Source organism: Dermacentor albipictus, chromosome 2 (genome assembly GCF_038994185.2).
Source record: "Dermacentor albipictus isolate Rhodes 1998 colony chromosome 2, USDA_Dalb.pri_finalv2, whole genome shotgun sequence".
In the NCBI taxonomy this organism is placed as follows: Eukaryota; Metazoa; Arthropoda; class Arachnida; order Ixodida; family Ixodidae; genus Dermacentor; species Dermacentor albipictus.
Window position 1 is genome coordinate 93,384,561 of NC_091822.1, and position 121,896 is coordinate 93,506,456.

At 44.2% G+C, this 121,896-nt stretch overlaps 2 protein-coding genes across 4 annotated transcripts; one reads left to right on the plus strand and one right to left on the minus strand.

Moving 5' to 3' along the window:
- The first annotated feature begins 18,707 nt into the window (after positions 1 to 18,707).
- Positions 18,708 to 41,782, plus strand: LOC135902748 (uncharacterized). The gene is made up of 6 exons (XM_065432967.2): positions 18,708 to 18,731; positions 20,452 to 20,540; positions 20,783 to 20,850; positions 24,902 to 24,948; positions 32,718 to 32,817; positions 41,594 to 41,782. Exons 1-6 carry the CDS (start codon positions 18,723 to 18,725, stop codon positions 41,728 to 41,730), a joined length of 450 nt encoding a protein of 149 aa, XP_065289039.2. The 5' UTR covers positions 18,708 to 18,722; the 3' UTR covers positions 41,731 to 41,782.
- Positions 41,783 to 53,591: 11,809 nt separating this feature from the next.
- LOC135902747 (uncharacterized) lies at positions 53,592 to 121,676 on the minus strand. Of its 3 annotated transcripts, none has more exons than XM_065432966.2 (22): positions 121,418 to 121,676; positions 114,736 to 114,897; positions 111,193 to 111,254; positions 109,852 to 110,060; positions 107,245 to 107,365; positions 103,245 to 103,311; positions 102,202 to 102,282; positions 100,185 to 100,408; positions 97,299 to 97,385; positions 95,672 to 95,729; positions 92,584 to 92,713; positions 90,050 to 90,130; positions 88,973 to 89,348; positions 83,806 to 83,877; positions 80,268 to 80,342; positions 70,744 to 70,809; positions 68,587 to 68,730; positions 65,805 to 65,894; positions 63,000 to 63,169; positions 61,127 to 61,240; positions 57,911 to 57,967; positions 53,592 to 54,612 (listed from the first exon to the last, which is right to left on the minus strand). In XM_065432966.2, exons 1-22 carry the CDS (start codon positions 121,422 to 121,424, stop codon positions 54,078 to 54,080), a joined length of 2,988 nt encoding a protein of 995 aa, XP_065289038.2. In that variant the 5' UTR covers positions 121,425 to 121,676; the 3' UTR covers positions 53,592 to 54,077. The 3 variants fall into 3 exon arrangements, 2 of the variants coding, with proteins under 2 accessions (XP_065289038.2, XP_070389085.1); XM_070532984.1 differs by having other exon boundaries at positions 89,825 to 90,130; XR_011511783.1 differs by lacking the exons at positions 53,592 to 54,612; positions 57,911 to 57,967 and having other exon boundaries at positions 63,000 to 63,080; positions 89,825 to 90,130.
- Between the last annotated feature and the right edge of the window lie 220 nt (positions 121,677 to 121,896).

A 121,896-nucleotide genomic window follows, 5' to 3' on the forward strand; every position in this document is an offset into this window, starting at 1 on the left:
AAAGAAACCTAATGCGTTGAATGTACTGTATTGAACAACAGTTTTAAGCTTCTTGCCGGGCGCCGCTCGGAAAGTGAGGTGAGCCTAATGAAGGCTAGGTGCGGTGAAGGTGACAAGTTCCAGTAACAAGAGTGACCAATAAAAGGAAGAGCTTTTTTTCTGCCGATTCTTGTTTACAATTGTGAATCGTTCTATAAGAATTCCTCACCGTAGAATTAAAACGTAACATTGGTTTTATGAGTATTTTAAATCATAAGACCATTTTTTGTCGATGAGATACTCGGAAGAGTGCGTCGCAAGTCCCCAGCTTTCTTGAGGACCGGCTTACATGAAGTTATACGTGTTTAGACAAGCACATCTTAGTAATGACTTCCCCCAATACTCTGATCAAATGATGCCGCGAATACGCGGATAGCAACGCTATGTATTGAAACAAGCTCAAGGCATCAACTATAAAGCAGCTCTTGTGTTACGCTGCCAATTGTAAAAAGTTGATGCACGTGCGAATCGTTCTCTCAGGTAAAAAAAGGGTAACATTAGTTCACACTTGCCAGAAAGTGCTCATGACTATCAGTTCAATAACAATTTGTAGTACTATTGAAGGCTGGCGTTGTGGCCTTCGTTTTGGAAGCTTCGGGAAGCCACCACCCCTTTACCCTCATTCACTCCAATAATAAAAGAAAGATACTGAAAGACTCATTGGTGGCACACCCCGTTAGTGTAACTGTCGACCTTGAAAGAACGTGCTGTTTTTTGTGGAGCAAGACGAATGAGCTATAGGAGGAGAAGAAGAGCTGTAACTTCCACACTCGATGGCACGCTCTTCCTAGTTGAACTGTGGAGGCGGAATGTATCTAAAAGCAAAGCAGTCACGGAACATGCGTTCAAGGTCCAAACTGGGCCCTGGGATGATATCTGGGGATATTGTTCTGTCGGCTGTGGCTCGTATGTAATATAACAGGTGTACATGTATTCTAATGAGAAATGTTTAGCATGGTAGGTGAGAAAAGTATTTGCGTTTTTAAATTTCAAACAAAATACTAACAAACAGAGTTTACTGCTGAAAATTAAGCGCACCTTTCTCCTGTTACTTGTGAAATATTTCCATTTCCTAATGAAGTCGGCGGGTACTGCTAGGGCTTTAGTGCATTAGGCAACAGTGTGTAAAACTAATTACTACTAGACCATCTGCTTTGAGCGCGCCTTCATGCGAAACATTCTTTTTCGAAGTGCAGAAGGAAGTAGTACAAGCACCCTTTCAGACATCACTGCTCTTCCCAAGTAAAAATACCGAACTATACACTAACAATCAATAAAGACACCCAAAATGCTGATATAATAAAAACAATTTTCATGTCGCTTAAGAATAGATGTTTTAGGAAGAGAAATGTTTCCACACCCATGATCTATCAGAACAAACAGAACGACTGGACCCTACACTGCATATCTTGTTTCAATTACGCTAGTAAATTGTTCACGCGTTTACAAAATGCACATCCATATTGACAAAGCTTTCGCACATTAGGGCCACTAGGCAAAAACAGTCTTTGCGAATAAAGGTCATCGCTGTTTTTAACCGACCCTTATTAAGTCTTTCATTGCAGAGCAGCATGGGACGACATGTCGTCATCCACCGTCTGGTAGCGCCGAAACAGTCTCGTGTTCAGGCTGTGGACGCTGCCACTGATGCTCTGCAAAACAGATGATGGACTCCGTCCGGCTGACGTCACCCGACGCGATATGGTGCGAAAAGCTATCGCAATCCCAGACGTGGGCGGATCGTAGAGCAGAACGCGAACATCAGTTGTGCTTGACTGGTTGTGCCAAGCATCCTTCTTTTCCTTCTGTGTTTGCGTCTTCGTTCTCGTGTTTTCGTTCTGATCGCCGAAGACTAATTTCACCTCGATTTCGTCCTCAGGCGCCATCCCTTTCGCGTTGTTCGTCTGCTTCTTCGAACTCTTTCGTTTCTTCTGCTTACTATTACTGCCATCCTTCTCGCTCTCTCTTGTTTTCGCGTTGATTTCTTCACCGTCCATCTTCTTCTTCCGCCTTCCGCTTCCAATGTCCATAACTATGCCTTCTATGTGATTCTCGCAATCTTTCGATTTCTCCACACTGGATTCTTTGGTGCTGCTGCTACTAGTTCTGTGACCTTGAGTTTCTTTCTTTTTTCTGTTTAGACCTATAATTAAAACAGAGCGAGGGAAAGCATACTTGTCATTACATTCGGTTTCAATTGCCCTGAGCCGTTTTTTCAGAAATTTTGGCAACCAGGTTCGCGCTCATTATACAGGGTGTCCCAGCTATCATGCAACATCATTTGAAAATACGCAAATGCGATGCAGCTGGACAGAACAAAGGTAATAGTGTTTGCGTCAGGGGGAGATACTCAAAGTATTTTTTTTATTACGCGTTATTGCATAATTAGTCATACTTAGTTAATCAACTTCTCAAATATATTACAATTAGACTAAAAGTGTCATTGAGAAAATTCTAGAGCACCATGAAAAACACCCACTACAGCTTTCTGTTGCTCGATATGTGATATATGACAGTGTTTTTACAACCACAATAGACCCGCGAATACAACCAAATTTCCTCAAGCGGCCAGTGGTGCCGCAATTTTGCGCGTATTCGCGGGCTTCTTCACGCTCGGATAACTACCTTTATGTAGCACGTGTTGAGTTACAGAAAGCTGTAACAGGCGTTTTTTATATTGCTCTACAATTATCTTTTGTCGCACTTTTTATCTAAATAACATATTCGTGTGAATAACAAATTAAGTTCAATTATATTATTAGGTCCAATTAAAAAAATGTGAGTATCTCGAAGAGATGGCAAACATTGCCTTGGTTCTGTGCAGCTACGTGGCATTTGCGAATGTTAAAGTCTAGATGCATAATAGTTGGGACACCCTGTATATACCTGTACAACAGAGGTCAGTGCTGAAGTTCGTTCTGTGCAGCCACAGCAGCTAGAAAACGTCGTTTGTGTTGCACCAACAGTCGTAGTAGAAGAAACGTCGCTGATATTGAACATTTGTTGTTCAAACACTTCATCACTTCAAGCATCAATTTTCCCGGGAAAACTGCGACTGTTTTCGATTGCCTTTTCATCACCTATTCTTAATTTCTTTTCGCTCTAACTGAACCAGTATAGCTACAAATTGCAAAAAGTGAATGCCTTTCTTGGCTCCTTCGCTACAGAAAAGGGGTCCCGTGTTCCAACAACCCTACCAGACGCGTATCATGTTTATTATTCAAACTCTAAACCTTGATTTACAGAAAATTATTATCGCATAGTTGAGCAGTGAAATATAGCTATAAATTGTCTACCAAAGGTGGCACTTTCATTTTCATCAAGTATGCCGCATGGATTTCGAAATATCAAAATATTTATTACATGGTCTGCGGACCAACTTTTTTCGCTAAATCGCAACATACTACATGACTAGTCGAAACTTTGAGTATGGCTGTGTCATGGTACCTCTTCACGCAAATTCTTATTGATTGATTAGATTGGATATATAAAGGCGATAGTATAGCAGACACCGAAACGCAACTTCCTCATTAAAATCCGAGAGATAATCCTGTGTCTTAGATAGTGGCTGGCGATATTAGAAAAAATGAAATAACTAAACTTTTTTATTCTAGCATGGAATCACAGAGTTATTCCTACTGAAAATCTGTATCTAAAAGCGCTATACAATGTTGTTTTTTTCGGAAAGAGGCTCGCCTAAGAGCGAGGACTGCCGAGGCGTCATTACCGTGTTTAGTCGCCCGTAGCCTGATATTATTGTTTTATATTGCATAACTGCAGAGCTTACATTGTTCACTCAGGTACAAGGCATTTCTTAAATTTTACAAAATGTAATTGCCGAAACTCATTTGTTGCACACTTCGTTAAAGAAATCTGCTACTTTGCAATAGTCAAAACTGTTTAGGTCAATGTATTGGGATGTTTCCCGTTTAATTTCTTCCTTTTTAAATATTTTTTTTTCTTCCAGCATGTTTAAAGGTTATTCATTCTGCATGTGTGACTATCGTTCTCAATATACTACTTTTTACGTTCTTGTTAAACCTCACTGGCAGGAATGATTTCTTGGCGATGCAGATACATTAATTATACTCAATTACTAGCAAGCAGTTTTTTGAGCGTCACATTGGAGCTAGCTGATCGAAGAAATATATAGTATTCACTCTTAATGAATTTATAGCACAAGTTTTTTTTACATACCTGGCAGCAAATATGCAGCAGCATAGATTGGTCATGCACTTGCGTTTTCACAAGCCTTACAACAATATCTTTTATTACCTTCTTCCTCACCTGTCCGTATTTCTTGTGGAAACATGGGTCATGAAACAACTACTCCCCATATATAGTGAAAGATGGGGACCACAGGTGCACTGATGCATCCAATATGGCGAGGATTACCCTTCCGTGCTGTCCGTCTAAAAATAAAAATCCTGGCGCAACCATTATGTGGCTCGTGCGTACGTCCTGCACACCAGCATGAACAGACCATACCCTACGGCGATTTTTCTTTCGTGAGCTTGAAGATTTTTTAACGATTACGCTACATCTGTTTCCTATTATACACTCCCAATGCAAAAGTATCATTTAACGTTATATTGTTTACAGTGCTATCGATAGCACACTTTGTGGCGAAATTCATTTCTCTGATTTCAACTCGACAAATCTGAAACATTCTCACTTTATCACAACATACGTTATTTCAGCCACAATCTGCATGTACCAAGCTACAGTACTTGTTCAGCTTTATATCCAATTGCTTCGGAAAAAAAGTGCCTGCTTTTGTTGTTGTTGTGTTTGTTTACCTTCTGATGAATGATTTCTAATTTCGCAATACTGGGAAGCAGGACACCACACAAGAAGAGGCACTTAACAAGATCGAGCGCACCAACTTAAACCGTTCACTTTCGACCTTACCGTTGTGCTTCAAATAGATCTACTTGCGTACGTGTGGGGCTCCCGCAATTCTGCATAAATGTGGATGAATGTTTGATGTTTAGTGGCACAAGGGCCAGGTATGACCAAAGAGCGCCATGCATAAATTCAGCCAGACACCGCTTTGCACACACTAAATATTAACTTCGACGTCAAGCCAAACGAACTAGAAACATCGGCTTTTGGTTATCTGCTGGGCGTCCAGCGTAACATGTGGTTTAAGGACATTGAATAGTTCACTGGAAGCATTTGAACTCATAGAAACACCGGCAGTTGGTTTCATCAGGCCGTTATATCTCATTCCACACCTTTGCCAAAAGACGATCAAAAGATGATCAATTTGCGACTTTTCGTTCCATATTGTTGCATATGCTTGAGCATTACTAGTCCTCTTAGCATTACTATCGCCGAATCGGAGAAGTATGTGAAAGCACAATTTCGTTCTGTCTCAGGTGATGTAGCCAAAACATTCTGGTCCCATTCATTACTTTAACTTTCCTTGGTGCGCTCCAAGATTTACATAATTGCAGCAAAAAGCGGGCGAATAAGCCTACAAGCAAGTGTCCAAATCATTACCTCGGTGGGGCTGTGGTTGGCTGCGGCACTTGCGTCGAAGAGTCTGAAAAAATGCAGCTGTAAGTTATAACAGTAAAATTAGAAACGGGAAAGGAGGGTGCATGGGACTTAATATTTCAACACGAAGATATAAAGGTGCAAAAGAAGTAGGAGCGTGGCATTGGAAGCAATAGAGACGTGCCTGTTGACCCGGTGTGATGAAAAAAAGCAAGATGGAAACTGCCAAAAGCAAAAGTGCGCTACTTGCGTAACACCAAACACAAATTCGAATCGAAGGCGCTCAAAACAAAAGTGTCCAAGAAACCACCGACGATGATTAGCGACGTAAGCGAGTAGCCGAATGCGTTTAGAAAGCTATACCATTCATCAAGAGCACGATACGCTTAAGGCGTATGTATGTTTAGTGAGGGTATTCAGTCATTGTTTCAACTTTCATCGCAAAATCTGATAACCGAGCTGTTAACCCAGAACATCTGTAGCAACAGTAGAGACGGCAAGCAGCTGCGTCTCAGAAAGCTGTAATAGTACGCGCTTGTCGAGCAACGCACCCCTACACTCAACAGGGCGAGTGTGCCGGCCCTTTACATTGGCGGTGAAAGTGCCGCCCCCCTCCCCCTCCCCCCCTAAACGCCAATCACAGCGACAAGCCAAATAAAACGATTCACTTTGAAAGAGTACACATTTTGATGCTGCCAATTTTGCCTGCGCTCGATCCGTCCCTTCGTTCACGCAGGGCTGTATCAGTGCTGTCTCTATAACCGGCCCCATGTACAACAGCTGCACAATATAAACACAACAAACATAAATTCCGTACAAATTACGGCACAACTGGAATGCATATTGGTTTAGTCAACCAATGACGAGTGTCCTTCCTCCAACTGTGGGGGTTGCTGTGCCCTGTGTCCGGCGATCCCTCACATCTAACTATAGATCAAATCATCTTCGACCAGCCTTTCTCAAGAGGTCAATCGACAAATTAAGAAGTCTGCATCCTAATACCCCATTGAATGAATTCATAAGGATTGCCTTGGTATTACAATATGTTGTAGCCTTATGCTATGATAGGACATTTTGATCCATCCTTATCCCCACTAACAAAAATACGTGGTTCCTACGTTAAGCGGGCGCTTTGTTCGCGTCAATCATTTGAAGCTTTCTTCCGCTAAGCACTTGCTCAACCAAAGTGTGTTATCTCTAAATGTGCTTAGTGCTGCATGCCATAGTGTTTCTAAGCCGTTTCTTTCGTTTTTATTCACCGCACTCATAAAACAACATTTTAAATAATGTGTTATAATACCGGCCTTCAATTTCTTTTTCGTTTCTGTAGCGCATAACAACAATTATTGACCATAATGCTACTGTTGTTTCTATATTGCGCATGTTTATCGCACTGCTTTGCTTTTGTCTATGTTCTGGAAACTATTTTATATTTAAGCATTACCTGGCTGTTTTAGAACGACGGCATCGTTTGACGGCCGCATAGTGAGGACAGCGCATTTCCGGATTTTTTTTCTACAAGCCTTAAATAAGTAGACGTCCTCCATCAACAAAGCAACTTACTTATGCCCAATAAGCCTTACAGGTAGACTTCTTATTTGTACATTTAGGGCACATCTTCCGCTTCTGGAAGGGGCGTTAAGGCAGTCCTAGGGCTGGACCTGGAGAAGGCTTTTGACAACGTTCGGCACGTATACAGAGCCTTATTGCCGAGATTGAGGTGCTTTATCCACTCTCGAACACATGCTACGGTCTTGCGAAATAATTGAAGATTCGGCGATCAAGGATGCGTCACGGTGGGAGGCCGCACTTCGCAGCCCGGACCTGGATGAACAATTCTGGGTTGTCCAGCAGGCTCACAACGTGGCGTGAGGCTTGGCCTTCCGGTCCCGACGTGGGAGTGGCCCGCTTAGTGGTTAATTATCACTACTTGCAGGACCAAATAAAGCTTTTCATCCATCCATCCGCTTGAAACATTGATATCAGTCTCTTTTTTTTCTGATGATGCTTTATCACTTGTTTACAAACTGTACCACGCTAAAAATTGGCGTTTCATGCCAATCTGTATCATAAAGCTTATGCTATGGTTTTTCGATTATATAACATTTCCAAACGAAATGCATCAAATGTTATAACTTCGTTAAGGTGTGACGAAACGGCTATATTGGTATTAATCCTACATAATCTTCGACCGAGCACTGCCACTTGGTTGTAGTCAAATTGATCCTATTGCGGGAGAGCAGCATTCCACTTTTCTTGTGAATATAATTTCTATTTCAATAAATTACTACGGCCTAGACAATTCAGTCATATTTTCTTGGAATAACAAGTAACACACATTGCGGTCACTTTCTCGTTAGGAATTTACGGGGAAATTTTCCCAAAACATCAGGTATTATTACATTTGATAAGAAACACAAATAGAAAAACGTAAGGGCTAATAAAAAAATATTGAACGAAACAAAGCCACGTAAGCAAAGGAACACAAAATGGGTGGCGCGGAAAAAAAGATAAGCAGAGACAGAACTGCAATTCACGGATGATACGAGGATAAATATTCTTGTAGCTCGAAGACAGGGGAAGTTATGACTGCGCAAGTCCTGGGGTCAGTAAAGCTGTAGCTAGCGCTCAATTCTCGCAATGGAATGTAATATAGGAGAGCAGAAAATGTAGCACAGAGCGTCAGAAATTCTGATTCTGTGATTTTGAACACGGAACCTTTCGAGCATACTGTGAATTTTACCGCGCAATGTGAGAATGCAGATCTTTGAGAAATGTGTTCTTGCTGCAGTGTTCCTTTATATTACCACGTTGTCGTTACGGTGCAGAACAAAGCTTTGACAGAACTGTAAGTCACGTATCTAACTCGCTATTAGCGGAACTTCTGCCGACAAAAAGCAAGTGACGCTCAAAGCAGAACGATAGTTGCGAGTACAGCCGTCCAGGCGCAGAACTCAGAGACTTTCGTTCGCGAGTGCTCGCTCATCGTCATCATCATCAGCAGCAGCAGCAGCCTGGTTACGCCTACTGCAGGGCAAAGGCCTCTCCCATACTTCTCCCAACTACCCCGGTCATGTACTAATTGTCGCCATGTTGTCCCTGCAAACTTCTTGATCTCCTCCGCCCACCTAACTTTCTGCCGCCCCCTGCTACGCTTCCCTTTCCTTGGTATCCAGTCTGTAACATATAATGACCATCGGTTATCTTCCCTCCCCATTGCATGTCCTGCCCATGCCTATTTCTTTTTCTTGATTTCACCAAGATGTCCTTAACTTGCGTTTGTTCCCTCACCCAATCTGCTCTTTTCTTATCGCTTAACGTTGCACCCATTATTTTTCTTTCGATAGCTCGTTGCGTCGTCCTCAATTTAAGTAGAACCTTCTACATGAGCCTCTAGGTTTCCGCCCCGTACGTGGGTACTGGCACGACAAAGCTGTTATACACTTTTATCTGGTGGGAGGTGGCATGTTTACAATGACCGGACGAACGTTTCTGTCCCCTTGGAATCAAGGGGGGGGGGGGGGGGGTGTCGAGTGCTTATAAGCTGCTGTTGTGCGGATGCTCGACACACTTTTCTTAAGCAGTCATGTTAAACTGAGACACTCTCTCAAGCAGTCGTGTTAGACTTACGTACTTTCTCTCGCAGTCATGCTAGACTGATGACCTGCATGTACTTACTGTAAATAAACACGTATTCCTCGTTCTCGGTGAGAAGCAGTACTTCCCTTCATCAACGTCCTCAGCGTGGATAAGTTGTACGACGGCATGGGCCAGCTACCTTCTAATTCATGCCGGACTCCAATCTTGACAACGGATTATGAGCGATGGGATTGAGCCCCCAATCCTGACACCAGGTAGGCCACTGGTCCTTTATTGGCTGGGTCATTACCGTCGAACGCTTATGCCGCAGAGCACGGGCAACTTGCTTCCGACGGCGTTATCGCCAGCACCGCTGTATGCGGCGGTTGCGCGCTTGCAAAGCCAGCTTGTACAACTAAGAGTTACAAAGTGCCGTGTGACACCAGTTTCCAGGCTTTGTGAAATGTTGTGTGAGACAGCTGTACCTCAATGGACAGCTACTACACAAACATGGACAGCCGTGCTTTCACCTAATTTGCCCTCTCATGTGAAATATTTTTCATTGGCAATATCAGTGGGGCATTCTGCCTACAAGAGACAGGCTTGAACGCTGGCATATGGTAGCGAATGATAAATGCATTCATTGCGCACAAACAGAGACCAACGCGCATGTAGTAAAGGAGTGCGTTGTAGCACGCACCTTCTGGAAGCTAGTTGCAAGAATGCTTGGAATATCCATCGTGCGGCCCCCAGAGCGCCGAGATCGGTTTGCGAGTCTCGTCTACTATAGCACTAGCTACGTTCTGTGGTGCTTCCACAACATTGCAGAACGATCGCAGCAGTCAAATAGAGCAATGTACCCCAGAATGCGAAAACTACGGGTGATAGTATGGGGTCACCTTGAAGAACAGTTGGTAAAACTCGGTGAAGCCGAGTTTCTTCGCCGCTGGTCTACGCGGTACCTAACCGTCTCCCGAGGCAAAGTATGTCTACAGCCAGAATAATACTCAATTCTGTTTGCCTGAGTTGAGAGTTTGTATTGGTATGTGCCCCGAGTGTCTTTCATAAATTCGAGGCTGACAATAATACTTTTGCGTGGACGCTGTAATGATGTTTTGTTGTTATTGTTGTGTGTGGTAAAGGCCGTGTCAAGCAGACACCATTTATTACTTCCTTTGCTTATCTGTTTTGATTACATCAAGTATGAAGTACAGCACATAATTACATGTGCTGTACCTTATATTGTACTTTATGTTCATACCACAGTTGTAAGCGTGCCTACGGGTGAATAAATTTCCTTGTCAATTGCCGGGATGTTCTCGTTTGAGTGCCCAGATAACGGCTTTGGCTTTTGGCTGAATGTCACTTGTGGTTCGCCGAAAACGGCAGTTAAAAGCACTTCATGCTTAAAATGAGCCGACAAACACAAGGAAAAAGTGAAAAGGATGACCTTTCACTGGGCTCGCAAATCAGGAATTTAAATCTAGGCTCTACATCGACATTTACATGAGTTTACAAGTGCATACACCTTGGTCTTTTCCGATTAATTAGTTGCGAGTTCAGTAAGATGTCGCCCTTTTTTTTTTCAGCTCACGTAGCACACGACGTAGACTGTCGGTATGGTGAGGCACGCTTTATTCGCGAAAACCATCAGTACACTACAACTTCGAATTGAAAGCATAAAGCATTTTTTACAGCGCCAATTTCAATGGCTAAAGTATTCTCTAGCTACTACAGCGCAGCTTAGATTGCCTAAAGAAGGAAAATTCAAGCACCTTCTCTCTCACCATGTCTCGATCCAGAGTTGTTTAATTATACAAGCGGAGAACTATTCGCTTCGTCGGTACATAAAAGAGAACCTCACCCAACTGCACGCGCAAACATAGTTTGGTCCAATCCAATCCAATCGCAAACATTCATAAAGAAAACACACAAGCCTTCCATATTTCACTTGAATTTTGACCCTCCATAGGAGAACTATAATATTTTCAATATTTCCCATACTACTAACGATTGACCCTTCGACTTCTTTCTGGCTGCAGCCATGCGGTCCAACTGGCATATTTAACTAAAAATTTTGGCCGAGCAGCCTGTGTCAGTTCGCCAAACAGACTCGGCATGTCTATTCCTCAAGCAACTAGTACCAGTCACTTTCTCAAGTGAGTTGAACGTGTAGCACGGAAAAGGGAATATATATTGGTACATTATTTTTGTATTCTGTAAATAGCGGTAAGCCTTCATTAGCTTTACTTCAAGTTACCGTCGCTTAAAATAAACGCGTGAAGAGCCACCTAATTTTGAGAAGCAGTTATAAAAGCAGGTGGTGCTTGAAGAATCTAAACTGCAGTGTTAAGTCCTCGTGTTACAGCCGAGCGTTTCTGTGAAGAAATGCAACAAGTTTTAATTATACCAGGAATTACTCGTCGTGAGCAAAGCTGTTTTGGCGTATTAAAATCAAGGTAACTCTTTTAGAATTCGTATATAGCCAGCGTTTTTGACATACTTGTAGCACCGTGGCAGGTATGTTATCATAACTGGATTCTTATATGCTACGTTTTTGTGGTTGTCGATCCGAGCATGAAAAACGCACAATGGGCTGGTCTGCGCTCCTTCGGCCAGCACTGTAGCGTTGCCTTTGAGGGCTGCATTGTCGTCTAAGAAATGAGCTCTTTGAATAAATTTTCGCGAAAGAAGACGTCGCAAAAATATATTTGAAGTGACCGCCATAAGTACGCAAGCAGCGAAAACGAGGGCGAAGAAACGAAAACAGCGCAGAAAGCGCCCGGACGCCGCCCGAACTGTAGCAGGCGACGGGCTCGAGTCCGTGCCCTGACGTCAGGCGAGCGGCGCTCGCAGCGCCCCTATAGTTCATTCTCGGGGCTAATAGAGACGTATTCGAAACGCTACGAGGCATGTTTCTAGGGAGCATCATCATCATCATCAGCCTGGTTACGCCCACTGCAGGGCAAAGGCCTCTCCCATATTTCTCCAACAACCCCGGTCATGTACTAATTGTGGCCATGCCGTCCCTGCAAACTTCTTAATCTCATCCGCCCACCTAACTTTCTGCCGTCCCCTGCTACGCTTCCCTTCCCTTGGAATCCAGTCCGTAACCCTTAATGACCACCGGTTATCTTCCCTCCTGATTACATGTCCTGCCAATGCCAATTTCTTTTTCTTGATTTCAACTAAGATGTCATTAACTCGCGTTTGTTCCCTCACCCAATCTGCTCTTTTCTTATCCCTTAACGTTACACCTATCATTCTTCTTTCCATAGCTCGTTGCGTCGTCCTCAATTTGAGTAGAACCCTTTTCGTAAGCCTCCAGGTTTCTGCCCCGTAGGTGAGTACTGGTAAGACACAGCTATTATACACTTTTCTCTTGAGGGATAATGGCAACCTGCTGTTCATGATCTGAGAATGCCTGCCAAACGCACCCCAGCCCATTCTTATTCTTCTGATTATTTCTGTCTCATGATCCGGATCCGCAGTCACTACCTGCCCTAAGTAGATGTATTCCCTTACGACTTCCAGTGCCTCGCTGCCTATTGTAAACTGCTGTTCTCTTCCGAGACTGTTAAACATTACTTTAGTTTTCTGCAGATTAATTTTTAGACCCACTCTTCTACTTTGCCTCTCCAGGTCAGTGAGCATGCATTGCAGTTGGTCCCCTGAGTTACTAAGCAAGGCAATATCATCAGCGAATCTCAAGTTACTAAGGTATTCTCCATTAACTTTTATCCCCATTTCTTCCCAATCCAGGTCTCTGAATACCTCCTGTAAACACGCTGTGAATAGCATTGGAGAGATCGTATCTCCCTGCCTGACGCCTTTCTTTATTGGGATTTTGTTGCTTTCTTTATGGAGGACTACGGTGGCTGTGGAGCCGCTATAGATATTTTTCAGTATTTTTACATATGGCTCGTCTACACCCTGATTCCGTAATGCCTCCATGACTGCTGAGGTTTCGACAGAATCAAATGCTTTCTCGTAATCAATGAAAGCTATATATAAGGGTTGGTTATATTCCGCACATTTTTCTATCACCTGATTGATAGTGTGAATATTATATAGGAGGTTGTGGCCAAGTACTGCACCAGGGTGGCCAATCCTGCTCTGGTGAGGGAGTGCGTTACCGGTTCTGGTCACCGGGATCAGGCCACACTCCAGGCCTGTTTATGCAATTTTGTCAACACGCGGATTTTTTTTTGTTGTTAAATCCGGTGGAAAATTGCCGGCACCGGGATTCGAACCACGGACCTCTTGCACGCGAGGCGGGTGTTCTACCTCTACGCCACCACTGCAACCTTCTAGGGAGCAAATATTGCCTAATAGAAAACTGTGTAGCCATGACGTGGCCGTGACATGCAAACGCCATAGCGAAAACGAAGGAGATGAAACTATTCCTATGCAGTTGTTACGTGTCCAGGAAAGCAAGAAAAGAAGCGACAAAAGCCATTCCACAGAGAGTTTTGGCGTTCTTCAAATGAAATGTGCAGCGTGCGTCACATTCATTCCGAGCAACGAAACGTCTCAGCGGCTGAAATGCTATGTGGGCTCAGTGCGCTGCCGACGGGTCAGGTAAAAAACAGTGAGCAGCAAGTATTACGAAGAAATGCAACTGCCCATCAAGTGCAAGGAACCCTCTAAACTAAGCAACATGAAAGTACACGACTACTAAAGCCTGTGCCTTTTTTTTTCTATTCTTGCAGTTGACGTTCTATCAGACTTTATATATATTGCTTAAATATGGTCACCGATGTGCAACATCACTTGTCTATGACAATGTGGTTCCGCGATCTTAATGTAGCACACTGCAGATGAAAATAAATAAAGCAAAGGAAGTCACCACGCCACGCTGCAGTAAAAGTAAGTCGACACGCTGACTAAATATTTTCATGGCGACTTTCACTAAGCCGTAACGCGCTCTCAGACGCCTCATCAAATGACCGCGGAACGCTTATTTTGTATCCTGAAACTGAAGACAGTACATGGTTCGCAGAAAAAGTTGCCGGACCACTTGCCCAGTTCTGTGAACGCATCTGAAGTGACAAGGCAATTTTTTTCAACATAAGTGCGTCCCTACAGAATGCACTAAATGTGCCTTTCACGCTGATGTCTTTTCGATTTTCTCATAGGCGATTTGCTGATGATTGAGTCAGTGTCCGCAGCGTTCACTGGGTAACGTAGCTTGCATTCAACGGCTGAATGAGACATATTTGTGCGCTATATACTAATTAGCAGCTATATGGCAAGGCAGGCTAGTCACTTCATGATTATCGCTATGAATATTTTCAAATGTGTTTTTAAACATCGAATGTTTCATTTCGCTTCTGTTTTCTTACGCCTCCTTCTGTCTATCAGCTGCCACGTTTTTTTTGTTTTTTTAATCCACTTACGATACAAAATTATTCTGAAAGATAAAACGACGCTAACATGGATCAACGGAAATACTCTCGTGTCATCTCCCGACTGTTTTACTTCGGCTCCAGCAACCGAGCAGGTTGCTCCAAACCGGCAATAAATGTTGTTTACCTCTCGTGGCCCAGCACAGAAAAACGTGGCCCGACATTCTTGGCGTGCGTCACAGCACAAAATTGCGGCGCAGCACCTGCGTGTTATTTCTCTGCGCTGTCATTCGAGCTTTCCTGTTGAGGATGTGACTGACAGCTCTGCATGCAGCTCTGGCAGTAGGCGAGCAAGCAGCGTGAACGCTGAACGCTCGCACAAAATGGCACCAAGTCACAGCAGATGCCCGTCCTCTGTTTTCTTGTTTACTGCAGTGACCGCAAAAATTGGCTGAAGAACGAGAAGGAAAAAAACTGAAATAAATCGTTTTTCTTTAGCAAAAGCACAAATTAGAATGTTTTTTTTTCCTTTCGTTAAACCATGAAAATGTGAATACCTCATCATGTATGGTAAACGCGCTTATTAGTAAATAAGTGAGTACAAAGACTTATGCACACGTATAGGGTTGCCCAGCTAACGCCAGCCAAGGCGATAAAAGAAAAAAATATAACAGGGTGCAAGATAGGACTGTAAGACCTAGGACGTTCGGTTGTCGCATCTCTGACAACCAAGCAGTGTTGGATCAATTTGACAATGGGGCCTTTCACCATGTTCTTTGGTGGTTTTTATTTCTTTTACCAGCTTGGCTAAGGTTATCGGGGACATTCGGTGTGTGCGGGTCCTTTCACGAAAACTGTACCAACTTTAGCACTCGATTTCTTTCTAAACATTTAGGTGCTTCATCATATCATGAAAGTTCATTTCACGAAATATTTTTCTTGAAAAAAAAAACATTTCCACCAGCGCGGAAGAATGCGTCATCAAAGACGTTGCCAAAAACTGCGTTCTATTATTAATAAATCAAGACTGCCTTTTCTCAAGAGAATAAGACAAGCCTTACATCTGAAATTGCATTCAACGCTCATTAGCCAGTTCTACATTTTTTTACAAGCCCTACAGATATGGGCCAATCAGCTCGCATTTGGGATAGTTTATCAGCTAAGGGTCCAGGAGTACCTTGCGCTACACGTGTTTTCAAAGAAATCTAATTACGTAGCCGTGCGCACCGGTGATAAATGTGCGAGAAAGTACTTATTTTTCTATGTTTAGCCACCAATTGAATACTGAGGTATTCCTGGTAAAAAAAAGTACGCCTTCATTCCACTCTGTGAGAGTGGATGTACGGCGAAGCTGTTTGGGACGTTGCAGACACCACCACCGCAAGCGACGTAGGTCACGCCCGCATGCACGTGTCCGGAAGTGCTGCATGCATACTCATTTTCTGGGCCCTTGGACATGTCCAAGTGCATTACTTAACAAAATGAATGTGTAAATGTAAAATGCGTCAGAAAATTGAGTAAAGTACGTCTTAGATACCAGCTGCAGATATGATAGCTTCTGATTTTTATTCGAATAGGTGGCGAAGCCATTATCGCAGCGTACATCCTCATTCTTGTAGGTTCTCCGCCTAGCGCAAAGTCCACTATTGAACTAATTGCATTTCTCAAAGTGTTACGGCTCAGGACATTCGTAAAATACGACTGACGCACAACCTTCGGGCATGATAGCATGGGATTTTAACCCGATAAGGTTAAGGGCTCTTTGTCCCAGAAAGAGACGTTGTCAAATTTTAACTTCTGTCGATTTCTTTACTCCTAACCAACACGGATTCCGGCAAGGCGTTGCTTGTGAAACTCAATCAGCTTCCATTATTAATGACATCAGTCCTAGTCAGCACAATACCATTCCAGTAGACAGAATGTTTCTCGATTATAAAAAAGCCTTCGATAAAGTACCTCTGCGTCGACTCTTGCTAAAATTACTGCATGTACACTTACACCCCTTACTGCTTCAATCGATATGAGAGTTCCTCACCGATCGCCAACAGTTCGTTTCCGCCAGTGAAGTCAACTCCACCTTGTATACTGTTGCCTACGGTGTCCCACAGGGAACAGTACTCGGTCCGCTACAATTTTTTTTTAATTGGCGCATCATTGTGTCATTTACCGTTCCATAACTAATCCCACAGATAAACTAATGGTTCAGCGCTACCTAATAAACGTTGAAATTTGGTGTCATATGTATCATATGGTCCTTAATATTAAAAAAAAGCTTCTGTAATTGCAGGGCAGTTCTTAGATAACGCCCTGAAGAAGTCCTCTTTTCATTCGATTGCAAGAGGTTTCGAAATGTAAATGACGCAACTTTTGTCAGCAGGGTATCCTGGCAATGTTATAGTATCTATAGCTCAGACGAAGTTCCAAAAAAGGAACAAAAAATGAAAAATGCTTTCAGGAAGGTAATAGATTCCACACTGTAGTAATTCAGTACATGCACAATACCTGACACCACCTAAGAAAGATAAGGAGATAACAGCAATATCCGAGTAGTGCTTTCCGCCTCTGAGAAACTAGGGAAACTTCACCAAATGACTAATCCTTTCCAGGAAAAGAAAGAGCCATGCACTGTGAAAAATCGTGATCCATTTGTAACATGTGTGTCTGGCGGGGTATATGAAGTTGCCTTATCGTGTGGTTCCAGCTATATCTATCAAATTGGAAGGTGTCTGAGTGTGGGAAGGTGGGGAATTACCAGGATGGGAATGTTTATGTGCATTCTCATGACAGTGGAATAAAGGACAGGAAGCCGTGTAAACCCTTGTTCAACACATGTAAGATAATAGCCGAAAATAAGAACCAGGATGTTAGGGAGATAATTTAAGCGTATTGCATTAGAAAGGCGGGTGTGTAGTGTGTAAGCGCACCTTCTGTTTTTCTGTCGTCCAATGAAACTAAGTTTCTGAGCATGGCCACCTGATGCAGGCATTTCAGTCTTGTGACATCATGAAGGAAAGTGTTCATAAAATGCAATTTTCTAAATAGACGATCAGTTGGAAGTCATACTTATGCTGTCCACTCCTCACTTTGTCCGTGTTTGTGACCGTGATCTGCTATGCATAACCAGGCATCCCAAAAGTCGGTGCTCTTCAGTTAGAACACCATCGTAGTAAAGCAATCACGGCGTGCAGCTTTCCTATCGCTGTCAGTATCGCTGTCAGTTGAGGCTCCGCTTCGGCGGAGCCTCAACTGCTTTTTTTACAGCCATTTGAAAATGGCGGCAAGTATTTGTAGCAGGAAGCGGCAAAGAAGTTGTACCGTGTGGAAACAAGCAGACCGCTAAGAAGGGGACAAAAACTCATAGCGAACTCACTATTCAATCGCAGCTAGGCCTAAAGAAGCTGCTCGGTCGCCGTTAATAGCTGCGAAAGGCGCGGATACTTCCGTTTGCGCTGCAGTTGTGTACTTGATGTTTGCAATAAGCATGGAACCATAATACTTTTATTGGCAATGATGTAATCAGTAGAACCGTTTGCTTCCATGAAGATTATATAAATCGTAAAAGTAATTTAACGTGATAACTTAGAAAAAAAAGAACAGAAACATTTCTTAGTGATCGAAGATGGTTACTTTCTTCAAGTTTTTTTCCATGCATTGAGCGAACAATTCGTATTTAAGAACAAAAGGTATTACGGGCCACGTGTGGCAAACTTTCAATTTAGCCTGTGAACGAAACAATTTCGTACTTGGTCAAAGCGCATAGACTGTGCGCACCCCCTGAAAGAAGCAAGGTAGGTGAGCATGCACGGCTAGCTGGTTCGTGTGTATCGGTACATTCGATTTTTTTCAGCGAATGTGCATATGTGAAGAGTGTGTATTGTAATATGCTCGTTAGCTCAGCTTCTTAGTATGACGGCAAACCGCATTAACAGGAATATAGCCCATCAAACGCAATATGCCACTTTCTAAAAAAAAAAGCTTTTCTCCTAGAAGCAGGCGGAAGTACATTCAATATAAATAACCAACCGTGAGACTTTACGGGTTCAGCCTTAGCGTGAAGTAGTTGCTACTGCATGTATGTGCACTGTCGTGTTAACAGGCGCCCTTACGGTACGAAGTGCGCATGCTCACATTTCCACCTGTCCTTAATAAGCAGCCCCTTGTCTTATAATAAACACACTTTGTTCCCTGCCTCCCAACCGTTCACAGCTACAAGTGGCGCCCTCGTTTCATGCTAGCAGATAAGAGACACGTTCCATGTATGAGGTATTGTCCCTTTTTATTCTCAGTATTATCAAAAACTAGGCCAGATAAACTGAGTCCTTGTTTTTTATGGACATTGCTCTACATATGCAAGACATGCAGGAATATTTTCATTCGTTATTTTGATATTTAAAATGGGCAGAACTATTGGGGTAGTTTTTGGGATGATCACGTCAAAATATGTGGTTGTAATTCAAATCTCAGCCACCTCACGACATCCCTTAGACGAGGGGAGAATATAATTTTGCGAAATGCATTGACGGCTAGTCGTGGAGTTTCAATAACATAGCTTGACGCAAACAAGACAACCCAAGAAGGTCACAGGACAAGGCGCTTTGTCCTGTCTCCATCTCCGGTCCTCCTGATGGCGCTAAGCTTTATTATAAACAGCAAGCTAATGCATCAAATCATCGAGGCATTGATAAACAATATATGTTGCCATGTGGTCAATTTTCTTTTATCTCTAATTGAACTTGCCTTCCTAACTTTTTTTTTCTTGTATATCTATCAGGCTTCGAGTAAATGGTTATGAACAACGAAAAACCGATGGCAACTTCATGCTATTGTGATTTTGAGCCCATATGTGCGCCACTTGCAAAGTAAATTTAGCTGGAAGATGGCGCTTCTGGTGTCCGTCGATTTTGCGTCTATTCACGTCTTCGTTTTCGGCACCATTTTATGCATTCAATTTCAATAGAACTTGCGCTTGGCCTAGTTGGTTCTTGCTGGTTGATATAACTGCCATATATTGGTCGTCGTGTGCTTGTTCGGTTTAAATTTTGTATGTGTGTGTGTTTTGCGATCATTATGCCACTGAGCATTGTATGTATTCTAACGCTACTCAAAGCTATCAGTGCGTTAACGGCTGCGTGAACATGTGGAGTTTACGCAAGTGCTGCGACTTGTTTTCCCACGGACTACGGATGACCAGTCATGCGCATGGTGTTTAAGAATTTACCCAAAGCGTTACAATTATAAGCACTGGCTTCTGTATCCCCAAACTATCTGACGCCATTGACATGCTCTATGCAAACATTGCGCAGCTACTTATCATATAAAAACAAGCGTACTTAAAACTCGTGCAAGTAAAGTATGATGACGTAATGTCATTCAGTTTCTTAAAAAAAAAGATTGTCGAGAATATTTTTACGCATTCTCTATTTGTTTGTTAGCCTACTGGACTTTGTTGAATTATTGCAACTGCTTAACTACATCATTTGCTTCTGCTGAACAAATTGCAAAATTGCATTAGCGATCACTAGCTTTACACATCAGAAATCTCTGGCCATTAGCAAGAAATAAAAAAAAACACATTTACAGCTTCCAAGAATGAACGCGCCCAGGACTAGCTAAATGTCCCCGCTGTTTAATATGGGATACTGTCAAAGTAATCGGCTTGTATGTAGCTGAAGTAACGGCAGATGTTGACACCCAGAAAGTGTGAGTGCATACATAATGTCGCGGGGACTCTAGCAAGGCCCACCAGGATCATAATTTTTCGAGAGTTACGCAGAAATGTGTGACGTAAGCGCTATTCGTCAGTAACCATTAGGCTGCGTTGACCACTTCGTAAGCCGCTGGAGAAGTACGCAGCTGCGCGGTTTGCACGCATTAAATGCATGGAATTCGAAATTAGGCTGCCGCCTTGATTTTCTCGTGCACTCGCTCTGAATGAGAAATGAAAGGAAAGTCAATTTTCTCCTTTTGTTTCCTTCTCTTGAAGATTGCATGTGGTACTATTTATACAAGACGCTTTCGTCAAGCAGGGACGAGACAGGTCCGACTTCAGTCACCGTTCGGACGTTCACGAGGGTAAGTTGAGTTCTGCGTTCTGCTAAAGCTCTGCTCTGCCAAGTGATACTGTATGCCAGAACAACAATATGCAAATAACAATATGAGAGACCTCATGTAGCATCAAAATATTTTTGGTATTTGTGTCGTCTAATCTACCGTTTTGTACAGAGTACTCTCTCGGTACCCTGTGGGAAGCAAACTAAAAAAAAAAGTTTGTTAAAACGATATGAAGACAATTAAATCTGCACCCTGCTTTCTAGATCTGGAACCATGCATCTCGGAAGAAACACCTGTTGCTTAATGCTGCTCGTCGCAGTTCTGGCTGCTGGTGAGATTTTTTATTTTCGGTCCAACTGAACGCGGTCTTTTGCTGCAATTAGGACAAGAGCTGCACTGCTACCGTAAGCACTTTCACTGAGCAGATGTTATCGCTGAATTGATTTTGCATAAATAAGTAATTGCCTAGCACCTAGTTCCAATGCAGTCAAACATGAGCAGTTTACCTTCGGCCAGATAAAAGAATTTCGCTGTAAAATGAAAAAAAAAATATGGTAAACAAATATAGCGCATTTTGCTCGTGGACATGTCGTCCTTCATGACGGCGTAACTGGGCGTTTAATATAATCGGAATATAAGTACGACCTTACGACAGATGACGAACTCGAAATTCTGCGATGCCGCCTCAAAAAGCGCAGTCTTGAGCATAGTGTTATTCCGGCAATGAATGTGAATAATTGGCTCAAACCACATAGAACCTTTGATTGGCCATATTCTATTTCTTTTCGTCTGAGGTGTCTTTCAAGGCGAACAAGTTCACCGGCCGTAAAAAAAATGGTGACAACTTTTGAATTACAAAAAAGTTGCACCTGCTAAAACGTAGTGCACCTGTTTTTCACTTCTGGAAGAAAGCTGAACTACCTGGAGCCCGCTAACAGCTTAATTACTTTGGTCGGATAGTGTAAATGCCAGGTTAATTATAAAAAAAAGCCAGCTGTTTCACGCTAAAATATTACCTTTTGGGTGAGCATTCACATCAGGATTCCCTATATCATATGCCTATTCGTTCAGGTTTGGTCCTCAAACCGGTGACACAACGACCGATAAGTACTAAGAAGGAAGTTGTTTCAAGCACGGGAGATTTCTTGATCTCATCATCATCATCATCATCAGCAGCAGCAGCAGCCTGGTTACGCCCACTGCAGGGCAAAGGCCTCTCCCATATTTCTCCAACAACCCCGGTCATGTACTAATTGTGGCCCTTGATCTCATGTAAATACGCAAATATATTTAGTTGGCGCAAACAAGTCGCAATACGTAGCGCAGCAATTTTTGCGTCTCCCCAAATCCAGCGGAGGATGGAGCTTGCCGTGCATAGTTACATACGGTAGGCTTTTGTGCACTAACAGTACATGTGATCTACTTGATGATGATGAGTACCCTGGTAGGCCACTGCTCCTTTATTGGCTGGGCCATTACCATCGAACGCTTATGCCGCAGTGTACAGGCAACTTGCTTCCGACGGCGGTAACGCCAGCACCGCAGTATGCGGCGGCTGCGCGCTTGCAAAGCCAGCTGTACAACTAAGAATTACAAAGTGGCGTGTGACACCAGTTTCCAGGCTTTGTGAAATGTTGTGTGAGACTGCTGTACTTCCACGGACAGCTACTACACAAACATGGACAGCCGTGCTTTCACCTGATTTGGCTTCTCAAGTGAAGGATTTTCATTGGCAATATCAGTGGGGTGTTCTACCTACAAGAGACAGGCTTGAACGCTGGCATATGGTAGCGAATGATAAATGCATATATTGCGCGCAAACAGAGACCAACGCGCATGTAGTAAAGGACTGCGTTGTAGCACGCACCTTCTCGAAGCTAGTTGCAAGAATGTTCGGAATATCCATCGTGTGGCCACCACAGCGCCAAGATCGGTTTGCGAGTCACGTCTATTATAGCGCTAGCTACGTTTTGTGGTGCTTCCGCAACATCGCAGAATGATCTCGGCAGTTAAATAGAGCAATGTACCCCAGAATGCGAAAACTACGGGTAATAGTATGGGGTCATCTTGAAGAACAGTTGTTCAAACTCAGTGAAGCCGAGTTTCTTCGCCCCTGGTCTACGCGGTGCATAACCGTCTCCCGGGGCAGTCTTTCTACAGTCAGAGTAATGCTCAGTTCTGTTGCCCGAGTTCAGACTGTATCTGTATGTGGCCCGGGTACCTTTCATAAGTTCGAGGCTGAGAATAATGCTTTTGCGTGTACGCTGTAAAGAGTTTTGTTGTTGTTGTTGTTGTGTGTGGCAAAGCCAGTGTCAAGCAGACACCATTTATTATTTCGTTTGCTAATCTGTTTTGTTTACACCAAGTATGATGTATTACATGTGCTGTACCTCATATTGTACTTTTCGTTCATACCACAGTTGTAAGCATGCCTACGGGTGAATAAATTTCCTTGTCAACCTATACAAATTTTGTTTCAGCTGGGCAGTATCATATTCTTGTAGTGCTCATGTTGTCAGCGACTATACGTGGCCGATCAATGGCTCTCTGTATGATTTCTTCCCTTTTTGAAACGTACCGACGTCTTTTTTTAAGCCTTTATTACAAAAAGTCAGGATTCGGACGACACCCCTATGCTTGCAGGATACAAGTTGTGTAATGTACCTTCCTGTTCCTCTCCTTTTCCTTCAATCTTTCTTTGCTGCTTAGTCCCAGCAGTGCCCTCTCCTCCCTAAATGTCTGAGTTCTTTCTAGTTTACTGATTATCTGACTGCTTGGTGTGCATCTAAATTTCCTTCTGCCTTTTATGCAACAGTGGCATAAACATGCTTTCTTTTCTGTCTCTCTCTCTCTCTCTAGCGCCATCGTAACAGTCTTCGCTAGGGTTCAGGATTGGACGAGTGGGTATTGCATTTTCAAACTGGTACAGCGCAGCATAGAAACGAAGAAACAAGCCGAGCCGGCCAGATGAAAGAGAAGCGCGCTGGCCGGCTCGGCTTGTTTCTTCCTTTTTATGTTGAGCTGCACCAGTTTCAGAAGGCAACAGTCTTCAGAATCATAATCAGAATTTATTGTTAAAAGGTGGGTAAAAAACAAGAATTTGGTATGCAGGAGGAAGTCCCATAGTCTAAGAATGTATCGGGACCTCCTGTACAAGAATAGTTATAATAATTGACATCTCAAAGCAACAGTAGCAAATAATAAGGTAATTACAAGCAAGAGAAAATGAACGCTAACAGTGCAAAATACAGAATTTATTCCAAATAATAATAAGGTTTAGCTTATCTCACGGTAACATAAAGAATTTTATGTGATGAAAATGCCAGTAGTATATTTACAAGAACACAAACAAACAAAAAAGCAACAAAGCAAAACAAAGCAAAAAGACCGGACAAAAAACGGTTACAGTAAAGTTTTTCATTAGTTTGTCAATAATAAATGCACATTGAGTTCCCTTTTGAATTGGTGTGAAGATCTTGTATTTTTATACTGTTTTCTTTTTTGTCTCTCTCTCTCTCTCTCTGTATCTCTAGCGCCATCTATAGCGCCAGAGTGTTCCATACTGACATGGAAGTGAATTCCACGGTTTGTTTACCGTAGTTAGTGCGGATTCCTGGTAAAAGAAAATTGTTATTCAACGCGAATCTGGTGGCACTATTAGTTGTCAGGTTAGATGGTGAAAATGTGATCGATGGTAGCTCATTATAAGAAATCTGTAGAAAAAAATACCTAGGTTGTATTTAGTGAGCCCTGAAATAGTAAGGATGTTATTCTCGTGTAGTAAGGATGTGCCATTAGAAAAGTGTGAACTATAGGTAATTATTCTGATGGCTCGGTTCTGAACTTTCTGTGAAGACGCCATATGACTATTATAGGTGTTTCCCCAACATATTACACCGTAAATAATGTGAGAGTGGACGAAAGAGTGGTAAAGTGAGAGCAATGTGGTACGTGTGAAGTAAGGGCGTGCTTTAATTAAGATGCGTATACCGTAAGCTATTTTCTTTTTTATGTGAACAAAATGATTGTCATATTTCAGATTACAATCAACTAGAGCGCCTATTAAACTAGTCGTACTTGAATGTTACTTTTTTTTCCTGTTCCCAATATACTGCTTCACCAGGTAGTGTTTAGCGCACTGTTAAGAGTTTATAGCACGTAGTAGGATAGCTCTAACCCCTACTTCAGCAAAGTCTTTGCTGCAGGCATGGTGAAAGTCACTGTTAGAGAATCATTTCATATGTATTCCATGCTGCATGCGAAGCACCTCTGTAATGTGAGTTGCTCCGCGTGCCACTTACCGCGCTTTCAAAGACAAAGGAACGTTCTATGAGCTTCACTTCGAAACACTTTGATGGTTTTCATTATTCTTTAATATTCAGGAGGGAGGACCGAGCAAAGTGCTGAGAAGTGCCACGAAGGTGCAATGGTGAGTTAAATAGCATAGAATTGAATACTTTACTCGTTTGAAAAGGAATCAGGGCTCTTCGTTAGTTTTACAAATCAGCAAGAGAATACATTCTCGCGTGGTTATCCCTTTATGTAATGTGACTGTTCTCCCTGCCTTTCTCTCCATTATTTTCTCTCTCTCTCCCCAATCGGTTTTCTCTGTGTATTTGGCAAGACAGTTGTAGAAACCACACCTATTAAGAAAAACAAGAACATTGTGCTATATATTGTGCAGTACGCAGTAGGTATTAGATTCGGAAGGCGCACGGTATTTATAGGCTACAACGTTTAGTTTCGTCAGAACTTTGGTTCATTTTTCATGTTCTCTTGAATTTTTAATGGAACCCTTATATAACGTGATCAGAAGTAACCAGAATTTAGCGGGATAGATGCCCTGTTAGCTTACCAGCGTGCAATGACCGTTAAGCGCCCTCCTTTGCACAGTTAACTCTGCAAACACATGTAGTGCCGCCTCTTTCCTTTAAATAGAGAGTGAAGTATTGGGTTTTGAGATAACGAAGAACTGACGGTGTTCATGACGCAAAAGCAATGCGAAGCGTCGAAGTACGGCAAGGAAATAGGTGCGCGTTTGAAGGAAGAATCGTGACACGTGACACGGACAACCGACTACGGTGGCTTTGTTGACCCGTCACAGCGAATAGCCGCCTTGCGAGAGAGACGCCGACTCAGCCTGCTGCACAGTGCATCTGTTATGCTGAGCGAGGGTACTGCCTCTTTTTGCCTTCTTAAGACATATGCAAATGTCAGTACGCATCTAGAAACTGCAGACGGGTCTGTCCTGTGTAATAGCCCTCGCATTAGTTTCGGAGAGGAGAGCCGAGTTTTTCGTCGGTGTGTAATGAAGAACAGGATCAAGCTCAGTGTATGCTTTGACGACGACGATGCGATTGCTACAGAATGCGCCATAATGTGTTGGACTTGGACGAGCAGCGGGTGCCTGCGCGTGCTTTTGAATCAGGCCCACTGCAGCGGTGCAGTAAACATTCGTGCAAGCTTTCCGGCGGCTCCCATTGTAATAGGCAGGTTTTAAGTCTCCAAACCACGGACTCGTTGCTTTGATTGCTAAACCTGCCTCGCGTGTAGTGTCCTACCACAGCTCCGCTTACGGCACCACCGCTATCCCCTAATCACTACGCCATATCATCTGTATTCCACAGTGCGCGCAGTTCTGCGTCGTGGGTAAGCGCACGTACCAGGGTTCGCAACGCGCGGGTGATGTCACCTTGGCATGAAAGAAAATAGGGGATGAATACCTTTAACATCTTCAAACACCAAATGTATCACCTTTCTCCATAAATACTCCAAACTAATCTTGCTTTTGAGTACCGCTCCTCAGCCTGATAACAATCATGGTGATATTTAATGAAACCCCATTTGAAATTGAGTACTGACATACAAACAGCCCCCTAGCCTGCTTGAGCTAATTAGGTTTTGCTATTTTTGTTACAGTCTAACCTTTTACTTGTCTCCATACTATCTTTTAATGTTACTCAAGTAAGCACTCAAGTGTTCCTTGCTTTTTTTCCATGACTACTCTGAGCACCTCTTGCTTATCTGAACAACTGACCGTTCAATTTTTCCATCAGCTTTGAATCCTTGCAACATCAGGAGGGAGGACGTTTTCTGCGGTTGAGGCTGAACATGAATACATCGGTATTCCATTACACTGCGCCGAGCTGTCTCTAGACTTTTCCTGCAGCAGTCAATTTCCTCACCCTTTCGGGAATATGTCCGCCCTGTGTGCTTTTCGTTCAAGCAAACAACTCCGGGTCTTGAAAAGCTGGAGAATGTCCCCAGCTGTGCGACAAATGCACATTGCATGGCTCCTCCGAGGAGATATGTTGACCGACGATGAACTTTCACTGTTTCGCAGTTCCTCAGCACTGTACTTTAGGCTCCTGCAACAGGCCGTCTCGCCTCTAAAGAGAACACTGCTCGCAATCGCATTTCCGCTCGAGCAATGACCACTTTTCCATAATCGTGCGAAATTTGTAGAGCTTATGAGTGAATTACCTGCATAATGAGCACCCATGTACCTATTCTCTTATCTTAACCTTTCATTAAACGTCTCGTCGCAACCAACTACATCGCACTAATCCTCAACGTTTGTATCACATATACAAGCACTACGGTTATCGCTACCTTGTGTTGCATAGAACATTTATAATTCTCGTCCATTCGTGCAACTCAGCCGCAATAATATCCTATGGAACTGACAAAAATTGATGTGCTACAGCCTCAACTAGCGTAACAATACTGAGCGAGAAAATCATAGATTTATTTTTTTAGAAATACAAACATTGCTTTGGAATTGCAAGGGAATGAAATCAAAAGGTATGACTTTATGGATATTTAAACGCACTCGTATTGTCTCTTCTAACGAGGGATATGCGAAGTACTGAAAGTGTACTTCTCCACAATCATAGGGTGCCGTACACATGATGGCCAACATGTCATTGATGGCCCTAAGCTCGCAAACAGTTAAGACGTCCAAGGGAAGACACAGTGCCAATGATAGACGAACCACCACGTTCGCTATTCTCTTACATTTACTGCTAAGACGACGTCCACCATATTGTGTGGCCCAAACGAAACGTATGAGAAGCCGCACATGCAAAATTTCATATATCCCTTATTAGGCGCGGACCTTATCTTACATTGAAATGTATACAACAGTTCTTCATATGACCCTCTGTGCCACTTCTGCTTGTTCCTATTCAGTTTTATTACTTTCATGAAAACGCTCAAGTTACAAATTTTCATTCTAGAAAGGAAATACGTGGTGGCGTGAAATTAAAGAGGCTAGAGGTACAAAAAAACATGAAACTGGGTTACGTTCCCAGTTTGATGCCTCTTTTCTTTGCCACTTCTTTAGTGGTAGAACATGCGTCTCTAGAAAAGTACGTCTCTAGAAAAGACCAGTGGCGTAACCATAATATTTTTATCGGCGGAGGGTGGCGGGCGGGCGCCTCCTTGGCCGTCGACGGGAACATAACAGGCGGCAGCCTGGAGAGGCCGCACCAGAGAGTCTATCAAATTGACATTTCCAAGTTCTCTGAGATTTCCGATTTTTCCCTGAGTGCCTTTGCAAATTCCGTGAGTGACACAGAACTTTGTTTTATCTCAGAACGGGCTGAGACCAAGTCATCCGATGTCTTCACTCTCTAGTAAGCATCTTAAAAAATATAAGAAGCTATTCAATTTGAATAGTAAGGAGTGGTGTTGAATTTATTGAATAAGAAACAGAAGGAAGCCGTTATTAAAATACATATCGAATAAAATATATTCGAAAGAAATGGCAAAGCCCATTTGAAATCTAGTAGAACATCTTCAAATAAGAATAAATAGGAGATACATACAGGAGCAAATATTTTCGACTATGCGCATTTTCTATCAACTGATAGAGAGCTCATTGGTATGAGGCCCGAACTTTGTCACAAGTGAGATTCTTTTTGAGCAGTTGCTAAGTGAACATCAATTGTATTGACATAACCTCAGCCCACGCACAACGCCTCAGTGTTGCATTTCACTACTTTAAAGAGATTATTTTGGTTAGGATGAAGGACACCTGCATCTCGGTGTGAACCAAGGCCGTTTTTGAGCTGAAACTCCTTCAAAGAAGCGGTGGAACGCATCCTTTCCCGTTCATTCCTCTATGCGTCAGCCCTTTTAATTATCGTCATCCTTCTGCCGCACGTTCGTCTCATGGAGCATCTGAAGCATCCTCTTGGTCAGTTGTACAGTCAAAGTCCGATTTTTCAGGCTCCCTAGGGCCCGCAAAAACGTCCGAAAGATCTGGCAGTCCGCAAAAATACATGCTTGTCTTTTACCGTCCTTAAGGCCAAAAATCGCCACATTAATCTCTGAAAAAACTTTGAAGGCCTTTCAGTTAGCTCCGACGGCCTATAGGCATATTATAGGTATATAGGCATATATTATAGGCTATAGGCATATTAGGCATATCAGTCCTCGTACTGTGACAGGAGACGGCAGATGCACGCGTGTATAACTGAGAAATACGTGCTGTCTCCCACGACAATTTTCCCTTCTCACTGTTGTTAAGTTTCACCGCAGTACTTTGCGTACGCTTCTCCGCGTAACAGCGTCGTACTGAGGCGAAGCTTACTTTCGCAAAGTGGCGTTATGACACGCGTTCTGCTTTCTGAGCTCAGGCGCCTGTCGTGGCTGATCAGGCGCCTGCAAAGTCGATCGCTGACTGTACACCGGCAACACCTCCAGCCGACGGCACCGCGTCCAAGACGATTCGTTACGATTTCTTTCTTTTACTCGAGCCAGCAGTACCCCAACTTTCGTTCACTTTCCACAAGAATGTCCCAGTTTCACCCAAAATGCGAAGCATCGATTGCAATAGCAAATTAGCAGGCAGTCATACGAAGTAAGGGTATGCTTTTATCGGCCGTGTCAACTTGTAACCATTCACTTGCTAACTAAATTAAAAGTGCTGAACATGTTGTCAAACAGGGAGTACCACAGGGAAGCGTACTCAGCCCCTTCCTTTTTAACTGCGTCATGGCTGATTTACCAAGAAGGCTGCCATCACAATTAAAATTTTCACTGTATGCAGATGATGTGTGTATTTGGACATCTGGGTCTAATGCTCAACTGCTTCAAATGGCATTGCAAGACGGCATAAATATAATCAACAAATTTTTGAGGGAGAGAGGAATGGTACTATCACACGCAAAGACAGCTGTATTGCCCTTCACTCGAAGGCAGTTAAAAAATTTCACTCTTAATCTGGAAGGACACCCTCTAATGATTGTCACACAGCATCGATTTCTAGGCATAATACTTGATAGGCAGCTATCCTGGGCACTCCACATAAAGAAACTCGAAAACGAGGTCAATGCCGTAGTGACTGTACTTCGCAGACTTGCAGGCACATCATGGGGCGGATCAGTATCGTCCATGATGACTGTTTACAATGCATTAATACGACAAAAAGTTGCGTATTCCGTGCCCATCTTACACGGACTTTCCCACACTTCAGAAGAGCGACTTCAAAGACTTTTAGCTAGAGGACTACGCCTATGTCTAGGAGTTCCACGAGCGACTTCTAGTTCTCTTGTAATAGCTGAGGCTCGCCAATCACCATTTCCAGTTATGCGAACTACAGAAACATGTCGGCATTATTTCCGTCTTCAAACCCAGCATAAAAACCACCCATTGGCTCTAGACATAATGAAACGAGATAGAAGTTATGTTCATATAGAAATTCAAGAATATCTTCACATATTGCCAAGAAATGAATTTTGGAACTCAGACATCGAGTATCCTCCATGGCTGCTTACAGTTCCAAAAATCGAATTGTCAGTAGATGGGATATTCAGCAAAAAGAGACATGTTCATTCGAGCTGCTCAACAACTAGCGCTGTACCAGATATATATGCGGTATTCAGGATACACACACGTCTATACAGACGGCTCCAGTACAGCAACCTCTTCAACTTCATCATTCATTATACCGCACCTCAACAAACAAGAATCATTTAAGTTATCTCGTGCGACTTCGTCCACAACGGCTGAACTGTTCGCAATCCTATGTGCGGTAAAATTTATATTGTCAGTAACAGAAGCGCAAAAATGGGTAATTTTCAGCGATTCACAGGCGGCTCTAACATCACTCTGCAGCACAAAGGGGAAAACATTCAGTGACAGTATAATATACGAAACACTTAAAAACCTCACAAAGGCAAGCGAAGCGAAACATGCAATAGCATTCCAGTGGATACCAGGGCATCGTGACATTCCTGGCAACACAGCAGCCGATGAAGCAGCACGACAAGCACACCTCAAAGATGATACATCTCCACTCCCAATATCAAAGGATGAATTACGCTGCATTATAAGGACAACGTCTCTCAAAATGTCTAGAAACACTTGGTTTGACCAGAATTCTAAGAGCTCGGACTTATACCATATTGATCCATTTATTGAATTCAAATTTTCATTGTCATTAGATAGAACTATGGAAACCCTTATTCATCGATTAAGGCTAGGCACTGCCTACACAAAGCATTTCTTACACAGAATTGGCCGTGCGGAAACCCCCGAATGTGATTGTGGATTTGTAGACGAAGATATATATCACCTCCTTCTAGATTGCCCCCATCACGACACACCAAGAAGCCGACTTAAATCAGCGCTAATTAAATTAGACCGCAGACCTTTCAGTTTAAGGAAAATTTTGGGCCCTTGGCCAACAACGGCCTTGCAGAAGAGCGCTTTAAAAGCACTAAAGAGTTTTCTTGAAGACAGCGGCATTGCTGGAAGTTATTAGCACTTTCATTGTTCTCTTCATTTCGTTGTCACTGTGTATATCCATCTGTTTGTGAATTATATTATGTTGACTGTTCTGTTGTGACTGTATGTGATAATGCATTTACACGATGTATTTACCACCCGCTGACTAGATAATGTGTTATTAGGCGGCAATATCTTTTGTACTTTTGAGACTTTCATCTACATAAGTGTGGAGACATATACATTGTATATTGTATGTACCATGTGTTCCTTACGTCATAGTGTTCCTGTGGAAACGCTGCGTGATAACTGTATGTGATAATGCATTTACACGATGTATGTACCACCCGCTGACTAGACAAGGTGTTATTAGGCGGCAATATCTTTTGTACTTTTGAGACTTTCATCTACATAAGTGTGGAGACATATACATTGTATATTGTATGTACCATGTGTTCCTTACGTCATAGTGTTCCTGTGGAAACGCTGCGTGATAAGTCCTGGTGCTTGGGTGAACAGACTATTTGATATGTAACCTTGAACCCTGTACGATGTGTGACGGAACCACTCAAGAGATGAGGAGTAGCCGGCGCCTTAAATTGTGCGCCAACATCTCCTTATATCATACCAATAAAAAAAAAAGCATGGTGTCAGCGCGCACAGCAAACATCAACACAACACACTCGATGACCGCAGACACGAGCTGTCAAAACGCTGGCATGAGGCAACGCGGCAGCAGCAGCGAGCGAAGTGGCCTTCATACTGTCCATTCCTTCATCGCAAAGTGAGCGCCGAGAACACACAGCACGCACAAAGCTACGAGCCGCCGGCGCATGTAGACTCTGCCTGAAACGCATTCGCTTTCAAGATACGGCAGTGCGAATGCACGCAGCCGCCACATGCACAGCTGCAGCCGGAGTAGAATGCCACCCTACCCTCTCCCTCCCCTCGCCCCGGTGCCTCGCAGCTTTGAGTGCCTCGAGCGGGACGGAAGACGGCGCGCTTCCTGCCCGCTTTGCTCCTTTTCGCGGAGGCGTGATTCAGTGGCGATCGACGGCTCGCCTCGCACTCTTTCACTCACAAATACAGCGTATGGCGCGAGGCGAAGGTGTTGCCGCCCTTGGACTTTATACGGAACATCACGGCGACGGCATAAATGCGCCTGGAGTGCTGATATAATTGCTATGGCAATCGAATTACACCAGTTTTCTTGTAATAGAAGCACCAATTCCCTGAGCTTTTCCGGAGTATTTCGAGACTATTCAAAATCCCTGAGAATTTCCGGTTTTCCCGGTTGGTAGAAAACCTGCACAGCACTGTAACCCACGAATTTCGAGATAGTACTGCATATAACGATGAATATATATTTGTATCTAGTAAAGAGAGCAGCTTTATCTCACACTTTTTGCAACCTTTATGCCGATCTGAAAATCAAATAAAAATGAAGTCTGCGTCTTTCTTCAGAGTGAAAAAGAGGACCACTCAGAAGAACTGGGCTATCGTGGCCGACCACAGCGTGACCACAACCGTTTCCTGGCTCACAGGGATGGCGCCATGGAATCTGGTAGGATATTTTTCAAGGAAAATAGTAACTGTGAATGCAACTTTGTGGGATTCGGGGTGGGTGATTCACCCGTGTAAGGTAGTAAGTTCTTCAATGTGGCTCCCAATTGCCACGAAATTTAAAGGTGTTAACTGTTCTAGAAGCAGTCAAGTGAATCGACTTCAGAAATATTTACAGAGATGCAAAAGCGAAACAAGGTTGCAGCACGGTACCCCACGCCATTGTCCCGTTCTTTTATGGCTATTCTTTATTTTTTTGCGTACTTTTCAATTTCACCGCCTCTTTAAAAGTATGCTTCAGTAACGAGTTAACTACGAGATGCTTGATGCTTCTTTTCTGGCGGCAATTGCTTGCTGGCTTCCATTCTTTGAGAAGGTGCTTACATGAACACGCTTGTGTAACAATGCCGCATATTGCAATATTTGTCTAAAAAAACTGGCCTTCTCATCAACATCAACTTTTGTAATATTTCCGCGTGGAAAGACAGAAGTCGTAACGATGCGATTACCATGTGAAATCGCATTAAAATATATGGTTGTTTACGTGCAGATCGAGTTAAAACACAACAGTAAACTTCTCCAAAGCTAATTATCATAATGTGCGCCGCCACATTCGTATGGGGCCGTCCATGTATACTACACGTATTTACGGAAATATCCATGCGGTCCGAAAGGCAATCAGAGGTGCACGTTGAGCGTGCGAAGATGATGTACCGCGATGTCGTCGAACCGTGCCTAACGCAGGTCCAGAAAGACCTTTAATGCTTCATTAAACTGACTAATGCCTAGCAGACCAGTTTTTATAGTAGATGTTTTGTTGATTCAATTTCTCAAATGTTGCAGGAGTTGAGTTTATAGTATACAATACATTGCCTTGCTCAATTACGGAAGTACTCCACGTACCATTTGTGTGGGTTGTATGCATTAAAATATATTATTTAAGAACGTCACTGTACAAGTAAGTGATGCTATAAATTACTTCGTAATGAAACGGTTCATTACACCATTCCCCGGCTTTGGACGTGTTGATGTAAAGCATTTTGGACATAAAACTGATATGATACCAAAACATTTACTGGCAAAATAATTCTTTTTCTGTCTAAAATGCAGCATGCTAAATATGACAAGAACAACACTCCATTGAAATTACGCTATCTAAAATGGCTATTAATGAATATAAAATATATACGGCCGGTTATATAGGTAGATGCATTATTTAATCGGTCCAGCCTTTCTTCAAAGTTCATTTTCAAAATGTCTTTCCTTTTATAGAGCACTCGTAATTCCTGTGTGCAGTGCCATCTAATAATAGTAGCGGCCGTAATGATGCTTAGACCATGTTTTTTATACCTTACAGAATTTACCAAAATTAGCTGCGAGTGAATCCTTTGCAGATGATAGGCGGCATCGATGCAATTATCAATATTTATTAATTTGGGTGTGTAATTATCGATTAAATTCTTCGTATGCCTTGATCACTATGCAGAAATGCGGTGTATAGCCAGTGACATATGCCTTGTGGCCCAATTTTCCATTGACATGCTTCACTGAAGATCAGCACATTCCCAGTTAGCCAAGTTTGCGGTAGAGAGGTTCACTGAATATTGGCACATAGCCATTGCCACAAACCGAGTGACCCAAGTTAGCATAAAAGAGTTTCGCGCCCGCTGTCACCAAGTCAGTGAACCAAGTCGCTCCGAAAGTTGTTTTCGAACTCGGGTACCTGTGTGCAGCAGCCCAACACTCTCCCCATCGAACCAGTGGCAGAAGTTAACGTGGAAGGGATTAACCGAGGACAGACAGAGGTACCGATATACATAGGCATACCGCAAAGTGGGTGAAGTTCCCAAAAAATGCTAATCGCATGAAAAATCACTTATGGCAGATAGCGAAATGCAGTCCTTGAACTGAATTCCCCGAAGAAGCAACATGTCCTATCACGAAAAATCGAGATTCTCATCAACTCATGACCAAAATTTTACTAAATTTATAACTAACCTTAGCAATTTACGCATTGTGGAAGACATGTCGCAATGCATGTCTACTTGAGAATCCTAAGGCATAATCTAGTCCTAGAACTGAATTTCTCGAAGAGGCAACACATACTATCTATAAAAATCCAGATTCAAATCAAGTGATGACCAAAATATTACTAAATAATTTCTAACTAGTTAGATCACAGCACATTGTGGCCAGCTTGTTGCAAGGCATGTCCCCTTTAAAGTTTTAAGCGAGAAACTAGGGGCGGAATTTATTAGGCAAACTTACCAGCAGATTTTGGCTTAAGAATATTCTTAAGAGAAAAGCATATTCACAAAGCTAAAACTGTTCGTAAAATCAGCAAGCTTGTCATGCCCGCCGCTCCAAAGACGAGCGCTGTTATTTAAGAAATGTGGGTACGCGATGGTAGCAAAGCTGCGAACATCAGTACTTGCGCCAACTATAAGCGCAACTCGATTCACAAACCTAAACAGCTGTCGTAGCTCCCGAAGTAAGAAGAAATTCTTACTATAGGGGGTCAGCATTCTTGCGAGAATAATTATGTCTCTGTTAGGCAAGGTGCTACGCGATACAAACATGCACTTCTCGTCCATGTTTGTATTACGTAGCACTTTGCTTAACGATGTACGACCGACTCACCCGACAACATGCATTATTCATAATTATGTCTATCTGCGCCGCGTGAGCTGACGCGGCTAAGCGTTGGAAAGCATTATTGCGGCTGATTGGCCATAAGCCACAACTGATAGACGAGGATGTCGCGTGCTTATACCTTTGTGGCGCGCTGTGATTTGTCATCTCAAGTTGCATTGTGCAGTTTTAGTGTATAAACGTATTGGGCGCGCACTGTTGTGGAAGGCAACAACAATAATGTTATGCTGTGAACTTCTGCCTAATGTCTGATAGGTCACGTTTCTGTATGCGCATCATAGCCGGCCTGTTCACACTCGTCAGGGCACTCTGGAAGGTGGTAGAAATAGAAGTGTAGTGCCCGTTTCTGACAACAGTGAAGTTTGTCAATGATGTGTCTTGAGCATTTTTATTTCTTTTCTTTAGTTTAAGCTTTCTCTTGCTCGTAGGGCTGCGAATGATTATTTTTTCCTTCGCCGTCAAGGCTATAGTTCTTTATACGACATGAAACAACGAGAAAACGCCTAAAAGTTTCTATTTCTCAAAACGTGTTGCTGTTGTACAATCCACTCTGGTCTTCCATGCTGCTAGCCCCAAGCTGCCATTATAATGCCAATATCATTAATTCAGCGCTAAGTCTAAGCGAGGTAGTGTTCATTCGCACAGTTTTGTTTATCCTGTAACCTCTGCGTACGACGAACGGCAGTCCTGTCTATGATATGAAGCGGGACCTCCGCATGATGGTATATAGGAAAAAGAACAGGGCGAGTAAAATCGAGTACCACCAATAATACGAAAATTACCTGGAGTGCTCGAATAAGAGTGATGCTTTAAAATGACATACAGCTCCCGAACGGAGCGAATAATGGTCGCATGAATCCCCACACGCACGCACACGCCAGCACAGACACACCCACACCACACACCCTCACGCACGCACATGTATACATATACCCACACTGACAAGTGTAACCAGAGACACATCGTCTCTAGTAAAGGTGTGCACTGCATAACGCTAATAAAGGCATCGCCACGTTTCTTTTTAAAGCCAGTGACAGGCCACCGGCCATGTGGTGACGAGAAAAGAAGAAAGAAAAGCGACAGCAAATGATATGCATCGTCGTGTTATGATTGTCTGGAGTCGAAATGCTTATTCTGAACCCCAGTCTAACATGAGTCCAGGGCAAAATTACGTCACTCACATCTTTATGTCGCTTCGAACGATGTTCCATCGCGACCTCCTCCTACCTAAGAAACCTTTCATGAGCGTTTGTGAATTCAGCGCACGAATTTTCCTCTGGCCGGCCATAGTCTTCTGGTGCTCCGCAAATGCTTTGAAGTAGTCAGGTCAACATGACGGCGCAAGAGTGAGGCCTCTTATCGCGAAGTGAGCAATGTGAAGCGTGCATGACGCTGAGCGTAGCCAGTGAAACGCGTGGTATCACTAAGGCAAGTATTTACGTCAATCTAATTATGCTATGTTATTCGCGTTCACGGCGGTGAGCAGTTCGACCACTTCATTCAGTGCGTTTAAACAAAGCCACGGCTTTGTGTGTGATTAGTGCTGTACGTGCATATCGTATGGGTTACACTGACGGACTCAACGAACTCCACATCAAGGCCGTGGTACTTGCAGCGTGCGACTGGCAAGAAAAAAATTATTTAATTTATGTGTACTTCTTTCATTACGCGCCAACTTAGACCACTGCTTACGTGCCGTTCGGCCTGCTCTGGTATTGATGAACCTCGTTGTTGCTAATTTCAGTTACTGGATATGTGCCAGTACGTGCGTGCCGCTCTTCATTGATCGGCCTTGACGCCAACTTCGATAAGGGTATAAGCACTGGGAATGTGACGCTCTACAAGGATGAGAAAGATCCCTTAAATTTGTCTGATTCTATGCTAAACCGAACCCACGTCTCAAGGGTTGCTCAAGGACAGCAACACGACGTTATAGCAGGCTGCGCCACAAATGCACTGGCTGTGTGCTGCTTCCCAGTTAACGGCTTTCACGCCAGCGCTTTAGCGAGCTGCCCCATGAATGCAATGGGTATGTGCCGCTATTCAGCGAAATTCTGGCCAACTAGAGTCACTGTGTATGCGCCTCTGGGTGTGCGGCTAGTGAGCGAACAACTTTAGCTTTGGCAAGCACCGGCGCTTCATGTTTCTCGTCTCGGAGGCCACGCACAGACTTCTCGGCTGTGCCACTAGATGGCGTAGCATGTTCAGAAAGATATGTGAGAGAGGACGCCGGTCACTGCACGACGAATTTCTCAGCGTTCTCACGCACCCACAAGCCAGGCATCTCAGAGGCCAGGTGCACGCTTTGCGGTGGCGGCCCTACAAGGCGTCGTCTGTTTTTTTATGGCATCGCTAAAGAAGGAACCCTGACGCACTACATGCCTCATATATGAATTCCTTCTAAGTGGAAATACTTTGTGTAGCTATATTAATTCAATGCTAAACCCAATACCTTTGACAATCATCATAAGATGGGTTCTGCCAATTTTTTCTGATTCAACGCATAGAGATGCACGTTGTTAAAAATATTGCCAGTTGCTTAGCTCGGCTATTCCACGATAGACGTAGCGATTGCTAAGGCATAGCATGGTTAGCCTTGGTTAATCTTGATTTTAGGTCCAGGTTAAAAAAAAATTATTAGGTTTTACGTGCCAAAACCACTTTCTGATTATAAGGCACGCCGTAGTGGAGGACTCCGGAAATTTCGACCACCTGGGGTTCTTTACCCTGCACCTAAATTTAAATAAACGGGTGTTTTCGCCCCCATTGAAATGCGGGCACGCTGGCCAGTAATTGATCCCGCGACCTCGTGCTCAGCAGCCCAACACCATAACCACTAAGCAACCACGGCAGGTAGGTCGAGGTTAGTCTGGTTGTCTAGCTATGTTGCGGCGTTTAGCCAGTCCTTCGGCGCGCTGTTCCTATGTTTCAAGGGCGATTCGTTTCCTCTTCATCTCGTAGCGATGTCGATACCAAGCCTTCTCCTGCTTATCAGAATTGTCGCCGGCCGTACTGCCGCCTCAACTATGGTTGCAGCGTACGCGGGCTCTCCTTTTCAATCCTCCGTTATGCTATCAGGCATGCGACGCGGCTAGCGAAGCGAGCGAAGGCGAGCGCAAGGACGACGAACGCGGAGTGACGTCATATCAAACTGCGGCGGCGGAGAGGCGCTGCGCAGCGGCGGAACACCTGTCGCTCGGTGCTACTAGTGGCCCATGCGCAGTAGCGCCTAGGGAACGAGAGAGAGAAAAAGAATTGGAGGACGCTTAAGCTTTGCCTTCAAGATTGGAACGCGATAGCGTTATCGCACCCCATTCGCACCGCCCGCTTATTCGCTCGGCATGTTCTTGAGTAACAAAGACACGCGGTGAGTGTCCAGCAACGCAGCGTTCGGCACGGCAACGAAACGTGCACCTGAGCAAGCGGAACGAACCAAAGAACTCGGAGTCTCAGGCGGAGAAACGATCTACGGGAACCAAAGGTCGTGACCGGCACGGACAGCCGGGTCGCGACGTGCCATGAAGGCGGACGCGATCATGGGGCTGGCGCGTCGATGGGATCATCCTCTATCTCGCTTGGGAGCACTACGTAGACGCATGACTCCTCGCCAGCAGCACGGCACACATCGCAGGGGCGCTTTCGCACCAGACGCGCTACGGCGCAGCGATCATGTCAGAGGGGTCCCGCATCGGACGCTGCACCTAGGAATCGCGCTGTGAGCGGAAAGAGGAGCTACGTCGCCTAAACACGAGGGTTCGAGTGACGCATGCTTGAAGTTGGAAGGGGAAGGAGCAAGAAAACTTATTAAACACGACGGTATTGGGGCATCCTCGCACCGGTGCCTGCATGGCCCCAACGCACTAAAGCGAGACGAAGGGGAGACGTGGGCGAGTGGCGCGCCACCTGTCGGGGCAGTGCCGCACATTGCGAGGAGGGGGTCATCTGTGTTTGTCACAAGATGGCTCTCCGTGTGCGCCAAGCACAGAAGAAATGTAGCGGAAACGTACTTCACTACTCGTTCAATTGCGACTTCTGTAGTTTACATGTTCATAATTACAGATATACACCGCAGTATAACTTTCTACGGCACGTTTCTGAAGCAACACCGCATTTACTAGAGGTGGTTTAGTCCTGCTTTGAACCATCGAACTCATGGCTGAGTTGCAGCGTCTCCGTCTCACACTACAGAGACCCTGGTTCCATTCCCACCCAGCCCATCTTGCAAGTTGTTTTTATTTATGAATTCCCTACCGCCATTTTCGCTCACGGCCAACACTGCCGACACCGAAGCCCACGACACCGGCTTTTCTGCGACACGAGCTCCTTAATGCTGTCGTGCTAAAATTGGCAGTGGCTTAGCTCGGCTATGCCAGGATGTACGTTGCAAATGCCAAGTCATAGCATGGTTAGCCTTGGTTAATCTTGATTGCAGGTCCACGTTAATCTGGTTGTCTAGCTATGTTGCGGCGTTCGTTCGGCGCGCTGTTCGTCTGTTTCCTGGACGATTCGTTTCCTCTTCATCTCGTTCCAATGTCGATTCCAGGCCTCCTCCTGCTTATCAGAACTGTCGCCTTCCATACTGCCGCATCGACCGTGGTTGCGGGGCACGTGAGCTCACCTTTTCAATCCTCCGACATGTTATCAGGCATGCGATGCAGCTGACGAAGCGAGCCGAGGCGAGCGCAATGACGAGGAACTTGTCACGTCTTACCAAACGGCGGCGGCGGAGAGGCGCTGCGCAGCGGCGGATAACCTCTGGCTCGGTGCTACTAGTGGCCCGTGCGCAGTAGTGCGAGAGAAAGAGAAATATCCCCGGCGAGGCACACGTTGTGATGTTATGTGCCTCCTCGGAGCACCGCCACGGCGAAATCGCAAGTTCGCCGCCAGTAAAGCTTTCGCTTTAAAAGTTCGAGTGACGTTTTAGTACGTGCACGTGGCTTACCGGCAAGCGTATAGACACCACGAGAATGCACAGTGAGTATCGCGCCGTCGAAGCGCAAACGGAGAGGCCACGGACGCTACGTTGGGCTTGACAGTGCGAGGCCTCCGGTTTATCACAGGGTGGTTTATCACAGGGAGAGCATATTGATACACATGCAATGAAACGCCGCGAACAGGCGCAGCGAGGCCCGCGGCGTTAAAGCACAAGCGTAAAGGGCGTGAAGGCGGCGATTCTCTTGCCCAGCTCCAGGCACCTTCATCCTCCGGCGTTCATCCCCCAGGCACCTCATCCCGCCAATTTGGCAGACGTGGTATCAACGCTTGCGCGTAATAAGTAAGCTGAGCAACTGTGCATATTTACGTTACTGCAAGTTTCACGTCACAGATCTTAAATCCGGTGCCCTCTTCACAAATCGTTCCAAGTGGATACGTCTTCATAAACCGCCGGCTACCATTTGTAAACTGCAATACGTGCGATGAAATATTTAGCGAAACGTTCGATGCGAAAGCCTGAAATCACCGATTGAGCGAGAAAGCCTGCGTATGTCTTCTGTAGCAGAAAAATGGGACCTAATTTGCCATTGGGTGCGACGCCAAGTCACGAGCGCGCCTCGTCGGAGCAAAGCGGGTGGCAGGGAAACCTTCTGCCGCCAAGTGCGCCAACTGTTGTGCGAGGGCAGAGGGCATCGCCCCAGCGCCATGTCCCCCTGGCTCTCGCTCTCGAAATCCTATGTTATGCGTGTGTTCCCTGTCCGCGCAAACTGTCGCCTGCGTTCTAACTTCGCCGCGGTAAGGCCAAATGAGAATTCCTCGGGCGTCTAAATGCGCTCGCTTGCCCGTGAGGAGTTTACAACTCGGACGACAGCTCAGAAACATTTTATTGGACATAAATGCTTTCGCATCCGCAACTCATAAAAAGTGTTTAGGTGTCCTCATATTTTTAATGCATATTTTTATTTTATGAATATCCCATATTTTATTCTCGTCTGCACCTGTTCGCGAAATATAGCTCCATAGCCACGATTAAAATCATCACAGGTGATTTTTTTAAAACTCTCTGTCGGAAAAGCAACAGTTGTTGCTTTACAACTTACAACTCTCATTGAAGTACTGCTTGAAGTTGAACTGATTACAGAATGAAAACATACTTTCGATATGAAGTGCCGACCATCTCTTTTTTAAAGGTGAACACGGCTCCGAAGAGGACCGGGCATTTGAACGGCTCTCTTCTTTGGCCAGGTATGCGAAGTCGAAGCTCCCGTTCGGCAGTGGAGGATCGAGGACCACGGAGAAAAGAAGCCGTTCGTGTAATAAGGAGTGATTAATTTCTCTACCCAATTGAACAATAAAGAGAGTACTTTTCACAGCATGGACATGTTGTCGATATACTGCTGGTGATTTTAAGACGGCCTCTATGGAAGCACCATGGCTTAGGCGTTCTTCTGTCCTGTCTCTTTTTCTCTTCATACCGAATGCTTTCTGCTTGGCCATAAAAGAACATATAAAAAAGGTCGCCAAGCAAGAACAACTTTGCAAAATAGCCTAACCTTCGCCTCACACACGAAGGCCCAATGTTGAACAGGTAGTACGTTATGAAATCATATCGTAGCAATATAGGGCTCTGTTTGTAGTTATACAGAGAATCATCAGTTTCTTCCTCTGGCAAACATATAAGATATCACAAGTAGAATGGTATGAAATTATATGTGGCAACAAAAGGCTATTTTTCTAATTATTCGAAGAATCATCAGACCCTACAGCTCGCGAAAGTGCTTCGATATTAGAAGTCGAACGTTAGGAAATAGTGTTGTAGCAACGTATGGCTGGTTTTTTTGTTTGTCCATAGAATGATCACAGATACTATATTTGGTGAATATACTGAGAAATTTCGGATACTGATCTCTTTTTCCCAAGTGATAAGCGTTGATATCGTTGTATGCGGTAGTAATACAGGCATTAAAATGTACTCTTCTATCCATTGTATGTTTCACCATACACTCGCAGCACTTTACTGAGTGTCTCGTGTAATTAAACCAAACTTCAAACTAGAATGGCGCTCATTAGATGAATGAGACCAATGGAGTATCGTTGGCAGTCATATTGAAAATCTAAGGACAATATTTATTGTGCACCTAGTTAAGGTATTAGGTTGGTTTATTGACTCAACGTTTTAAATCCCTTATTAGAATGTTTTTTCGAGCAAGCTACGTAAGTACGTGCATAAACAAAATTAGGCTCTTGCGCGTTTTGATGGCAAAAAACAGCCCACATGCTCGTCGCAAAACAACAGCGAGCACCCATGTTATACTGTCTGCGTCAGCACCTTTGATTTAAACATAAACAATTTCGCTATTCTAAATGATTCGTATTGACGCAGACGTACTTGGCGGATCTTCTCTTTTTTTGTGTGTGTGTTTCTATATTACGATGGACATGTGGAATTCATTGTTTTCTGGACACCACTGAGAGCAATGCCATGGAGCCACACTGCTATACGAAAAGTTCGCTTAACCCCTTACAAAAATGACTTTAGACTGTCTATAGATAGTCTATAGATTTTTTATAGACGACCTTGGCTTTCTATAGATTTGGACTTTTGTTGATACAAAATCTATCGACTGTCTATAGACGAAAGTCAATAAAGTTTTTTATTTCTTTTTTGTCTATTCGCAGTCTATAGACGACCTATAGAAGAAAGTCGATAACGTGTTTGTTTCTTTTTTGCCTGCTTCCCCTCTATAGACTACCTATAGACGAAAGTCGATGCAGTGTCAATTGATTTTTGTCTATGAATTGTCTATAGACTTCCTATAGATGAAAGTCTATAAGATTTCTATTTCTTTTTGTCTATTCGCAGTCGATAGACAGTATATAGAATAAATACGATAAGGTGTTTGTTTCTTTTTTGTCAACTTACCCCCTATAGACTACCCATAGCCAAAAGTCGATACAGCCTCTATTTATTTTTTGTTATCTATTTGTCTATAGACTTTCTACAGACGAAAGTCGATAAGGTTTCTATTTCTTTTTGTCTATTCGCAGTCTATAGACGGTCTATGGAAAAAAGTTGATATGGTGTTTATTTGTTGTCTACTTCTCAACAAAATACACCTGCTGACGAAAGTCGATAGGCTCGATTTATTTTTGTCGATTGTTTCTCTATAGACTTCCTATAGACGAAAGTCGATAAGATTTCTATTTCTTTTTGTCTATTCGCAGTCGATAGACAGTATATAGAATAAATACGATAAGGTGTTTGTTTCTTTTTTGTCAACTTACCCCCTATAGACTACCCATAGCCAAAAGTCGATACAGCCTCTATTTATTTTTTGTTTCTTATTTGTCTATAGACTTTCTACAGACGAAAGTCGATAAGATTTCTATTTCTTTTTGTCTATTCGCAGTCTATAGACGGTCTATAGAAAAAAGTTGATATGGTGTTTATTTGTTGTCTACTTCTCAACAAAATACACCTGCTGACGAAAGTCGATAGGCTCGATTTATTTTTGTCGATTGTTTCTTTATAGACTTCCTATAGATGAAAGTCAATAAGATTTATATTTCTTTTTTGGCTATTCTCAGGCTATAGATGGTCTATAGAAAAAAGTCGATACAGTCTCTATTTATTGTGTTTCATTCTTGGTCTTTAGAATGTCATAGACGAGAGTCAATAAGGCGTATATTTCTTCTCGTGTATTCGCACTCTACGTAGTTGTTCACAAACACGCACATGCGCACATTCACGTGCACGCGCACACACACACACACACAGACATATATATATATATATATATATATATATATCGGTTGGTCGCGAAGCAGTATATATATATATATATATATATATATATATATATATATATATATATATATATATATATATATATATATATATATATATATGTACTGCTTCGCGACCGACCGCCCGAGGCACGTTGCGTGTAATGGAGTTGAGCAACAGAGCAGCGGGGGTTTCTAATGTTGCTGTACAATTTTATCCTTGAGAAAGTTCATCTAATTATAATAATGGAAAAAAATAATGACCACTAATTTTCTAATCATGGGGAATGCAAAAAATTATCTGATTGTCTCAAAGCGATGGCCAACAACATTACCTTGGTGCTCTACAGCTATGTAGCATTTACATATTTTAAAACTTGGCACAAATTAACTAAAACACCCCGTATACTTCTTTGCAATTAGAATTATTTTCCACGGTTTCCAATATCACCGCCGGTGAAGGCCATAGAATGGCACGTCACCAAAAGTTATGTTAACTTATGCGAAGAGCCCGTATACTGATTGTGGTAAGACGTGAGATGACGTAGAAAACAACTGTTACTGTAAAATGCTTATTGCTTCAGGTATACATGCCGTCTATAGATTGAATATAGAGAGGAGTCGTTAATCCCAGCCCGACTCGTGTACGCTGTAACCAAGCGCAGGTACCGATGGATAATACGGAGCTGCGTTTGATGTAAGACACTGAAGTTGTATACTGCTGAGATTGCTGTAGAGCTTATTTTATACTTCAGTATACACATAGTGCATACCTACGCATTTGTTGACCACATGATATAATCTACGCAGTCGCTCTCGGCGACCCCAAAAGAGTCTTCACTGTTGTCATAGCATGAGTTTTGCGACAGTAGAATAAAGAAAGCAAAACGCGGATCCAATCGCAATAATAGAATTTATTAGAAGCTAACAATTAGAAGCTAACAGCACAAAGACTCGTAAGTTTGTAGCTGACAACGCAGGCTTTGTGAGTGTGCGATGAACCAATGTCGCGCATGTGGTGTGCGCGTTGCGTGTCGTCCGATTCTCAGATACCTTTCACATTCTCCTCATATCTCGGCTGCATCACTAACATCAGGTAGTTTTTCGTTCACGGATGTTCTGCACTATAAACTCATCAATGTTTCTCATTCACGTAAAATATGTGCCGAATTCCCTGAGCCCACCCAGTGTTTCGCAGGCTGTAGCCTGCATGGCCATTCATATTAGTGCGTCATTGCTGTACTGATTGCTTTCACCTATCATCGGAACTGAAAATTTGCACTGACATACGTGCGAGTGTCACATTTGGCGATACGCTGTGAGATATGCTACAAATGCATTGTATTACTGACCGTCGCTGGCGATAATGCAAGCGCCTGAAGGGCCCTGTAACGGCTTTTACAAACAGCGAATTCATCCATGTGTGCGTTCCAGTTTCACACGATAGCACGCAGCATTTGTAATACAACTTGCCAGCGCATTTTGTTCATCCATGAAAAAAAAAGAGAAATGGAAAAGAAAAGCAACCCGTTCCGCGTGCATGGCACGCGGACAGAGAGAAAGCGACAAAAAAAAAAGAAAAAGGAAAAGGCGCTCAGTCTCCTCGGAGCGCGCATGCCCTGTTGTGCAGAGCTCCTGCGCATGCGCAATGGCAGTGCGCCATCTGTCAGCGTCAATTTGAATTCTCAACGAATGCGCCAGGTACATAAACACTTGTAGCGGTGTGCGGTGTCTGCCTGGACGTTGGTGTCTGTGTATGCGTGTCCTCTTTGCGGCCTCACACGTCAACTACACTGAATGGTAAGTTTAGCAAAGGTGTTTTGCGTCAATCGCTCATGATTAGGTGAGCGCATTTCGTAGCGCGAACCGGCTGCATGTAGCGCAGGCGACTCGGGCATAGTATCGGTTTGTCGTTTTCATAATTTGATAACGCCTCTTGTTCTCGCTTCTACTATTCGGAATGTTTTGTGGCAATCGATCGTTCACGCTTGTTGCTTTTAGCGTCATAGTTGATCTGCGTAGAAAAGGAAGTACACCATGCTTTAACTTGATACTAAGCTGCCACTAAGCGGATTGGGCGTGTTGAGCAACCAGTGTGCTAGATCTACTTTCGTTGTGCTCGATCTGGCCACGATGAATACTGCGCCGCATGTGTAGTGAAAGTCTCATAACACGCTTTACGTATATATCTCGAAATTGTGTTAGCATGAAGAATTTACAAACAGAGACGTATAGTTGAATAAATGCTAGCGTACTCGGACGAAAGGCCGTTTTTCCGGGGCATGCATCAGCAGTGTGTGTGTTGCCGTTCTCGTATAGTTTAAATGTAACAGTATCTTTAAGGTTCCTGGCAACCAATCTAAATAATTTTGGGAAGTTACCGCAAGCAAAACACGAGACTCGAAGAAATATCTATATTCACCCAATCTAAATATATGCAACCACAGAAGCTTTTGGTGCATGAAACCTGCTAAAGCTCAGATACGCGCAGATTCTCAACTTAGCCGAAAAAAAATAAAGAAGAATAAATTAGTCGCTCGGGCCCGGGAAGCACCTCTACACGTTTCAATTTGAAGACATTGTGTTTGACGATAGTTAGAAGGTGTTCTTTTTTCTCTTTTATAAGCAGCTTAGCAGCAGAAGCTATCTTTCAGGCTATTTGAAAAGCGTTAAGCGCTTTTCGATGCTTTTGCGTTATGCACTTTACGTGCTGTAAATCACTAGGCGGCGGCTGGCGCAGATTCGCATTGTGCTAATCGTACATGGTATGAAGCCCTTGTCGTGCGTAATAAGTGTTCCGGTTTTCATTACTGTTGCATTTAGTTCCGTCGTCTTGGACAGACTGTATACTACATGCGCTGTGCAAAAGAAAACGGAGCCAGATTATCCATTCGGTGGTATTTTGTTAGTAGATAACGCACATATTATTCAAATAATTTAGTGGACATTGCACTTGCTCTACCCTTATCAACACACCTAAGAGATCATAACATGTTTTAAATTATAAGTAACCTTATCAATACGCCCCCATTCATGTGCATTCTACTGCAATATGGCAAATGTATTCATCTCGAAGTATGAGAAAAGAGACATTGCAAGCTGTTCTAAGCGGAAATAAATTGCAATTCTTAACGTGATTGTTCAAAACTGCAGTCACTATGCTGAGCATATGCGGTCGGCACGGGCATATTGCATTAACACCCGAAAAATGTGCACAGTCCAGCCGGGTATGTAGGTTTCAGCAATTATTATTATAAAAATCGTTTCGGATTCTCTCATATCTTTTATTTTTATAAATACACTGTGTGTCACATGAACCTGTCTTGGAACGAAACATACCGTTGCTGCCACCGGCGCCCATTATGGTTGTCTAACTGCTTATCATACTGTAATATAACGAAACATCATAATGGTACTGATTAATGTAGCCATGTAGTCTTTAGTCAGAGGTAAACAAAGTTAACTAGAGGCATAAGTGATGAGAGCAAATTATACGGAAAACTACTATTGAACCGTAAAAATTACTCATTGAATGGTTTTCCCTCAAATTGTTGCATTTCTTTTACGTGTGTGTCTCTGTGTCCTCGTCTTCCGTGCTGTGCTGTGTGGCCATCAATTACGAACTTGCCCAAGCCCTTGTGAGCTTTATTAAACAAGGGTTTCAATTCATTTGAATCTAATACTGCATGTCAAGTGACTGACGCATTATTTGCTTTATCAAAATATTATGGACTGGTAGTACTTGACAAGAATTAAACCACAATATTTTTTTTATTGCACTTAAGGTGCGGGCGTCCTAGATTGCCATGAATTTTCATGAAAACAGCCAGGGAACGCTTGCAAGAAGATCGGGGAATTTTAAAATGACCACATAGGTATGCTATCTTGTTATATGTCATGCAATGTTTCCAGAGAATCTTTCTGTTGAATATATTTTTGAAACGTTTCACCTCATAAAAAGATCAGGAAATCGGCTCCATTCAATGAAGAAAAAAAATGAAAGTGACGCATACTGACATGACATTTGTTACTCAATTTGTTTTTTTGCGTTGACTAAAAGTCCTGAATCTCGAAACCCTAGAAAACAATTTCATCTTTGAGAGCACCTTAAATAATTTACTGTGAAAGCATTCATTCGAACTATACTATCAGTTTTGTTTCCGAGGAGGTGAATATCTGTCCTGTCATGAAACAAAGTTCGCGCGTGGTATTTCGGCAGCTCATGTGGTATGCCTAACTTGCAAAACCTGTTAGCATGCACAAGAGGCCCCATTACCTGCAAGAAACTAAGCGACCATATCAATACAATCAATCCATCTTCCTTCTGTTTATGTTATAGCCAATTACCCATTCAATTAAGAGTATGAGAAAGACATTTAAATGTGTATTAGGCAAAACAGTTTACAATCTTTGTTATGATACTATGAATACTCCAGTCGCTCTTCTGAGTATATCCGCCAGTGCGGGCATATTTAATTACCAGTAAAAAAATGCACAGACAGTGCCACTCGGTAACCTTGTTTTAGCAATTGATACTGAGCTTATTTGGGATAATTACAATGACGTGACATGCATGAATTTGTCTTAAAAGCAGCGTACTGTTGCTATGGCACCAGCAGCAGTTAGCAATGTTTAATTGCTCGTCATGTCATAAAATGAAACATTGCATAACAGTACTGATTTGTATTCACAAGCAGCCATTAGTCAAACTTAAACCGCATTGAGTGCTGAATTAAATGGTTTGAGTAAATATGTGAAGCTGCTTAATGAAGAAAGACTACGCAATTGTTATTTTTGCCTCACATAGTTGCATCTACTTATTTGCAGCATCTTTGGGACTAATGACGCATAGGTCAAGGCCACCCTGGTGACCATGCTTGCCAAGGGCAAGTAGGGTAAATATTTAGTCTCTTGCCATAATAGCATAAGACATGAATTTTAATCAATTCGTGTATTGTATCGTGCAATAAAAACAGGTAATTCATTGCTGGTGCACTTGTTTTTTTTTTCTTGCACTGCATGAGTCAGCACTTCAATTCTTTCTGTTTATGCAACATTTATAAGAGTACAACTGGTTCAGGAGCATTATTAATCTATTAACGATAATGCATAAGTGCAGACGAAAAGCAACAGGTGCACATGCATAAATACATTCGAATTTTTTCGTTACCATATATAAACAGTTGTAAAATTACTTGTAGATAGCAGATTCCTCTGGACTTATGGACTTATACATTCGCCGTAGACTTGTCTATAAGATGTCTGTGTCAAGACTTTCTATGCATAATGAAAATGCATGTCTGTTGACAAATGTCTGCAGAATAGCATAGAAAAAGTGTATAGGATAATATAGGTCATTTTGTAGACTGAAGTCTACAGAATGTCTATACACAAATGTCTACAGCTAGTGTATAGACGTTTGCTTAGACATTTTATAGACTTAGTTTACAAAGGTAGTACTGTATACACTTCTACTTTTGTAGATAGACGTCTATAACATGTCTAAGACAGTCTATAGACTTTTCTCTATAGTAATTCCATAGACTTCAATCTACAAAAGTAGAACTGATAAGCCTCATGATTCATGATTATACTGCGCTTAGTGTTACACTGACGATTTTATGTGAAGGACAGGACGAACGGACGTACGTCCACGTCCTATCCTTCACTTACGATTGTCAGCCTAACAGTAACCGCATTATAATCATGAACGTTCCCCAACTAGCCCCCTTCATTGCTTTACTGAATATATAAGCCTATACACTTTTCTCTATAAACACTATGCGGACATTTGTCTACAAACGTGAATTTCCATTAATCTATAGACAGTCTATAGACTCAGATTTTTTTAGACTAGTCTATAAAAAGTGTATGGCCATAAGTCTATAAACTATATATAGACTCGTCTATAGGAATAGCCTATAGATAGTCTATAGGCTTTTGTCTATACACATTCTATGGACTTTCGTCGACAAAAGTAGAACTATATAAGCCTATAGACTTGTCTACAGACATTCTGTGGCCAGTTGCCTACAAACATGAATTTTTATTAATCTATGGACACTCTCTATGCACTCTATCGACTGAGATATTTATAGACTAGTCTATCAAAAATGTGTGACCATAAGTCTATAGACTGTCTATAGATTACTGAAAATTCATGTTTGTAGCAATTGTCTGCACATTGTCTATAGACAAGTGTATAGGCTTATACAGCTCTACTTTTGTGGACTGAAGTCTAGAATGATGAGACAGTCTATAGACAGTCCATCGACTAAGAAGTTTATAGACTAGTATATAAAAATGTATGCCCATATGTCTAAGACTATCTATACTCTCAGACTTTTTATAGACTAGTCAATACAAAGTGTATGAAGTTCAGTGTTTGACGGAAGCCCGTCTGGTCGGGATGAAACATGGTTAAAAGGGTAAACAAAAACCCGGGGCACGACGCGCGGAGAAAATCTGCACGAGACAAGAACACTACGCATCCGACGTAAGCGTGGTACGGCGGGAACTATCAGCCTGGGGTTACCCGTGCTCTTTCTTGAATGCTGTCGAACGACAAATGGCACGTCCGCAGTTACCCCATGCTGCCTCTAGTCAAAAGCGCGCCGGAATACCCTATATCCCGTCCACGAGTGAAGCTCTAAGCCGTATTCTGCGTTCATACAATGTTCAAGTGGCACACATTCCAAACCAGAAACTACGGCAATCACTCGTCAATGTTAAGGACAAATTACCAAAAGAGAAATTCCCAGGTGTTGTGTACGTTGTCCCATGCGCGGATTGTGACTACGTGTACATTGGCGAAACTGGTGACTTTGAAAGGCGTCTCAAACAGCATAATTATGACGTCAGAAAAGAAAATGTGAAATCCAGTGCCTTGGCTGAGCATGCCACTTCAAGCGGCCACGCAATCGACTGGGGGAAGGCACGTGTCCTTGCCAGGGAAAAAAAAGGGCTATCTCGACGCCTTTATCTTGAGTCCCTCATGATCCAGACTACGCCACACACTCTGAACAGGAGCGATGGCAATCTGCCGTCAGTGTATGCGCGCTGCCTGCGTCACGTGTTCTAGACTATTTAAGCGAGCTGCTCGAGCACCTTTGTTTATTTTACCTGTGAACAAGGCTCCCGTGTGGGAGCCGAAACGTCTTCTTTTCTTTTCTTTTAAATCTTTATTTGGTCGGCGAAGTGCCCCGGGTTTTTGTTTACCCTTTTAACCACAGTGTATGGCCATACGTCTATAGACTGTCTATAGACTAGCCTAAAGAAATATCTATAGACAGTCTATCGACGTCATAGACAAGTGTCTATGGACATTACATAATTTTTTGAAGGGACAGTCCAGTCGAGGTCACGCTGTGTGCGTTGACTGCCTGTTGCATACAAATGGTAGTCTGCGATATGCCTACCTATGCATATACGGGCCGTTAGCACCATATGCGAGTTGATATAGCCAGTTTTGTCGTTGGTTTCGCTTTTTGCATTCGCGTTCGCACGCGCACACAGGTAATGCAGTACTCTGTTATTTGACAAAGCAATTTCCTAACCTCGGAAGTGATTTTTCTTCAGGTGTCCCGTAGACTACTGTTATCATATTCGAAGTAAAACTGTGTCATCGTTCAAGGTGATGGCACCGAGCCTACCGGCTTCAGATTAAAAGGGTAGCCATTGCGGACCGAATTCTCCCTCTCACTGGAACTGAACAGTAGCGTTTGTTTTCGTTAGCTACCCCGCACTCTTACAAGATTGCTGAGGTGTTATCTCGATAGCTATAAGCACATTTCAATGTGCTACGCTCAGCAAGCACGTATGTTTGCGATGCAATTTGCCTGGATGCCACAGCTCATCAGATTGCACAAGTCCGGCTCGTGGCTTTTTCATGAACCCACCAAACGTCCCTCTAAGACAAGCACCTTAGGGACGTCGAGTTTTTTTGCCTGGTTATATTGTGCTCCAGCAGTTGCCATCTCGTCGGGTTGGCCCATCACAAAAATTCTTGTCGTATTACTTGGGTCCCTTCAGGACCCTATGACAACTTTGAAATGTCACCTATAATATTGCTGCTGCCGACACAGCTGCACTGTCTGTTGAACCAAAAACGGGCGTAATTAAGGCTGCTTGTCTGAAGGTCTACGTGCTCGCCTACAGTGCCCCACAGTAGCTACCTCCAGGACGGCGCCCCATTTCCAGCGCCTGCTTGCAACTCATTCCTTGAAACAATGTCTTCCTTGCAGGCAAAAATACTCAATAGGTCACTCAATAGCTAGTACAATCATAGCATGATGCTTTGAGTGTACTGTGTTGAGCTACAGTCTTAATTAGGCTTTTTGCCGGGTGCCACTCGGAATGTGGGGTGAGCCTAATGAAGGCTAGGTGCGGTGAAGGCGTGAAGTTCTTGTAATAGCAGTAACCAATGAAAGGAATAGCTTTTTTTCTCCTCATTCTTGTTTACTATTGTGAAACTTTCCATTTGAACTCCTCACCTTAGAGGTAAAGCATAATATTGGTGTTACGAGTATTTTATATCATGAGAGCTGTCTCTGTCGATGAGATACTTGGAAGAGTGCGTCTCAAGTTCCCTACTTTCTTGATGACCTGCTTACATCTAAGTTATATGTGTTAAGACAAGCACATCTTAGTAATGACTTCCCACAATACTCCTTTCAAGTGATGCCGCGAATACGCGCATAGCAACGCTATGTAGTGAAACAACCTCAGGGCAGCAACTCTTCCGTTACGCTGCTAATTGGAAAAACCCGTTGCGGTCTCATTTTAATGCACGCGCGAATCCTTCTCTCACGTGGGTAAAAAAAATGGTAACGCTAGTTAACACTCGCCGTAATGTGCTCTAGACTATCCGCTCATTAACAATTTAGAGTACAATGGACGGCTGCCATTCTGGCCTTCGTTTTGGCAGCCTCGAGCAGCGGCCACCCCATTAGCCTCACTCAGTCCAATGACAAAAAAAAAAGACACTGAAAGGCTCATTGGTGGCACACCCACTTAGCGTAACTCCATTAGAACGGGCTCTTTGTTGCGGAGGAATACGAATGACCTAATGAATTAGAAGATCTGTAGCTTCCTCAATCAATGGTACACACTTGGTAGTTGTACTGTGGAAGCGGAAATGTGTCGTTAGAGCAAAGCAGTGGGGGAATATGCGTTCAAGCTCCGAACTGTGCCTTCGACTGGTATCCGGGGATATTGTTCTGTCGGCTGCGGCTCGTGTGCAATAGTACAGTTGTATATGCATTCCAATAAGAAACGTTTAGTATGGCAGCCGACAAAAGTACTTGCGGTATGGTTTTCAGACAAAATACCAGCAAATAGAGTTTACTGCAGATAATTGAACGCACCTTTCTCCTGGTACTTATCAGACATGTCCATTTCCTAATGAAGTTGGCGAGGTACTGCTAGGGCTTTAATGCATTACGCAACGGCGTGTAAAACTAATTACAACTAGACCGCCTACTTTAAGTGCAACATCATATGAAACATTCTTTTTTTCGCAGTACAGAAGGAGGTAGCACAAGCACCCTCTCGGACGTCACCGTTCTTCTCAAGTAGAAGTACTGAACTTTAGGCTAACAGACTATAATAAGCACACCCAAAATACTGATATAGTAAAAATCAATTTGACACCACTTAAAGATACATGTTTTAGGAAGAGCAATGTTTCCACACTCAAATCAGAATTAGAACAAAGCGAATGACTCGAGTCTATACTTAATATCTTGTTTAAATTACGTTAGTAAATTGTTCAAGCACTTACTAAATACACATGAATATTGACAAAGCTTTCCCACATTCTGGCCACTAGGCAAAGTCAGTCTTTGCGAATAAAGGTCATCAGTGTCTTTAACCGACCATTATTAAGTCTCATTGCAGAGCAGCATAGGACGACATGTCGTCATCCACCGTCTGGTAGCGCCGAAACAGTCTCGTGCTGAGGCTGTGGACGCTGCCACTGATGCTCTGCAGAACAGATGATGGACTCCGTCCGAATGACGTCACACGCCGCGATACGGTGCGAAAGGCTCTCGCGATCCCAGAAGTGGGCGGTTCGTGGAGCAGCAGGCGAACATCGGTGGTGCTCGACTGGTTGTGCGAAGCGTCCTTCTTTTCCTTCTGTGCTTGCTTCTTCGTTTTCTTATTCTTCTTCTGGGCATCGTCCTCAGGCGCCATCGCTTTCGCGTTGTTCGTCTGCTTCTTCGAACTCTTTCGTTTCTTCTGCTTACCATTACTGTCATCCTCCTCGTTCTCTATTGTTATCGCGTCGATTTCTTCCCCCTTCATCTTCTTCTTCCGCCTTGCGCGTCCAATGACCACAACTATGCCTTCTATACCATTGCCGGAATCTGTCGCTTTCTCCACGCGGGATTCTTTGGTGCTGCGGCTACTAGTTCTGCGAGACCTGTAATTAAACAGACCGGGCGAAAGCGTACCTGTCATTAGATTCGGTTTCAATTACCCCGAGCTGTTCTTTCACACATTTTTGCAACCAGGTTGGCGCTCATGTATACAGGGTGTCCCAACTATCATGCAACATATCCTTTGAAAATATGCAAATGCAATGTAGCTGGACAGAGCAAAGGTAATAGTGTTTACCTCACCTGGACATACTCAAACGATATTTTGCATTCCGCGTAATTGCATAATTAGTCATACTTAGTTAATCAACTTCTCAAATATATGATAATTAGATTAAAAGTGTGAATGAGCAAATTGTAACGCAACATCAAAAACATCCGCTACAGCTTTCTGTTGCTTGATATGTGCTATATAACAGTGTTCTTCCGACCATTATAAGCCCGAGCATGCAACCAAATTTCCTCGAGCGGCCTGTCATGCAGCAATTTTGCCTGTATTCGCGGCCTTCTTCACACTGGGAAAAGCACTTTCATGTAGCGTGTATTGAGATACAGAAAGCTGTATCAGGCGTTTCTCATATTGGTCTATAAGTTTCCTTTGTGACACTTTTCATCTAACTAAAATATTCGTGTGAATAAGAAATTAAGTCTAATTATATAACTAGGTCAAATCCGAAAACATTTGAGTATCTCGAACAGATGGGAAACATTGCCTTGGTTCTGTCCGCCTACGTGGCATTAGCGAATGTTAAAGTCTAGGTGCATGATAGTTGGGGCGCACTGTATATACCTGTACAACGGAGTTCATTGCTGAAGTTTACTCTTTACAGCCGCAGCAGCTAGAAAACGTCATTTGTGTTGCACCAACAGTCGTAAAAGAAATGTCGCTGATATTGAACATTTCTTGTTCAAACACTGTTAATCACTTCACGCCTCCATCCTCGCGTGAAAATTTACATTGTTTTCGATTGCGTTTTAATCACCTATTTTTTATTTCTTTTTTCGCTCTAACGGAACCAGTATAGCTATATATTGCAAAAAATGAATGCCTTTCTTGGCTCCTTCGCTACAGAAAAGGGGTCCCGTGTTCCAACGACGCTACCAGACGCGTATCATCTTTATTATTCAAACTCTAAACCTTGATTTACAGAAAATTATTATCGCAAAGTTGAGCAGTAAAATATAGCTATAAATTGTCTACCAAAGGCGGCACTTTCATTTTCATCATGTATGCGCCATGGATTTCGACATATCAAATATTTTTGACATGGCCTGTGGCCGTACTTTTTCGCTAATTCGTAACATACCACATGACCAGTCGAAACATTGACTATGGCTGTGTCATGATACCTGTTTACGTAAACTCTTATTGATAGGTTAGATTGGATATACAAACGCGATAGTATATATCAGACTGCGAAAGGCAACTTCATCATTAGAAGCCGAGAGATAGTCCTCTGTTTTAGATAGTGGCTGGCTATATTAGAAAAATGAAATATCTAAACATTTTTTTTTCTAGCGTGCAGTCACGGAGTTATTCGTGCGGAATATCTGTATCTAAAAGCGCTATACAATGTTTTATTAGGAAAGAGCTGCCGAGGCCTCATTGCCGAGGCGTCATTACCATGTTTAGTCGCTCGTAGCCTGATATTGTTTTATATTGAACAACTGCAGAACTTACATTATTCACTCACGGGCAAGGCATTTCTTAAATTTTATAAAATATAATTGCAGAAACTCATTTCTTGCACATTTCATTGAAGAAATATGCTAGTTTGCAATAGTCAAAAGAGATTAGGGCAATGTATTGGAATGTTTCCAGCTTATTTCTAACTTTTTTTAATTTTTTTTATTCTTCCAGCATGTTTAAAGGTTATTCATTCTGCACCTGTGACTATCGTTCTCAATATACTACTTTTAGGTTCTCGTTAAACCTCACTGAAAGAACGGTTACTTGACGATGCAGATACATTAATTATACTCAATTATTAGCAGGCAGTTTTTTGAGCGTCACATTGGAGCAAGCTGACCGAAGAAATATATTGTAATCGCTCTTAATGAATTTATAGCACACATTTTTTTACATACCTGGCAGCCAATATGCAGCAGCATATATTGGTCATGCACTTGCGTTCTCACAAGCCTTACAACAAAATCTGTTATTACCTGCTTGCTCACCTGTCCGTATTTCTTGTGGAAACATGGGTCATGAAACAACTACTCCCCATACATAGTGAAAGTTGGGGACCACAGGTTTATTGATGCATCCAATATGGTGAGAGTTACGGTTCCGTGCCATCCGCCTAATATTAAAAAACCTGGCGCAATTATTCTCTGGTTGGTGCGTACGTCCTACACACCAGCATGAACAGACAGGCACCTTTTCTTTCGTGAGCTTAAAGATTATTTGAAGGTTACACTACATCTGTTTGCTATTATGCATTCCCAATGCAAAAGTACCATTCATTGTTATATTGCTTACAGTAATAGCGGTAGCATACGTTGTGGTGAAATTCTTTCCTCTGATTGCAACCCAATAAAACTGAAAGCAGTGCGTTCTCACCTTATCACAACATAGCTTTTTCATCCACAATCTGTATGTACCAAGCTACAGTACTTGCTCTGTTTTATATTCGATTGCTTCGAAATAAAAGTGCCTGCTTTTTTGTTTGTTGTTGTCGTTGTTGTATTTGTTTACTTTCTGGTGACTGATTGCTAATTGCGCAATACTGGGAAGCAGGACACCCCACAAGAACAGACACTCAATAAGATCAAGTGCAAGAATTTAAATCGCTTACTTTCGGTTTTACCATTGTGCGTCAAATATATCTGCTTGTTCACGTGTGGGGCTCCCGCAAATGCGCATACATTGAGCCAGACACCGCTTTGCACAGGCTAAATATTAACCTCGACTTCAGCCCAAAGAAACCAGAAACATCGGCATTAAGTTATCTGTCGGACGTCTATATAGCGTAACATGCCGTTTAAGGACAATGAATAGCTCACTAGAAGAATTTGAACTCATAGAAGCACTATCAGTTGGTTTCAGCAGGCCGTTAGAATTGATTACACATCTTTACCAAAAGCTGATCAAAAGATTAGCAATTTAGGATTTTGCGATTAATATTGTTGCTGATGGTGCAGCATTACTTGTCCTCTTAGCATTACTATGAACAATTTGGAAAAATATGCTAAATGGCAGTTTTGTTCTGCCTCAGGTGAGATAGCCATAATATTCTTGTCTCGTTATTTACATTAATTTTCCTAGGTGCGCTCCACGACATGCATAACTGCAGCAAAAAGCGGACGAATAATCCTACAAGCCAGGGTCCTAATTATTACCTGGGTGGCGCTGTGGTTGGCTTTGGCGAATACGTGGAAGAGTCTGAAAAAATGCAGCTGTAAGATATGAAAATAAAATTGTAAACGGCAATGGGTACATGGGAGTTAATACTACAACACGACGATAAAGAAAGCTGCAAGAGAAGTTGGATCGCGGCATTCGGAAGCCATAGAGACGTACCTACTGATACGGTGCGACGAACAAAAGCAAGAAGGAAAGTGCCAAAAGCAGATTTTATGCGCACTTCTTGTTTAACACCAAGCACAAATTCGAATGGAAGGTGCTCAAAACAAAGGTGTCCAGTATAGAACAGGCGAAGATCGCCAACGAATGCGAGTGGCCGAATGCGTTTAGAAAGCTATACCCTTCATCAAGAGCACTATGCGCTTGAACGCGTATGTTTGTTTAGAGAGGGCAATTAGTCACGCTTTCATCTATCATTACGAAATCGCATAGGTAACAGAACCGTTAAACAGAACACCTGTAGCAGCAATATAGATGGCATGCACCTGCGTCTGAGAAAGCTATAATAGTACGCGTTCGTCCAGCAACGCACGCCGCCACTCAGTATATAGGACGAGTGTGCGGGCCCTTTGCATTGGCGATAAAAGTCCGAGCACCCCCCCCCCCCCAAAAAAAATATAAACCGACCACAGCGACAAGAGTGAAGAAAATCCAAAGAAAATGATGAACTTTAAAAGAGTACTCATTTGGATGCTGCCAAATTTGTCTGCGCTCGGCCAATGCCTTCGTTGAGGCAGAGTTTTATCAATGCTGTCTTTAAAACCGGCCCCCTGTAAAACAGCTCCGCATTATAAACCCAATAAACATAAATTCCGTACAAATAATGGCACAAGTGGAATACATATTCGTTTAGTCTACCAATGATGAGTGCCTTTCCTCTAACTGTGGGCGTGCCTGTGTCCTGTGCCCGGCGATCCCTCACATTTAAGTGTAGACGAAATTATCTTTGGCCTGCCTTTCTCAAGAGGACAAACGAAAAAGGAAGGAATCTGCGTCTTAATACCCCATTGAATGGGTTATTAAAATTGTCTCTCTACTACAACGTGTTGTAGCGTCATATTATGATGGAACATTTTGATCCATCCTTATCCCCAATGACAAAAATGCATCATTCTTCCGTTAAGCTGGCACTTTGTTCGTGTAACTTATTTGAAGCTTTCTTCTAGTAAGCTGCGGCTTAGTAAAGCCTGTTGTCTCGAAATGTGCTTAGTACCGCATGCCATGGCGTTTCTAAGCCACTTCTTGCGTTCTTATTCAACGGAATCGTGAAACAGCGTTGTAGAAAATGTGTTATAATACCGGCCATCAATTGCCTTTTGATTCTGTTACGTATAAGTTCCAATTTATTGACGATGCGGCTGTCGTTGTTTCTATATTGCGCTTGTTTATCGCACTGCTTTCATTGAGTCTGTATTCTGAAAAATATGCTATATCTAAGCATTATCTGGCTGTTTTAGAACGTCGGCATCCTTTAAGGACCACCTGGTGAGGACACCGCATTTCTGCAATTTTGCCTGCAAGCCTGAATTAAGTAGACCTCGCCAATCATCAAATCAAATTGCTTATACCCAATAAGTCTTACAGGCAGATTTCTCATTTGTACATTTAGGGCACATCGTCCTCTTCAAACATTGAGATCAGTCTTCTTTTTCTGGAGAAGCGTTATCACTAGTTTACAAATTGTACCACGATACACATTGTTCTTCGACGCCGATCTGTACCATAAAATTTATGATATTGTTGTTCCAATATATTGCCGCCAGCATTGCGAGAAGACAAAGACGACCGACATATCCCAACTGCGTAGCCGCCACACCGCGAGCGTCAAGCAAAGCACCGCAAGGCAACGCTCGGCCGGTGCTGACAGGCCGGCGGCTCGTGCGCGAGAATCGGACGATTGGCACGCGACAGAAGGCGACAAAGAGGAGGACGACGTTCGAAGGAGCGAAGCTCGAGGGCCGTTTTTGTGGTTGTTGAGTGCTCAGTCGGTTTTTGTTGACGGGCACAGGTTCGCCCAGCATAAGTCAGCTTTCGCAGAAACGGCTGTTGTAACTGTTTGTTACAATATAATATTTCTAAACGAAATGCATGAAGCTATAACATCGTTAAGGTGTGACAGAACGGCTATATTTGTATTGTTGCTACATAATCTTCGACGGAGGCCTTCCAATTGATTGAGGTGAAATTCATCTTAATGCGTTAATGCAGCATTCCACTTTTCTTGTTATTGTAATTTTCATTTTCATAAATTACTACGGCTTAAACAATTCAGTCATATTTTCTTGTCATAACAAGCAACGCGCATTGTAATCACTTTCTTGTTTGGCATTTAGGGGCAAATTTCTCGAAAACAACAGGTATGATTACGTTTGGTAAGAAACCGAAATAGAAAAACGTGAGGGCTAAATAAAAAATTTGAAACGGATCAAAGTCACCTAAGGAAAGAAACTCAAAACGTGTGGCGAAAAAAAAAGGAGAGACATATCTACATTTTACGGAAGATACGAGGACAAATAACATTGCAGTTCGAAGACAAGGGAATGTAATGGGATTGTGCAAGTCCTGGGATAAGGAAAACTGTAGCGAGCGCTCTGTTCTCGCAATGGAATGTTTTATATGAGGGCAGAAAATGTAGCACAAAGCGCCAGACATTCTGATACTGTGACATTAGAAGACGACTTCTTTCGAGTATACTTTGGATTTGACGGCGCAATGTGAGAATGATAGCATATCTGTGAGAAATGTCTTCTTGCTTCAGTGCTCCTTTACATTGTCACGTTGTTGCGGTGAAGAAAAAATATGTGACAAAACTTTGAGTCACGTATCTAACTCGTTTAGAGAACTTGGCGCCTCCCCCCCCCAAAAAAAATAGAAAGAACAAGTAACGCTCTGAGCACAACGACAGCGGTGAGCACAGCCGTGGGTCATCAAATCCAGGCGCAGAACACACAAATATTTTCGTTTGCAAGTGCTCGCTACCATTGCCCAAACAACTCCGGTACTCATGTGTCCTTGCACCCGGATTTACTGAAGTTGTCTCCTACAATCAATTTTAGCTTACGACGTTTTGGGGATAAGGGCCTAATCTGCGGGCCAAGCGTGTATGCTAATGCTAACGACAGAGCTGGGACTGTAAAGAGAACAGTCATAAAGCCGCACAGCGTCAATTGCCGTTCAAAGAAAACACTTACCTGCAGCTGGAAGTTGAGGGCTCGCTCTCCGCAATGCTGACCTTCCGAGTCTTTACACGTTTAGGCACTCGCTCCTTGATCTCTATCTTGCTTGGCTCTCGTGGATGTGGCCTACTGCGGTAAAAGAAAACGCTTACAGATGGGTGTGGCACCACGTAATAAACTGCTCCGGTTACTCAATATACGGTCACTACGGACGCTCGATATTATGTAGTAGTATCGATGAGAGCAATCGCGCTCTGCTCGACATTTTATGCCACTAAAACCTGGCTGCCTGATTTCCGCCTGTTTCACACACAATATTCTTTTCACGGTGCTAAATTTTCATAAGTTCCACTTCATAAATTCAGTAGTTACAATTCCGCCCTGCACGAAGCACGCTAGAACTTTGTACTAGAGAAAGCCAGCAAAATTTTGTTGTTTTGTGTGTTGTCACAGATTAGAAAAGCAGAGCATTCGGCATTATCTTCATCCTTCGTCTTTATCGCTGATAAGAAGCTTGATAGTGCTGCTAACAGATGCGCCAACTATCAAGAATAGTAACCAGAAATAGCCACTTGAACGTACATGACCTTTGCAAGTGCAAGACATTTTGCAACTTCTTGCAAAAGAAATGCTTCTGTCATAGCTCAAGTCAAACAGCTTGACTCAATTAGCTTAGATGAACCAAAACTTACGCTGGGCATTAATTGATCTTTGTTATAAACGTGTTCCTCATCTTCGAGTATTACATTTAGGCAGGCTAATCTAGTACGGTATCTTGTATCACGTGCGAGACAAACACACTGCTAATTGTAACTAAGGCCTGGTAAAGTTGCCATATATATTCATGCGCACATATTATATGCATAATAACTACACCATAATAAAAGAAATAACGAGCCAGCTCACATAATTGATTATATCCGTTTTCCCATAACAGACTGCTTTTGCGCATCTGTCTTGGTAACCTGAATCCAATATTTTCAATAACATGCTAACCTACCAAAACATGAAGATCACTTCTAAAGTACAGACTGTTCTTACCATACGTAAATTATTACATATTGCGTCCTGCTTCGCAGAGGGGCACGAGTAACAGCTGTCCCTCGTTTTTATAATCGTACTTTAGGAATTCCTATTTATATCCTGCTGAAGTTAACCCTGGTTATTGCAAATTATATCATCGGGATTTGAGTGTCTCAGTAGGGCAAATATGTAAAGCAATTCTTTTATTACAAACAGCACACTTTTCTGGATCTTTCGGGAGTTTAAGATCGAGAAAAGTGTGTGAAATATAGAGTGTCAATTAAGCGTCAACCCAGACCACAATATTGACCGCTCGCATAGCAGCTGTGATTACAAGTACTGACTGACTTGATATAGCCAAAATAAAGCCACAATTTTTTAGGTCCGGAAGTATTTTTGTACAGAAGCGCCAGAGCGGGAAAAATTGTATTCCTATACTAAAATTATTTTAGGTTAGAATGGAATTGTATATTTAAAGGTAAGTGTTCTAGGCCTTAAAAGGGTTGAGATTGCACACTAGTAACTGAACATCATTCTACGCTGCGTTGGCGATTACCCTTCGCATGATGTAAGCAATAATTTACAGCCACTTCTATAAAATTCTCGAAAGCCTATCAGCGCATAGCTTCTGGCAGCTGTTGTCACACTCCGTGAATGCCACTGAAGGCAAGTGTTATGAAGAGCTATACCCGAAATGAAGGTCGTAACCCAAAATGAATGCAGAAAATGTTCAGTGTAAAATTAATATGTAAATATTTGGGTTCACACACTAGACTGACCGCAAGGGAGAAGCTCTTGACCTGTGGTAAATAATCCTTGTTCAATTACTGCGATGGTATAAAAGTGTCCCATGCAAAACACTTACACTGACACGGCGAAGATCTCCATTCGCTGTTTTGGTACCGGCACAGACTCGGTTGGCGTCGCCTTAGGAGGTCTCGGCTTCCTAGAGTACAGCGTCGACATACACAGCGCCATGAACATTGCCACCATGCCCACAGCAATGAACGACGCCACGCATAACCAGAAGCCACTCTGTACGAAGATTAAACAAAGTCATTGAATTCCACCTTACCAACCAGCTTGAGAGGTTCTAAGATATATTTTCAAACTGCATGTCAAGACAGCACAGAAAAAAATCACTGACGATTACGATATTCCATGATGCGAAGTTTGAGCACAGCAGCGTACGTGTCCTCATTTCGCGATATATTGGCTCGCGCGGCCGATGTGTCTCATGCGGCACGTTGCAAACGGAAAGGTGTGTGGTGCGACAGCCTCGCTATAATCGGGATATCTTGAGGGAAAGTGCGCAGGTGATACGTGAGCGCGATTCGCAGCAGCGGCCGCAGACAGGCCTCCACTCGTGGAGCGCTTTGTTTTCATAGAGACGGCGCGCTACTCTGGGGCCATGTCGCTGCCATCGTTGCTGCATGGCCCGTCTTCTCGAGGCACTATGCTTTTCTTCTCTCGCTTTCGCCATACAATGTATTGGCGGGCTAGTTGGTGCGAATCCATAATTACTTTGTTTAGCGCAAAACAACGGACACAGGGAAGACGACAGTACAAGGCGCTACTCTCAACTGACATCACCCGCCGTGGTTGCTCAGTGGCTATGGTGTTCGGCTGCTGAGCACGAGTTCGCGGGATCGAATCCTGGCCGCGGCGGCCGCATTTCGATGGGGGCGAAATGCGAAAACACCCGTGTATTAGATTTAGGTGCACGTTAAAGAACCTCAGGTGGTCCAAATTTCCGGAGTCCCCCACTACGTCATGCCTCATAATCAGAAAGTGCTTTTGGCACATTAAACCCCATAATTTTTTTTTCAACTGACATTTTATTGCGTCACTCTTTTACAGACAGCATAAACTAGAGGAACATGCGCAGTTAGCACCATTTGCAGGAACCACCAACGTCAGCTATACAAGTTTAAAGAAGGCACACTAATGCAATGTCACCTTAGTGACAGTGGGAAGAATGCTGCCGATAAATCTCGGACCGTTGTATCACGGCTCTTTTTCAAAATCGTAGTACCACGAATCATGGCTTTTCTATTGCATATTTTACAATATTGAGCCAAATGGGAACCTGTGTCTGCTCGTATGGATCGCTCATGTTCCCTAAGCAACTCGTTAAGACAGCGGCCTGATTGTCGTACATATACTTTGCCACATGACAACGAAATCATATACCACATCGACGCTGCAATCTACAAACTTCGCGTGGTTCTTTTCACAATCTGGTTTTTTAATTGTTTTGTAAATGCGGCTGCACAACATTGACAGTGTCTGAGGAGCAGAAAACAATACCGGAATTTGGTATCTAGTGGCGACATTCGTTAGATTATGAGCCACTCTATGGCAATACGGCACAACTTCAGGCCTCTTCTTTTCTGTAATACAGTTACTTTTGGGCCGCTTCCCTTTCAATTTCTGAAGCAATACCTCTGAGACTGACGTCACCACCACACTTGCGTAACCCGCAGCCAGTAGCCTATTTAACTGTGCAATGAAACTCTGGTTCGCAGAGCGATGACAAGTTTTTACTACCGAAGATTCTAGTAACATCAAAGCAATGGCGTCTTTCACGATATTTGAATGCGCAGACGCACAAGGGAAAAATTTATGCCAGTTGATAAAATAAAATGATAAATGATAAGATGATGTCAGTCGAGAGTAGCGCCTTGTCCTGTCCTCTTTCTTGTGTCCGCTGTTTTGCGCTAAACAAAGTAATTATGGATTCGCCATGCCTTCCAAGCTTTCTTCGCTTTCCGTCACATGGTACCGCTGCTCCTTCCTCTTACTCCGCTTTGCTCCTCGTATTCTATTTGCTATCGGCGTCTTTCAACTCCCGTTGCGTTCCGCGTCGTTTGCTTTCCTCATTCGCTGTGTTCGTTCACTCGCTTACGAAGGATGACACCGACGTTCGCCGCAGGAAGAGCTGCGCTCTAAAGAAAGCAGCAGCATCAAGTCGGAAACCACCATACGCGATACTTGGAATGCGCATAGCAAAATGACATACCCTATATAAAATGCACGATGTGCATCTGCGTTCTTGAATATGTTTCTTACCTGGTGTTTTCTACACACACCCACCTAATAAATTTCGATTTTTGCAGTGGGAATACCTTTCTTTTAATAATCCAAATCACACTCTTCCTCAGTTTCTACGGTAAAACCATATATCATGCTTCAAATCAGCTCCATCGCATTGATCTTTTTATTAGCTTTACTACTTTTAAAATAGCTTCAGTACACACTTCAAAATGCGCATTACCTTGCTGGAATTAAAAATAGTTCTATTGCAGAATGGTGGCATGTGATCAGTTTAAAGGCTTCCACTTGACAGCTTCTCTGGCGGAGAATGAATGTTCATTCATTCCGAACGTTTCGTGTAGCCACATCTAGGTTCATCCTCATAGATTGAGATGAGTGCCCTCAAGCTCCCTTAACCATTTTGCTGTGCTGAATAAGCTGCATACTCTGATGTTTTTATACATCAACTACGTTTTTGCAGGCAACAATAACTGTTTTTCAATAGATAAAAATGCGACGTGAAATATTCTCAACTTCAAGGAGGTTCTGAGGAATCGTAAGTGATATCGTTGTAGAGTAGTTCCAAAGTGCCCAGAGTGATGCTAGGCGTAGCAAGCAATCAATGACTACTCACAAAAGGTTTCACGACACCGTCGCATACGACGCTGACGGATGAGAGGTAGATGGTGTAAGCGGGAGCACAGTTTCCAACCACGTCTCTCATCTGCCAAAGGGAACAGCACGAGTTCAAGATGAAAAGGTGCCTCATGCCACATTGTGTGAATCTAAAACTTCGAATAGGCCGCAATGAAATACTTCATAGAATACTTGCATAAAGCCTGGCACTTGAACAAACTGGCCGCACTCTAAAGCACGACCGGCGTAGGGCTTTCAACCGGAATCACCGCTTTCTACTTTATGGACTCGTTTTAAAGCAGTAATGAGAAATTTTTCGAAAATGGGTACACAAGTTACCACACATTACCTACAAAAAAAATGATATCACACTTCGCAGTTAGAACGGTTAGGAATCTCTTATCAGATACGCTAATTTCCTACTAAAATTCGTCTGAAATTGTGCCTCTGGAGTCATTGGCAATATCACGGCACCGTTGCACCAGCGAAATTTCCGGACGTCGTGGAATAAGACTAAGTGTGATGAAGTTGCCCATAAGACAAAGTGTGTCTCGTGCGCCTCTTTTCGCTGCACTCGCTTCTCGCAGCTTGGCTGATCGCAAAAACGTGGTGACCCAATGTATCATAACTTCTTAGTGTATCCACCGCCTCAGTACCCAAACGAAACCTTTTTGAAGAAACTAGTATTGCAGTAAATAATATATGTCTTTGCGGTATTTCTTCTGTAAGGTTCACCGCTTCATTCAACGACAGTAAAATAACTAGTAAAAAAAAGTCACGTCAGTGTCACTTTAAGCAAACCTGCGCCTAGGTAATCAGCCCTTCACTGCTCATTCCGTCACCATGCATTTACTACAGCAAGTCTCTGAGGAGTGAGCAGTTTCAGTTCAGCTCTTCAGGTATTTCCATGCTTTGTATGTACTGTCGGCCAAAAAAGTAAACGGACCACGGCTTAGGTGGCCGGAGCGGCTGCGGCGCCACACCGGGGCGCTGCTATCTCGCTCCGCGCGCAGACAACGAGAGTGCCCCGGGTGACGCTAGACTTTGCCCTCACTCTCACGCCGGGCCTTATCACACTTGATAAATTTCTAGTGCGCCATTCGGCTGCTCTGGTGCTGACGATTGCGAAGAAGGAGGCTGTGCATTGCCGATAGTCTAGAACATGGCGCTGTCGCACACGGATGGCAGCAGGGCATAAAACTGCGGCACTGAGAAGGAAATAAACCCGTTGTGATTGTCGTTTTGCTTATATTCACCTTATATTTCATATTAGTGGATGTCGCCGGCGTCCACCGCTGCTCGATTTTAGGCAACATAACGCAAGTAGCCGCAATGAAGGCTACGGTGATGCGCGCTCTTTCACGCAGGCGTGATAAGTTACAGGCGCCAAGCTTTACTGAGGGCGCGGCTTTTCTGTGGAAATTACTTTCCCGGCATTGTCTCCAGCAGTGCGTTTAATATTTATGTTAGGGACGCCTCTGAAATCTGCTTTAATTAGCTACTACAATGCGTAGGCCGTTATGAAACTTTAGAAAGCTACGGCCAGGAAGAGATAATTGGGACGACAAATCGGAATAACTAGTCAGTCGTGAAAGTTTATTAACGGAAGCATTCCATGGCTTGAAGGCGTCTTCAGTGTTATGAAAAGTTGCCGCCGACCGCGATGAATTGGCTTGCTCGCCTTGGCATCGAGAGCACCGCCGCTATAGCTTCGGACGTCCGTGCAGCGCTTCCCGCTTTCTATCCCGCCGACGTGAAAGAGCGCGCGTCACCGAAGCCACCGTTGCGGCTACTTGCGCGGTGTTGCCTAAAATCGAGCAGTGGTGGACATCTGCGACATGCACTAATATAAAAGACAAGGTGAATATCAGCAAAACAACAATCAGAACGGGTCTTCGTTCTCTCACAGTGTCGTGGTTTGATGCCCTGCGGCCACCCGCTACTGCGCGAGATCTCCACGTGCTGCACTACTGGCGATGCACGGTTCGCTTCATCGCGACCATCAGCAGCACAGCAACCGAATGGTGCACTAGAAATTTATCAAGCATGATGAGGCCCCGTGTGAGAGTGAAGGCGAAGTCTGGCGTCACCCGGGGCACTCTCGTCTCCACAGCGTGGAGCGAGATAGCAGCGCCCCAGTGTGGCCCTGCAGCCGCTCCGGCCACCTAAGCCGTGGTACGTTTACTTTTCTGGCCGATAGTACCAGTGTTACACAGGTGAAGTGCGATGCTCTGGCAAAGACAGTAGGTTCGAAATAAAGGCCAGGTATACGCGCTCAGCCAAGGAAACATAAGCTAAGAAAGGGTGCAGTAGTGTGCTCCACCAAAAGAAGTGCTGTGTTGTGAACAGCGCTGCCTAAACATCGACTGCAGCAACAAAAGAAGGAAATAATTATCTATCAATAGACGTTCAACTTCCATCGCAAAATAATTGGTGTCATCTTTAGTTTGCGTTTTCATTAACCTAATAAGAAAATTTAATGCTGCACTGTCGCACAAGAGAGAATTATTTCGGTAGATCTCTTTTAGGAACCTTCTATTCCGCTGTCTTCCCCGAGACTAGGGTGGTTATGGCTCAAATAGCTATGCCAATAAATATCTCCTGTGCCCTCATTCAACAATACAAGCCCATTTGTGCTGCAGCAATTTAAGTTCAAGAAAATTAATAAGAATAGGAACATTTAGCCGAGGAAGTTTTCATGTCATATTTAATAGTTTTTCTTCGGTAATAATTTAGCTTCTAAGTAATTATGCACCCAAATCAGCTCAATGTTCGGTCACCTGGTTTATGACGTACTCGCCGTAAGACTGCACCACGTTGGCGAGGGTTTGCTTGTAAGGTTGAACCTGATGGTTCACCTTATCTATGGCGTCCTGAAGCTTTTTCGTGTCGCCGATGGTTACGATTGCCTCGGACTTGAACACCTGCAAACAGTTTAAAACGAAGAATTGAGGCGCTGAATTTATTAGCAGCCTGTTCTTCGATATTGTTCCCGCCAAAACTTGAGCTTGCAAAATGCAAAAAAAAAGATATATAAGCCTAGCAGAGCATGCGGCCTAGAGAATTTTTTTAACGTGAAATAGCAGCGAACCTTTGTCTTTCCTGCGATAAGGGATGTGTAAATAGTGAACACTTGCCACAGATATTTATAATTGCACAACAGTGGTTGCCGTTGTTAAGTGACCCCATGCTACGCCACTTAAGTACATTCACAGAAGAAGAAGCCGACGCTTAAGGCGGCGACAAGTAATATTGGTCGCGAAATTCGCTAACATAGAGACAGGCTATAATAGCAATCATAACGAAAGGGTGATAAAGCGAGCAGCTCAAAGTGAGCACATTAGCACATAATGGCACCTTTCATAATCGTACTCTTGGTTGGGACGTAAAAACACCGAATTTCATTTTTGATGATGCAAGCAGGGGTGCTAACCTTAGTTAGATATTAATTGATACAAACCAAAAAGCACTTGCTGGGTTGATTTCTGCGGTGACGTTTAAGGAAGAACCGTTACAAGATTGAGCGCGCACTTCTCGCAGAAGTGGTGGTTGAGCGCAAATGGTGGTTCTGTTTTCAGTGTCAGACAACCCAACATGGTTCAGTTCAGTTCAACACAGTAGACAAAAGTTACCATTATATGTGAGCCAAAGCCTACTATATAGAAGAAAGTGCCGAGCCAGCCGTCATTCTTTCAAAGCTACTCAACTTGCCTTGTAGCAACCTGCACGGTGCAAAATACGCGAGACGTCTACTTCACAGGTAACTTTAATCCACCAAATCAAATTATTTTTTCGTAGTGCAATGCGACAAATGAATCATGAGCAATTGGGTAAGCATTTGCTAATCCAACGATTCAAAGACGTTTCCATTTTTATACTGTGTGGTGTGTGCCTTCATTCACATGTAATACACCTCCTACGCAGCCAGTAATCAAGTCCAGAAAACTGATGTAGTAGACGAGATGGTGTTCTCGGGTTCGTATTCTCACAGATATTGGCACGAGAATGGCTGAATAAAGAAGGAAATTCAGGTCTGATGAATCGGTAGCGCAAACCTAATATATCCGATGAACAAGTTTTGGCATAGCACGCATATGCAGGAAATTAAACTACTTATTGACAGTCTGATAAGCGACCTTGTAGAACTTTTTCTTCCATTTTACAACTCCGACCCTCTCATCGTTCAGTGTAGATGACAGATAAGGTCACCAGAACAAGTGCCAACCAATAAAGACGTTGCTAGTGTCATGAGGCAATATAACACGTATTCATGTATCACCCCAGCGTTGCCCACAACGGCGGCTAGGGACACGAAGAAAAATAGTAGCCATTCCAAACGACAACGACGCTGGCTTTATCGCTGGTCTGAGACTCCCGCACTGAGCTTTGCCGAACTCAACCTCACCAATATTCACTACTGTTATCTCCCATCGCGAACATGTCAGAGCATATACGGATCATGCGCACTTAAGAATTCGCAGATATAGGACGCTCATGTCTCGTGATGAGCTATTGGAGGTGGCACGGCGAATGTTTATGGCATCGCTCCCATATTCCTTCCCCCACTGGTTAGGTTGTATTCTGGCGTTACGCACTAAACATACAAACAATCTTACTAATCGTCACCTAATCGTCACCTAATGGACACCTAATCGTCAAAATTGTGAGACAATCTTTAACTACAGCTTTTCGCTCATCGCAGGGGTTGTTGGAGCTTGCTGTCCCGTAACATGAGAATTGTTATACCATTAAGGGTAGGTGTGATAGTCATGGATCAAACCAGCACCCTTAATAGCCAAGGAACTTTCGAGTTCATTATCGACTTTCTAATGCTTCTAGCTTGCGACAGCGACGGCGAAAATATTAGCAGCCGGTCGATGGTAAACGAATTTTACAAAAGAAAAGCTTTGCGGATAGGGTCCCATGGTGTTACTTACGTCAACGGTTTTGCCGTCAACTTCCATCAGACCTTTCATTTTCGTCAAGGAATCCTGCAGGACTTTCTGCGTAGAAAGCACAAGTAAAGCACTGCTATCCAGAAAAGGCGAACGAGTACATTGTATCGCGTCACTCGGCACGAGCTAACTGAATCAACAGACGCAGGAGAACTCCTGTAGCTAAGTAAGCGCCACTGTGGAACACAAATAAACTGCTGATCCGTTACAACGACAGTGCAGTACTACACGGAGGGTATACACAGCCACATGAGGAGTCAAGTAACATCTCTAACCCAAGTTAAACCTGCGTTCTGTGCTGGAGTACAAACTTCGCAGCATTGCTTTGCGTTGTTTCTCCTCTGTGAGCACTGCTTTGCAAAGGAGAACCTATTAATGGGCAGCATACACGTTGTACGAGTAGCCGATTTGCATCAAGTACCACCACTTTGTTGCGGCTTTCAAATGAGGCGAAATATTTGGTTTATTAATCGGTAGCATACATATATTGCCGAAATATAACGAATGCCTTTTCTTCCTCGAGTGATTGCACTTGGGCATTTCGAAGCATTAAAAAGCATGATGTTGAAGCTTTTCGAAACTTTTGAAGAGTATTCGTCACCAAGGCATTTATTCAAAACACTTCTTCATCAACTCACCGCACTGGCACTTCCGCGGCAAACAATACCACTGGTCATTACGAGCGGCTGCTTGTTGTAGTAGTCATTAGGGTGACATAACCAATTAAGCTTGTAATAGGTACATAATCTTGCTGTTCATTAAATAATAATGAACTGACCGCTCGCGTCGCCAGTAATATCTATCACGTGCGCCAGATATCTTCAATAGTACATTCGGATACTTCCTATCGCGCTCTGACTACAATTGTAACTATGCGGAAAGCTCTGTTCACCGGAGCTGCGACAAACAAGGAGTACAGACAGCGATACACCTGACCGCTGCCACCACACATACCGCGATGGCAGACGGCACGCCTCAAAGGGAAGCTGCAGAGGCTCCCTGCTCGACGCTTCGGCAACTCTCCGTCGCACTCGTGCATCGAAGACGACAGTGCCTCCGAGGGTGCTCAACTGAAATATCGGGCTCTTCAAGAGCCAGCCGAATGTGTTCCGAGAGCTCAATTTTGACCAGCTGGGCATAACATGGGCCGCCACAGTGCTCTGCAGCGCTTGAAAACGACAATTCTTGATGTACCATAAGCGTTCATGGTGACTTCGCTCCTTTTAGCAGAGGCATTCAGTCACTCTAGCATCCTGTAACATTCACGGTGCTGGTTGCATTCTCCAGATAGGATTGCCCCGCTTGCCACGATATCGTCCTTTCTTTCGCCACTTCCTGATTGGCTGCTTAGCGCTCAAAAAGCGCGTCGCCAAACGAATAAACGTCATTGTCTTCCTGGCGCTGCGTGGCTCTTCTGGGGCGCGATCGGAGATATTTTGTTCGCTGCGCGTTCTGTTCAGTTGCTGCAACGTCACAAAGTTGCAGTATGCAAAATTTGTGACAGCGGGGCGGAGAGAGCAGCCAATCAGGAAGCGGTGACCTCCCCGGAAGTTTACTTCCTTCGTTTGTCGTCTGCTTGCAAGCAGTATACTACAAAACCAAATGTTTCTCGTCTTCCAAATGAATTAAATCTTTATCTAAAAAAATCTATTTTTCTTCTCAAGCCCAAACACGTTTTCAAATAGTAGTACGTGTGACTACTGCAATTTATAACTACAAGGTTCTTTGCGTCGTCCCTAGGTGGTGTCGCGCACAGCGAGAAGGAAAAAGAAAAAAAAAACGACGGGAAGAGTGGCGCACTTTTCAAGAGGCAGCGACAACATCCCAGTGGCTCGCTGGCACCGATGATGCTGTCGATTTCTCTGTGCAACCAACGAATTATTTGTTTCGAGAAAGAAAAACGACGCCGGAATTCACTTTCTGTCATTTCTTCAAACGCGTTTCGCAAACGTGCCATTCTGCAGCCGCAAAGGCCGCCTGTTGGATCCAATCCAATCCACCAGACGCGCCATGCGAAGCCGTATGATCGCTCCAAACTTCTCAACTCCCGTCGCGTTCGGACGAAATGCTCGGTGGGCGGATGATTGACAGGAGCGTGTCGTCATCTTGACGTCACCAAAAACGGGGCGGCGCCCCGCGGCTGGCGACGTCGGCGCGGAGTAGGCCAATCGCGCGCGCCGGTAACCGAACGAACGCGCCGAACAACCATCTCCGATCGCACCCCTGTTCCCTGGGCTGGTCGTCCAGCCGCCCTCGGCGTCTAGCCGTCGAATACGTAACAGCTGGTCGTCACAAGGTCCCACACAAGAGCGCAAGCTACTAACGCTACTCGTGCCGCCGACATTCCACAGCAAGGTGATTCGTCACAAGCTGCCACAAAGAGCGAAGCCGTTCCAGCCACACCATCCGTTGATAACACCCCGGCCGCTTCCGCACCCGGAGACGAAACGATAAGCCTTGTCAGTGATAGCTTTCAACTCCTTGCGAAAGTAGACAAAAGCGTTCTCAAAACGGATCAAGCGAACGACGAGTCACTGCAAACGTGCTGGGAAAGGTCAAGACGGAACCAAAAGGGAGCAGTATCGTTCACTGTAAAAGACGGCCTCTTGTACCGAACATTCAAAAACAAGAAAGGCCGCTCTTTCGAACAGCTGGTAGTTCCCCAGTGCTGCACTTCTCGATCTGGTTCATAGTAATAGGTGGGCTGGCTATTAGGGATAATTAAAACTAAGAGCAGATTATTGAACGACTACTACTGGCCGATGTGCTTCAAGGAATCTGAGCAATGGGTACGTTCTTGCAACATTTGCCAAAGGACCGGACGGCCAAACGAAAAATTCAAGGCGCCTTTGGTCCGAGTGCCTTTGATTGGCGAACCTTTTCGCAGATTGGTAGTCGACATCGTTGGTCCATTACCAGTCACATCGGCGGGCAACAAATACTTCAAAAGAGTACCCATTTGGGCTGGTTGGTTCATGATTACGAGCAATAAAAACAGCTGTGTCCCTTCACTCGTCCCGTCGTTTAGCGCTGTTTTTATTGCTCGTAACAAATACTTGCTAACACTCATTTGCCCTGCAACGAAATTTCCGGAAGCAGTGGTGTTACCGGAATTAAGCTCCACAGCTGTAGTCAACGCGCTACTCGGCGTCTTTGCCAGGATCGGATTTCCCAGTAAAATCCAATGCGACCAAGGTTCTGTGTTTACAAGCGCGCTTACCACGACATTCTTGCAGAAATGTGGCATATCCATTCACCAAAGCTCTGTCTACCCCCCGCAAAGCAATTCAGTTGAAAAACTTCACTCGGTAATGAAGCGCACTTTGCGCACGCTCTGCTTCGAGAAGGGCACCGACTGGGACGCAGCTATTCCCGCAATGCTCCTTGCTCTGCGCTCAGTCATTCACGAAGCAACTGGATTCACCCCGGCGGAGCTTGTTTGCGGTCGAGCGCTTCGCTACCCGCTCACCTTGCTAAAAGAAAAGTGGGAAGACAAATTCGCAGACAAATCCGTTGTCGAGTATGTTCACCTTGTTGAAACGCCTTCGTGAATCGCAAGAATTGGCGCAGATAACCATGGCAGAAGCGCAGCAACGCGCGAAAGTGTATTACGACAGATCTGCACGCACTCGAGCCTTCAAGGAAGGCGATAAAGTGCCAATTTTGAAGTCGTTGAAGGCAAACAAACTGGAAGTAGCATGGGATGGCCCGGTCACGGTTAAACAAAAGCATTCAGACACCAATTACCTGGTAACGACGCCCGGTAAACGCAACGACGTGACAATGTACCACTGCAACCCAATGAAGCCATTTATCGAACGTACGGAAACGCTGAGCATCGTCCTAAACGAACCAGAGGAAATAAATGTTCCAGTCCCTCAAGTACCGACCCCTTGCTCTTCCCCGTCAACAGAAGAAATATTCGAATCTGTCACTAAACAAGCTTCTTTAACAATCGAGCAAAGAAAGGAGTTAAAAGAGCTTGTACACAACTTCAGCGATTTGTTCAGTCCCTATCCCGGCAGGACAAACCTTGTGGAACACGACATTGAGTTGACATCTGACCAACCCTTCCGTAAAAGGATGCACAGATTTTCGCCCCGTCATGAGAAGCTGTTGAACGATTCCGTTCAGAACATGTTGACACTGGGTTTAATTGTGCCAGGGGAAAGCAAATACGTGTCACCGATGTTTATCGTAGAAAGTCCTGGCAAGGAACCCAGACCCTGTATTGACTATCGTAAGCTGAATGCGATAACAAAAACGAAGACGTTTCCCATTCCTAATGTTGAAGCCTTGATCGAGAAAGTTTCCGCGGCACAGTACATTTCTACGTTAGATATGGTACGTGGCTTCTGGCAAGTGCCACTGACGGAGAACGCCAGTAAGCTCGCCACTTTCATGACTCCGACAGGCACATATCGCCCTCTGGTGCTCACTTTCGGCCTCAAGAATGCACCGTTCGTATTTTCAAAACTAATGAATCAGGCGCTGACAGGCACCGAGTCTTTCGCTGCGCCCTACCTCGGTGACATCGCTGTTTTCTCGAGCACTTGCAAACAGCATTTGGACCATCTGCAGCAGGTATTCCTTCGAATCCGCGAAGCAGGCTTGACTCTCAAACTGAGTAAATGCTGTCTTGCAAACACTGAAGTCCACTACTTGGGGCACGTTGTTGGCGAAGGGAAGCGACGCTCTTCCTAATTAAAAGTTGAGGCCATCACTAGCTTTCCTTTGCCAAAATCAAAGACCAACTTGCGTCCCTTTTTGAGTTTAGCTGAGTATTACAGAAGCTACATTCCGAACTTCGCACATATCGCTAGTCCTCTTACAGATGCTCTGTGCAAGACCGAGCCTACTATTGTGCGTTGGAATACGGCGCGTAAGGACGCATTTGCTGCGATTAAACAGATTCTTGTCAGCGCACCAGTTCTGGCGGCACCAGATTACTCTCTCCCTTTCTTAGTTGAGTGTGACGCCAGTGACCACGGAATGGGCGTTGTTTTAAGTCAGGTGAACGAAAAAGGCGAGGAGCACCCTGTTGTCTACGGAAGTCGAAAGCTAACGTCACGCGAGCAAGCCTACAGCACAATAGAAAAAGAATGCGCTTGCTTAGTGTGGGCTCTCGAAAAGCTCTCACGTTACTTGAAAGTTCTTCCTTTATTTTTGAAACCGATCATTCCCCCTTAGTGTGGTTAAACCAAATGTCAAACAAAAATGGTCGCTTTATGAGTGGGAGTCTAGCGCTTCAACAGTTCGATTTTCTAGTGCGGCACAAGAAAGGCAAACGCAATGCCAATGCTGACTGCTTTAGCCGCATTCCCTAGTTTTCTTTTTCTTTATTTTCTTCTCGTGTGCGTGCCAGTAAATGCCAGTCTTTTCATTCTCGTGTTCAGTTTTCGCGTGTTCTGCTCCCAGTGAATTCAACTGCCGGGCTTTCCTAAACTTGGGCGCGAGGTTACTTCTGACGTTGTTCCTGCGTTTCTTCCGCTCTTCCGAATGCCCCTTCAGATCCTATCGTACCGGCAGACGGATGTACCCTACACCAGAGGTCTGCGGCCCACTCCCTGTCGCTACGTGCTCGGCAGCCTTCCGGCACTCGGCGAGCAGTGCTATGAGCGTCACCTCCTCCTGGACGTCTCAACCCCTCTCCACGGGCCTGTTGTTCGAACCTGAAGACGCTTGGTGCCTTCTCTACCAATACTGCGATGTCCACCTCATCTTTCCCACCTCTGCCACCAAGCACCTCAACGTCTTTTCCAAGCGCAAGGACAATAAGATCTTGTAAACGCTTCAGTGCTGCGCTTAGACAATCTAGTTGCCCTCCTGTACCCGCCTTCAGTTGTTCAAGAAGCGTCATCCTCTTGAACGCCTTCCGAAAAGGGTAGCATAGACAAAGAGATTGAACAAGAGTGGACACTCGGCGAAAATTGGAAACAGGAAAACACGCCATAGTATTAACATCGACGAATTGGGGTCGCGAGCATCGAAAGAAAGAAGAATGTGAAATGAGATTAACAGAAATTGTTTTATTTTTTTTATTATTTCCCGGAAAAAATAAAAAATATCTGCGTATAAATTAAATTAAACTTTGCGGCTTACTTCCGTTGCCTAGCGACAGGCGAACCGGCGAATGACGAGCAAGATGTTTGCGTCATTCGTCAAACACGCCGCCGAAGCGAGAGAGACCGGCCCCGCATCTGAGCGTTGGACTGTTCGGGCGCTCGTCTGCCTGTTTTTCTATTTTGGTATTTAGCCTGGTTTGGTGGCCTCCCGGCGAATTATTGCGTTCATTCGGAACTTCGAGAAGGCAGCACTGCACTATTGGACTACGGCAAGGTGAGAAACTTTGTTCGACAGACTGCGACGCACTTCAAGCAATTACGCTTACTGCCCAGCAACTAGGCTAGGCTTGTGACGCAGTTAACGAAAAACAGCGTGGCTGTCGTGGAGCAGTTAATTTGAATTTAAGAATCGCACTGGGAGATGTTTGCAACGCTTCCTGTAAGCCCCAATATTGTTTTAACTAATTTCGGTAGTTTTTGGGCACGCTAGTCGCACAGGGTGCTGTGACGCAGTTTCGCGGGTACTGAATTTTACTGCGACAAGTTTTGGCGCTTTCTCTGGCTGCCAACATTATTGAAACTAATTTCATTACTTTTTGGGCTACCTTTCGAGCACAGTGGGTGCGCCTGGCGCTGTGACTCGGTTAGCGAAAATCAGCTCGGCCGTGGTGCGCGGTTTCGCGTTTTAATGCACTGACAAGTTCATGGCGCCTTTCTTTCTCTGACGCTCAACATTGTTGAAAATTATTTTCGATACTTTTATGTTATGAGGCCCGCTCGCCGCGCCTGTTCTGGCGCAGCGAAAAGCAGCTCGGCCGTGGTGACAGTTAGTTTGGCGCGTGCTGAATCTTACTGCGACAAACTTGTTCCAATTTTTATGTCCCCGCCACAATTTAAGCCTTCTTTCGGTACCCACGCTTGTCGAAAACGCGACGAGCAATCGTCAAGAGTGATAACACGGGAATGCGTTGCTTGCGCCTGCAGAACGCACAAGTGATAAACCAAGGAGCTCTAACGCCAGGAACTAGTAACTCGAAAATTCTGTCGTCTGAACGGCACCCACGCATTTTGTCTTGAGTGCGAGTAGAAGGAATTCTTGAGCGTCCAGCATGCTCTGGTTGAGAGCCTGAGTGGTGGCCACCTCTGTGTATTCGTAGCGTACTATCGCGTCGGTTGTAGCCAAGTTCGCGAAACGCGCCCTTGCCCGCGCATTCGTGCTATTCAAGTGCAGGAAATAAGTATCGGGAGGAGGGGAATGCTTGGAATTAGAATGTGTTTGTGGTATGTACGCTAGTGCTTGGGATGAGTCGGGTATTTTCTACGCCGTGTGTGTAAATACGAACTGCTTTTGTTTGTAATGCCAACCACTCACCACTTTCGCACGCTTCGCCTCTACAGGCATTATTCTTAGATATTAATGCCAAAATAACGCTTGTAATTTTTTTCATCTCACGTCGTCTGGTGGAGCTTCCTGCGGAAACTACTGCTGCTTACCTGGTGCCACAACGCTGGATGAATGCACAAAAAGCCCGCGACGAGCATTTACAAAGAATAAAATAAACGTTAATTTTTCCACATTTCACAATGTGTCTTGCGTCTTTATGAAATTGCACGTTGCACATATTCAATGGAGGCTTGTGAAGATCGTTCGCAATCAATTTTACTTTATAAAATAATTTGCACATACATATTTAATAAATAAAAAACAAATATGTAAATAAATATTTGCTGCAAAAGCAAAAAAAAAACGGAGCCGGCGTGACGCGCACCAGCTAGAATTCAAAACGCGCGCGCACAAAACCGAAACCGAAAGTGTGATTCAGTTTTTAACATCCACGGCTTGGTGCGCTGCAGTCAATTCGGCCGCTGGGCTCTGTGGGAGTGTCCGCTCTTGTTGTATTCTTTTCTCTATGGTGCTGGTCGCATTCTCCAGATAAGATTGCCCCGCTTGCCACGATATCGTCCTTTCTTTCGCCACTTCCTGATTGGCTGCTTAGTGCTCAAAAAGCGCGTCGCCGACTGAATAAACGTGATTGTCTTCCTGGCGCTGCGTTGGTCTTCTGTTCCCTGGGTCGGTCGTGCTGCCGCCCTCGGCGTCTAGCCGTCGAATACGTAACAATCCTAAGCTTTCCAGCAATTTGAGTCGCCAGTGTACTATTTATTTATTTATTTATTTATTTATTTATTTATTTATTTATTTATTTATTCACTTTAGGAGGACAAACCAGAGGAGAAACGCTCTCTCCAGACAGACGCCTGCGTGATGCCGATAACGGTACACGCCAGATGACAGCTACATGAATCAGGCCCTACTCAGACTGTCTGTTGTCCGGGACCACCATATAAACCCTGTCTCCACAGAGACGGTCGAGAGGGCAAGGTCGTTTATTTAGCTCTAAGCACCAATATATTGCAACAGTTTCACAATAAATGGAAAATTTTCCATCAATATTTGCTGCTTACTTTTTCACAAATAGGGGGACAAGCCATACACTGCTTATGTCCACGAGACCCTCGCATCGAAGTTCTTTTCCGTGCCCACTGTTCCATGTGGCTGTTGCCATAAACGAAGAAGCTGATAGCTTCACGCTAGATGTGCCGTGTGAGCGGCGGAAGGTCGAGTAATATATTTTGCGCTGTCATGACTGGACAGGACGATTAACAGTGAAAGAATTGGACCAATGAAATTCGGTTCTCCACGAAGTTTTAATTTTCTCATTCTAATATTTATTAAAGCAGTACGTTTCGAAAAAGAATTATACCGTGAAGTACCGCGTGCTTAAACCTTTGTCATCTCGCGCGAAGTGACGAGAGCAAGACGAGAACATTGCCATCTAATCCATACATAGATTGTCACGCGTACATTATTTCGCTCGTTGATGGTGATTGTCATTGACAAAACTATTGCCTTTATCAGGCTGTCACTATTTCAAGTTATTGCTCCGCGCATATTGCGCCCAGAGCGATAAAGCGATAAAAAGGGAAGATAAAAGAGACTTATTATCTTGGGCATGTGACGAGCACGAAGCCAAACGGAAGCAGACAGGAAAACGCCCGGGATAGGCTAGGGTCCCGGGTGTTATGCGTGGACCGAGACAAATTTTTCTTCTACTGCGAAGTTTTCTTCTTTGGGAAATCCCTATTGGTTTCCTTCGCGGTTTCGTGCAGCTCTCGGGTGGATGACAACTATCTCTTCGTGAGGGGTATACCACCTTGCGGAATTTCGCCGAAGTAATTTATATTTTAAGCGATCTTCCTATAATTCGCTTCTTAAGTTATACACACGACCGCAATGATTTTCTTGATGAGAAATGTCCCAACATTTGCTTTTACCTAGATGGAACAATGTTCTCAAGCACTCCGTTTGAATTGACCCCAGCCAATATGCAACGCAAACCGTAGCTGTACGTTTTTCTCACGTTTTTCCACAAGCAGACTCACCTTTTTGAGATCGCAGTCCAGGAGATCAGTATGAATCTTATCCACATCCTTGATTGCATCTGTTAGTTCTGTTGTCTGGAAATAGCAGAAAAAGATCTACGCTTTTATGCCTTACATAGGATTCCAACTTTCCTGTTTTGAGAAATCTACCCAACATGTAGGAATTTATTCAAATGAAAGAGTTAGAAACTGTCAATGTTACAAAACTACCATAAAAATGACGCAAACTCAACGAATGCACAGAACCCTACATCAGAAGAAAAGCAGTTTACTATGCAACTTCTTAGAGCGGGGTCATTATTTCCCCCTTGCACATTGAAAAAATCAATACAGAGTCTGTAAAGCGGTAAACCATATCGTAATCTTACTCGTCCCGCAAGTGCGTACAACTTAAATGCTCATACGCCGTGTCAATATAACGCTTGAATGTAAAACGGCACGGTTAGGCGATGGGGTACAGTTTTCAGTTTTGGAGTGGTTAACGCATTGCGAAAGGCTTTACGTGCTGGTACGCGTTCTTCCCGCTCGTGCATAAACCGAGCAGATATCCATAAACATTCATTCATGCGCTTTCCAACAGAAAAAAAAGTTCTCCTTTTTTACCATAAGATGATCTACATACCCCCTCCCAACAGAAATCACCTCCTAGTGAGTATGCACGAAGGCGAATTCCTACAGGTTGTAAAGCAAGATGAAAGCCAGATAACCGGCATGTTTAAACATCTCAATATCAGTCTGGCTATACACTGGCAATAACTGTTCCTGCTATGCTGCACGCACAACAAGCTACAACGTACTTATCTAAGCTAACATGCTGGGTTGTAGAGTCAGCTCAAGTCTCTTTTACGGTAATCAATAATTGGAGCAAGCAGGAATCGTAATGTTCGTCTTGTTCTTCTGTAGGGCACGTGGGCTTCTTTACGTGTGTATTTCTGTTTTTGCATTTCTGTGGTTCTTGTGTTCGTGTTTGTTTGTGACGTGTTCGCAAACTGGTACTTAAGGGGAACCTCATATTCACATTCCCAGAAGCATCTAAATTTTCTGAACATTTATATTTTGTGCGCATGGCTTGAAGAAATGACGTCACTGGCTTTGTTTCGATAGTAAAAGACCGTTGTTTTCAGAGAAAAACAATCATGGTACTTTCGCTTACTATCGTTTGCCGACTACTCCTCTCGTCTGCTAGAGAAGTTGAGTAATCTGCACCATTTATGGGCACCATGGTCTACCTAAAGGGGCCCTCACCAGGCCACACAACAAACTTCGGTTATACGCTAGACGTTGTTACGTATACTCTAGGGAGCGTTCTGTCGCAAACTTTTTCAAATCGGCTCTGTAATAGCCAAGATAGAAATATTTCAGTGCCGCCAACCAATGATTTCAGGAGGTGAGCTTCCCCGTAAACATGAAAACTTTTTTCACTTGCCCCGTCTATAGTCCGCAAACGAAATTACTTCCCTGCGTTCTCCCATACCGGACCTCGAGGAACGAGTGACGCATATCTCATGGCGCCCGCCTTCATTTCTACAGCGAAGTTGTTTATGGCTAGGTTCTGGTGGCTGTCGTCTCCGTAGACATCGGCCAGCAATTTTGCATACATGGGCTGATCCCGAAGATAGTGCAATACCGGGCCGACTCACGCTGGAGGTGAAGCCGGCGCTAAGCACTCCCCATACGTGGGCCGATCCCGAAGAGAATGCAATGCCGGGCCGACCCGCGGCGAAGGTGAAGCAGGCGCTAAGCAATCTTAAGAACTTCCCATATGTGGGTCGACCCTGAAGATAGTGCGACGCCCGGCCGGCCCGCGGCGGAGACGAAGCAGGCTTTAAGCACTCCCCATGTGGGCCAATCCTTAAGATGGCGCAATACCGGGCCTACCCGTGGCGGAAGTGCACTTCGCCATTAAGGGGCCCCCTACATTCACAGCTTTTCTGGTCATTCTTCTTCACAGAGTGAAAGGGCACTGAATGTTTTTCTCCTCGCTTATTTGCGGCGTAGCGCACTTCCGCTGACGACGTTGCGCGCAAGCTGTTGGGGTTGTCTCGTTTCGCGCTGCGAACAATTTTGCGCGCTGTGCACAAGCACAGCGCGCAAAACACAGCGCGCTATTCAGGTGTGCAGGAGCACACCTGAATAGCGGTATTAGTCAGTGCTACACGAATACTGGGACTGACACAAGTGGATCACAGAGCATGATCTCGAGTTGGAACACGGTATAAAATGACATAGTTTCGGTGTCTGCGCGCGCTACTTCACGACGGGGGAACAACCAGCCGAAACGGAAGTACACCTCTCTGGCTTCGGTGCCAAGTAAAACAAAAACACCAGACTTTCAGTTCGCGTGTCTTATTATTTCTCTAAGCTTTAGTTCGTCTGTTCAAGCAACATGTTCCACCAATACCAGTTGTTGCCTCCAATAACTCTCGAAGTCACGTCTCACCACGAGCCACGTCAGCGCACAAACACGTGCACGCATGCGCACTAGCCCGTGTACGTCACCGTCCGGCGTAAAGCGCGGCGCCCGCAAGGAGAAGGGCAAACGGCGTTCGGTTTGAAATTTCAGACCTTTGCGTGGCGCGTATCGGTGAAATACTTTACAAACACGATTGTTATCGCGCACTTGTCAGCCCAAAATGGCCAGACCTGGTGAGGGGTCCTTTGAATACAGTTTACAAAAAAAAAAGAACATGTTACTTGAGCATATATGATCGACGAAGCTGTCTGCTCACCACTTTATATATTGCCTCAGTGACTTCAGTTCATCGTGTGGTAGCGGATACAGGAGCCACGATGGCTGCATTCCACTATGAATTGAAATGCGAAACCGCCGTAGTAGTCAGATTCATTTAACGATACGAGGTAGCGAACTTATCGCGATCTATTGTTCCATAGCTGCTCTTATACTGATTTCGCTGCAAAATTCCAACAATTATTAGACTTTGAACACCGACTCCAGTCACCACTATTTCCACTATTAAACCATTATCGTCCTCTTGTTCAGGTTGAAACTTGGGTGGATTTAATATACTACAGCGCTACCAGATCAACACAGAGCAGAACTTCAAATTTCTTACAATGCTTCTTGTATTAACTCTTCGTTTACTCTTCGTATTAACTATCACACTCGTTATTTATCTCTTGTTTCCTTCTCCAAGAAAGTCGTCCCACATTTTAGGCCATAAACGAATGAAGTTATTCCAGTTATCCTAATCAGGTCATTTGGCTTTTGAATAGCCTCGTAAGGTGCACACAATAAATTAAGCGTTGGTAGATTTCCTTTTAGCGCACTGCACCATTCAGTAAAGAAGGCACTGCGTTCTGAATGCTAACACACAAAATGAGAATAGTATTCGACGAGGGGAGCAATATTCATGCTTTTATTTCCCACGCTCGTCAAATATAACGCTTTCTGCAATTATATTCTCTAAGTTTGCATCGCTGCCGTATTCAGCAGTGGCTTCTATGCTCAGGGGCAAAGTTCAGAACAATGCTAAAAACCGATGCAAAGAGTGCTTGCCAGCGCCGTCTGGGTGGTCACCTGCCGTGCCAAGGCGTCTAGTGCGGTCTTGAGCTCTTCAGCGTAGTCTCCTTTCGTGCTGATGCCCTCGACCTAGGAAATAAAAGACGTATTGGAGTAGTAGTTCAACATGGGTTTCTTATAAGGTGGCGAAAAGAACTTCATTGAACGAGTATTTCATCACACAGCTGCGTGTCCCCGCTTCCCCCGCCCTCCCGATTCCTTGCGCGGGAGGGAAGACGGTGCGCTTCCTTGCCTTTTTCCTCTCTTGCGCGCGCGTGATTGAGCCAACATCGTGGGCTGACCCTCGCCCGCTTTCCCTCGCACATACGGCACGCAGCGCGCGGCCACGATGTTATCTCACTTGGACTTTATAAGGTACAGTACTTCACGCCCGTGGTGATAACGACGGCGGAAATGAACCCGGAGTGTCCATCTAGTTGATATCAATAATCTCGATACTGCATTAATTGACATCGCAGTAAATGGAAATAGTGAGAGGCATAAAGAGCTGCTGTGGCCGAAGAAGCGCAGTGATGCTGCTCCATATGAAGCCTATCCCTGCTCCGCAATAATAATATTTGGGGTTTTACGTGCCAAAACCACTTTCCGATTATGAGGCACGCCGTAGTGGAGGACTCCGGAAATTTTGACCACCTGGGGTTCTTTAACGTGCACCTAAATCTAAGCACACGGGTGTTTTCGCATTTCGCCCCCATCGAAATGCGGCCGCCGTGGCCGGGATTCGATCCCGCGACCTCGTGCTCAGCAGCCCAACACCATAGCCACTGAGCAATCACGGCGGGTGCCTGCTCCGCAATAGAATCGGTCTTAGGTAACAGTGTTCCTCATTTATTTTCGAGGACATCAACCTGAATTTCGAAAAAAAAAAAATTCGCGGGCCTGCGCGGCACACTAAGCACAGTCACAGCGTAAGCTGGAAGAGCAGCTTCCAGCTTCCATGTGCAGCAGCACGCACTACAGTGTCTTTGCGGCGACGCCTCCTTGCGTCACATTCGCAAGAACGAACAGAATTGCCCACCCGGCGTCGGCGGCGAGTTACTGCTTTTGATGCTCTCTGCACTGCGGTCTGCTGAGCCTGACGATGCCTAGTTGTAGCCGAGCGCTTTCTACCTGTTATACGATTCGCTTTTTCAGCAGCGGTTCGTCGCTTGCGAGGGCGTGCCGTAAAGTGTACCGAAGAGTGAACACGCGTATCGAGGCTACGCAGCCCATATGTTCCATCGCTTGACCCGTGGCCCGATACGATCATCTCGATGATGATGATAATGGCGATAATTTATTGGCACGCCCTTTGATAAGGGGCGCTGATAAATAGTCACCTAGCCTGCTTAAGTAAACTAGGTCCAGCTAGTTTGCAACGTGCAACCCCTAGCTAGTTGCAACATGCAACGTGCAACCCTTAGCTAGTTGCAACATGCAACGTGCAACTGCCACATGTCGGGGCACCTGGTGTAATATAACGCAACTGCAATGCAAAGCTTCCATATATGGACGCTACGCGGCATGTATGTCACATCGCGTGACTACTGGAACGTTTGGATGATGATGATGATTCATTTACATCCCATTTGATACGGGGCTGTGGAAGTCACCTAGCCTGCTTGATCTAATCAGGTGTGCTAGATATGCTTTCTTTTTTCCATTGTGCAATTTGCATATATCTCCTTAATCCTTGTTTTCTTTCCCAAGATAATCCAATAATTTCTTCACCAATCCCTCAAAGTATGTATGGATCACATACATTATAGGAAACAAAAAGAGCCTTGCACCACTATCTATATGCAACTGCTGTATGTCGTGCGATCTGGGGTAATAATATGCAAATGAAATGCAAAGCGCGCACGTATCAATGCTACGCCGCGCGCATCTCCCATCGCGTGACAAGTGGCGCGATGCGATGCTAACGATGATGATGATTATGATCATTATGGGCACCCCCTTTGAAATGGCATGGTGACCAGCAGTCATTTAGCCAGCTTTGTTTGATCAGTTATGCCATGCATGTATTTCATTTACGTATGGCGGAGGCCTCTGACAGATAAGACAATCCAACCCTTCTTTAGCCAATCCCCCATATAGAGCAGAAACCTGGCGCTAGCTGCGACTAACATTGCTGGTGGTGGCGGCGGACAACCTCGCCAACCGAAGCAGATATTGGAATCAGTCCATAACAACTTACGCAGTAAAACAAGAAAAATACGGCAGAAACTCCCTCAAGACGAATTACCGTGCTGCGAAGCATTATACTATAGTAAATCCTCGTTTAGACGACGAAACATTATGGAAGGGTCTAAAGGTATAGAAGGATCGACATTTGGTCGAGTTGGTACTGGTTGAACATCTTGAAGGGGCAGCGCACGACGACGAACACAGAATGCAGGAATACACAGGACAGCGCTGAACTCATAACAAACTTTATTCGAAGGCATACACAAACTTATGTACTACAACCGATAGCCACGTGCTCTTACATCGATGGCGTCATTATCAGCACGCATGCAAAAAGCAAAATCCTGTTATCTAAGGCCACAGTATGAGGTGGCTTAAAAATTCACTGTCATACAAATTTAACGATGGCATGCTGAAACAACGCGATCCTTTTTTCCTGGTATTATAGGCCTGAATAATCTCCCTCGTAGTCTTATAATGACGCCATCGATGGGAAAGCACGTGGCTGTGGGTTGTAGTACATAAGCTTGTGTGGGCCTTCGAATAAAGGTAGTTGGGAGTTCAGCGCTGTCATCGTCGTCTTGCGCTGCCCCTTCAAGATGTCCAAAGGCATCACCTATAGATGTCGCTGTATGTAAAGACACACACACACACACACACGCATATATATATATATACATATATATGTAGTGTCTGCTGCCCTCATGCACAACCATTTTCCAATTATTGCATCAATGATCTCGTGCCTTCTCATCAGATGGGCGGTAACCGCGCATATAGCACGTGAAGGAGGCGGAACTTCGTATTATTGCAGGTGATGTGGTACCCCCCTATAAATTTATGGTCTTGTGACTCGGCTTAAATGAACCCTTACTACATAGATTATACAGATGGGCTATTTTCTAACTCTCATATTAGCTTATGACTTTACATTCCTCAGAAGAGCAAGATTCGGTTTGATAATGAAGGTCTATTTTAAATTTCACTATTTCTCTACTCGATGTGTCCTCACAATTTTTGGATATTATCGACATCATTAGGTCTAGTTTAAGGCTGTAGCACTAGTCTGTCACACCATTATGCGGAAAATTCATTTCTAAGATGCACCGAAATATTGATGGTAACCTTGCGTGACCTTGCTGAGAGCTTCCTTTATAGTGCTTCTCATTAAAAATGTCTATTTATAGCGGCTGGCATATTACCTCTATGCTCGGATCGCAGAACCTCAGATGATGAGGAAAAATTGCGTAATTAGCAATCATGCGTCAGTAGACCTCAAACAGAGGCAAAATGTGAAGTTTTGTGTGGTAGCCGAGCGGCAGTATACACGTCATGCTGAAACACTCGAAAGGGCACGTAGACATAATGCACAGCTGCGGAATGCTCATAGCTTCTACCAAGTAAAATACGCTTGACTGGTCGCCATTCGATATCCTTTATATTGCCTCAAACTCTGACGAGCCAGTGCACTACGCTGCTAAAATGGCGCGCTGGATAACAATGGCACCATTCTGCAACAGCGCACGTCCTGCCCCTAAATTCCGCTTTTCCACTGCCGGCTCCAGTTTGCCTCAAACTGTATTTCTCGCATGGCGCTGCTCCCCGACTTTGCGCGACTTCTCCAGTTCTACTTCTGAAAACGTTTTAATGGTGCCCCGTCGTTTCTTGCGCGCGCACGCGGCTGTTTTAATCGTATCGTATGCTTTCTAGTTTATTGAGCATGGGAACCATGCTTTGCTTTCTTGGTGGGCGAATAATGTTGCTAGTTGTCACAATCTACCACTGCGAAAGAAGCACTTATGACCGGTGCGCGCGCCGTGCCCGAGCGCTGCCTTGCGCGGTCTCGTCAAATTGCGTACAATACGCAGAAAATAAAACTAAAGGGAAGCAAATTATTACGTGACGCCTCTTAAGCCTCCAACCAGTAGCAGCGTGTTCATTCAGGCTGGTCGGCCCATCTTGTAGGAAACAACTGCTTTAATCAGCGCCACACGGGACACAGCAAAACAACTACGGGACAGACCGCTCTGTTTTCTTTCTTTTAACTAACAACCGAGTTCTTTATTTCCGAGGACGGTATACAAAGTTATCCAGAAAGAATAAAGACGACAAAAACAATGCGGTCAGCATGGCAGATGCTATATCCCTTTGGTCTATACAAAGAGTGACAGAGAACTGACACGCGCTTCAGTGCGAGTAAAAATTGTGAATGCTTCGAAGATCTCGCCTGCACGCTATTCGCGGTACTTCTTCACAATTTTGCATTTTTCAAAGCTAGGGAAGCACCTGAAGTGTTGGCAATTGGGGACCAGATGACTGTAAGGGGAGCCGTTGAATGAAGCGGTATTGCCTCATAGGTGGTCTTTAACACATCATCCCGTTTGACCGACACAACATGATATATCTCATGAGCGGAACCTCGTAGACAATGTGCGTGATAGCATTTTTTTTAAAAGCCAGCCCTGGAATGCAGGCTTTTCCATGGCTAGATACGCACACTACAATAATGCATAGTCACAATTAGACGCAGCCGAAATGCACGTGCTAAGTGCAGCAAATGCCAGCAAGAAAAGCTGTGTTTTTGACGTGACAGAGGCGCTGATTTCTGCTTCTTGCAAAATTGTCGGTACATAATCTTGCTCGAAGCAAGTACCCCGTTTTGATCAATTCTTTCATTGTCGAAAGATTACCGACAGAAGTTCCGAGACGGAGTAGTGGTACTCAACCGTGAACTGCGTTTTTCCTAAAACTTGACGAAACATTCGTAAAAACATAAAGAAAACCAAATTTTTCAACGTTACGAAAACTTCGGGAGAGTTTTCAAGCATACCGACGAAGACAAGCGTGGACTGTCCATTAGGTCGCGATGAGCGCTTGTCCTACCCTCATAAACGTTGTTCTGTGTCCTTCATTTCTCTTGGCGCTCAGGCGCACCAACTAGTCACCATCTTTTAACCTTCCAGCATAATTAAGTAAGGGGAGGTTGCACGCTCGCCTTCGTTTCGATCTCTTGGATCTTCAGCGCCTGCAGTTCGAAGTGCTTCAGCGGCTCCAGAGTTGTGGCCAGAGCGGACAGCTGGCTCGGGTTCACAATGCTCCCCACTGAACCGCCGATGAACTCTAGCTGCGCATCCAGCGGCTTCTCGTCGAAGCCCTCCCAGAGGATAGAGAGAAGCTTCTCGCAGCCGATCGCCTTCGACGCGTTGCGAACGAACGGCTCGCCCAGCAGGCGGTAGGCACTGCGAGGCTCCGTGTGACAGGAGCCGAACCGCTTCGTCACATCCAGCAGGTAGTCGGAGCTGACGGAGGTCACAAGCTTACTGGCGACGCTGTCGTCGTCGGTGCGAATCTGCACGAGCTGGACCAAATACCTGCGAGGGCATTTCGCTAAGCTTATGTGGAGTTTATCATCATTAGGTTTCTTTGGCGCAGTAAGAGGAAGGTGTTTAAGAGCCGAATGTGGCAAGAGACGCGGCAGTTTCGTTATGGATATACCGTAGTTTCTCAGTAACACCCATATGTGTAAGCATCACTGCTTATTGAGGGAAATTAGCATGTTTCACAGCCGTGTACATGCTATACGCGATCTTAAAAGACTTCAGAACACTCTTTTTAGGTGCCCAATCCAGTGGCATGGCAGACTTTTTTGTATGTAAGTGCTCTGTGCCATCGGCAGGCCGTTTTGGCTAAGACGTCCAGCATCAGGATTGCTTCAAATTTGCTTGAGGATTGCAAATTTGCATCAGGATTGCTTGAAATGACGGCGACGGCGAAAATTTGCTTCGAGGGTTTATATAATGGAGGTCACAAAGGAATAAATGTATATATTATTGCCAGCGGCGCGCACCTAACGACAGCAGCGACCCCAGCCTGCTTAAGGTCCGCCGCTAGCGCGCATCCGCAGCGCGTAGTCATGAAGGCCGCGACGAGACCAGCCAAGGCGAGCAGCACAGCGAAACCGAAGAGCAGCACGAACACGAATGCGCCTAGAGAGAAACACCAGCGACCCGATCGGTAGGTGCAGCGGCCCCGGGCCGGCGCCCACGCGACCACGCAGAGGCCACACACGTACAACGTCGTAGGACACACCAGCAGCAGGCCCACCAGAGCTGCGTTGAAGCCACTGAACGCCAACACGTAAGGCCGGAACTTCCTGCGACGGGGCGAACAAAGTAAATGCGCAGTAAAACCTGCTAGCACGCTTACAAGGTGCTGGTCTGGGCCGTGGCTAGCGCTATTATCCCTGAGGCTGTGAAGCAAGTATTGTGCACGGGGGCGAGCTCGAAGTATCACCTGTCGTGAGTCGAGGCACACTTGAAAACAGTGTTTAATTACGGTCACCTCGTCCGCAACGGAATACTGGACACGAGAGTTGGAGTATCACAGCCGTAATAAAGCTTATTTCATGCAGTTTTCGGGTCATCTTTCACACCTCATATGTATTTGCGCATGCTGCAGCGGACTAAGCGATGTAGCAGGAGTGAGTTAGCAGAGGGAAATATACACAGAAAAATAACATACACCGAGAAGCTTGAGGTGCTATAAGCACAGATCTTGGATATTTGCTTGCCACGAAAAGTCGTAGAAATAGACAACTAGAATTGTCGCCTATCAACCATTCTATAAAAACTTTATGAAAAAGGGTGTCACACATGGGACGAGCTAGAAACACTAAGCGTGCGAATATATATGCTGTGTATGACCTTCATCTATAAATTGAGCTTCCAAATGTGCAGCACCCTTAAATATGCGCATATTTCATAAACGGATTCAGCCCGTTGATTACGTTAAGTAGCTTTTGAAGCTTGCCATCTGCTTTGCCAGTTAAGGTTTTTTTCCCAAAGGTGGCGTGCGGCGGAGTGGGGGGGGAGGGTTGGCTAGAGATTTGCTGGTGGTCGGATTTCCATGCATTGACGTTGTGCGTATTCTCGAGGTGATGAGCCCTCTTGCAATATCAAACTTCGACGCTGCCAGAACTTTGGCTGCTGAAACTAGAAAGTAACTTTCATGGGAAACAAGGTGAGCTACCCGAATAGTATCATTATTTACTAGCATAAGGTGCCATTGCTGCAAACCATGACTAAACAAACGTGTACCACGCTTGTTTAAGCATCGCATAATATAGTTTGATGTGCTCCGTTCACTCATAAAATGCGTAAGAAATTTTATACTGTACAAATCGGGGCTATAAAAATACTACTTTCTTGCAAAAAAACGAAATATATTTATTTGATGGCTTGAGTGTCTTTTAGATTTGCTCGTAGAGCACAGATCTATTGTCGTGACGTGAAACCAGTGCTGCCAACTCTAGGGAAATTTCTTCAGATCTAGAAGTTTTAGGCACTCTCTAGAAAAATAGATAATTTTATGCTGAACTAGACAAATTTCCCGCTGAGACATTGTAACAGCAGAACTGCTGATGTCACGACGTGTTTTGATATATGGCACTGGAGTTTACCTCCGGCTCAGCGCGTGAAGTATGACTTATTATCGCACTGAAGAGTAGTGAACAGACCTCAACAAGTAAACGAAAGAAAGCGGATGCCCTGAGATATTTAACGAAGTGCTGGTACTAAGATTTTCTTTTTATTCCTACCTCTAGGTAGTGCTGCCGATGTATGTGCACCCTCGATGAAATATTTATACGGCACCGGCGAAATAAACGCATGCTTCAACGCCTGACCAAGCATCTCGGAAAAATGTGGTCGTAACTGGACACATATACGAAACGCCGAGCATGACTACGGGGTCGTGATGCTAAAGAACAGACTACACACGCGCAGAATAAAATTTACCCCGAACAGCTTTTTGACAAGCTAACCTTGGTCCGATTGTGAGTGGTTCAACTTGTTTCGGTGAGTTTGGTTTGGAGGAAAGGTAAAAATTGGTCATGCATGTGCAAGCTTCATTGAAAATAACCTGTAAACGTGTTTGCTGTGTTTTGCTACGTCAGCAAACGGAATGTAAAAAAAAAATTCACATCTTCTATTTTACAGTTATGTTTTGTAAGAAACGTCTGGCGTCCATCTTTGGTACGATTCAAACAACGTGACCGCGTAATCCTGCCCCTGTGCTCTATACGCGCAGAATAAGTTTGGACAACGAGGTGTAAACGTCCTGACGTCTTGTGCTATTCAAAGGGGAAGCAGCAAGCTGTGTTGCTAGCGTAACAACTTGCAATTTGGCATTATTTGAACTTGACTCCAGTAACTTCATCGTTTACCTGTTTTAACATGAGGTTAGAAATTGATTTAAACTATAAAGTTGGAGTTTATTTGCATGACACAGAAAACTTTATCTTCACAGATATCATATTACAATTCTTGCAAGTACCTTTTACGGAAACCTAGGGAAATGTAAAAAAGGGAAGTTCTGCGTATTATTTAAGGGTAAACTGCCTTAGGAGCCTAGCAGCACCGCATAAAGCGAAGCAGAAAACACTTATTGCTGCGCAAATGGGGAAGACATTTGGGAAAGCAGATGATAAATTGACACTTGCAGTTCAAATCGATTCGAAACGGGCTCACTTGCTTCACATTGCATCAACGATTATTACGTATTTTTGGGGCCATTCAACGAATTGAAAGACAACGCTTGAACCTTTACCTGTACTTCCCAATTATACGTTTGTCGACGGCTGTCATAATATCTTCCGGAAATTCCAGTGGTTCAATGTAAAACGTGTTACTCGTGTCTCCGTAGTCGTCTCCGAGCTTCTGGAGGTAATCCTTCGCAGCTGCAGCCCAGGAGATAAGAGACCAGACGAAGCACATGTTACATGAAGCACCCATACCATTTCGAAAAAAAATTCAACGTCCATAGATTAAAATGAATTCCTTTTCGCCGTCTCCCGCGTATGACAAAGGACTGAATACTCTAAGTTATAATGGAAAACTTTAACGAATAATTAACTAGCACAGAAATGATTCTGTGTTTCTAGGGGGTTAACGACGTCCGCGAAGACAAATCGACATTGTGGTAACAGCCACCTTTTCTGGAGCCTCCACTTTTTATGCAATGAAGGAACCAAAGCACTCGCTTGTATTCCTGTTTAGGTCCACTTTTTACTCAAGTTCTTGGTCTCATGTTAGTCGCTGTTTTCTCTTAACCTATCACGTCCTTGCTGTTCGGTCGACCTTAATATGGCTGGCTCTGCTGGCCGTGGTACTTCTGCGGTGAAAAAAAAGTGTTCTTTGTCTCTCTGTTAGCTTGGTCGCTTTACGGTCGCCAAACTCACTAGGTATTTGAATAATGTATTTTGATATTCATGTTCGTAATGAAGAATACAGGAGGAGTGTGGCTATAAACAATTACAAGCAATCTTATGTAAGCACCTCATCTGGCACGTTATGAAGTAAAGAATGCTTTTGAAGCATATCAGGTTAAGAAAATGTTTTACGTTATCACGGCTATCGCTCCATCAGGCATCGCTTAGTCCAATCTCGCGCGGAGGACAAAGTTTTCGCAATGATTGCGTCATATTATAGAGATCAGCAGTTTGTTGGAAGTTGCTCTGCCTACAGCGACGACACCGAGCCCGAAAAGTGTCGTGATTTTCATATAGCAGGTGGTAAAAGCGTGTTTTTTCACGGCTATAATTTCATTGTACTCTCTAGCATGGCACGTGATTGCCATATGATGAAAGGCTATCTGTATGAATAATGTGACGTAGATAAAAAGTAGGCAAAATTGTATCTCCCATTTATATATATATATATATATATATATATATATATATATATATATATATATATATATATATATATATATATCCAGAAGAGCACAGCGAACATAACAAACAGAATAACCACAACCACGAAGGTTGTTTTTCGTTCGTTTGTCCTACTCGGCGTCCTGCTGAGCGCCTTCTTCAGAATGCCGAAGTGGTCCATAAAATGACCTTCAGCTCTTGGAGCTACGTCTCGCCGCTTAGACAAGCGAAGGGTTGCATGCTCAAACGTACGGCTTCAGACGGGACACAAGTACAATGTCGGTGGAGGACACTTAAGATGATGATCAACCATCCATTGGGGCGATCATGTATGTGACCACGGTGACCTGGCGCAAAATCTTGCAGAAACCAGATTAGCAGGAAAGAAGTTTCGAAGACAGGCCAACACGGTGGCACGGAGTCTACTGCAACGGGCCTTTTGAAGCAGCTGCGAGTCAGGGAGACGGTCCTGTGCGATGTGACGAGCCGTTTCAGCACGAGCAGCAGCGCGGCGGGCATAATCTGTAGACGCGTGCTTAGCTAGTTGAAGTAGTGCCTCAAAGGACAGGGTGGGGTGGCGGGTTGTTTTGGCCTTACACTTCACGACAAAAAGCCACAACGGCGAGACCATCACGAGACTAGCAGGTGCGGTCGCGCATACCGTCAGGTTACTCAGACGCATAGCCAACAGACAAAGCGGATGAAAGAGGGGAACATAATCAGAGGAGTTCAGGCCTTCGTAGTTAGCCGAATAACCTACGTGGCACCCCACCTCAAGTGTCAGGTAGCGGAGGAGACATAGATGTAAAGCTTCATCAGAAAGGCCTACAAACAGGCCATAGGGATACCGATCAAAACGACCACGAGCAGGTTGCTCGATCTGGGTCTGCACAACGCGCTGGGCGAAGTTGTAGAGGCACACAACATGGTGCATTACGGACGTCTTTCCAGGAGCAGAACGGGAACACACATACTAGAAAATTTAAGCACTGGGTGTCACGCTCAACACGGCGTCAAATTCGACGTACCGAGCAGCTTCAGGGACAGGTTAGTTGCCCCTCCGCTACCGAGAAACATGCCCCCGGAATACCAGAGCGGCAGGAGGAAAGAGCGCAGGACGTACAGCGAAAGTATGGCAACTGTGAAGATGCGGCGTTGTGTGAACACAGCCAAGCACGCGGCTTCGCGGCCCCGGGGGTAGAGCTTGAGAATGCTGAGAATCGCGTTCGCAGTGGCCACCACCGCGAGTCAGGTGGTAAACAGTGACTCCCAAACGGCACTTCGAAACTACGCCAACGGCCACATCTCCCTCGAGACAAGTACTACTCGCGAGCAAGACCGTGAAGAAAGAAGTTTACATCGTATGGGCGCCCGCCGCACCACCTAGCTCACCGGCAACGAGGCGGTTCATGGGAAGTCTCGAGGGCTTACGGACCGAGCCGCCACCGTGACTACTACCGCCACCGTCTCGATCGCGACATCAGGTGAGGGGTGGGAGTTGGAGGATTGCCTGACGAGTTACAGAGAATTCACGCAACAGTACAGACTGGCGATGTGCAAATGTACACCACAACACCAGAAAAGGAATGAGACACCCGGTCGCTTGGTGACAGCTGCAGACGAGAACGTTTTTAAACCCAATGATATTGAATGTTTCTTACCCAGAGGTTTATTCGTCAAACCAATCAATGCAAGTTTTGTGAGTCCAGGGCAGCCCTCGGACACAACGTTATGGGAGTGCGAAAAAGGGGAGTGAGTTTCAGACGGGGACGATATTAGCCCAATGTCCGAATAACTCGCCGGACCATTCAATAATGATATTCATCTTTTTCTTCATGACAACTTCTAGCATTTTTTTTCTTTGTGTCTTCCGTATTCGAGCTTGCGTGATTTTTCGGAAACCTCATCTCAAGAGCTCAGAATCCCAACAAGTGTTAAAAAAAGTGGATAGTAACGTCTGCTCATTACTAGGTACAGACTTACCATTGACGCCTGCATTCACAGCTTTCATGAAGTCGTCTTTCGCCGTGGGATTAGACGCCTGAAAGAGTGGAACAGTGCACAGGCAATAATGTTCGTTAAAGCAGATACGTATGGTGCGTTGAAGACGAATATTTCTTGGAATCAAGAGGAGCTGAAATTTTGTGTGCTAAGTAGGCGCACACACACATTCTGGTGCTCGAAAGTTTCACTTAGAAAACCGTGCTTTTGCTAAGAAGAAGAAGAAACTACGACAGGTAGAAAAACATTACGCGTACGAAGGTTCCCATTACTTTTCCCGGTGACAGTTGCAACACGCTTTTGCACCCGTGAGTGAAAGCAATCCTTTATTTTTACTGACCCGTGATCGGTCATTGCCTGAGCCCTTCATACAATCTCGCAAGAACATGCGTAATGAAAGGATAAAATGAAAGATAATTTTTTTAGCTTGAAGCATGCTATTAAGGTTACAGAGGGCATTATCAAACGGTAAACAATGCGCTAATAACTCAATCTCATCAAACTGTGAAGCATCAGTCACAGTACCTATTTTTACACTTCACGCACCAAACTTGCTAAGGCCTCGCGTAGTAGCCGGTTAGGGGATACTCGACTCTGACTATTCTGCGTGAAGTCCTTTCACTCTGTTTTACTCTGTGCGTTTTCGCGTTGTCATGGGCGACGTTTTCAGTTTTGCAGACTACCTTGCAAATGAAAACGCTTACGCCACTCCTAGAGCGGAAGTCGTCAGACTTCATAGATGTATTTGAACACATACAGTACTCGAGAGAAATATACGACGATACTACTACGCTGTGGCCACCGTGATCTTGCAGTGGTCTGTTGAATGTCATCCACAAGCTTCAAATTCTTCTAATGCGGGACAAATAATTCAGTTGCTTTTGCACTGACCGTTCTTACGGTGATTCTACAATTTTATTACGCTGCACTGTTTCCTTCGGATCACGCTCGCGTTCCAGTGTTCAAGCCTTCTTGCCAGTTCTTTCCTTGCACAGCTGTTCGCCTATTCAAGTACTATGGCTCTAGGGTCGAGTCAAAAAATTCCAACTGATATTCGTTAAGCCTCTAGGCCAGGTGCTACCACCAGAGTCGGGCATTTTTCAAGACAGGCATGGTTCATGTTCGAACGGAAACAGATTTCTCCATCATCCCTTCTTCAGAATGTGGCATAAACGTGTTTTAAAGCGTTAGCTTTTCCTGACTTGTTGCTCAGTCTCCTCTCATTCGGTTTCAAAAACAACAAAAAGAAGTGGACGAACCGTCAACGCTCCACTCAGTCGCCTCGCGAAGAAACACGTTGATTGCTTGCGCAGTCTGCATAGACGCCAAGTGCGTTTCGTGGTCCACATCGAGAGTGAAAATGCCTATCCTGCACCACAACTAAAGTTTAAAAATTGGCGCTACACGTTCATAACCGTCCTGGTTTTCTTTGTTTCAATTTTTTGGCGGATGGCTCTTAGAGGAACTTCAAACTTCTTCCGCGGCATTGTGACACTGCTCTTTTCAGCGTGTTCCTTTTATTATAGAACCAAATAATAGAAGTGAATTGAGAGCAACTTCACACTGTGACTTTTCGCGGTAAAATTCATGCATAGAACTTCCCACTGACCTTGTCTACAACTGGCTGAAATTGCGCGGCATTCAATGTGTTCAGCATTTCAGAGTAGTTCGCCATGGCCTTTCCTAAGTCGGTCAGCTGCAAAAACAAAAACAAACACTGATTTATTTATTTATTTATTTATTTATTTATTTATTTATTTATTTATTTATTTATTTATTTATTTATTTATTTTAATCTTCCTAAGTAACACTCGGGCTATGACAAATGCTGTATAGGAGGGCTTCGGATCAGCGTTGACTACCTGCATGGGGTTCTTTACCATGCAGCTAAATCTCAGTGCGCGACCATTCCTTGCGTTTCCCCACCATCTAGGTGGCACCACCGTGGCGGGAAGTCGAACCTCGTGCTCACCAGCTCAGTTAGCTATATGCCCATATGCTGCCCAAAGCTCATATGTTGCCTAAATTTGACGTTACATAAATATATGCGTATATGTGGGAACGTAAGGTTATTATAGATGATTTCGTAAAATTATGCGGGGATTGGGATAACAGACACTACGTTTTCTAAAATAGCTTGAGGCTTTGTCCAGTATCTAATCAAATAGTATGCGTAGTCAGGGAATGTTGACCGTTTAAGCTAAAGCAACTGATAACATTGAAATCCCTGTGAAAAAAATTCTACGCATGTGCATGCAATACAACATCGACACAACTTTAGCAGCAAGAAAACTTAGTTGAGCGTGGGGAGGTATTGTGGAATTTAGTCTTGAAGAGCGTAAAGGTTAAAATGATAGTGTTGTGAAAACGTAAAACTAAGCTCTGCATACTTCCATATCTTCTTTTTATACGCCAGATATGCTTTAGCTGCCAAACATTGACGAGTAGCGACATGTATTTCTAATCACATACCCCTGTTATGAGAGAACGTATGCGCGTGGCCAGTACACTATTTTCTTCCCTAATTACCAACGCAGCACATCAACCAGCCAATCTATATTACAGATTAGAAGGCAGCCCGCCAAAGTGAAGTGATTTATCTTTGGCCAAAGCAACGAACAAACCGCAGTACCGAAGGTAGCCAAATTGTACAAGAGCCCAGTTTATGCAGCTAAAAGCTGCATTGATGAATTGAGATTTGTCGCATTGATGCAAACGAATTTTTTTTTACAAATAGGTTTTTCCTAAAGGAAACAGATGCGGAACGTTATTGAGCTATCACTGTTGAAGTTGGGCTAATTATTCCAGCATGCTTCATCGCGTTATCACCCCTCATTTGGATAACATTTTCTGCCATGGAATCTGTCGGAAAGTCTCTCAACCTGACAAGCTTGTCTGCAATCTCCTTTAAGGCCAGCTTGATTTAACGCTGCAAAACGAAGACTCATTTTTTTTCACACGTCTCTGTATGTGCCCCCCCCCCATTCTAGCTAACATTTTTTCTTAAAAAAATTATCACAAAGTCGACGTTTTCTTTTCTATGAAATTTACGAGAAAAAAAAATGGTTGTTGCCAAATGCAAAATTGATTTGAATAACATTTCTGCTTACAAAAGAAAGCAAAACTCATGGTTGCTCTTCCTTGCTTTTTCTGCTAGATTGTTGCTTTTTATAGAAACATTGCCAGGCTTGGATAAATTTTGCACAACTGAAGCACAAACTTTACATCTACAGAATTCTACACTGAGAAAAAGTATTACAAATAAAATCCATTTACTCAACTCGCTACGTTGGGGGTATGGGATTAACAATTATTTTTAAGTTGGGTCATGTCATTTTCGCACACACTGTTCTTACGTGTTAGTGGTATGCGGTGTAAAGGTTATAAACAGGAATAAGGTGCCTCAGAAAGGCTGGCTAGCCTTTCTGAGGCACCTTATTTCTGTTTATAACCTGTATACCACAGTGTGCTATTCCATCTGTCAGCCCCTTTCTTGATTTTGTATTTTATGGCGGTGTAGATCTGGAGAATCTTGGTTATAAATGCCTTTTCCTTCTTCACAACTGACTAGTTCATGCTCACATTTCACGTACACATGACATTTTGTAAAGCGTTTTGTGTGTTAGTATGTCTAGGCGGCATCACCTGCAGCTCCCTCCCTCACCCCCTGTTTTGTTTACAATAAATTGGAGGCCATAGACGTTCGTTAGCTGCCATGTCGAGCAAATATCACAAATTGTTTTTTTGTAAGTGAACCATTCTGCAGCTTTTCGAAGCTGCAGCAAAGCACAAGGCAGCCATTGCTCTCACATGATTATTTGTGCTGCTCATTTCATAAGATGGTGTTTTGTTTTCCTTTATTATAAAAAAGTAACAGATATATAGTGTTTTCAAACACAGGACAGAACAGAATGCGGCCGCATTTTTACGAAATTTAAGCGCGGACGAATTAGGGTTCATATCCAAAAAAACGTTCCTAAGCTGGAACTTTTCGTAAGACCAGGAGCTATCCACTAGGGGAAGTCGGACACACGATAAGCGAAAGCAGCGGACCAATGAAAAACAGCACTTAGGAAGAAAAAGCTTCCTGAATGTGGCCGCTTCACTTTAAGCAGAACAGCAACTTGTAACCGCTACTCCCATTTATGCAACAAAGGGCGCGTAATTTTTATATAATTTTCACATTCTAATTTGTGCAGTCCCCAGTATGGCTATTCGTTTTTGCTAACCACTCAGATAGCTGTACACTTGTTGCCGCTTTCTACTAAAACTCCTCCGAGTTTCCGCTATTTTCGCGAAATAAATCAGGGCGTATATCAAAACCGGTTGCCTCGCAATCTGTGCATTTTAAACTTTCCTTTTAAGTGTAATATTTAAAGTTACTTTGCAAATGTCAGGCCTTGCAGGTCTTTGTATACACGTGCGTGTAAATGGTAGCTACCCACTTTCGGCTTAAGATATACGGCCCGGCCTTCATGACCATCTCCACACTTGCCGGTGCGAAATTCGAAGACTGAGCTTGCAGATTTGCTTTGGCGCTTTTGATGGCATCGCAAAGGTCGACGTTTGTTTGGAGTGTGGAGCACGTGGCGATAACCTTCGCAACTGCAGACTTTCCTGGCTCAAACAGTATCTGGGTCGCTACAGCGCTTGTCGCTGCCAAATACTGGTCCGATGACAGCTTCATGACTTGTGCTTCCGTTGTCATGTTCACAATATCTGCGTCAAACAGAGGGTGCTTCCTTTCAGCATTTTGAAAAGAAAATGCCCTAAACGCAAAATTTGATGCCAGCATTTATACGTCACACAATATTGCAGTATTTATAACTACTGTTGGAATCTCAATGGATATCCTAACATACGTGTGTCTTTATTTCTTGTATTGTTTTTTTCAGGAACTGTCACGCTCGACATAGGTTTAGAACAGCGTGTGCCTTTGCTGAGTCGTCCTTTCAGCACTTAATTTATTTGATAGCCTTGTGTAAAACAGGTGTAATTACTAAATTTTCAACCGTTGTAACTAATCGCTGGTTTTGCAGCTCTCCATCGAAAACTACTTCCTTGACACTAAATTAAGCACGCGGTGCCTAGAAATACCATTTTTATGAGCTTTTGTAGCAATATAACATTCCGAAAACTACGTTTATTGCATGAGTATTACTTATTTGCATTCGCACCACACAGCAGGCGAAGTATTACAGCAGGCCAAGGAGAGAATGGAATAGAAAGGTTTAAAGTCTGGAACGTTACCATTCAAGGTGTGAACAGTAAAGAATGATATAGACTTTGTTGTGCGCACAAGATGTAGTAAATACAACATGCCCAACAAAAATCACAACACAATTGGGTAACGCCACAAGTCGAAATCTAAAATACGCTCTGGCAAAAAAAATATATTGTGGGAATTTGTAAGCTATTATTTGTCATCTGTACATAGTCATCATCATGTGGCGTTCATATGGGGTTCTTCCTCATCATAGCTTGTGGGGCTGGCTCTCGAGTGTGATCCGTGCTGTGTGCGGGGTCGGTTCGCCGCATCTTTGACGCGGAATAAACGTCGTGATAACTGCTGCGTCACGATATCCAGAGATAACTTGAGCAAAGGAGTGTTTGAAAGCATTGATATTGCACGAACAGCGGTACCAATCTAAAATAATGATAGCGCCTTCTTTGTCGCAAAGTAGAATGCTGGATATAAGCAGTACTTTTTTGTATGTGAGGGTTGTATGCAGTGATTGAATACTAACAAATATTCTCTTAAGTGAGCTGTAAAGTGGTTGTTTTATTTCTGTTCATTATGTCTCTCGGAAGGCCACGTCGGCGGTAGCGACTATGTATGAACGTCAATGCTAGCCTAAGTTCCTCAAGTGTGTAAACATCTGTCATGGTTAAAGGGCCTCTGCCCGCCATGATTGCTTAGTTGCTATGATGATGGGGTGCTAAGCACCAAGTCGCGGGATCAAATGCTGGCCACGTCGGTCACATTTCGATGGGGGCGAAATCCGAAAACACCAGTGTACATAGATTTATGTGCATGGTAAAAAAGCCCCATGTGGTTCAAATTTTTCCAGATTGCCCCACTACGGCGCGTCTCATAATTACAGTAAAAAATCTATCACCGCTCGTAATGCAACTGTGTGATTGTAGGGGATTCGGTGAATGTTTGCGCCATACTAAAGCTAACTTTCTGGAGTTCAGGCAAGTGTTTTGCAATTGTGACATGAAGATGACACCACTAAGGATGTATGAAAGGGGCGCATCATAAATCATGCACATGTATAACCACAATCAGAGATCACTTTTTCGCCTCAAAGGCAAACGTACATCCACATGCGGTTATGTCTAGGTTTAGCTTGGTATTTTAATAATTCAAGCCACATATGTATAAGTCAGCGGCGAAAAAAATGGAAGTTCTTGAACACACGTGATGGTTTGAGAGATGCACGTTATCGAATTAGTCGGCGGTTTTGTCTTCTAAAGCCGACAGCTGTGAGTTGCCCTATTGCACTTACGGTTAACAAGCTTCTTTGCAAGCAGCACCGGGTTTACAGCCAGTATGCCTTCAATATCTTCTCCAATGATCTTCGCGCAGTCTGCAAATAAGAAAGAAGCCAGAAAGCGCACGTTTCCGGATCCCTTTGGTGTTTAAGCCCATAGGGTGCAACCTATCAGATATGTTACGCTGTTTGGAGGCCTCCAACTTCTTTAAGCGCGAGGAGCTGCACCTTCACGCATAGTCTTTAGTAGCGGTTTAGATAGGCTGAAGCAAGTCACTTCCTTCCCTCCTTTGTGAATATGCAGCAAACCAATTACGTAATAATGAATTAGTCTGGTAGGTAGAATAATTCAGGTGACATTTGATCGATCTATCTTTATGTGTACTCTCTTCGACGATAAATAAAGGTAAACAAGTTGTTCCAATTTAGAATGTCATTGAGCTGTGTTCGGGCGAATTACAGGGTTAACCAATAACTCAACAATTTACAGCCTTTCCATGAAGATTGATATATTTCGCATTCAGTGATTCTGAGCAACGATGTGTATTGCAGCGGCTTTCTTCCGCACGTATTTCTTGATTGCAGCCAAACGAGGGTGAGACAATGGAGGAAAAAGAGTCACAAAATAGAGCAACTCAGGAATAAGGACAGCAAAGGACAGCTTGAAGCCATAACTATAGCTTCCAGTTGTCTACATCATCAAGCAGTTAGAGGCGACCTATACCTTTTTTTTCCTAAAAATAGGCTTATGTGGTTCTTCAATACTAACGCTGTAAGCAACGGTTTCTTTTTCTTTCAGATACGTCTTCTAGAAATTGTTCCCAGGAACGTTTGTTTGCAAAATGACAGCATGAGTGCACTCTGATTCTTGTTTCACATAGATTTTATTTAATTGGTCTAACCAACAGAAAATGTACTTGAAGAGCCTACTGCGAATCGTTATTACTGGAATGATTCAGCCCTTCTAGGTTTTCGCTGACTCGGCTACTAAGCTTCAGCCCTGTTGTTTTTGTTTATTTATTGACAAGAACAACCGCTTGAACATTTGGTGTACTTACTCTGCAGTCTGTCTTTCATCTCTGCTTCGAAAATCGCGTAGTCGGTCAAAAACAGGGTATCAATTTCCTGAACGGGAGAAGATAAACATTCAGCAATTAATGCATCAAATTACTCACAGTCTGTCTGACTAATTAGATCATATTGAATGTGTGTTTAAAATTGGCCCATTCATCGCTGTAAGTGGTCGGAAAGCAGGCTACCTCTATCAAGGTCCCCATTGTTTGGTCCTTTTATTAGTCTACGCGCCATTTTCTGGCGCAATTGAATAGCCAGAATAAGTTCATTCTTTTCCCCAAAGCACAGTTACCCTGCGTTATAGTTATGTTACAATTTGTCTTATTTGTTCATAGTGCGCCAGGTATTCGTGGATCACGCATTAAATAGATGGTACAAAAGACGTGCGACACAATGTACTCGGTAAAAGCTAATCATCGGCAAATCGTCTGGGCTTAGCGTGAAAAATAAAAGAAGTTTCAGCTCCGTGCACTTTCTCGCACTTTATCTTTTAGCAGCAGTGAAAGTAAATGTAATGATTGCACACAGTACCGTATATACAGAAATCCTACCGCTTATCTACAAATTCATACCAACCACTGCACTGATTAATTTAAACTTCTTCGCCCAAGTAACAAAAAGTAATAACTTCCTAATTTATCACTTTATTACTTTAGTTGCAAGAGCGCAGGGGAAGCCAGTGTGTTTTTGAGGAGGAAACCACCTTTTGAGGAGGTATAACAGTGGCAGGATAAAAAAAAAAAAAGACATTTTCATTACGAGGCATCCTTCATGCGTATAGTGATGCTTCTCGCAGAAGAACCGGTTAACCTGGCAGGGTTGCGGGTGTTAGGCGTTCCTGACGCATATGTCAGTAATTGGCAGCGAGACAGGAATTTGTAATGCATTGTTTACAACTGAATATGATATTCTGTGGTCGGCAGAAAGTGAAAGGGAGGTGTTGTCGTGCTTGGACAGCGATTAGCCGCCGTGGTTACGCAGTGTGAGTGTCTGCGTTCTTTTGTATGTTCCATTAGGCCGTTTCAACACGTTACGCGTCTATTCAGTTTTCATTACTTGATGTGCGCGGTAGAATCGGCCGGCACGAAGTTATCTTTTCTTTTTCATATATGATCAGTAGAATAACCGCGCGTTACAATTGGGGCACCGTATAATCGTACAAATACGGTATATTGGGCGCGCTTATGGTGTACTTGCACTGGCGATTTTAATAAATAAAGCCTGCGTTATGATTTCTAATGCTGCGGAGAGGACAAATAACATTTGTGCAGAAAATAATTACTTCGTTTTCAATTGACACTGGGTGCGTTTCCCAATGGTCCGTAGTCGAAATATAATGGGAAAGAAGCATTTATTCTTAGCACGTGCGTATAATCAGTGTGTTAAATTTATTTCGTATGATTTTCATAAACACTGAATGAGCGTTTATGAAATTTCCTTTGCGTAAGAGGTTGGGTTTGCATGCGCTTTAACCAAATGGCGACACACTATCTAGCGAGGCGCGTGCTCCCGTCGTTGACTCATAGTGAAACTCAGCATTGTCCGTGCTAGACGGGACAATGGGCGCTTTGTTCAATACTATAAACGTTTATCGTTGTGCGGCGCCTCGTTATTGCACCCATGGTAACTACGCCGTCAAAAAGCGAGACTGCGGCTTGCGGCGAGAAGTGCACAATGGGAAGAATGCCTGTGTCCCTTCCCGCTATAAATTAAATATTGTGTTAGGGAAGAAAGGTTCTTACACTGAGGAACGAAAGCCGCGTTAATTTTGGAAGCCGCATGAGTCCTACCTATGTGGTTGAAATGCGATAGGGTGTGCTTCTTTGTGTCATCTGCTTTCTACCTTCAATTACAAAGTTCAATAACTTTTGTTAGTTCCTGCCAATTTAAAAAAAAATTCTGGGTGATGCAGCTTAAAGCTACTCCTTACTGTTTCTATCTTATTTCTACAATCATCCTTCCAGGAGGGGCCACCACCACTTCACTTGTCTGTCGCGTAACGTAAAGAAAATCGCGAACACTTGCCCAACTGCTATGACGTGTAAACACTGATTATGCACGATTTGACCCAACAAAGGGAAAATAATTATTTCCGATTCTACGCCTCTTTCGTCATTAGCTCTGCGCTACTGGTAAAAAGTTTTGGGCGGCGTTCACTTTGCCTGCCTGTCAGGTGGCGTCACCAAACCGTGAGTATTGACCACGTCAACGTGACGTGTGCGCAGTAAAGATCATTAAAAACAAAATTGAATCTTTTTTTTTTGTGGAATAGCCCCAGACTGTCCAGTTTCCGAAAGAACAGACCATGGCTACAGGCCGATCGCTCTGACACTGCCTTCGCGGAGCTTCTGGAGAGGACGCATATATATATGTGTATGATAAAGATTTATTCGACGCCGTATAACGTTATCGCGCCCTGTTGGCGCGATAATGGCACTTTTAGTGGCACTTTTGACCATTCGTTGCACTCCACCACGATTTTCCTCCAGCCACTGTGAGCTAAGAAATACAAGCGGTCCGAGAGCAGACGCCGGCAACGCCATCCTAATCTGGTTTTCTGCTTTCCCTGCGCTATCTCAGCCCCATTGAAGCCCTATTCACTTCGTGCTCTTCGACTTTTGTCAGCCAATTAAAAATGAAATACGTGTCACGGCAGGAAGTGCCATTCACTCATAAAAAACATAAACGTCAGATTGGGCTATTCAAACAACACTGCAATCACAGCTGGACGCTTGAGTCGGCGGTTACGTAGACAGGACGTCACGACGTTGTAATAAAATAAAAAATAGTAGATTGGAGTAGTTTTGCATTATAGGTGCTCTATTTTGCATACAGCTCAGGATAACGCAAAAAAAGCGTTGCGACGCCGAACTCGGCGGTGCTGAAATGGTCGCAGGGCGCCTTTGAAGGTGAACTACGACATTTTTAATAATTTCCTACGAATAACACGGGTAACATATAATATTACACGAATGTGTTCCGACCACCTTAGTATAAAGATGAGCGCTCCTATTGTAAAATTTTTATTACACTAAGGATATTGTCTGATTGGTCGTTATTCTAGCTGACCCCACTCATCAAGTAATCTGTGTGATAACTACATGATCGAGCCAGTTACAGCTAATCAGGAACGGCAAGTGTGTAAAGGTTGTATGGTAAATACGGACACATTTCGTTTCAAATTATTGCACTGTTATTGCACCAGCATCGAGGTGGCTTAAACAAGTGATATAGTCTTGACTGACGCCTACTTTCACGCTAATACCTGCGCGAGGTAGTTACAACCAGCACAACGCAAAAAACAAATGAATAAATAAGTTCAGCATTTCCTCAGCATTTGAGTTAAGTTAATCTGCACTCATGTCAACCACCTATGCAGTAAGAATACGCTCACAGTGTGCATTACACGGTCCACTTTACGTCTGTGTGAGTGGCGCAGCAAAAAGCTTAATTTGCTTTGCAGGCACCCGTGGTGCCCCCACTTTTGCGCCCGACAGTGAACCTCTCCGATTATTCGTCCTTGACAATCCCGGACTTACCGAGGCGGTGCTTTCAGCCAATGAGCGTTGCGTATGCAGTGTCTCGGACAGACTGTCCGGGATGGATAATCTAAAAGGCCCAGTGCGCCTGGCAACACCCCAAGTCAGGGCAAATTGTAACTAGCGAAAATGAACAATAATAAATACATTTTCCTAACCAAAAGTGTACGAACCAGGGGATTCCACGAGAAAGTCTTCTCCGCCTGTGTATGTACCTTCAAATTGAGGTCTGCATTAACAGCTTAGCATCGCAAACTTTACCGTTCACTCGTCAATTTCAGTTTGCGCGTCTGATCTGCAAATAAATTTGATTTTATTTCGGTGACCCATTGGTCCGTATAGTTTTTGGTCATAAGTGTACACAAGATTTAGGCCACCAAGCTGGACTTGAAGTCGCAGAAGTCTGAAAGGATTGATTCCCTGAAGAAAGAATGAACTTGCTCACGTGCTGTGTCTTCAGGTAGCCCGTCTCCACATCCTGAATGACACGTTTCGGGTATGATGGCAGAGAGCTGATACCCGCGTGCGTGTACATGTTGGCAATGATGGCGCAACCGCATGCAAATCTGCATTGTAACAAGCGAAGATTCAATTACATTTTCGTCGAAGAGAGCAGGGAGGCTTCTGCAGGCGTTGTGTGTTAACATTTCTACGTAATCGCAAGGCAGTGACAAAAAAGAAGGATGATGCTTGCAAATCTCCATCTTGGCGACATGCTACACTCATTAATGTTGAAGGTGTCGTTTCAGGAAACGCCGCATACGAATGACATCGCACTCGAACAAAGAAAAATACACGGCTGCATAAATACGCTGACTAGCCACCGCTAAACGCGTGAGAATCGCCCGAAAACCGCGTACGGGAAAGTCCGGTCTAAAGGTAATTATTCGCATAATTCGGACATATTTAAACAAGCAAAACAAGTAAAGCGATCTCCATGGGATAAAAAATCAAGTTCTCGCCCTGCATTTCGGCACCGCTGCTTTGTTGGTGGTCCAAGCACGGAGTGCGTAAGGGCACTGCGATTCTCCGTCCCTTTCATCCACCACTAGCCGTAACATCTTCACTCTACTCATTTAATTATTGCTAAATTTTCAGTTCCACACAACAAAGCAAAGAATAAAGATGCTGTATTCGGATGCTTCAGAGTAGCTTCGACGCGCTGCGGTTATTTCCATACACTAATCATGTAGATAAACACACCGTTGTGGGTAGCGCCATAGTAGAGGTCTCCAAAGTACTTTTGAGCACCTTGCATAACTTAACCTAGACCTAAGTCTAAGTACCCGAGTATTAGGGCACATCGATAACACCACCACCGTTCAAGTTAGTGACAGCTTTGTAGAGCCCCGTGCCGCTGTGCACCACAATGGCGAACCAGATACAGCAAATAACTCGTATCGAACGAGTTCAATGTGGCGGAGGGCACATATACACATCTTGCTGTATTCATCCTGTGCTCTGGACGAGTGTGCTGCAGGCTCTCGAAATTGTCGCCAAAGCATCCCGCTCACAATGTAAGAACAAAAAAAAAATGGCTGTAGCTTAGCTAAGGTTAAGCCCAGGATGCGAAGCATACTAGCCTTTATTTTAGTTGTTGAACCACTGTTTAGCCTGGTGAACTGCTGTTGCTTGGCTATATTTGGTTCGGCTAAACGAAGAAACAACTCATGCGTTACTCTGCTGAATCCTTTATTTTCAAACCAATAAATACGCTCTACCGCTACCAATACCGCTATACCGCTGGTATAGCGGTATTGGTAACCTGGTATAGCGGGAGGAGCGGGAGTTAGGCCGTAGTACCATCTGTGCGATGGCAGGCGAGCGCACGAGCTGAGACCCGGCTTTGTAGCTACGCGGCCGCAAGCGAGCGCACGAGTTGAGCCTCCGCTTTTGCAGCTGTTATGGCGTCATATGGTAGCTACGCGGCCGCGCGCGGCGCAGCAAGGAAGAGCGTGGTTGTGCGGCTAGTATGCTTCGCATAAAATATTGGGTTGTCCGACGGGTACCAGAAGCGCGTCGCGTCTTATTCGTCGCCCTCAGTCATGGACGCCAGTGACACTGCCGCTCGCCGCGCTTGCTCCAGAACGCTCGCTCTGCCTTTCTCATTTTCGGGTACTTGGGAGGTGAACGTTCTTTCGATGCATTCCGATGGTCCAGTACTTCGTCGGCAGTGAACTGGCGCCTCCGGCCACGATTTGCTGTCTCGCGTGATGATGTAGACACGCGCGATTCAACTTCGGACGATGAAGACTCCACACCACCAACAGCGGTGCCACTCCTATCATGCGTGATCTAGTGAATCGCCCCTCAGGCCGAGCCTCCGAGATATTTATTCACTGTCGCCTGTTGAAACGGTGGCGTAATGCAATGGTGGCGCAGTGGTTAGTGCGCTCGGCTACGGAGCAGTAGCAGTGGTGGTCGTTTTAATGCTCTAATCCCCACCACGGACAGTTCTTCTCAGTTAAATGAAGACGACGTTGCTTAGGTGCCGTTTTTCTGCCGCAGCTCTTCTACCACGTCTTGGTTCCATGAGCGGCGTGGTTCCATGAGCCATGTAACGCTGTTGCATTAAAAGCAGAAATTATGGAGTTTTACGAGCCGAAAACTGCAACCTCATTATGAGGCATGCCATAGTGGGGGCCAGTGGAATAATTTGGACCAGCTGGGTTTCTTTCGCGTGCTCCGAAGCCTAAGTGAACGAGTACTATTGTATTGTCACATGGCGCTCCCTACAGATAATTGTTTTCCTTCTTCGGTCGCCTAACCACACATGACCACTCTATCTAGTCCGCAGTGTCGTGCACCGCAAAGTTCCGCAACGAGAACTGCCGCGTTCGAAAGGCACTCCAGGAGCGACTTCTGTTCAGTGTCCGTGCTGTGGCGATACGCACGTCCAAATACGTGCACCAGCCATGGCAGACTATTGAAAGCGGGCTCTTTCATGCGGTGAGCCTAGGCACAGTTCCAAATTTGGCAGTATTTTGTCGCATTGCCCGTAACTACGTTTACTCTGGAAATGTGCTGATGAGTGGAAAGCGTATGCACTTACGTCATGAAGGCGCAGCACGTTCCCAGGCTGAAGAAGCAGACGCAGCGCCAAAAAGAGTCGTACTTCTTCTCGAACACGTCCGTTCGACCACCGCAGGCACCGCAGCAGAAACGACACGTAAGCAGGGAGAGGCCGAACAGGGGAAAGACGAGCGCCAGCGATATAGCTCCCGTTACGAGGTATGTCATGCGGGGAAGCTCTCGCAGGGCCTGCAGGTACGGCAGTCACGAGACTGGTTAACGAATAAAAGCCCGTACACAGAGAGCACGTTCACAGACTTCGCGAAGTGACGTCAACGCCAGCGGATATACACAAGTGGGCACGGTTTGTTGGTGCCGTAAGATGAGAGCAAGAGTGGTCAGACAAGGACCGTCGCTGGGTACTCTTCGACAAAGGCACTTACCGACGAAAACGAGTCGCTTTGCCGAAAAGTTCCCTTCAGAGACATTCCTTGCTCCATCCTGCCTCAAACTTTTCTTTAACGAATTCCACAAAATCAGACGTTTATGCGGAAAAAAATGACAAACTGTCTATTCTATTATTATGCTTGGTCAGTCACTTGTTTTCTGGAACCTTACAGCCCTCTTTCTCTGGTTACTCCTCAGGCGCATTTACTAATTCGCTGTGGAGTACTTAGGTCGAATACAAAGATGTAGAAGAATAAAACGCCGTGAAATGCAAGACGCCCCAAACTCAGTGCGGCTCCCTCTGTCGGGTATCGAACATGGGACCTCGTTCTCAGGAACAAAACGCCATCGCCACTTAGCCACTGTGCCTGTTGCAAATTTACAGTATAAGATGCATGCAGGCCATTGCAAAAACATGCGTGGAGATCATTCCCGTCTGCCACAATGTACCCTGCCAAGGCAAGCAAACTTTTACTAACGCGTCTGTATTCTGTATTCCAAAAAGCAAGTATCAAGCCGCCAACTTCGCGCTGAGCATATTCCTTCACTGCTAAATAATCATCCTCCAGTGAAGTAAACGAGGAGGTGCTTTCCTTTTTCCAGTAATATTTCATGAATATTTACAAATATAGACACGATTCCACCTTTCGCTTTGGTCTGTGCTCGAGGTGCCGGTGGAAGACCACTCTTGGCACGTCTTCAGCCTTGAAGCTTTTCAGGCAAAGCTAATACACACACCAGCACTCAAGAAAAATAGCGAATGCCATTTGCAATAGCGTCATATAAAGAGGGCCTCTGATAATGAAGCCTATTAAGACCGTTTTCAGCGATTTATGGGAAGCTTATATATTATGCTCAAAACGACATTTCATATCATTTTATGCCAAATGGTCGTCAAGTTCGAATAAAATTCAGAAAATACTGATATACTCACATCCGTAAGGGCCTGAGGCAAGTGGTCCACTGGATTACTGAGGAGCTCGGGTGCCAAAAGTGCTAATGGAAGAAATAGCAATATATATATAGAAGCTTCGAACACCCTTAGATTAAGGCAATAAGTGAACACGGAACTGTCAGTTAAAAAGGTAGTTGTAATCGTAAATAATTATAAATTACGAAGTTGCGACAGAAAAGCTGTGCCTATAACGACCGCTCCTAGGAATTTGTAAAGCGGAACAGATCTCTCAATAAAAGAGTGCATGACATGGTTTTAGTATTGATTACCCTGTTACTGCCAAATAAAGACAAACAATTTCTTAAAAATTGTATTGATTTTTATTTATATTGAATTTATTGTGCGTGTGACCCTCATTTTTTATATTTATTTTATTGGCCTAGCCATTTCTGTGCATCTGAATATCTGTCATCCTATGCTCCGCACTAGAAAGCCAAAAATCTTGACCGACAAAGTAATACAACCGCCTTCCTGCTATGCCTGATTGAAAAAAAATTACTCAGGCCTAAAAAACTGCACGTGTAGTGTCCGCCAATGAATATCTCTTAAGCGCAACTTAATAGAATAGTGAAATATATTCTGCGCTTTCTTTGATGTATTTCATTTGCTTTATTTAACCGTTTAGTATGTGTCCCTGCGTGCGTGCTCATCTTCATCGTTCAATCCTCCAGAATGGCTATGACACAAGGGATACAGAATCCCTGAAACAGCTAGATATATATCATGCTTCTCTGTGCGAGCAAGTCGTCATTCTTCCCTCGACAACCACCGCAAATGCCTTCGTTCTCGTGACATTGCTTGTGTAGGCGTCTCACACTGCGGATCCTCCTTATTTGAAGTTTGCGCTTCCGCGTAGTTCGTGAATGGGATTATAGCAGTGACCTGGCGGTTCACAAGTACAAACATTGCATAACAATAGGCGTTACTCGGTATGAAAATAAACGCAGTTTAGGCGCTGCATTTACTTGTGTAGCATTTGTTTTGTAGTTGTTTCAGAGAGTGGCATTGTGCGTCAGGTCTGTAACATTTTTGGCGAGGCTCTACAACTTATGCAAATTCACAAGTTCGTTATTCCACGAAGGAACGCACATTGTATAAGGCTGCAATATCAGAACTCTCGTATTTGTTGTTAAGGGGATCCCTAGACAACATGATTTTATATGAACATAATGATCGAATGAATTAAGAAAAACAGAAAAAACAGTGTTTTCGATACTACAAGTCTATTGCGGTCTCATTGATTGATTGATGCGAGCGTCAAAGAGATAAGGTTAGTTTAGGAGAAACACGGGGGGGTGAAAGCCGGAGCACCCGGCTTTCACCTTGTTCACTTTTTGCTCAAGGTTGCTTTAGTAACATTACGAATGAGTGTTGTGATGTTAGATACGTCGGTAAGTCATCCCACAGTTGGACTGCAGTATACGAAATGGAAATTGAGCCAGAATTATTACGGGCATTTGGCACAACTAGTATGTTAGGTTTGTTGATCATGGGCAGTATAACGTAAAACTATTCCAGTTTCTCTTATTCCAATATCCTGACGCCAAACTTGCGTAACCGCAAACGCAAGCGTAATCGGAGGACCCACAGCGTTGTCTCACCCACCGAATGAAACGATCTCTTCGTTTGAAGGAGGTCACCTTTCTTTGCTTGGCAAGCGAATGGCAATACCTGCATTGACAGGTTTTTTTTTTTCTTATCCAATTGCCTAAGTAGAGGCGAGGAGCACGCAAAAGTAGAGGAGGCATCGGAGGGGCCAAGCTAGCGCAGTGAAAGTAGATAACCGGAAGAAGAGTGCGGTGCCGGCGTCTTCGAGTGACCCGCTTCTCCTTCCTTAGCTAGCGGTGGCTGGTCGAAGATTGCAGCGGTGAGCAACGGCTGGCTGAAAATTCCAATAAAGCCGATCATCAGTGAAGGATAGTTGGCCGAGCGATGTCGCGTACGTGCCGAAAGGTTTCGACAAAATTATACGGCAACTTCATTTTTTGCGATAGCAATTCTATGGCCGCTCCAGGCACTTTTCTGCCGTCGACATCACCGTGATGTTCAGTATAAAGACCAAGAGCGATAACATCATCGCCGTGCGCCGTATGCTGCATGTGCCAGCGAAAGCGTGCGTGGGGGAGTCGACGTTGGTGGCTCTAGCTAGCGTGCATTGGAGGAAAGCGGGGAGGACGCGCGCCGTCTTCCATCGCGTGCAAGGCACCGGTGGGAAGTGAGAAAGGGGTATCGTTCTACTCCAGCGGCGACATCGTATGGTGCGGCCGCGCGGGCCCTGTCTTGAAAACGATCTGCGATGCGAACAAAGTCTAGGTGCCTCGACGACTCATAGCTTTGTGTGCGCTGTGTTCCTACCGCTCACTTTGCCTTGAAGCGATAGGCAGCACGAAGGTCACTTCTCTCACTGCTGCTGCTGCGCTTCCTCACGCCAGCATTGGGTCAGCGAGTGTCCGCAGTCATCGAGTGTGATGTGCTCATGCTTGCCTGTGCGTGCACGAAACCGTACTTCTTAATGCAGTTAGTAAGCAAATGTTTTTACAAGTTTATACGCCCAATAAGACTACTATCCTTACTTTTTATAGCTGTCTTAGCCGCTACCGCAATCGCTGCTTCGCCGCTCGGGAGAAATTGCGAATCTTCATTTATAACCGTATAAGTCCGTTCTCCGCGGCCGCTCCGAGTAGCCAGTACCAGAGTGATCTCTCGGCAATGATCTTCTATTCCTTATGGAACAGCGCAGTCTTCGGTTATCCCGAGGAAACTTCAATATTGTTCGTACTGTTAATGCACTTTTCATGCGTACACGTCACTTAGACATGGCGAGTTTTCGCGGTTTTGTGACGTCGCGTGAAAGGCAGGTGAAGTGGGCACAATCCAAAAGCTTTTGACCAATATCGGAAGGCTGGTCGTGACAAAGGCGTACAATGGGAAATAAATATTTATCTTTTGTTCACTCTAATCATGCATAACCAGTATATACACGTGAAAGCGGATTCCCTTTCTGCTATGACGTTTACATACTAATTATGCGTTATATTTACGCGATTTTTATGGCGTAGCGCGGCATAAACGAGAAGTGGTCATGGTCCTACAATTCGTTTACGAATCGGGGAGGGCTGATTGCCAAGATGTGATAGAGACAATTTGGAATAGCTTTACGTTATAGGGGTCCAAGTTGAGAAAATATTAATGAACTTTATCTTTTAGGGTTACTATGTTAAGCAAGGGCGGAACGAATGTACAGGAGTCTATTCTATTTATGTATAGCGTATACCTCGAAGCACAGTACTTTGTGCAACAGTGTTGGGCAATATGACCAAGGGGGACGTGAATCTATGAATGGTAATTGTGTGCGTAATGTGCTAATGGTTGGAGGTAACATGCGTTGTCCGAAGTCAATGTATGGGATTGCGTTATAAAGTATTGAGGTTTTTTTGTAGACAGTGAACACAGTGACTCCAGCACATGTTAATAGGATAAACATTTGTACATATAGCGTCAGCGCTGTTGCCAGGTGCTCACATCTTGGAATATGCGGTTCCGGGATGAAGAAAGTGGCCACGAAGTTGACTGCGTCGTACAGCTTGTCAAGGCCATCGTCGCTTTTCACGAGACGGTCTAGGAAGACGAAGTCGTTGGAAAGTGGTGACTCGTACTGAATGGAACTCGCTGGTCGCTGGCACGCTGGAGTTCGCAGTAAAAATAGTAAGAAAATTCAATGAATACCTATTGCAGTAAATCGTTTGTTTGTTACAGTGGTTAACTTTGCCCTATGACCTTTGCATTTTACTGCCGTCATTCAGTAAGGGCCAATACATGGCAGCTTCGTGTTGACTGCCCGGGATTTCTAAGGGCCATGCCTACGAAATATGCAAAAAATAACCCATTGTACACAGTGGTGCCTATTGGTTAGACTTTTCTAGGCTAACAAAGAAGCTTCAAAACAGACAAAAGTTGTACAAGTAAAGGAAAGAAAAATCATAGTCGTACGTAACATTAAGAGACAGAAACACAGGGGTACGGGTTAGAGAGCAAACGGCAGCAGGCAATAAATAGGCTAGTTGACAGGAAGAAATAGAATCCATCGGGATGTGTAATGCGTAGAACAGAGATCCGGTGGTCTATTGGAATCACAGAATGAGTACAAAGAGAATGAAATGATATTCGTGGATAGCAGAGAACTGGGTGGTGCAATGAAGTTAAGAAATTTGCAGGCACCTCACCTGCGGATTGCATAACATGCAATCACCTGTCGAAAGACAGGTGTGATTAGAGAGCTCTGGAAGTGGCGTTCATCCAGATATGGCGAAAGATATGATGATAATAATTATGAACGCGTACTATTTAGGTGATATTTCGGAGTAGTTTCTGGCTAGAGCCGAGGAGCACGTAGAAGTGGAGGAAACATCGGCAGCCGCTTCCTTTCATATAGTTCTGTTTGACAACATAACATGGAAAACGAGTTAGGCGACATTCACAGCGGTTTTAGTTTTTTTGAAGCCCCGTGCAGTAATTCGAGATATCCAGTTCGGTTCGCTTGTTTTGTCACCATGCGTCGCTCGAACATGTACCGTATTTTCGCGATTCTAAGCACCCCCGATTCTAATCCCCCCCTATTTGTTAGGAAGCGCGCGTAGCCAAGGCCGTCAAGCGCGCTTGCTCACACTGTCATCGAGCCGGAGCCGTCGGAGTGCCGAGGTGGAACGGCGTCCGCGGCGCGAGTACGCGTACAGCCGGACTGTGCGGATGTATGGCGAAAGCTACAGAAAGCGTCCCCATCAACCATCGCAAAGTGGATTTCGGACGCGTGGAAACGGGTCCAAGTGGACGTTGTTGTCAAATTATTTAAGAGCTGCTCGATCACAAACCACTTCGACGGAACGGAAGACGACCTGCTGTGGGATACCGAGAGCAGCGGTTCAAACGGTGCGACGAACTCATGTGGCAGTGATAGTAACTGAGCATCCGACACAAGCGGTGGGTTCCCTGTTTCCACCGATTTTTCTTTTGAATGTTTGCAAAATAAAATGTTATTATCGCAACCATCTGGTCGTGATGTTGCAGCGAAAAGAAGGCGGGGGGGGGGGGGTCATTCTAGATTTTTCGAATCTAAGCACCCCCCCTCACTTGGGCATCGCGACCGTGAAAAAAAGGGGGTGCTTAGAATCGAGTAAATACGGTAGTATCATAAACTTCTTTCATGTGAAGAGTGCTTCGGTCATTTCATTGTTTTTCTAGAAACTGATTTCGCATACGTTTTTCAAAGCTCGCTCTTATAGCACGCTCTCCCTATACTTTGCGAGTGACTTGCGCTTACGTGGCAATGTGGTACTTGGCCGGAGTTGGAGGCAATTTCTCGCCACTTTACGTTCAAAATCATACGTTTAGTCTGTGGGAAAAGTGCATTTCTGTTTTACTGTAAGCATATCCCGTTATGTATTTTTTAAATTATCTTAACAGCGAGTGTTGTTGCTTCAGAAAGGCGCCGCTTCTCGAGCATTTTTTATTACAGAAGTAAACAAATGGGCCCTTCACAACCTACATGTTTCCTACTACTGCGCGTATTTCTTTTCGTTTGTGTATAATTCATCATTGAGCCAGCGTATGATCCTCGCTACTACAGTCTTCTATGTATCTGGTATTCCACGTTTTCTGCCTGTTATGGAGGCTCGGCATTATCTAATTAATCTGAAAGGTACCCTAAGAGCGCCAGTTTTATGTTTCTCAGTAGAATACCAGCTCTGCAGGCTTTGGCAGAGGGTGGCTAGAAAGAGATAGGTCAATCACGTTCCACGCAATGTCTTATGCCACTTGAAACAACATACGTGTAAGGAATTGTCTTTTATAACCACCTAAGCCACCAACACAGGTGTGCTGGTTGCCGGCTCTCTTACGTACGGACTTACCCAATTAAGCAACAAATGCTACCCGTATGTTCCCACTGCAACAAATATGCTCATGGAAGCGCATTATTGTTTGAATAAAGCGAGCAAATTTCCGGAAGCTTCGCCGTTCACCTTATCGTTCGCTTCGACAGAACTGTGATGCCTATACAGGTATACCCCAAGAATTGTGCAGAAACAACTGGCGATGATTGTCAATGCAAGGGACCCGCTTACCACATAAAAAAAGCTATGATATCCTAGAAGATGTACTCGAAATATATATATATATACCACATGAGTCAAGAATTGTAAACTGAAAGGCGCGTCGGACGCGGATTGAACCGAACACAATCTATTTGCACATAGCCTATATTACCGCAGCCATTTTTTTTCTTTTCCCCATAACTCATTCATGACTTAAGTTTAATTGCCTAACTATTTAATTATAGCTTGATGACACTAAGTATGATACGTAGATTTGTAGAGCACCTTCATAAACCACAGATCGAGTTGTTTTCTTCACGATACGTCTCACGTAGTCCTCTTTCCGGGTTGCAAAGAAAGCGCGCGAAATATGGAAAATGCCACGTGACAGAGCGCTTGCGCAGTGGTATCGTGCAGCTTTCAAGCATGCCATGCTTCTTCGGCACGCTGAACAAAAGTGTCTGTATCTGGTGTGGTAGGCTGAGACAAAGTTGGTAGGAGCATCACGCCGAGCATAGTGAAGACGTCTAGACGGTAGACCAGACGAAAAGGAGGAAACCCGGTGGTTTCTCGAGCGCTGTGTTATACGCAAATCTCACATACGGGAGCAATTAATCTAATTTTTATGATCCCTGGAGAAATACACGGAAAGCATATGTGCAATCGTTTTGTTGTGATGCTCAGTTAACCCGTTGATCTGCGGGTGATACGCAGTTGCCGCACGGTGCGCTGTTCCAATCAGCTGCCGAATATCTCATACCAAATGTACGATGAAGACCGTGCCATGGTATGTGATGACGACAGCGGAAGCGCCATGCTGAAGGACGATATTTTTGACAAAGAAGTTGGCTACATCTGAAGCAGTAGCCCGCTGAACAGCTTCGGTTTCGCAGTATCGAGTGATAGAATCGGTGGTGACAACGATCCACCGGTTATCAGCCGAAAACTTGGGAAACGGGCCAAGTAAATCCATCCCGACTTGTTCAAAAGGTGAGCAAGGAGGTCTTACATGCTGAAGCAGACCGGCTGATTTCCTTGGTGGACCTTTGCAACGTTGGCAATCTCGACAATTTCTGACGTACTGTTTCAGTTTTTGTGAGTTTTCACCAGCAGTACTTCTGCTTGATCCTTGCCAGAGTACGCGTGAAACCAAGATGCCCGGGTGCTGGTTCGTCGTGGCATGCACGTGGAATGTCGTCGCGGAAAGAAGCGGGAACAACGCGCAGGAAAACATTTTCCTGCGCGAAAAAGTTCCGCTTGTATAGGATGTCACCGCGTAGGCAGAAAGAGGCCAAGTGACGCGCGAAGTGCCGCGGGATTTGTTCGTGGCTTCTTTCAAGGTATTCACTCAAGGGCTGAAGCTCGGAATCTTGGCGTTCCCGTTGAGCTAGGTTTAAAGTGGGGAGAGTGCAAATAAAATCACATTTGTAGTGAGTATTTAGTGATGCGGGTCCGAAGGGGGCGCAGGAGAAACAATCGGCGTCACTGTGTTTCTGACCAGACTTATAGACGATTGTCACGTCGAATTCCTGCAATGAAAAGCTCCATCTTGAGAGACGGCCTGAAGGATGCTTGAAATTTGCCCGCCAGCAGAGAGACAGGAGGTCGCTAACGACCCGGAAGGGGCATGAATACAAATAGGGCCAGAATTCCTAGACAGACCACACGACCGCCAGACATTCTTTTTCAGTTGCTGAGTAGTTTTTTTCAGCAGCAGACAACGTGTGGCTGGCATAGGCAATAAACGCGTTCAACACAAACTTGAAATTGTACGAGTGTCGCTCCGCGACCAACTTTGCTAGCATCAGTCTGCTCTTCTGTGTTGGCGTCTGTGTCAAAGTTACCAAGGATCGGTGCTGTCTGTAGGCGTCACTGAATGTCGTTGAAAGGGTCGGATTGTGCCGAGCCCCAAACAACTGTGACATTGTTCTTGATGAGTCGTTCCAAATGTTCGGTAATCTCAGAAAAATTTGGCACAAGACGGCGGTAATATTCACAAAGCCCTGAAAATTGGCGCACATCTTGCACATCGGCGCACATCGTGCAGAGCAACTGCTGTGGCTTTGTCAGGTTCAGGGCGAACACCGGTGCTACTGACAATACGACTCAGAAATTTAAACTCCTGGCATCCAAAGTAACATTTTTCGGGCTTCAGACACAGGCCGGCGGTGCGGATGGTCTGAAGAACCACCTCAAGCCACTCGATGTGTTGCTCAAACATGGTGTAAAAAACAACTACATCTTATAGACTAAACACGAGTGCCAGTTGAGTTAAGATAAAGCTGTGTTCATCGTGCGTTGAAATGTGGCCGGAGAACACAGTTCAAAAGGTAGGGCCCTAAATTCGTAGAGAACGTCAAGTGTTATAAACGCCGTTTCCCGTTCTTCAACTCCAATCTTCCAGTACACACTACGTAGGTAAAGCCACGCGCTAGTAACGCTGGAAGCCGACGAAGAAGTGTGTGTGGTAAATTGTGGTTCAGGATCGGTAGGCGTAGGGCATATGCGTGCTTTTCTAATTTCATCGCTCCACCTCGTCTTCTGTCGTTCTCGATTGTGTTTCCCTTCTCTTGGTACCCATTCTATAATCCTAATGGTCCAACTGTTATCTAACCTGCGCAATACATCACCTGACCAGCTCCATCTTTTCTCTTGATGTCCATTAGAACATCGTCTATACTCGTTTGCTCTTTGATCCAAACCACTCTCTTTCTGTCTCTTAACATTATATCTAGCAATCTTCGTTCCATCGCTCTTTGCGCGCTCCTTAACTTGTTCTCAAGCTTCTTTGTCGGTCTCCAAGTGTCTGCCCCCTATGTCAGAACTGGTGAAACGCACTGATTGCACACTTTCCTTTTCAATTATAATGGTAAGCTTCCAGTCAAGAATTGGCAATATCTGTGGTATGCGATCCAACCCATTCTTATTCTTCTGTAAATTTCCTTCTCATGATCAGGGTTCCCTGTGATTAATTTTCCTAGGTAAACGTACTCCTTCACAGGCTCTAAAGGCGGACTTGCAATCCTGAGCTCTTGCTCCTTTGCCCGGCTATTTATCATTATCTTTGCCTTCTGCATATTATTCTTCAATCCCTCTTACACTCTCTCTGTTGAGGTCCTGGATCATCTGTTGTAACTCGTCTGCATTGTTGCTGAATAGAAAAATGCCATCGGCAAACCGAAGGTCGCTGAGATATTCACCATCGATCTTTACTCTAAGATTTACCAGTTTAGTAGCTTGAATACGTCTTCCAAGCACGCAGTGAATATCATCGGAGAGATTGTGTCTCTCTGTCTGACCTCTTTCATTATAGGTATCTTCCAGTTTTTCTTGTGTAGAATTAAGGTAGCTGTTGAACCTTTGGAGAAATTTTCCAAGGTATTTACGTAAGCGCTCTGTGCTCCTTCATTACGTAATGCCGCTATGCCTGATGGTATCTCTACTGAATCAAATGCCTTGTCGTAATCTATGAAAGACATATAGAGAGGCTTATTATACTCTGCGGATTTCTAGATTACCTGATTAATGACATGGATGTGACCCATTGTAGAGTATCCCTTCCTGAAGCCAGCCTGTTCGCTTGGTTGACTAAAGTCCAGTATTTCCCTTATTCTATTGGAGAATATTTCTTTTAATATTTTATATAATACTGGGAGTAAGCTAATGGGCCTATATTTTTTCAATGCTTTAAAGTCTCCCTTTTTGTGTATAATAATATAATGCTTGCATTATATATATGTTTGCGTGGGGGAGGGGGGTGGGGGGTTCGCTGTTCTAGCTGACTGCCGGAACTTCTATCAGATGTCATTATTTATTTATTTATTTATTTATTTATTTATTTATTTATTTGCAGCCACTATAACGCTCGTATGGCCTTATTGTAGGAGCGGATGAATGCATTAGCAATAAGAAAGTACATATACATAACAAAACACAGATTGATATCAGTTCATAACAGTTGAGACAGCACTTTAGAGAAAAATGTTAGGTATACCTAATAACAATGGGTAACAAATGTTCCCAAACCATTAAATGTAATTCCAATTTTGACATACATATCTTTATATGTTGTCTATAGATATATAAACTGTTAACATAATTCAGCAGCCACTCACCTTCCATTGCCCCTCCAGTAGAAGCGAGCGTAGCCAGGACAACACAGCAAAACGCTGAAAGTCTGAATATCGCAGCACCTCGCGATGTCGCAGAGCGCCACCTCAGTTTTTGCCAGGTGGACAATACGGTCGTAATGCGACAACCTGGAGTACAGCGTTGCCGCTCTCGGAGCCGTTTCAGCAGCTGTCCGTGCCGCCGAAAATATTTTCTCGGATGCCGCTATGCTTGCTCTTCTTCTTTAATGTCTGGCGATGGAATGAAATCTGCCGAAAAGCACATTCTGAATCATTCGCAGGAACACAACCGTTTTCATGGAGGAGGAAGGAGCTTTCTATTCAAACTAATATTGAATCATACAATGAAATCGATGTACACTGCGCACTGTGTCGTTCTCTACTACATCGCCGGCCTCAATCTGGAGCTCGAAATAATTTTTTTAAAAAGTACAGAAAAAGTAGCTGGTAAATGGAAACTTCCT

Bases quoted from the DNA above. Each gene is read 5' to 3' on its own strand.
- LOC135902748 (XM_065432967.2), top strand. The intron at 20,851-24,901 runs GTGAGATTTTTT...TTTAATATTCAG, and splicing joins CGTCGCAGTTCTGGCTGCTG to GAGGGAGGACCGAGCAAAGT. The intron at 32,818-41,593 runs GTAGGATATTTT...TCTTTTTTAAAG, and splicing joins GGATGGCGCCATGGAATCTG to GTGAACACGGCTCCGAAGAG.
- LOC135902747 (XM_070532984.1), bottom strand. The intron at 97,386-100,184 runs GCAAGTGTGGAG...TTGTTTTTGCAG, and splicing joins AGTCTTCGAATTTCGCACCG to CTGACCGACTTAGGAAAGGC. The intron at 61,241-62,999 runs GTAAGTGTTTTG...CTTTTACCGCAG, and splicing joins GAGATCTTCGCCGTGTCAGT to TAGGCCACATCCACGAGAGC.